Source organism: Raphanus sativus, chromosome 6 (genome assembly GCF_000801105.2).
Source record: "Raphanus sativus cultivar WK10039 chromosome 6, ASM80110v3, whole genome shotgun sequence".
Classification (NCBI taxonomy): Eukaryota; Viridiplantae; Streptophyta; class Magnoliopsida; order Brassicales; family Brassicaceae; genus Raphanus; species Raphanus sativus.
Genome location: NC_079516.1, coordinates 26226389 through 26370567, shown reverse-complemented (window position 1 = coordinate 26370567; position 144179 = coordinate 26226389). Strand labels below are relative to the sequence as shown.

The window sequence follows — 144179 nt, the reverse complement described above, 5'->3', positions numbered from 1 at the left end:
ACTGACGTGCCTTGTCCCCCAAAGAGAAAGGAAAAAGCTTGAGCTTGAAAGCATCCTCTAATACACCATTGGTTTTGGATAGGCCACAGTATCTATCAAAGCTGTCCAAGTGGTCGAATGAGTTCTCTGCAGCCAGGCCATGAAACTTGTTGTTCTCAATCTGGTTCAGCAATCCTGACTTGATCTCAAAGTTGTTTGCTGCCACAGCTGGTACTCTGATTCCTAACAGTTGACCGTTGTTGGTCGGACGGTCATAAGCACCAATAAGGCGAGCTGGTGGTTGTGGGTCAGCCATGTCAATGTTCAACCCCTGTGTGTGAGCTAGCTGTTTTTCTTGTCTTCTCTTTCTAGCACACTCTCTCTCTAAAGCTCTGATGTCTTCTGCTCTTGGAACTGGGTTTGTTGGACCCTTGCTCCTCAAGCGCATACACCTGTAAATCAAAAGTAGGTGAAGAAAAAGAATCAGTAACCAGCGAAAATAAAAATGACTTAGTCTCAAACAAGCTACTAAATCTCAATGTTTAAATCTACTCAGAATTTGGCAACGGCGCCAATTTGATGTTAGGAGTTTTGAGGCTCCTAAGACAAATGATGTAGTATAAAAGATTGTCAAACCAATTCTAAGGGATTTAAAGCAATGAGAATGCAAGTGCCTATTTAATCTAAGTGCAACCAGAGATTTGAATGATTTTAAATTACTACTAATGATTGAATGCACTAAAAGAATGATACTTTCTTAACTAATGGAAAAGAGAACTCATGGGTGTAGGGAATTTGACCTTGGGTGATCAAGTTTCGAACTAAGAAATGCAAATGATCAATCAAACTATCAACCTTAAGCCTAAACACAATTCTAAGCAAGCTCTATGTCTAGATGAATGCTCATTTGCAAACACATCTCAAACATCAAATGTCTTTGGTTGAATAATATGAAAGCAATCATTAAGAACAAGTTCAATAACTATCTTAGCATCTTTAACAACAAATGTCTTTGGCAAAGTACACTAAAAGCTTAGGAGAGTTGTTTCATACATTTCATCAAACACCTTTTGGGTGGGAAAAGCCTAATGATCAACTTTTAAGTAGCTAACTCAAAATATGCATTATGAATACTCTACTAGCAAGGAACAAGAATGATCTACACTAAAACATCCTAGAACTAGCCTAATCACTCTTAATCTTCCTAACCCATGAATTCAAAAGGTGATTACTCACTAATCTCCAAAATTCCTCTTAAACCCATGGTGGTTTTCAGATTAATCATGTAGAGAAATAGATAAGAAATCAACAGAAATACAAGAACATAACAAATCAAAATCTAAAAGAGATGAACTTTTCTTGAGAGTTTTATGTTCTTCCAATGAAAAAAGATAGATCTGCCTCCATAGGCTTACAAAGTACTTAAACTTAGGTTTAGAAGTCTAAAAACGTGCATAACAAATTGCAAAAAGGTCCTTGAAAAAATATAAAATCGTGCAGCAGATAACGCGGAGCGACCTCAGAGGGTCACTCCAGGAAGTCGCTCTGGGGTTGGGAGCGACCTTGGGGGGTCGCTCTGCTCCAGCCTCCATTTTTGTGTCTCCGGGCGATGAGAACGCGAGCGACTTAGGTAGGTCGCTTTGGTTGGGAGCTACTTTAGGGGGTCGCTCCAGGAGGTCACTCTGCGGTTCTCTACCAGGATGGATATGCCTCTAGTAAATTGATCATAACTCCTCCATTACATCTCCAAATGACTTGAAACCACTTCCATTAGAAAGCTAACTCAATTTCCAGTTTCTCCACCAAATCTTAGCAACAGAAGATTTCTCTAAGACCTCCATCCATGCTCATCTTTCAATTCCTTTTTGATCACATTGCTTCCAAATGTCTCCAAGAACTCTATGTAGTGTCCCAATACCTAATAAAGACTTATGTATGAAAAATGCAACCTAAACATATCTAAATATTATTTTATATGATGAAAATACATATAAATGAATAGCTAAAACAATGTAAATATGCAAGATATCAATAATACTGAAATTTATCAAAAATAATAATAATAATAATAATAATAATAATAATATAGACAACAACATATTCTATAACTACAAAATTTCGTAGTTGAATGATTCTGCCTATTTTTCATCCACATAATTATGTAATGATTTATTTTAACATCGTGAAATATTGTAAAAAAACAAAACATTATTCGGTGAATCATTTTGTTATTCACATGACGAAAAAGCTATGAACATATGACACTGACATTGTGTCATATTTATTGTAGTAGTTTTCATTACATGATCATACATGTATCATGGTATTTTTTTGGTTCTTCTGCAAAAAAAAGAAAACTTTCTAAATGATTTTTTTCTGTAATTTAACCCCCATGTCAAAAACTCACATGTCAATCTTTGAAATTGTAGTCAACCCGTAATATAAGACATTCATTGGTGTATCCGGTGTTAAATATTTACGAAAATCAAAAGTATGTAGTTTTGCCACCAATTTTGAACAAACAATCTTTATATTTAAATATGAGTTCCTTCTCTCAGAGCTCCACGTCATCAAATAATGCAAGGTGACTTCTAGCTCTTCAGTGGGCGGTGAAGGACATGATCAACACTCGCCAACAGAGGATCATCTTTGAATCCTCTTGTGCTCTGGCTAGAGACACGTTCTTAAATATCTAAACATGTATGGAGCACATCCCCATTATAAATGACATCAAACATATGTTGTGTTCTCTACTGGAGTGGAGCTTCCATCACTGTGATCAAAGGAAGAACACCATTGCGCATGATATTGCGGTGAGTGTCACGACAGAACATCGCTACCAGTCTTATATAGCTTCAGGGGCACCATGTTTGCTATCACGTCGAGTAGATGCGGAAGCTGCTATATAGACGGTCATGAAGTCCAACCTCCATAGGTTTTTCCTTGTAGATGTCTACTGACATCCTTTTATCTCTTGTTTTTTCTTTTTCCTTTTGGTTTTTGTTGCTTTTTGGGAGTTTTCCTCCTCTAAATCCTCATGGGAGTTCTTTTGTGAACCTTATATGGTTCTCTTGAAATAAATTCAATCAGTGTTAAAAAAAAAGACAATTTGACATGTTTTAACTCTTCTTTTTCTTTTCATTGTTGGTTTCTGTGCAGTTTTATTTCACTCCATCTTTCCTCACGAAATATGTTTAAAAATTTAATCTAATTCTTATGCAATGTATTCTTTACTTTTTTCAGTTCTCTGAATCTATAGTGTATAATTAATCATTCCATTTTCCACAATCATATTAATACAAAAACTTGGCAGATTAAGATGGCAAGCTCCTCTGTGTCATTGTGTGTCATGAGTCACGTCCCCTTAGACAAGTTGCTTGGGGTACAAAAGAGGGAAAAAATGTCTAAACATGAACTTTATCCGTCTTGGTTATTTCTTCTCGGACTTTATAGTAGTGTGTATTCCATACCGAATTACATAAAATTTTAAAAATACTATATGAATTTCAAGCGTTTTGTCATTCATTTCCGAAATTTATACTAGTGCATATTTCATACTGAACTAAATAAAAATCCAAAATAACTATACAAATTCTCAAAATTTTACTTATATCTATTAATTGTCAAATGTGTTATTAAACCATTAATTTATCAAGCGACGTTGCTTTTGATAAATTATGAAATTTAAAATTTACAAATACTACATAAAATTTTAAAATTATGTTTATACATATTGACCGTCAAAGATATTAGTTATCCGTTAATTTATCAAAGTTATGTCATTTCAGATCAATTCTGTAAAATTAAAAGATATTAGTCATCCGTTAATATATATTGACCGTCAAATATATATTGATCGTCAAATAAGTGTTAAACTATACGAGTTTCTCACAAAAACCAATTGGTGATAAATAAAGGAGAATTTTCAAAAATACCACTTTAAATGTACCATTATTCATCTTTACCACCACTAAAGATACATTTCAAAAATACTTTATTTATTAAAAGGTTAACGACCCTTATATCTTTGTTTTTATATGATTTTCAAAATTCTAACCCCAAACTCTAAATCCTAAACCCCCAATTCTAAACCCTAAACTCTAAATCCTCAACTCTAAACCCTAAACACTATACCCTAAATTCAATACGCTAAACCATAAACCCTAAAACATCAACGATAAACCCTAAATACTCAACTCTAAACCCTAAACTATATACCCTCAACCCTAAAACATCAAACCTAAACCCTAAATCCTAAACCTTCAAATCTAAATTCTTATTAAAAGTGATGGTAAAAGTGGTTAGTGTAAACATGAAAAGTGGTACTATGAAAATGGTATTTTTGCCAATTTATCATAAATGAATTGGTTTATCTATCGTATATATTATTTATGATCTCTTCCAACTACCGATGTGTGAAACTTTGTGTCTAATAGTAAGAATATATTAACTGGTAGATCAAATAAGGTATTTTTGTATAAATTTGTAAAATTCAACTGATATTTAAGCTTTAGTTTAATCAAATAAATGTTATCAAATTTTTATCATTTCAGTATTATCAAATAAATATATATTTATGTTTTCAAATTTAACTTTAAAATCATTATTTTATAAATTTAAGCAAATTATTATTAATTTTAATATTTACTTAATAGTATAACTAAAACTGAAATATACTGTAAAATATTGTGTTATTTTTCCTTTAGATCATAGGCAAACGACGATGTTTCGATAAATTCTGTAAAATTTAAAAAATTAAAATACTACATAAAATTTCAAAATCGTGTTTATATATATTGACCGTTAAATATTTTAATCATCTGTTAATTTATCAAAATGACGTTTTGGATAAATTCTGTAAAATTAAAAATTAATATATAAACACAATTTTGAAAATTTATGTAGTATTTTAAAATTATAAATTTTATAGAACTTATCAATATCAATGTTGTATGATAAATTAATAGTTGAATAACACGGCCAATATATACAAAGTACGATTATGAGAGTTGTGTAGTATTTTTGGATTTTTGTTTAGTTCAGTATAAAATATGTATTACTATAACGTTAGGGAAGGAAATGGCACAACGCTTGAAGTTCATATAGTATTTTTAAATTTTTATGTAGTTCGGTATAGGATACGCACTGTTATAAAATTCGGGAAAGAATAGACACGACGGGTAAAGTTCATGTTGAAATCAACACTTTTCCTTACAAAAGAGCGGCCAATGACGTGTTTGAGTTGTATGGCTCATTTTATGTTCGATTATTTTTAAAACTATATAAATTTTAAGCATTCTTAAAACAGAATAATTTTCAAGTAAACTGAGTTTTTGATAGAAGAGATTTGGAATGTTTCAAGAGAGACGTCAATATCTGGAAGGGAACAATATTATACAATTTGATATTAGTGGAAAACGAAAGGAATATTTATGTTTTTAAAGACTTTTAAAGAATCCAACACTCTAGAAAGCTGCCCACTTTCTTAGATTCTTAACCATCACAGAAGATTTTAAGATCATTGGGAGAGTAAAGCAATTGGCATAACGTCCATGCTTCTCATCCTCATGAACAACAACAAACTTCGTTAGACAAATCGTATGGCGTGAACCCATTAAACATACCATTCCAAACTGAAACACTTGGTTAAGAGATTATGTCACCCAATTGGCATGTGTAACCAATTATCGTGATCGAACAACAAGTGGCAACTATTCTTGGACCGACATTATCATTGTGTTCCAACCCATGAGTTAAAGTTTGTTCTGGGTCTTACATGATTCCGAGAAATAGATGAGCTATTCTTCCAAAAGCCTCTTTGGTGATTTAGAAGCTAAAATCACAGACACTTGGAGTTTGTGAAAGTTAAGAAGTACCGAAAGAGACGCTACAATGACAATTAGATAACGGAAGTATACAAAGAAGATACAACTTTAAAACAAAAGACAACACCTTCTCAAAGACTTAAAAGATTTGACAATATAGCTTCTTCTTTTAAAGAAGAAGCTATATTGTTGAATTGTAAAGAAGTTTTTTACAATTCGATTGTATTATATCACTTACACCAAAACATTCTAGACATCAAGTTTACATGGATGTTTGAGTTTTTAAGAGGAAATGATATATATGTTCTTCATATTAAATAATTGCAAACCGCTAACAATTAAAAAAACATAATATATAATCAAACACAAAGTTCCTTAAAAAATGTTAGAGAAAAATAAAATAAAATCAACATCTACAATTTAGTGAACAACATAATATAACCAAAAATACACAATAGAACAATAAAATACTTATTGTCAAAAATATATAAGAAAAATTCAAAAGAATATAAATTAGGAGAATCCATTAACAATCTTCTTTCACATTTCATTAAAGCAAGGTCAACAAAAATTTACAAAGAATGAATCTAATAATTGTTTGCATATTTTGATCATTAAACTAAAGTTATAGAAACTAAAAAATTATCAAAGATACACAACAAAAATTAACACATAATTTTTATAATATTTAAAAAATAATTGAGAAACAATTTATAACAAGATAATAACTAAGAATAAATTAAACATAAGCACATAAATGTAAAATATAATGTCTTGATATAACAAGAGATTAAAGATATTGTATGTAAATAAATGTAATTATGTCATGAATTCCTGAAAATAAGTATAAATTTACTACTGATATACAAATAAAATGTATATCTTTGAAATACTCAGATGAAAAAACGCAATAAAAATGAGAAGATATAAGAGTACAAATGAAAGTAAATGATATAAAAACAAATCAACATATACATTATCAAAATAAAGATGAATACATCCGGTTTGAAATTATCTCAACAATCAAATTATAAAATTTAGTTGATTGTAACGAGACTCAAGTTGAAAATTTTAACATAAAATATAATTTTATCCAAAACATAATAAAATAAAATATGAAGACAATCACAGAGACGGAAAGCTTGTGCTGGGCAATGAAAGAGGCACAACCAAGGGATTCAAAAAGCGATATTTGAGTCAGGCTGCCAACAGCTAGTGCATATCAATAAATCAGAGAAATCATGGCCGATGCTAGATCCTGAGCTGGATGATGCCGGTGTTGTTCGTTCATCTTTTAATAAGTTTTATCTTCTGTATATCTCTCGCTCTTTAAATGTTCGTGCGGATAGCCTACCTAAGGATGTCCGATCACACGGAGTAAACTACTCTTTCGTAGAGATTAAAGATCCAATAAGGTTAGTGTAAGTGGCTAGCATGTACAAAACCAACCCTAATTTGTTACTAACCCTAATTTGTTACTAAAAGGATTCAAATCTTGTACCTGACACCAATTAAGAAGGTAAGAAACACTTGAAACTTTTTTGTAGTAAATTGTATAATATTTAATAGTAAAACAATGTAGTTTTGATTTTCGTTAACGTCATCGATACATGATTCTTATAATATAGTTTGACTTCTGTTTTGATGATTGACATGTGAGTTTTTTATAATACAGTATTTTTTTTTTTCAGTTTAAAGTTGTAAGTTACAAAAAGATAATTTTGGAGGGGCTTTTGCACAAAAGAAATTGCATATCTAGTTTGCTCAAAAAAAAAAATGCACATCTACAAAGCTAAGCAGCGAAATAAAATAAGTCAAGGTAGTTCCATGCTCCGTCTCCGATCAGACAATAACACGTAACATTCTTAAGTAATTAATTTCATCATTTAATAAAGCAAAGTTAATGGCTAAAACTTGTGTATCTTGATTCTTTGTGTAATATATATATGTGCATGAATATGTCATTTGTACAATTACAATCAAAACTATTAATTTTGGAACATGACCAGTTGATAAAGGTCAGATCCAATTTAAAAAAATACATGATTGCTATATATAACTGCTTATATGAATATAATTATAACTGCTTACTTTATTTACATGCGGCAGGCAGTAATGGAAGAATAATATAACTGCTAATATCCATATCATTATAACTACTTCTTTAACCAAAAAATACGCCAACAAAGAATATACAAACAAAATCCCTATTTTGATTATAAATGCTTACTACATTTCTTTTTAATTTTCATGCTACGCAAATAGAAACTAAGATTTGCGAAAATATATATTATATCAAGTTTAACTCCTACTTGAAAGGCCTATGATATATATCACAATTCGAACTTAAGTATATTTATGTATTTATATCGATTTTTTAAGAACTATGAAGATAGCAACTCTTTTAAATATCACAGCATATAAATAACAAATCAATTCTATAACCACTAATGTCCTATTTTTAATCACTAAGAATATAACAACTCCTATTTTCCAGGAAACCCAATATATCCTACTAATTTCAATTTGGACTGTGGGTATCCGTCGACCCACAGCAAAAAATCCGAACCCGAAAAACCGAACCGAACCCCATCCAAAAAAGTAGCATCGAACCCGAACCAAAATTGATTAAATATCCGAACGGATTCAAAATTACTAAATTTCTTTTTAATTTTCATGCTACGCAAATAGAAACTAAGATTTGCAAAAATATATATTATATCAAGTTTAACTCCTACTTGAAAGGCCTATGATATATATCACAATTCGAACTTAAGTATATTTATGTATTTATATCGATTTTTTAAGAACTATGAAGATAGAAATCTTTTAAATATCACAGCATATAAATAACAAATCAATTCTATAACCACTAATGTCCTATTTTTAATCACTAAGAATATAACAACTCCTATTTTCCAGGAAACCCAATATATCCTACTAATTTCAATTTGGACTGTGGGTATCCGTCGACCCGAAAAATATTTAAAAAATAAAAATAAAAAGAAAGTAAACACTTTATTAAAAATATGGTAATTTAAAGAAAAACAATATTAAATTTTAAAAATATATAACTTTTAATATAAATATATTTTTATATATTTATAATAATTAAATTAAATAATTATTTTTAAAAAGATTATAACCCGCGGATAACCGCAAAATTGAATGAGACAGGTGCCGGCACAAATATTTGTTTGCGGGTTGTGTGGTCATTTTCTTTGACCAAATAAAAATTGAAACCCACAGGTTGGCGGGTTCGACCGGCAATATATCGGATCAATTTTTAAATTGCTATTATTTAATAAAATATATTTCGATTAACATTTATACACAAATATGAGTACAAAGAAAAATACAAATATAGTCACAAAAAAATACAAATATGAAAATTAAATTAAAACGAAAATTATATCCGCTCTTTAAAGGGCGGGTCAGAATCTAGTATTCCTTGAGGGCCAGGCTTAGCTAAATTAGCAAATGGCTCTCAATGATCTGAGGAGCCATCGTCCCTTCTTCATCGTACGAGTATTCTTAGTCGCGCTCAGGACATGAGCATGACCGAACCGAAGGTCACTGCATTCTTTAAAATAATCCTCACTTCCTTAAGGCAACATTTTAAATATTTTTATGAGTTGAATCCTCGTGTAAATCATAAATTCCCTATCGTTGATTAAGATATTTAAATATCATATACAAATACTTTTTGCACTATGTTTCGCTTTTTGTATTTTGTTTCGCTAGAAAAGGTACGCCAAAGCTTAATGATTATATAATCGAATGAAGGTTGCGACAAAATATTAGTGTGATATCCGATCTACTCTTCAGCACTAAATCTGTTTCTTCCAGAACTAACCGATAAGATATATAAAGAAAACATTAAACATTTTTGACGAAACTAGTGTTATATATTTGTATATCGACCTTGTAAAATAAAATAAAAACTGTTTTTATCATGATCATTATAGTCTGTTGTGTATCGTGTTTGTGTGTATATATCAAATTATGTGAGGTCAAGCCAAACTATGAGACAAATGCAGGTATGTCATTATTTACTGTGTTGGAGGCAGGTTTCACACTACTTGAGACCTGATCCGAAAGCCCAACTTAGTGTCACCAAGACCCAGAAAAGGATACTAGGTCTATGAAGATCAACTGTGTATCCCACGCTCAAGAAATCGTCCATGCGGATGCGGAGCTGACCAAGTTAAACCAGATCTGAATGAAAATCAAAACATTGAAATACCATCATTAAAGGTTCTGATATCCACCGAATATTACACTGCCGTTACGATTTTAATAAGAATTCAAGCTATAAAAATATTAATCGATAACTTTGGACTATAGCAAACAAACTAAAACAACATGAGATTTTAAAATATTTCCAAAGTACCACCACATCCAGCAGCAATTCAACTTTTTAGGTCCCCAACAACATCATATTAATACTAATATGTAAAAAAGACCCAAACAAACAAGAAGTCAACTAAAATAGCCAAAATGATCACCAACAACAAAACAATACACATAGTATTCAAGTCTTACGTTTGCAGAGTATGTGTTTGGTAGATGGATCTTGGGTCCAGATGCACGGTGCAGTGGATACAGCTGAGTTTGGTTAGACGAACAAGAAAATGAACAACTCCTAATGTTTAGAAACAAAGACGGTTATCCGCTTGATTCAGAATTGGACGCTTTAACTTGGTCAAATAGAGAATATGTTACAATACTCAACATGTCAACATTTTGGAACAGGTAGCCAAGGTATAATCTCGATGATTTAGAATCCAAGAGCATGGCTAAGTTTTCAACGGGATTAGGAAAGACAGAAAAGCTTCAAGAAAGGTTTCAAGACTTCAAGATCACATGCATTCCAAGGACGCAGAACCAGACAACAAACAGTTTGGCCAAGACAGGTCGAGCTTTCTATGGGAATTTAGTTTTTGTTGTTGTACTATTCCGGTCTGGATTCACAGACCACTTCAATTTGAGCAATAAATAGCTTTTTGATGTAAAAAAGCAAGAAGTCAACGCCAATACATCCAATACTCAAAAGATCAAATGATTGAGTTATTTCTTTTGGTTTTAGTCTTTGAAGAGAAAAAAAATTTTTTAGACCACTCCACACCTGATCCGAAAGCCCAACCTAGTATCACCAAGGCCCAAAAAAGGATACTAGGTCCGTGAATATCAACGGCGTATCCCAAGCTTAAGGGATCGTCTATGTGGATGCAGAGCTGACCAAGTCAAACCAGAACTGAATGGAAATCAAAACATTAAATACCATCATTAAAGTTCTGATACCCACCGAAGATCACGCTGCCATTACGATTTTAACGAGAATTCAAGCTATAATTATGTTAGTCGGTAACTTTGGACAATGGCAAACAAACTAAAACAACATGAGACATTAAAAAATCTTTCAAAAGTACCACCACACCCAGCAGAAATCCAACTTTCTAGATCCCCAACAACATCATATTAATACTAATACGTAAAAATAACCCAAACAAACAAGATGTCAACTCAAATAGCCAAAATGATCACCAAACCGAAAAATACACATCAAGTCTTACGCTTGCAGAGTATGTGTTTGGTAGATGGATCCTGGAGTCCAGATGCCCGGTTCAGTAGATAGAGATGGGTTTGGCTAGACGAACAAGAAAATCAAAAACGCCTAAGGTTGAGAAACAAAGAAAGACGGTTATCACCGCTTCATTAAGAATTGGATGCTTCAACTTGGTCAATAGAGAATATGCTACAACACTCGACATATAAACATTTTGGAACAGGTTGCCATGATATTATCTCGATGATTCAGAATCCAAGAGCATGGCCAATTTTTTTCAATGGAATTATCAGAGATAGCAAAGCTTCAAGAAAGGTTTCAAGACTTCAAGATCACATGTAGAACCGGGCAACAAACAGTTTGGCCAAGACAGCTCGAGCTTTCTATGGGAATTTTTTTTTTGTACTATTCCGGTCTGGATTCCTAGAACACCTCAAGTTTGAGCAATATAATAGTTTTTTGATGTAAAGAAAAACAAGAAGTAAATGCCAATACAGCCAATACTCAAAAGATTAAATGATTGAGTTATTTCTTTTGGTTTTAGTGTTTGAAGAGAAAAACAGATTTCAAAAACCATCTGTAAGTGGTTTGGTTCATCTTAATTCCAGATTATTAATGGTTACACTACATTTAAGTTAATTTTGTTAAGTAACGGTTTGGTTCACTCTAAATTATTCATAGTACATGATTTGATATGATGTGGTATGAAACTCAATAAAATTCTGCTAAAAATGTAATAGTTTAATTTATAGAAATATTAAACTATAAAATATTTTCAAATAGCATGAGTAAAATTTCCAACAAATAATTTCGTTATAAAACAAAGTTCAACAAATCTCAAATAAATTACACACAAATCGTTTGTAAAACACCAAAACCAAATTCATTATAAATTGAAAATCTAATATTAACTTAAATAAACATAAATTATAGAACATCATTTTTGTTAAATAAAATATATTAATTATTACCTTTGACAATATTGATACTATTTATATAGTAATTTAAAATATAATTTATAATTTTATCACATTACATTATATTTTCAATTAATTTAGCTTGGAGGTGGATTAAGTTATTATCATGAGAAAATTAATTAATAAAGAAATATTAAAAACTGAAACTGTTAGAAAAATGTATTAGTAATTCTTACTTTTCAACTATATCAAAGTGAAATACAAATAAAAAAATATAATCATTACATATTCCTTAATTTTTCTTATTTAATGATATCTAAAAAAGAAATTTCAATTCAAACCAAAAAAATTCAATAAAATTTATATTTTTCTTAGAATTAAATAATAATATTTAATAATTTAAGTTTAAAATAAATTTTCAAATGTATTATAAAATTAAAATATATTTTAATAATAAAATAGTTTTATTGTAGACTCACCCACCTGTAAAACAGATGAACCTCTAATATTATAGAAAACAAACTAATCACAAGATCATGCACAATACACCAATAACTTGTATAACTAGTACAAATAACTCGTACGACAAATATATTTTTGGATATTGTGTAACATGTACAACTAATATAGTTGATATTACTACATCGTGCAAAATGTTATTTTATTCTGTTTTAGGTGACAGTTAATATTATTCATTGTGTGGTTGTACATTTTATAGACACTATTCATGATGTAAGAGATGAAGTACCATATAATACAAACATTGCATGATGCGTTATCAAGTACTTCGTACTTCAGGATGAGATGTCCATAATAAACTACAAAATGAATATGAACATTTAAAGAATAATACAATAATTATTATAACTAATATAAATTTTACTAGTACAACTTGTACGTTTAGTATAACCAGTACAACTAATACAACTTTTACGTACGATATAATTAGTACAATTGTATAACTAGTACGACTAATATTACTAGCATACTTATAAAATTATTTTTGAATATTATAAAAAATTAAATGGACATGGACCGGGTTTCTCGTTATATGGGTTTAGATCCAGATTTTTCTGGTTGAATAGTAAATAAGTTAAAGATTTTAGGTTTAAAGGACATTTTGCTTGTTTTCTGAATTAAAATTTTCTAAACAATTTATTTTATTTGAGTAAAATTTTCATATGTTAAGTTCTTAGTTTTCCTTTTTTTTGTAACAGAAAGTATTTTATTTTTTTATTTTCTTAATATTATTTTTCCAGCACAAATTTGGTAAAACATTTTACCTAAGTTTTACTTTAACAATTATTTTTATTAAATTCTATGTTTATTTATTAAATAACAACTAAAATGAATAAATTGTAATCTACACTATAATTTTATAGTATTAAAAAAATATTGTGAAAATTATCTCTCAGTTTTCTTTGACCAACTATTTAAAATAAAAATGTAAAAGCCTATAAGAATAATATAATTTTAAAACTCTTAACTCAGATTTTTTTTGTGAGATCACCCATTTTGTGAGCTTATACCAGAAGGGGAAGCTTGGTCTGAAACCTCAATATTTACATAATTTAAAATTACTAGAAAAACCCAATTGATGAAAATTTTGTTCAAAATAAGCCCAAAAATCTTATTTACATAATAGATTTTGTTTCTCAAAATTGTTACTAGAAACTGGCTACTGAATGTCTGAAACATAAGCTTTCTCTGAAGAAATATAATCAGGCCTATAGAACCTTCTTAATTTAATCGTAAGCAAATATTTTTTGATACCTTTGAAACAACTACTCCTAGTAATTGACAAACAACCAAAGCATCTAAGGCAATGTTCGTCATCCTTTTCATGTATATCTATAGTCATAAATTGAGGTTTGTCATATGCAAAATTCTCCATAAAATAATCGACTTCATTGAAGTGGAATCCACTTTTTGAAACATTGAGTTTGACTTTTGACTTTTCCTTTTCTTCATCCCCGATCATACATGAATTGCAAATCATGAACCACGACCCACGTTGATACCTTGTGTCTAGCCCTAGTTTCTTTAGTCTTCAACTTAGCGACATGTGTCATGGTTCAAGATTCTCCAGTTCATAAATGATCAGGGAGGACGTAGAGGGTGTGTCAAAAGTCCAACTTAATGTTTCAAAGAGTAGGTTTCTCTTTATTAGGGTTGATTATTCTATGGCAGATTATGTACATGTCAAACCTTAATTTATCACTGTAGATGAATCCCAAAAGGATAGACAAAATTCAAGTTCGGAAGGAACAATGGCTTAAAAGCTTTTGTCGTATGTAAGGTACTAGAAGTAGTTGTCCCAAAAGGATCAATAAATCATTTGTTTGAGATTAAAGTGAGAAGTTTTTATAGATCTGAGGATATTTCTTCAGAGAAGGTTTATGCTTCAAACATTCGTAGCCAACTCTTGATAGCAACTTCGTGCAACTACGTCAATTTTGTAAAGTAAAATAGGATCATTTGAATCTATATTGAAAAACATTTTCATCAGTTGGGATTTCCTTTTAGTAATGATTAGTTATGTAAATACTGAGGTTTCCACGAAACTTTCTCTTCTGTTATAAAACCATTAATGGGTAACCACAGAAAAGAAAACCTGCGTTAAGAGTTTTAAATGAGATTTTTTTTTAAATGAGACACTATTTCTTAGTTTATCTGAAATACTAAAGGCTGACCAAGCCAAATCTGAGATGATAATTTTTATTTATATATACTTGTGTTCAAGAGATTAATTTGAGTTATCATATGGCACATGCCGAAGATAGATCCCTCAATGGTCAGCATTTACATAACCCATTAATGGTCAGTCTTTACGTAAAAAAATCAAAAATAGGACGAAGGCTTATCAAACAGCGTTTTTTAGTTTTGATGGAGAATAGGCTCAGTTCCAAGCCCATACAAGAAATCCAGCTAGAAGGTTTATGTCTTATTTCCTAATCTTTAAGGAAATACGAAAGATTAGTAAGACTAGTGACTATAAAAAGAGCTGGTAGCAACAAATTAAAAGGCATCCGATAAAAGCCCTAAACACAAGAACAAAGAGAGTTGTTAAAAAGAGATCAGGAGTAGAAGAAATTAAGAGATATTGTTCGAGTTATGTTTCTAAGGGATAGAGTTTCTTTAATCTTTATTATTCTTTGTTATTGTCATGTTTAAAAAGAAAGAGCTTACAGCGTTTGTGTAAATTCTTTTGATTAATAGTGGATGTTGTGGGAGACGGTTCCCATCCGAGAAGTACCGGTTCGAGACCGAAAATTCGGTGATCAAATTCTTGTGTTAAGTAACTAAGCAATCAATCGGTGATCAAATTCTAAGCAATTAAACGATCGATAATTCCTAACAATTTTATTTTAAAATCTAAATTTTGTATTTCAGAATAGATTTTGTATTCCACGATCGATAATTCCATCGTAAGCTTCCAACATGTTTTTAAAGAGAATATTTTGGAAATGTTTTGGAAGCGAGATTTCGTAAGCTTCCACAAGATTCCGATTCCGATTCCGAAGCGGGAAGCGGACATCCGATGAAGCTTCTGTGCAAACTAGAGATAAACTAAGAAATCAAAATTTGACAATTATGTATTCCAAAACAGATTTTAATAGTTTAGATAAACTAAGACTCCGAAACTGATACATTTGTACACAAATATTAATGGTACATATATTTATTTGTAACTACTAATTCAACTTCTGTCTACCTCCCTTTTTTGCTTGGGTCTAGTCTTCTTAAAGATTCTGACGAAGTTTAATTTATTCGTGTTTTTATTATATGATGTATACTGAACCTTGTGACATATTATGTTGGGTGATCGATATATTACTCCACAAAAATAAACAATGTAATTTGGAAAAGTATAGGTTTAATAAGCAATTGTTGGTTACCTGAAAAACAAACAATGGTTGATCATATTTAGGCAAAGATTGAAGCTGAGTTGTAACTAATTTAGCAAAAGCTAGATTTGGATAAACCAGATCTCTAAATTCCTCCAAAGTGTACTCACTCCCCACCATTACAAACCCACCTCGCGGCACCATTACAGTCAAAATCCAGGCGTCCAGAGCTATTAGGAGAAGTCTCCCGGCCTAAAACTCATAAACGTTCACTGCTCTCACCAACGCCTTTCTCAGAATCTCCGCCACAATCTCGAGAGAAGAAATGAACCGTTTGGACATCGAAGTTGTGAACTTGGTTGACATTGAACAAGAACATAGATCTTGTCTCATGGGTTAAGGTTTCTTCAGATGGGAAAATGAGTGACGATTATTTGATCTTCACTTTGAGATCGTGAAGAAGCTAGCAATGATGAAGATTATTGATATGAATCCCCCATTTTGCCTGATCTATCTCTCTATCTCTCTCTAATTTAATTGTGTTTTGAGAGGAGTTTGTGTTGGGTTTGAAGCTTTATCTCTATTATATAGACTAACACATGGTGAGAGATAGTTATTAGCATATAAATTATGGTATGAAATTATCCATGGTTAGTAATATAGATCTCATAATAAATGTGTGTTTTCAAAAGCATAAGATTTGATACCAGAGTTATAGAAATCGGTAAATTCTTACATCAACATAGTTCAACGGTCTCGATAAGTACATGCACATATGAGCTGTGCAAATACATTCATTAACACTCAGTTAAATTAAATTAATTTAATACACAAACTAACAAAATCTAGATTGATGACAAAAAATTCCAAATTTTATATACATTAACCAATTGTCCGTGAATCAAAATTAACAGAATCTGAGTTGTATATTATGTACAGGTTACATGATTTTTAAATTTTTAAATAATTTATTTCTCGATAAGTACATGCACATATGAGCAGTGCACATACATTCATGAACATTCAATTAAATCAAATTTAATACCCAAACTAATAAAATTTAGATTGATGACAAAAAATCCAGATTTTACATACGTTAAACCAATTGTCTGTAAGTCAAAACTAACGGAATCTGAGATGTCTGTTATGTACAGGTCACATGATTTTTAAGTTTTACAAAATTAATAAATTAATAAAAACAATTTAAACAAAGGTAGGGGTGGAAACTGTTTTAGTTGAATGGTTTGACTAAAGATTCATTAATGTTTTACAATGGGAGGTATGGGTTCAAATCCTAGAAAACACAAATTATGTAGATTATAGAGAAAAATGGTTACCAAAAATTTTTAGCATGGTGCATGGCGTATCATCGAACATGGATCTCATAGGATGATTTGAAGTAATGATGTCAGACATTCTCATAAGATGTTAAAATTTCCGGCTGTAAAATCATCTATTTAATATTTTTTCTAGCGTTGTAATTAATCAGACGTTGAAAAAAAACATAAGTAAAAGATGTAGGTTTTGAGCAGTACCAATTCAGATGCTAAACAATTCTGCCAGAGCAGACTTATTAATTGTAATCTCAATTGTTTTCTATTTATAAATAGGGGTTGGTCCATGGCATATGGTGTTGATTTGTTTTTAACTTGTGGTAATGAAGGTGAGCAAAAACACTTAAATGACACACCAAACCAAATCCTAGACCACCAATGTAGATTTAACGCCATATATTACAAAGCTTGAGATCCGGCAGACATAATAAACTAAGGTAAAATAAGAAAGTTGCATGGCCTTTTATATCTCGTGCATGAAGTATTTAATTTCCATCAACCATCAATACCTTTGTATTTAAAGAAGCAAAGATAGAGACGTTTAGAAAAAAACAGAAGCATGGTTTAAGATTAACCAACGGTAAGACGAACCATGCTTCTTACCGTTGGGAGGAGTATCTGAAAGGTAGAGACTCCATTTTTTAAATGATTTTTATTCGACTCTTAGCCCATACAAATATGGGTGTTTGTGGTTTTGGTCTTTAATGGATATCTAATCTATTAAAACTGAAATACAAAAAAGAAAGAACCCTTAGTTTTCCTCAAAAATTACCAACTTATGCCATCTAATCTATTAAAACTGAAGTACAAAAAAAAAGAACCCTTAGTTTTCCTCAAAAATTACCAACTTATGCCACCAGAATTAAACTTAATGTTTTGTTTTTTTCTAATTACTATTCCGTTAACGTTTAATTACTATATCGCGTCAGTACAAAATCATTACTAACCCACTGCCATTAATTTTAAAAATAGATATTATGGTAGTTATCTAAATTGAGCAAACATATGTTTCCTATTAATATAACAAGTTTGATACACCATTTGATTCTATTTTCCTATTAACAGGACAAGTAGAAAGAAATTGAACAACATATTAAATTCATAGTTAGTAATTAAATAGGTAACATATCGATTAAAACTCTATTATAATGTAACTATAATGCAATCAATCAATTATGCAATATACAATATATATAATATAATTTTTATCATACATTGTTTTCGTTAAAAATGATGTCACCTTTGTATTTGTATACAAATTTATGTTATTTAATATTATTTATGTATAAAATTTGTTATGTATATAATAATATAACAAAATATTTATATTTAAACTATTTACATCAATGCCACTATCGATGCCATTATTTGTATCTGAAATATTTAAATTTAAAAGAACTATTTTATTCAGAAAATTCAAAATGTGATTTTGACCCATAATTATTCAAAATTATCAAAAAAATGGAACCAAACCAAAAAATAAATTAAACTCAAAGTTTTATAGGATTATAAATATTACTATCGCAGAAACAAAAACCAAATTCATATATTTTATTTTTATTGTGACCGAACCGTAAAACCAGAAAATGAAACAAATTGGAACCGAACCAAAAAACCGGAAAATGAAACAAATTGGAACTGAACGGAAAATCAAACACTTATGCCTAAAACATATCAGTGAACAAGTAGACGGGTTAATATATTTGTCAACCAAAAATAATCTCATGTTTTTAAAGCGTGGATCACGTCTTTAACTATTTTTTGGTTAAATATGATACAAATTTTAAAATTATAACCAAATGGCCCAAATGAATTCATCAAATTGGGCTTTGTAAATATAGCTATATTTTTATATGTTTTTGGGGTTACTTCTCCAATTTTTTTTATTTTTACTCTCAAAACTTTTTTTGTAAAAGCTATAAAACAAATATATTAAAATAAGATATAAATAAAAAATCTAAAGTTTCTTATTTAATTAAAAATTTAATCTCAACTAAATGCTCTAATACAGTATAATACATTTTTTCTTTAGTTAACCAACTAAAAAATGAATACAAAAAGAATACAACCTCATAGGTTTTACACTAAACAATTTAAACAAGATACACCAATATCAGAACTCAACGACATGCATGTTTTTACAACTAACAAAAACACAAAATTAACACCCGCGCGGGTGCGCGGATCAAAAGCTAGTCTAAACTATTAAAACAGGAGTACAAATAGAAAATAAACCTGACTTTTTCTAGAAAATTACCATTGCATGCCACTGCCATAAACCCATTATCAATGCCATTACCAAAACGAGAATTCATTTAAACCATTAACCACTCATCATATCTTCCCTTAACCAATCCCAATTATATTATAATTTGGGAAATAATCACAAAACACAAAGGCAAGAAAAAGACGTATCATATATTCTTTTTTTTTTCACACTAAACATGATTATATTGATTTAGAGAAACATGGAACATACAACAAAACCGGGCGAAAATAGATTTCTCCAGAAAGTAAGCCGGCAGAAGCAGAGTTCTCCGGAGACAGAGCCTTTAACAAGGGAAACATGCATGATGATTGAGATATCTAACTAAAGCAAGACTTGAAAACCAACAAAATGAAGAGGAAGAAAGCTCCAAAGTGAAGTACACCAACTCCAACAGAAATCTTTGATGAAGAACTTGAAACCTCCCATAGTAGATAAGCGTAGTAAATTGATACAAGAAAACCTAAGCTTCAATCCGGAGAACAGAACACTTCGTTCTTACTTGAAACCGGATATGGCAAGATTTAATGGCGGAGTCAAACTCAACTGAGGAGCGACATGCAAACGCCAAGGAAGCTGAAGAGCGAGATGCAAACATGCAAACGCCAAGAAAGAAGCTTTGTGAGATACGAGGGCTCGATCGGACCTCTGAGATGAAGACAGGGAGCGAATCACCACAAACCATTCAAGCATCAGTTTTGAGAAGCAAAACGGATGAAGGATCGAAACGGAGAGCAGCCAAAGACATCAGCAAAGGAGATAAGGTGCATGCAACTTGAAGACAAACCCCAACCTTGATCTTGCTTATCCGTGACCATGAAGCACCATCAAAATCAACATGCAAACCGCCGATGAAAAGGAAAAACAAGACAAACCAAAGAAACGAGAAAACGAAACCCGACTCCGGCTCTGTGGAAGCAGCCGGAGCCGGTGAACGGAAGAACCTTTAGGAAGTTCTAGAGAGAATTGAGGAGAGAGAGGAAAATGTTCAAAACCTATTTATTTATCAGACGTATCATATATTCAGTCAACGAGAATTCAACAAAATCATATCATTAAATCTTTACTCATTATATTTTTTTTTTTGAATAATATGTAAAATTAATCAGAAAAAATAGTTGTTACAGTCTATGCTACTGATTTTTGAATAGAAAGACAAAGAATTTTTAAGCTATCTAGTAGAGAGCCATAGTTGTAGGACTACTTCATGCCGTCGGATTCTCTTTTTTATCAATGTAAGACACTGATTTCGAATCTGTCTGTCGATCATCTTTATCAACTGACCTGCTAGTATCGGCGCCGACCCATGACGGCGAGCATTCCTTTCACGCCATAGAGAGTGCACAATTACTTGAAAGCTGTAGCGCAAGAGATACAACTTTAGGAGTGGAAAGTTGTTATCTGTCAAAATGTTGCAGATATTTTGCCACTGGTTAGAGAAGCGGGAGAGCAGTAGTCGCTGGACGAGATCCGACCAAATTTCATGTGAATAGCTGCATTCAAAAAGAGATGATCTCTAGTTTCCAGGTGTTGTTGGCATAGTACACAAGTCGCATCAATGCCTGCATTCCAGACAATCATTCTATCACCAGTTGTCAATCTGTTAAGCATTGCTAGCCACACCATGAACGAGTACTTCGGCGTCGAGTGGGAAAACCAGACGATCGAGTGCCAGTTCACATCAGGAGCAGTGCTTCGAAGGAGGGACCAAGTGCTACTTGTACTGAACTTCGATTTGAAACTCTCTGAGGAAAATCTCCACGTTGAAATATCTTCCCCGGAACCCATTTTTCATCGTTGCTTGTGCAACACTTCTTCTACCATAGCATATAAATCACAACGATGCCGTCGAGGTCTTCTAACGATAGCTGTCGCAACACTTGCATTTAATGGAATGCCCATATCAATACATCCTCTAACTCCCGTGAGATCTATTAAACGACCCATATCTGACCATGAATCATACCAGAAGGAGGTGCCTTGTCCATCTCTTACTTCCATTCGATGGAAGTATGTTGCCTTGTCTCTACGTTTCAGAAGCTTCTTCCACACCCATGAACCCATTGTTGTTGTACTGTTAACTGCCCAGATGGTTCCTCCTTTTAGTAAATAGGTTTTCACCCATTGAGCCCAAAGAGAATTCGAGGAAAGGACCCTCCATATTAACTTCAGACAGCAAGTCTCATTAACCTCTTTTAACGGCCGAAGTCAAAGACCTCCTTCCGACTTCAGAGTAGTAACTTTTTCCCATGCCACCTTTGCTCGCTTCGCATTTAGTGTTGGGCCAGACCAGAGGAATGCACAGCACAGACTATCAATCTCCTTTAGGCAATCTCCTGGGAGACAGAAAGCAGACATCCAAAAGTTGGAAATACTCATTAACACTGATTTAATAAGTTGCAGTCGACTAGCCAGAGATAAGAACCGGTTCGTCTATAGACTAATTCGTTTCTTGATTCTCTCAATGAGTGGTTGATAGTCACTCCTCCCCATACGCTTTGTTAATAAGGGTAAACCAAGGTAACGGACCGGTAGCTTCCCCACCTCCATACTGAAGCGTTCTTGTAGTTCATTCCTTGCGCTATCTCCAATCCCCGCACAGAAGATAGTGGATTTTTCAACACTCATCAATAAACCCGATATGGTTTCAAACTTCTTGAAGACCTCAAGTATGTTCTCGATGGAATGAGAGTTACCATATGAGAATACTAATATATCATCCGCAAATCTCAAGTGTGTAAGGCTCAGATTCTTACACTTTGGGTGATAGCCCATCCTCTTCTCCACTGCTGATTTATCCAACATTTTTGATAGCACATTCATACTGATCACAAACAGGTATGGCGAGAGTGCACAACCCTGACGAATTCCCCTCTCACTCTTAAAAAACCCAGCCAACTCTCCATTAACCTGAACCGAGAAAGAGGCCGTGGTGACACAGAGAGATATCCAGTGTATGAATTTCTCCGGGAGTCCTAGAGCTGTCAACGTGTTAAATAAAAAAGGCCACTGAACTGAGTCAAAAGCCTTTGATATATCCACCTTAATCGCGCATCGACGAGAGACTGAGTCCTTGTGATAATCCTTAACCAGCTCCGTTGCTAGAAGAAGATTCTCTAGTAGTAGCCGGTCTTTGACAAAAGCTGATTAATTGATTCAGGCTAATGAAGTCCGTGAGGAGCTTCTTTAACCGGTTGGCGATGATTTTCGAGATCACCTTGTATATTACGTTGCAGCAAGAGATGGGACGATAGTCTTTCATCTTCTTCGTTCCTGTTACTTTTGGAATGAGAGCCAAAATGGTGGTGTTCACTCCTTTTGGTAAAAAACTCTTCTCGAAAAAACTTTTAACCGCAATGACAAATTCAGAACCAATGATTGGCCATGCTGATTTATAGAACTCTGCAGTGTAACCATCTGGACCAGGGGATTTCTCACTCGGCATTGCAAACAAGACTTTCATTATCTCTTCCGCTGTGACTTCTTTGACTAGGCTTTCTTTATCCAGCTCCGAGCAACGATAGGATAGAAGAGCCTGAAGTTCAGTTACCTCAGCACCAGTATAGTTCGATGGCTTAAACTGGAGAAACTCTCGAAAATGCCTCTCAGCTTCAGTTTTTATTTGTTCTCGATTCCTCACCACCACTCCGTCCAGGCACTCTATCTCCTTGATCGAGTTCATTATTTCTCTTGCAGTTGCTCCTCTATGAAAAGCAGTATTATTCTTATCTCCCACATCCAACCAATGCATCTTGGACTTCTGCTTTAAAACTTTCTCTTCCAACCCAGAGACAAAGTCCCAGCGCTTAAACGCTTCACCCTCCGCCTCCATGTTTTGCTGTGTTGGATTTCTCATTGTCTCATTCTGCTTTTCACATAATTCATCGAAAGAAGCCTTTGCTTTGACAGAGAGCTTCCCCATCTTTGTCTTCCCCAACTCTCGTATGATAGGCTTCAAATTCTTTAGCTTCTTTGAGAATCTAAATAAAGATGAAGTCGATGAAAATATAGGTTCAGTAGCTTCCCAGTATCTACGAACACTTGGCATGAATTCCTCCAACTCTGTGATAGCGTTTACAAATTTAAATGGTCGTCTTGGGCGCGACAACTCCGAGCGGAGCTGGATGCGACACCGAAGATGATCAGAGCAGCCACCACTCTCAAACACAGCATATGATTGCGGGTAGGCAGCAAGCCAATGATCATTGAACATAACTCGGTCAATCTTCTTCGAGATAAGACCCTCTGTTCTTTTATTAGACCATGTATAATGCGGTCCATGTGCTCCTAGATCCATCAGAGAACAGTATTGTACAATTTCCCCAAACTCTCTCATTCCCTGAGTCACCGTAGGGGAGACTCCATGCCATGAATGATCCTCCATATCAAGAGTTTCATTAAAATCTCCTGCGATCAACCAAGGCTTATTTTGAATAATTGGTGAGTCCTGATGAAGCTTTAGGTCCTTCCACAGCTCTCTTCTCTCTTCCATGGTGTTTAAAGCATAAACAATAGAATAAAAAAATTCTTCTCCATCCTCCATCCAAATTGAGACAGTGAGTATTTGTCCACTCTTAAAGAAAGGTGTTACTCTTATGTCTGGTCTCCACACAAACCATATTCTTCCCAAAGCGTTGAACTCATAATTTGAGATCATACTCCACCCCCAAAGACTGTTGAGAGTATTTTCTCACTTCTTCCCTCCTTAACTCTTGTTTCCAGTAATCCTCCAAACATGAAATCCTTGTATCTTAACCATTTTTGTACAACTGAATGCTTCTTCCATTGATTAAAACCGCGGATATTCCAGAAGAAACCCGACATAATTAACACTTCTTGGTATTTTGTTTTTTACCCATAGCACTCGCAAGACTGCTTGTGCTTTGAGTCTTTGTATCTCCACCATTCTTAGCCTGATTTTTTGCATTGCGAGTAGATGTTCTCCGAGTATTAACCTCATCAATCACCTCCTGCTTCTGCTGATCATCACCCTTGTGAGGATCTAAATCATCAGGTAATTGTTTCTCCAAAATCTCACCTTCCTCGCTATCTCCTTCTTCTTCGTTTAAAATATTCTGTCGCTCATCATGATCCTCTCCCAAGATAGCAAATTGAGAGGGAGAACTAATGATGTTTGAAACTTCATTTATTTGTGGGTTTGATCTTGCTTGCTTCCCTGGAGATACATTTGACCAGTCATCCCCCATATCTTTGCATTCCTCCCTCTGTTCATGATCATTAGCACCATCAGAGACTGTATTCTGCTCTGCCACGATGTTCTCGTCCTCCAGTTTCTCTTCTCCCTCATTAAAACTTTTTCCACTTCCTCTCCCTCAGTTATGACTGGCACAACCGGTAGTGGTGCAGAGCTAGATGCATCACTATTCTCAGCTTGCTTCGAAGCAGATTCACTCCTTTCTGTTTCCTTTAGGAGATTCTCTTCTCCCTCTGTTCTCTGTAAGATGCGAATGTTTTTACCTTTACCACTGCATTTTGCTCCAACATGTCCCCATTTAGAGCATAAGTTACACTTAGACGGTAGCCAGGGATATACGAACTGGACATCAGCCGCCAATCCTAGGTTTGACTTGAAGTGATGAGACTTAGGCAATTCTTTAGTCATATTTGCTTCCACAAACACCTTTGCTTCCTCAAAACTCTTACACAGTAGAGTGTCGGGATGTAGTCTTTTAGGCTTTCCTACTGCACTTGCGATGAACCCCAATCCCTTCCATGAGAACATTTTCCTCGGCACGTTCTTTAGCGTAACCCACATCGGTATTGTAGTGATCTCGACTTCCTCTTCTTCCTCCTCCGGAGTCCATTTCGATACAACCATTGGAATATTAGCAATATTCCACATTCCACGATGCAAGATCCGTGCTCGTGTATTGGCATCCTTGATTCTAAACTTGACTGTAGTTTTATCCACTTCAAAAACTTCAATCCATATAGCTCGGTTTCCCAATGGCCAAATTTTGTTCACTATTGCGTGAATTTTTCCAACATGTGGAGCAGTGTCCATGAACTTTCCTTCGATTAGGTCATCCCACAAAGGCACCGTATTCTGGATTATACCGTCCGGAACCTCAACAAAGTCTTTCCCTTCTTCCGATCCAAAAGTCAACACATGTGTTGCCAAAACAGGCCCTAATTGAGCCACCCCTACCCATGAAAGAGTCTTCCCTTCCTTAACTGTCTGTGAGCCATTTGCCGTGTCCACCAGCAGCGGAAAGTTGGCGAGATCCGGCGCCGTCATCGGCCCGAACAGAGATTACGTGTTGTAGAAACCAAAAACCCTAGTCGCACTTCAAATCGCCTTTGCCACGTCGAACTTCCTAAATCAAGAATACATTTTCACTCGTTATATTAGATACTAATTAACATAAAAAACTAACAAATAACTATTTATCATGTGAATACTTTTTGTTCATGTACATCCCTAAAGAAAATGACAGATTCTCATGTCAAATCACACAAAGAAACATAGTTTGTATAACCACGACTATTATTATACAATCCACGTAATGACATGTTTCATAGCGGAATACATTCGAAAAAAAAATATATATATATAAATAAATACATTCGAAAAACAATTTCTCTTTTTAGGTACAGAATTAATCAAAAAAATATCAATCTTACTAACACTATCACAAAACTCATTTCGATCTTTTAAATGCAATCTATTCAAAACTTCATATTAACTTAACTCCTCTCAGGTTTCAAAAAAAAAAACTTAACTCCTCTCCTAAGTAAATAAAAAGTAATATCTATATTATTAAAACTGAAATACAAATTGAGTTTGTCTGAAAAAGGATAACAATTTTAAAAAGATATTTATTTGGAAACTTTGATAGCAGTTTAAAAAAAAATAGGTTTGTTTGGAAACATGAATAGCAGTTTTTTAAAAAAAGTTTGTTTGGAAACATGAATAAGAGTATAAAAAATATAATGTTGTTTGGAAACACATAGAATAGTCTATTAAGAAAAAAAAATTTATGTTATTAAGGAAAATTAGAAATCTATTATCTTATGAAAAATTATCTATTTGAGTCAACTTTAAAATATACAAAAATTAGCTAATCTAATTATCTAAAATATCATTGGTCTAAAATAATCATAAAAAACTAAAAAGTATATATATTTCAAATCAAAATAATAATTTAAAGTTTATTTATATCAAAAATTGATTCAACATATACATATATCCAAAAAGAATTTTTACTAAAATATTTTCCAATAACCATTATTGAAAAATATTTTCAATATATACAAGAAAGTATAATAAAACTCAAATTTCATATACCAACTTAAATTATGATTTTTTTATTTCACATTAAATTTTAAAAATATAATATATGTGAATTATTATTATATTGAAGGTATATAATATATATATTTTATATATATATATATATATTCGGGTATCCGAAATACTTTGATTCAGATCGGATTCGGTTTCTGTTCTCTAAATACCAAATTTTAAATAATTTGGATATTTAATCAACTTCTGTTCGGGTTTGGTACTTCTTTTTGGATCGGGATCAGTTCGAATTTTTGGGTTCGAATTTTTTGTTCAACTCTAATATTGACATGGAAAATAAATAGCAATATATTTTATAAAAATACATCCGCACAGGCGTGCGGGTCAAAATCTAGTGATACTTAATGGACATGCTCACTTTCTATCCACAAACTATAAATTGGCAAACAGATATAGGCTAATGGACATGGGCTCGCCCATCTGACAGCTATAAACATGCTTCTGTTTTTTGGTTAATCTTAAACCATGCTTCTGTTTTTTTCCACCCATTCTTCTTGTAAACATCAAACAACTTCTTCAACTTCTTTCTAATATGATCCACTTTCATCTTTTTTGTGGCTGCATCTAAAGTTGTGAAGCAATAATCCAGACATGCAAACTTCAGTCTTGGATCAAGCACAACAGCAATGGCTAAGATATCGGAATACTCCTTCCAATACTTATCAAACTTGGGCCTCATTGAAGCCACCCTCTCACAAATTACTTCATCCCCACTGAACTCATTTCCTCTCAGCCAGTTCTCGATCATCCCCACTGAACTCATTTCCTCTCAGCCAGTTCTCGATCATCCACACTTGCATAAAATAGAGGTTAGCTGTCGGATAAGAAGATCCACAAACCAGATTGTTCATCTCAGCGAAAGGAGCCAATAAATCCCGAATCAACTCTGCCCTCTCCCACTCTAATTCATTTGGACAGAACTGATAACATGCCTCAACTTCAGCAAGTTGGCGGAAGGCCTCTCTATAGATGATGGCTCTATCTAGCATGAGATGGGTGGAATTCCATCTTGTTGTAACATCCATGACTAACCCTGGCAACACACTACTATTTCTAGGTTTAATAGCCACTGCTTTCACGCCACTCTGAAACAGCCTCTCTCTAGATTCAGTCACACTCACAAACTTAACACTCTCCCTTATTTTCTCCAAAGCGCCAATAATAACACTCAATCCTTCTTGTACTATCAAGTTCAGAATGTGGGCAACACACCTAATGTGGAAGAACTCTCCATTGCACATTAAATATTTTCGAAGCTGCCTCTTGAGAATGGACTGCATGTTATCATTCGATGAAGCATTATCCACAGTGACACTGAAGACTCTCTTCTTTATACCCCACTCTTTCAACAACTCCACTATCTTCATCGCTATGGCACCACCAGTATCATGAGGAGGAAACACACAGAACTCGATAATCTTTGACTTCAGATCCCAATTTCCATCTATGTAGTGAGCTGTGAGACACATGTACCCTTCCACAGTTAGAGCTCTCCAAAGATCAGTAGTTAAGCAAAACCTTCCAGGAATCTCTTTCAACTGCTGCCTCAGTTTCAGCTTATCCTTCTCATATATCTTCAGACAGTCGCTAACAGCTGTATTCCTACACCAAAACTCTATTCTAGGATTCACATAATAAAGTGCTTTCATGACTCTTCTATACTCTACGAAGGAGAATGACAGGTTATGCTCAATCAAGGCCATCGCAATGAACTCACCAAACACAAGCTGATCTATCTTCCTACCAGTTCCAGGTGTACTAGGGACAGGATTCAAAGTACAAACCTTCATATGCCGCAAAAGACTTGAAGTTCCACTCCTACGCAGGTTTAAGCAGTAGTTGCGTTTTCAGAATCTGCACTCGATGTCATTTGTACCATCTGAATACTTCTATCCTATTGTAGCAAAGTGCTTCCAGCATCCGGAGTGTCTTCGTTTACCTCCTCTTTTTTTGTGGCTTTCAGCAGTGCTCATGAGAGTATCCTCCACTGCTATTGCTTCATCACCATCTTCATCTGAGTTTTCATCCATTAGCTCATCCCCATTCATGTAGTCTGCATCTTCATTTAAGTTCAGAACATCCTCTTCATTGTCCATCCTGATACAAGTAAAAAACATCAAGTTAAACAAGTAAAATGAATCAAACTCCATGAAACGAAAACAGAAAATAGATCGGAGACGGACGGAAATAGATCAGAGACGGACGGAGAGAGATCAGAGACGTACGAGAGAGATCAGACGGAAGAGAAAGGCTGAATCGCGGGAGAGAGCGGCTCGAGAATGGATGGAGAAGTGGAGAACGGAGTCACGGACGAAGATATGAAGGTGGATCGTTGGAATCAGTGAATCGCCATTCCAGTCGCCAAAGGAGAGAGCTCGAGAGCTTTCGATGAAACGATTTTTCTCCCCAAATGGAAACCCTAGAAATTTTAAGTTAGTGGGCGGCCCATAACCAAAATGACCAAACCCATATGGACCACTGAACAATTGGTTTTCTATTTCTGTCCATTTAAAACCCATATGAAAAACGGGTTTTACAAATTAGAGCCCATTTAAATATGGACATTGGCAACCAATGGAAAACCCACCTATTTGACATATATAGACGAAACCTGAGAATAGAAAGGATGATTATCATTCCTCTTTATTTTAGAATCTGCAAAAGAACATGAGCATGTAACACGAAAAGTCCAATTCGCTACAAGAAAACGTCTCATATATAGCATGACGAAAACGCTATCAGAAGATAGCACAGCGTTATGGCGAACGCTGTATCTTCCACCGCAATCTTTTCTCGTGAACTTTAGATAGCGCTTTTTCGTACGCTATTTAAATATATTATTTCAATAGCGTTTATTTGTTTTGCAATTATAATACTTATAATAGCTTTTAATATTTGCTATTATTTATGTAAAAATAGCACTATTTTGCTGTCATTGCTAGATGTAATATAGCGGTGCTCTTTTGTTATTGTTTCTGTAATTTAATCTGGGTTTTGTTGTATAATTGGAATCAACAATATATCCTTTTTCTTTTTTGCTCTGCCATATTTTTATCGTATATATAGACAATGTCATTTGCCAAACCATAAAAACAAGAAAACCCAAGTTCTGATTATCAAACTATCGAGTCTTACACAACCAAACCAGAAACAAAGTATTCAACTAGCCAAACAAGTTCAACAATCCAAGTGAATCCAATATAAGATACTGGTTCACATATAAACAATCTTGTCATTAGGCCAAGCGACAGTAGAACCTAATGCATCAGAAACAAGCTGGAATTCTGAGTTTGGTCTCCATACACGGGCATCATCGATCTTACATACCTCAACCCATACCTTGCTGGCGTTTGGACCCAAAGGAACAAAGTGGACTTTGTCTTCTGGATGGTTTGATAAAACTTTGTCCTCTGCAACAGTTTTCCCTGATCCAAAGCAGTCTAAGAGCAAGCAGTGCCTCTTCGGAGAGCCACTTGTGTTTGAGCTGTTAGCCACACTCTACAAGTGAAAATTCATGCAAACATCACTATAAGAAGAAGAAATGAATGTCAAAGCTATATAATTATGGGTAGAGTTTTACCTTAGGTGATGAATCTTTAGATGATGACTTAGAAAAAACTGGTCCTTTACTAACTGATGGAACCTTCGATGATGAATCTTTAGATGGTCTTGCTCCTTCACACAGTAGAACCTTCGAAACTGGCCATGCTATGTAATCAAACAGTGCATCGCCAATCACTTTCATGTCTTCACTTGGTCTCCACAGATAAGCCTCTTCATCAATCACCTTGTCAATCTTCACTTTTGCAGCATTCAGACCCAAATTAATATTATTGACCATCTCTGCTGGATCAGTTGAAATCAAATAGCCCTCAGCAATCACTTCAGCATCATTAGTCCAAGCAATAATCTGGATTCTATCTTCCATTGCCTTAGAAGCCTAAGTAGTCATGCAAATACATAATACACCGATCACCTAACAAATAACATATCTAACCATATAATTTGTTAAACACACAAAAACATGATAAGAAAGTTACCGAGGAACCAGCAGTCTTCTCTACAGTTGGCGATTCCATTGAATCGAGAATGACCTTATCGAATGGCCATGCAATTTTGGTTCCCACTGCTTCCCCAAGTAAGGTGATAGTTGTTGTAGGCCTCCATACATATGCTTCTTTATCCACAACGAAGTTGACAATTACAGCTGCGGCATTAGGTCCAAGTGGAATACGGCCAATCTTGTAAGTTGGTTCGACAGAGCATAGATCTCCTTCACCGACAACAACCTCATCTTCCGAATACCAATCGAGTAATTGACACCTAACTTGACCTTTGCTTGTACCAGTGTTGGTTGATGGTGAACGATCCTCCTGAACTTTCTGAGAAGATATAAAAAATGAAATAATTGGTAGCAGTCAAGAATGCGGCTTGCTAGCTAAGTCATGAACCAAATAATTGACTTTTCACTTACACTTTTCTCTTTAGCTATCAAACAAAGATGGAGGAAAGAACCTCTCCATTTGACACAATGTCTCGACAACCTCATTCTCCAATGCTACAAGCTTCTCCGGGTCAAGCACACGCTGACATAATTGATTGAAGAAGTTGCATATTCTATTCACTGCAATACGAGGCCCATTTGGAAGCAATCCTCTCAGAGCCACATGTAACAAGTTTTGCAGTAACACATGGTGATCATGAGACTTCAAGCCACCAACTGTTGGTGGATCAACTGAAACACAGTTGGCTATATTAGCACAGTAGCCATCTGGTCCTCTAAACTCAGACAATCTCTTGCAGAACTTCTTTTTCTCCGTCTTGGACAACCAATAAGCAGCAGGTGGCAGGAATTGTTTCTCTTCCCACGTACTTGTACGTGCAAGTTTTTTCTAATCCCCATATCTTCTAAATCATGTCGGGCCTTCAAGCCATCTTTTGATTTAGCACTTTGCATCAGGAGGGACAGTATGGCATCAGACACGTTCTTCTCAACGTGCATTACGTCAAGGTTATGACGTACAGGCAGATCCTACGCAATAGATTCAAGAACTAAGTTAGACAGTGATAAAAATTCAAAATATTTGAAGCTTAGAGAATCATCCCTAACCTTCCAGTAAGGTAGATCGAAGAAAATAGACCGCTTCTTCCACCTCCATCGATCACTTTCTTCATCAACTTCATCTTTTGAAAGCTCTTCATCCTCAACCAAACCAGATCTCTTTCTTTTTCCTTTGTTATCTAAAGGCCTACCAAAATCATTCCTAAACTCTTTCAACTGCTCAAATATCTCAACCCCTGACTGAATTCTAGGTACTGTACCTTCTTCTACAGTGTTATCAAACCAACTCTGTCTGCGTCTGTACGGATGACCTGGTCTGAGTCGTCTCCTATTGCGCAAGTAGACATGTTTTCTACTAAATTTCAGCCACCTAAAAGGTGTATCCTTCCCACAAACATGACAAGCTTGTTTACCTTTGACTTTACAGCCTGCCAACGTCCCCAAACCAGGATAATCACTGATAGTCCACATCAACATAGCTCTGAGATTGAAAGTTTCCTTGGAGAAGGAGTCATAAACCTCAATACCTTCACTCCATAAATCATGTAGATCTTCTATCAAAGGTTGAAGATAGACGTCGATGTTGTTACTTGGTGCAGACGGTCCAGGAATCAACAGGGTGAGCATTACATTCTCTGCCTTCATACACAACGTAGGTGCCATGTTGTAGTTGACAAGTAACATTGGCCATGTACTATGCTTCGTGCTCTGATTCGAGAACGGGTTCATCCCATCTGTAGACAGACCAAGTCGGAGATTTCTCTGTTCAGACGCAAACTCCGGCCATTTTGCATTCGCCTGAGACCAAGTTATTGAGTCCACTGGGTGTCGGATCGTTCCATCTGCTGAAGCATTACTGAAATGCCAACGCAGATCCTCGGCAACCTTTCTTGAACTATACATCCTTCTAAATCTGGATCACCACGTCTGTATTGTAAATAAGCAGTTACGAATAATCCAGCCAAAGTAATAGGAATTAGACCTAAGACGATTCCAAATAAAGAAACTTCAATCATTTCAATTTTTTTTTGTTTTTCAATCGGGAAGTATCTTAGAACCTTAACCGGAATCCCATTATTTTCCTCCTTTGTGTGCTTATCCACTTCCCATCTAGAAGCTTTACATCTAGGGCAACTTGTCAAATCCTTATACTGCCTCTGGTATAGGATGCAGTCATTCTTGCATGCATGAATCTTTTCATAGCCAAACCCAAATATCTTCAAGTAGTTCTTCATCGCATCGGTTGATGTTGGAAGGACGTTATCTTCAGGTAGCATGTCGTGAACTAGCTTCAGGAGCTGATCAAAATAATTCTCTGACATTCTGCCCTTCACTTTTATTCTGTAAAGCCCCATGATCGCAGACACTTTGGTGTAGTTAGGACATGTGTTGTAGAGAGGAGTTTCAGCATCTGCCAACTTCTTCGTGAACTCTAACTCTGCTTCATTTTTAATACCATCATGCTGATCTGCTTTGTCACTCCGGGGCTGTAAATTGTCATCGCCATCGAATAAAGTAGCTCTAAACAACTCATACGCTTCAAACTCAGAACTCTGCTCATCAACTGCCTTCAATTCACTTATCTCCCCGTGCTTACTCCAACTTTTGTTTCGCTTGTACTTCTGATCCATCCCTTTGATAACCAGATGATCCAAGACTGTAGCTATTGGTTGGTGGCACAAATTACGGCACTGGAGACATGGACAAAACATCTTTGCAGGATAACCCAACCTCTTTGCTGACCCATAAACAAAATTTGTTGCTCCTTTCTCATACTCAAGGCTAGTCCTATAAATGAGAAAACATTTGACAATTCAGTAATAAGAAACTCAGTTGCAAATGAAGAAATTAACAATAATAACTTATAAATCCATACCTTGGAAGCCAAACCCAAGACTTGTCCATTTCACTCCCCAACCACAGCTCCATGGTCAAAGGGTTTCAAATAAGAAGGATATATGTAAAGTATATCAGCCCAAAGATACTAACACTCAACAGAGATATACGAGAGAATATGAAGAATATATATAAAGTACCTCTTGTTTGCAAAGATCTTGTAAATGATAATCTGCAAAAGAAAGGAAAATATATATAGGTCAGTGAGAACAAAATCACTTAACGCCACAGTCGGACTAGAATCAAATGAAGATATTACAAATACCTTAGCTTGAAGGGAACACCAAAACGGACTATGAAACCTGTATAAAAAGCGATAATCAGTTAGCAGAAACATCGAAACCCATGTCTGAAATAAAAACCCTAAAATTTCACATACCCGAGCTTTGGAGATAGATCTAGATTCCCCGAAAGTTCCCTGTAAAAAATCCCAAATTAGGTCAACAATCAGAAGTTATTAACATTTTAAAACCCTAAATCTATATGATTATCGATAACCCAAACAAATCAAACCTTCAATCGAATTACGAAGAGAGTAGCTAGAGCCCCAAGAGTTTTAAATCGAGATCGAGGAGAAAGAGGAAGGGATAAAGATAGAAGCTGTTGAGATCGATAGGAGATGAGATAATATTTCTTGATTGTGAGAGTTTTCCCCGATACAGAGATAGAAGTGAAACCAAGAGTGAGAGGGAAACTATCGAGAATGGAGGGAAGTGGTGAAAGTGGTGAAAGTACTGAAATTTCTCTAAGTGTTTAGCCGGGAGAATGAAATAATTTTCCGCCATCAATATACACAGCGTTTCAGGATTACAAAAGCTATCTAAAATATGCTTGTTTAAAAAAGCGTAACACAAATTAGGATCCGGAAAATATATCATAGCGTGTCCATTAAAAACGCTATCGTAAAGTAAGCGTTGTGTCAAAGATTGCATTTTGGCCTAGAACGCTATCTTCTTATGCTATCTTTGCCCCCTTTCCTTGTAGTGATTTTTAGATTCTGAGATACTTAATTTAGCAAATAAAAACAGCAGAGCATTGGATCAGACACAAAAAAGGAAAGGAGGAACTCAGGAAAATAAAGAGACCCATGGACATATGGAACATGGAAGCAGAGGGGAGAGTAGTCATGGTGAACTACATGTAGAGAAGTAGCTCGAGAACGAAGAGACAAACACATGCCACGAAAGAGTCTTCCTTGTGAAAGCTCTTGTTCACACCTCTAATGTACTTAATCATCTTCCATGCTGAGATAGACAATTGATAACTTCCATGGGAAGTCATCGTACGCGAGCAATTTCTTCGTCAACTGATCCTGCACTCTGACATAAAGCAAACAAATCACTAATCCATCTGATAGTATGGAACCCAAAAAACTTAGTGCGAAACATACTCTGTCCAATCAATTGATATCCGGACGAAGATTCACCTGAAGCTTCTTCTCCATCCAAAAGTGAAAGGAAAGCGGAAGGGTAATAGTTACGCAGCTCCAGCTCCGATGGAAGAGAGCAGAGCTAATTATTCTTAGCTGTAGAAGTTTAAAAATCTAACGCTTGGCATGATTAAACTGGTGAATTTCATGGCATGAGACTTGTCTATTTATAGTCGAAGATCAACACAATGGAATTAATCGAGGATTCAGTCAATGATAAATCTTGTGAGGAGTGAGGAGCTGTTGTTTATGAGGACATTAAAGCTGATGCCTTAGTTCAGCCGACTTCTGTAACGCCTCTTTGGCTGGGAGATTAACAGGTTGAAAAATTCTTTGACGATCATCGCTATTGAAGTTGGAGACTAAAAGACAAACAAAATACCACGTAAATAGATAGGACCTATCAGACCATTCATTTCAAGCCCACACAAAATAAATCACCTTGTTAAATACAAATCCCGTTAATAGTTAAGAAACCCACAACTAAACAAACAAAAGTAACAAAACTTAAAAATAGATGGCCATGTGTCCTATTTTCCTCTTTCTTTCTAATGATGTGGCAGCATAGCAGAAGAAAAATTGCTCCTTTATATATATAGATGATCAATATTTCATTGAGATATTCTAAAAGCAAATATATAATTCGGTAAAACAATTTTGGTTTACCAAATGATTAGGCACGAGTTCTCCAAGATCAAGTCGCTGCTTCTCAAAATGATCAGAATTACCTGGATCACAAACGAATTTCAGTATTGATTGGGTTTCTTTGGAATCGATTAGTTGTTCAATTTCATATATATATATAAAAAAATTATCCAGCAGTTGTAAGAGAATTTAGAAACAGAAGTGCTTGCAAATAAATTCAAATTCAGACAAGAGAAAATTAAAATTTTCAACAAGAGAAAGAACTCTCGATCTCTGTTTTTATTCTTTCTTTTCTATGGATTTTTTTGTCGGTTTTTTCTTTGGATATCTTATAATGAGGATTACACAAACGTGTAATCTATAGAAAAAAATATGTGTTTTCCATAAGTCCTCTAGACATTATTTGAGAAATGATTTGTCATATGTCATTATCATATTGATTTTGAAAAAATGATAACATGACATACTAACAATAATTTCATTGATATATCTTAAAGCTAATTGTGACATGATCATTTGTATTTAATGTGATTTATATTTTTGTATGTTTTTAAAAAATATTACCAACTCATAAATTATCATTAATATAACAATGAATAATATAATAGCAGAAATAGAAATATATAATATTTAACCATTTACGAAATATTATTTAATTTAATTTTTATAATTATATAATTTTTTGCTAAAATGAATATTCATAATGTTTTGCAGTTTAAAAAAAAATATAATTTCTAATTCGGTAGTTTCTTTTTAATATTTAAAATTTTTAAAATTTTATATAATTTTATGTTTTGATAATTTTATACCTAAATATTATCTTAATTTATAGAATTTGATTTAATATATTTTAATCAAAAAATAGTTAAAAAATCTTTCGAAGATTATAACTATACATATATATTATTAAATATAATAAAATAAATATTTATTTATCTAAATTTTTAAATATACTTAAATTAAAATTTTAAATTAAATCTTGTAACTAAATAATAAAATCTAAATTTAACAAAAAATATATTTTCAAATATAGTTTCCAAATTTAAAAATTTTATTTCTGCACATGGTGCAAGAAAACACCTATTAGATATGTGGATATAAAGAAATGTGTACATCGGAAGATAAATACCTATTTAGCAAAAACAAAACTGTGACAACCCGTCCCGTGGAACCACCTGCCCATAGACCCAAGTTCACAGCGCTGCAGCGCACCGATCCCAACCCATCCATTATGAGTTCTCACTAACTCCATAATTAGGTTGTTGGTGAGGTTCGAACCCCCGACCTCACCCTTTAACAACATTCCACAAGACAAGCTGTCACCAATTGATCTAATTGTAACATCCCGAGTTGTGATATACGGAAAGGCTTAAGAGAATTGATTTGGCTACCTATGTCACCAAAGTTGACTTACCTTTTCCGGAACACATCCTGAAAGAACTCCAGAGTTAAACGTGCTTGAGCTGGAGTAGTGGAAGGATGGGTGACCTATCGGGAAGTGATTCGCGATACCGTGTAAGTGAAGCCAAAGCACGGGAAAAGGTCGGATGGTGATTGCAGGGTCAGTAAATAATGATTTCGAGCCTTGGAAAATTAACGACCGACCGTCGGATAGGATGGGGCCCACGGGCCGAGAGAGCGGGCGTGGGTGGCCCATTAGCCGTAGACGGGTCGGGGCGTTACAAGTGGTATCAGAGCTGGTTAGCCGTCTCAGTTCTGACCTGAGAGGCGTCTTGAGACCTGTCGTGGGGCGCAACGAGGACGTTGCGTTCTTTGAGAGGGGGTGAATTGTAACATCCCGAGTTGTGATATACGGAAAGGCTTAAGAGAATTGATTTGGCTACCTATGTCACCAAAGTTGACTTACCTTTTCCGGAACACATCCTGAAAGAACTCCAGAGTTAAGCGTGCTTGAGCTGGAGTAGTGGAAGGATGGGTGACCTATCGGGAAGTGATTCGCGATACCGTGTAAGTGAGGCCAAAGCACGGGAAAAGGTCGGGTGGTGATTGCAGGGTCAGTAAACAATGATTTCGAGCTTTGGAAAATTAACGACCGACCGTCGGATGGGATAGGGCCCACGGGCCGAATGAGCGGGCGTGGGTGGCCCATTAGCCGTAGACGGGTCGGGGCGTTACAAAAACCATAATTCTAGAGCAGTGATACAATTTCTGAAGATGTTCATTTCGTTGCGCCTTGACAATTCTACACCATTGTGTTCATCTCGGCACTTTGGTGGTTTCTCACTCACCACCTTTGAAGAGTTTCCCTTCAATTTGACAATCACATGCGAAATTTCCTGTCTAGAAGAGAGCTAATGGGCCATAGGAAACTCTATTTCTCACAGCCTGCATCAAACTCAACGATACTCCAGCAGCAATCAAACTAGACAAATATAGCAGCGAATAAATATTTTATTTTTATATATGTCGTTTTCTATATTGTCGTTGAATAACCTAATTGAAGCTTAGTTATGATGAGATCCGTATTTTGGGAAAAATTAGAAAGCTAACATAACAAAGTTTCGTTAGATCCTAACGATTAAGGTTACAAATATACAAGTTATTTAAGTTCAAAAAAATAAATATACAAGTTAGTACGTAGAATTGGATATTGTGGAATAATAATTCAAGTATTTTACTAAAATCACTGAAAGTTAACTAATTTCTTAGAACAAAATTAACAAATGTTGGAGAGAAACATTCCTCTCATGTTTTTGGGGAGAGTTGAATTGAATGAACCATTTCTATTTCACTTAATAATATCCCCCTCATTATTTCACTAACATCTTCTATTGTAGATGGAGAACTGTAACGAGCATCTCTGTAAAAATTAGATTGAAAATAAAGTTTGCTTTTTAGTGAATCTACATTTCCATATCTGGTGTGATACAATTATAAGGATAAAACATTCGATAAGGTAAAGTTTCAATAAAAAAAATACACAACAAGAATATAACGTAAAGATCTAACCATTGTGAAAATTGATGGACTTAACTAAAAAGCTTTTTAGCAAAAAAAAAAAAAACTAAAAAGCTAACTTTCACATTTATAATGAATAACACATCTATACTATAAGGCAATTTTACCGTCAACAAATAAGTTTTAAATAAGATTATTGCAATACCCCCAATGGTATAAATTCATCGTACAAATCGTCACACTGTGTGACTCACACACATAAAATAGAGAGTTTCATAAAGAGAAAAAAACCAATACCCATAAGATATTATAATGTCAGAGTCGTAACTTAAGATCCAAAGAAGACTCTGGCACTGCGTCTGAAGAAGAACCGGGCTGCAAGTTGGTCGACGACGCAGGAACATTGAGATCGATACCAGTCGAAGCTTGTTTCTTCTCCTTATCCTTAACCCAATGACACCTCATGTGACCACCCAAAGCCTGACCACTATAAAACACTTTAGAACAGATGTCACATCGATGATTCATCCTTGACGCCAACATCACACTCCTGCTCTCATCAACGACCTCTTGAGGAGGAGGAGGAGGAGGAGGAGAAGGAGGAGGTTCTTCGTTTAAGTTCAAAATGGCGGAACATATATGTCCATCTAACGCTTGACGTGACTCAAACATTTTCTTACAACCTTCACATTCAACTCCTACTGCACTTGAACCGGTCGTGGAGGCAATAGCCAACACTTGACCGCCTTCCGCTGTAACAGACACCGGGGGTGCTGCCGTCACGGTTGGTTGGTGGTTAGGAGGAGGGTTGATGCCACGCCATTGACGCTCAGGGTGAGATCTCATGTGTCCATGGAGTGCCTTGGAAGACCAGAACTTTCTGCCACATACTTTGCATGGCTCTGTGATTAAGGGAGCATCAGGGTCTGGTTTAGGCCTCGGAGAGGAAGAAGAACCGGTTTCGTTGTTGGAGGTTCTCCTAGTGCGTTTTCTTCTTGGGGTTTGGTTGTGACTCGGGGGAGTTTCATTGGGGGGAGCCGATGAGGGATTCAAAGTGAGATTTAACTCTATATTGTTATTCATCGTCTAAAGAAAAGAGAAGAAATGGGGAGAAGTGGGGGTTATGTAGAGGAAGAAGTTAGTTTGATTCGTGGAGTCGCGAGTTGCTTTGCGGTTTCTTTAGCAGTTACTTGTCGAATTGTTTTTATTCCTTTACATGCCCCCTTGTTTTGTCGGATTTTCATTTTCTTCAATTCTTTGGTTAATATTTTGGTTATTCGAATTTAAGTCAAAACAATTATTATTGTTGAGCCCTATACTATTGGATGTTGAATTGATTTGTGTTTAAAAATTATAGATCTTCAGTTATTCAAACATAAATTTTGAAAACTCTTGTGAATTTTAGTGTTATTAAATTTGTGATTTTGAAATAAACTTTATATATTTACTATAGTTGAAAACATTTTAAGTAATGAACTTAAAAGAAATTTGTAGTGATTTTAGAGTGTTTTGATGTAATATATTTGTTAAAAAAACATAATAATCTAAATCTCATACTTTCAGAAAGAATTTTAGAATGGTTTAACTAAGTCGCTAGCTGCACACTTTTCAATTTTACAGTTCACCCAAAATCATCTAAAAATTTCATTCAAATACATAATTGAATCTGTACTAAAATAAGATAGACGTCAAAGCAAAAAAAAAAAAGGAAACCAAATCAAATTAAAAGGCATTTATGTATTTGGTATCTCGTTCAGGTATTTTTTCATAAATTGTGCATCTTTTTGGCTAATCTGGTTTAAACTTCCAACCGGGCACGGTTTAGCTCCAACCGGAAGGAATCACTCAAAACTAATTTTTGTTATTGTTCGATTCGGTATCAACTTGCATCAAAACCTTTTAGGAATCTCTTGACGATGAACAACACATCACAAAGTAAGCTAAAGATAACGTAAATGTAGTAGCAATTCCAAGTTCCCAAACCAGCTCTTACACATGTATGTTGTAACAACTCAAATAAAATCTGAAAGATGAAACAAAATATATAAAAAAAGGTTTTGGGGATGATGGGTAAAGAGTAAGAAGACGACCACAAATATCGTGCGGCTTTTTTTTATCCACAAGTTTCACGATCCTATCATAAATAAGAATTCCATAACTTAAGAGATTGCCACAGATATTGATGAGAGACAATCAATTCACGAACCTGCTGCTGCTACTGGCCAATACTTCCCAAGAGTCGTTCTACAGCAGCGTTAACGTTTCCATTGGTTGCAAGCAAAGCCCTTATGTTCTCTGCTCTGTCATAGAATCCCATTTCTTGTAGCTGTTGCAACTGAGTCGCGAAGCGTTCCTCTGGAGGAACTGGAATCAAACACGATAAATGTTTCAGTGGAACCCATCGCAATATATACATAAGAATAGTAAGAAAGAAAAGAGAGTATAATTCCAGTGAAACCTAACCATTGGACTGGTTCATGCCACTCAGGCCGCCAGCACCAAGACCGCCAAACATATTCATCAATAAATCCAGCCCTGCGTTGTTGCCTGTCCCTATAAACATTGCGTTCGTACTAATTTACTCAATAAGTTGCATGTGAATATGAATGTGCTAGAATAAAACAAGCATCGAAGCAAATGGTACAGAAAGGTGACTGTAAGAGAAACAATTCAAGCCATTATAATTCAGATATAGATCATATACAGATGCAAGTACCTGCGGCAGCAGCACCAGTTTGCCCCGGTTCCCTACAGAGAAGATGTATTGGGAACATAAATACGGATTGATGGAAATCGAAAAATTAATAAGAGATATCCACACTCTGTTAGCTTATGTGTACAGCTCTAAGTAAGGGTTTACCAACGATAAGCCCAGTAAAAAATACAAGAGTTGCTGTATAACTCATGATTCAATCCTTGCTTAAGATAAAGATCATTAACCACCAATGGGATTATCTGTTTAGCTAGTCACACTATTGTCTAAACACAGTATAACACAAGACAATCAAGATATATACAGGAGATGAGAAGGGTATTCACACTTACTGGCTGGTCGTATTCCTATTCTGAGAGAAAAGTGATTGTTGTAGAGTCATCATTTGCTAAAGGCCAAAAACCACAATACATGACGTTAGGTCAAAGAAACTTCATAATTTGGTAATAACTTACAGATACAGAAATGTTTCTTTGGAGAGAACACATGTTCGAAATTCACATGTGTAAAGACAACATAGAGGCCCAACTGACCTGCATCATCTCCGGGGAGATGAACTGACGAAGGAAATCTTGATTCTGCATCATTTCCCTCAACTGAGGATTCGAATCAAGCATGGTTCGGAGTTGCGGGTTGAGATTCATAAGCTGGAACCGAGGGCAAACATTAAAACACATGTTCACAATAGCAACAACATCTTGAGCATATGTTAGTCTAGGTGTTACCTGGTTCATGTATTGTGGATTCGAGAGTAAGCTTTGCATCATCTGGGACATGGCCGGATTTTGCAACATCTGGCTCAACTGAGCAGTATCTGGAGTGGCACCAAGAGGTGAATCCGCTCCAAGCATACCCAGTCCACCAAGGCCTCCAAGGCCACCAAGGCCTCCAAGTCCACCAAGACCACCAAGTCCAGGGCTTCTCGTATCCCCACCAGAATTTGTCCTTCCTGGGGCATTTGTCTGGCCTGTAAAGTGTCCCCACAATATGTTCAATAGTGTTTATGGCATTACGAGTAAAATTTAACACAGAAACAGGCCAATAAACTCGCTCATACACAAACTACTAATAACAACAAATAGTGAGAACTACATAAACTAACCAAGCAATTTATAACTAAGCCACTCTTACTGTTATAACATATTACTGAATCCTTTAAAAGACGAGTAATCACTTAGGCAATTAAGAGAATTAGAATGCAGTTTATTACCAGCAGTAGCACCCCAAGGATTAGGAAGTGGGTTTGCGTTCGGAATACCATTTCCAGTGCCCGTTTCAGCACTCGGCGTCGTAGAATTATTAGGAGCACCACTCCCTTGTGCAGTAACCCCCTGGTTTCCAAGAAGAGCAGCAAAAGGATTAGAAGCCGCATTGTTTCCCGCGTTCCCGGACATAGTAGTCGCATTCATGAGCGGCTCCTGAACATTCTCATACATACGCCTAAGATGATTAAACCCTTCAGGCATAGACTCAATATTACTCATAGCCCTATCAGTATTCCGCATCATCTCACGCATCAGCTCCGGGTTCCTCGCAGCTTCCATGGTCTGCCTAAGGATGCTAGGGTCATTAAGCACGTGACCAAGCTCAGGGTTGCGGTCCACAAGGTCACGCATCTGAGGGTTACTCATAATCATACTCCTCATAAACTCAGGGTTGTTCATGAGATTCTGAATGGCTGGTGTGTTCATCATGTCTCTAATCATGTTAGGGTTTTGAGCTAGCTGTTGCTGCGCCTGCTCAAGATCAGGGAGACCAGCTCCGAACAAGCCGCCAGACATAGCATTCCCACCACCTAAGGGGTTAAAACCAAGCCCAGGGAACAAAGCTTCTCCTGCGTTGGAACCAACACCTCTGGTAACACTAGGTGCAGTGGTCGGAGCAGAAGGAGGAGGAGGTGATGAAGATGGAGCAGAGCCGCGAACCATATGAACGGTGTGATCAGCCTCCAAACCTATTATATACATAAAAAAAATCATCAGATCACAGCATCACAAAAACGAAAACAATCAGAAGAAACACTTCATTACCGTAGCTGAGAAGAGATTGATCGTCCTTGAGGATGCGACCTTTGTAAATCAAGCGCTGCTGATTCGCTGGGACTTCGCTGTTCTGCGCGACCACCTCTTTGAAGGCTTCCACCGTGGAATCGAGGCTCGTCCTCACGGTGAATTTGGATCCGTTCGAGCACCTGACGTTGACGGAGACCGTGGCGTCTCCTCCTCCTCCTTCACCACCATCAACGGCAGTCAGAGGCTGACTCGAATCTCCTTCTCCACCCATTCTTAATTGTTTAGATCCTTTAGTTTGAGAGAGACGTAAGAGTTTTGCGAAATCGATCAAGAGCCCTAACCCTAGATAATAAATTTCAACGAAGGTGAGAAGACGAGATAGCTCGGTTTTGGTAGATTTCTTGAGGAAAGGGATATAATTTTTTTTTCTTTTGGTCGGAATAACAAATGAGAGAGACTTTGAGAATTGTAGGGAATGACTTGGGCTTCAGAGAACGTATCGACACCAACGGGTCGGTCGAGTTGGGTTGGGTCGGGTCAGATTCCTTTCTTGGATCCGAATCTGAGGATACAGAACAAAAGGATGCGATCGTTCGTTTAGTATACAGTAGTTTAACTTTTTTCGTAAAGGCCAAGTGATCCCACTTACGATGTCGTTTAGTATAATTTAACTTTATTAGATGAGGCCCATTAAGCCTAGGATTTATTCAATCGTGTTTATTAACGTCAAGCAGACTCTGAACAACACTTATGTAATGTACAGTCACTACTTTCGTTTAACTTCTCTCCAGGCTAGCCATGGTTACCCTGTGACACTTAGGGAGGGGGTTATTAGCATAAATTTTTTAAAGGAATTATAAAATTTTAAGAATCTATCGTTATTGGTTTAAATGATTTCATTTGAATTATTTGTCATTCAATTTTTTTAATTATTATTAATTTTGTTATTCTATTAAATTCTATCGTTATTAGAAAGTAAATTCTTTATATTTTTATTCATAATACCAAACTTTGAAAATATTATGTATATTCAAATTTGTAGTAATAAAAACAGACACATACCACACGATATATCTTTTCTTGTTTGACCTAAGATTTCGAGAAGATCTCTTTCGATTAGTTTTGTAATTGGTATATTTAAACATAATATTTCGTTTGATTAAAAAATTGTTTGATTCAATAAATTCTACTAAGAAACCGAACTAAAAATTGGAATGGTGTCTCGAAGAAAGGTCAATAAAAAAACTGATAGTAATATGTTAAGTAATATGAAGATAAAAATAATTATTATTATAATATAACAAAGAACAAATCACAAAACAAAGAACCAATACCATAAAATGTAGTTGGACAAGAAGAATTGTTTCTCAATGTATTAACTAGGTAATGTTATATATGGACGAAATTGTGTCTCATCCAGATCTCTTTTTGGAAAATCTCTAGAATTAATTTTGTATATTACCCTGGAAGAAGATTTTTTTTGAAAAAAAAATATAGTCAAAATCCATAATAACCAATAATAATCTATAGAAATTAATACAAAATATTTGATAGAAATTAATACAAAATATTTTATTGAAATTTAGAAAAGATTTGTTAAATCTACTGAATTTTTTGAAAATCTTTCAACTTGTGAAATCACTTTTTCTGGTTCAAATAATTGGATTGTTTGTTCTCTTTGATTGGCATTTGGCACCATTTCCACTCTAGGTTATCATATTTAAATGCAGTCACGAACATTGCTCTTTCTCTTTTCTTCTCACAATAAACTCTTCATCATAAAAGGAAAACAAAAAAGTCATTCTAAAGTAATTTGATCTGTTATATATATTCTCTTTTTTTCTTTTGAATATATGTTAAATTTATTCAAAAAATTACTTTTTTTTACATCTTAGTTGACTTTTTTGATGAAAAAAATAAATCATCTAGCAACAAAACAGACAGCATTACTATCTTGTGGAACCAGGGCGATAAGAGAATTCTCCAAAGTTGTCCAACAAATCCTAGATCAAGATGGATAAACCGGCCAGACCAGCTACTGATTGAAGAGATGATCCAATTGAAGATCCAAGACCAAGCCGGTTTAATAGAGGTTCAAGATTCAGCCGGTCCAATTCAATTCAGATCACTCGCCCAGAACCGAACCGGTCTAATCATCTCCACATGTGAACTCGGTTCAGAATCATCCCCAATCCAATCTGGTCATGAGTAATCCGTGTCGTTCTAAATAAGGTAAATAGGTAAGATTTCAATTATGATTTCTAACCGGTTTATTGTTTTTGGTTTGTGTTAGTTTTTCTTTTAATTTTATTTCAAGAAATTATGGGCAAATTGTTTAAGTCCTTTTTATTTCTTGTTATCGATTTTGAGTCCAATAATTCAGGCACTTGTTAGCTTTGCTTTAGTTGTCCAAGTAGAGTCAGCCTATTCATGTTTAGGCCTTATTACTTTAGAGTCCAAGAAGAGTTCATGTTGCATTGCTTCAAGTCCCAAGAAGGGCATAGCTGCAGGCCCTGCAGTGCAGGGTATTTAATCCCCACTATAAGCAGCTTTGTATTTTTTTCAGCTAGCCAATATATGAGTCAGTTTGCACCCTAGAACAAAGAAAAACTCTAAGTCTCTTGCTGTGTGATTCGGCCAGGAGCAGTTCTTGAATCTTATCAAGTTTAAACCACCAAACTTGTGGAGATTCTTGAATCTTATCAAGTTTAAACCACCAAACTCTGGTAGTTTCATGCATCGTGCGAAACTATCTTCTTAGTTGTGCTAGCGGTTAGGGCATGTCTTATACATATCGATGGAACTTTGTTCTTCTTTTTTTGAAATTTCATGTGGTTATGTCAAACTTTTTAATCTCATCTAAAACTTTATCATAACGAGTCTTATGCCCATGTCATAATTGTTGGATAAGCTTCAAGGTTACTTGTAATAAGTTATTCGATAACTTATAGAATTAGGATTTTGATAAAAGGAAATTCATATAGTCATATGTAATAGGATAAAGAAAGATCTATAATACCTATATAAATCTATCATCACTTGTGATGAATCAATACAACTTGTGTTTCGACTACTTTATTTGGTATCAGAGTCTCCAGGGTTTTAATCTGAGAAACAAGAGACACATATTCAATGGGTGATACAAAGTTCCAATGAAAACAAGAGACTCAGCACCATCCGCCGTTGTTTGTCCAATGCTTTCTCCATCGAATTACACTGTCTGGTAGATGAGGATGAAAATATTATTGAGAGTTCATAAGGTTTGGGAAACCATCGATCTTGGATGAACGGATGAAGAGAAGAATGATATCGCAACAGCTCTATTGTTTCAGTCAACACCTGAGAATATGATTCCACAGGTAGGAGAACAAGATTCACCTAAAGAGATTTGGGAGGCCATCAAATCCAGAAGGCCATCAAATCCAGAAATCTAGGAGCTGGGCGGGTAAAGGAAGCACGGTTACAAACCCTAATTAACGAGTTTGAGCGTCTGTAGATGTTAGACACAGAATCTGTTGATAGCTTCTCCAGAAAGTTATCAGAAATCGCAACTAAGTCAGCCTTGTTAGGTCAAGTACTTGAAGAACCTAAGCTCGTAAAGAAAATTTTGAATTGCTTACCAAGAACGAAGTACATTTATATTATAGCTTCTCTCGAGAAAGTGCTTGACTTAAACAAAACAAGCTATGAAGACATTGTTGGGAGACTTAAAACATATGAGGAGAGGATTCTCAATGAAACCACCCACGGACCACAAGGCAATCTGCTCTACCGCCAACTCTGATAGAAGATCAGAGAACACAAGAGGAAGGGGCAGAGGCTGGAACCGTGGTAGAGGAAACAGAGGAAGAGGACGAAGATGAAGCAATTCATCTGAAAGAAATAAAGAGAAGAAGGATTACTCTCAAATTGTTTACTTTAATTGTCAAAAGAAAGGTCACTTCGCATCTGTTTGTCCAGAGAAGAAGCCAGATGATCATCAGCTGAAAAAGAATGAAACAGAGGAAGCGGATGTAGCTCTATACATGCACGAAGTCATGTTCCTTAATGAAGAGAAAATTCTTCCCAAAACTCTTGAAGGAGACAAGAAAGAAGATGGTATCTGGTATCTAGACAATGGCTAGTAACCACATGACAGGGGAGATATCATACTTCTTTGAGATAAACGAAAACATCAAGGGAAAGGTAAAGTTTGGAGATGGATCATATGTTGATATAAATGGGAAAGGTTTGATTATTTTCGAAGCAAAGACTGGTGAGCAAAAGATGATAACAGGTATTTATTACATCCCTGAGCTGAAAGTAACATCATCAGTTTGGGTCAAGCAACTGAACAGGGCTGTGATGTCAGAGTGAGAGATAACTTTCTGACACTAAGGGATCCAAACGGAAGATTGTTAGCAAAAGTAGTGAGATCGCAAAACCGACTCTATAAGCTGAAACTTCAAGTTGGCAGAGCAGCTTGTCTACTTACTAGAATAGAGAAGGAACCTTGGCGTTGGCACGCCAGACCTGGGCATATAAGCCTAAAGACCATCAAGTCAATGGCGACTTAAGGAATGGTTAATCTTACCGGAGAAAAAGAAGAAAATCAACTGTGCGACTCTTGCTTGGTGGGCAAGCAGACTCTTCAAACCTTTCCGAAATCAACAACCTTCAGGGCATCTCACGCGTTAGAGCTACTGCATGCAGATTTCTGTGGTCCAATCTCTCCTGCTACTCTCTCCCACAATCGGTATATTTTCGTCATTATTGACGATTGTGCTCATTAAATGTGGTCCATACTACTGAAAGATAAAAGTGAGGCTTTCTGTAACGACCCGCTCCCAGAGTATTTTTAAATTTGAAGGAAATAAATTGTGAGAGGTTTAATTCAACAAGGACTCTATTTTTCTAAGTGTGGTGACACTTATATTTGTGAATATTGCAAAAATAAAGGTATTTTTAACTAAGTACCGGATCTTCAGTGAGCTCATGGAAAATATTCAGACTGGGTTGAGCGATGGTAAACCGATCATGGAACAATCAGACCATACATACGGAGAAGTCAAGACCGCAAGACCAATTAAAGAATATTCAGCTGTTGGATAATGCGGGGTCCAAGTAAGGAAAGTTTGACTAGCCACAATTGCGGGATAATACAAAAGGAATGTCGAATCTGCAGGATTCATCTAAAGAAAGAATCAGATCAAGCCATTGATGGCAATTTTGACCAAGCCAAATAAAGAAATTGGCATTAAGAGTCCGGCTTGGTGAGAAAGCTTAAGAAATCCTATATAAGGACCCCTTGAGCTCTCATTTCTCAGACACGATTCAGAAAACAAGAATAGAGAGAACTTAGAAAGCAGAAACGAGTTGGTAAGGAGAGAAGTCCGAGAAGAGGGATTCAGCAAGGAGGAGCTAAGGAGTTCTTCGCTTGAAAACGCTAGGTAGTTCAGAGTCTTCGAATCCTTGAGATTCAACTAAGGTGAGGACGTGATTCGTGATAGTCCAATAAGAACTATTTGTCCTGTTTTGATTCGATATGATTGTGTTAATGCTTGGATAGAATTGTTTATGGAAAGTTCGTTCATCATGTTCATAGAGAAATGTAAAATAGAAATTGTTTATGGAAAGTTCGTTCATCATGTTCATAGGGAAATGTATGATAGAAATTGTTTATGGAAAGTTCGTTAATCGTGTTCATAGGAAAATGTATGAAAGAAATTGTTTATGGAAAGTTTATTCATCGTGTTCTTAAGAAATGTATGATAGGAATTGTTTAAGGAAAGTTTGCTCATCGTGTTCTTCAGAAATGCATGCTATTGATTTGCGGGATGGATTATCGATTTTGTTAGGATGTTTATGTGAGAAATGAATGTTTGATCTTGAGAACCTAGGTCATGAAATTATAATGAGTTTAAGGAAAAAATAATTGAATTGAGTTAATATAAGGAAAAAGGTTAAGGAAAAAGGTCAAGGAAAAGGATTAAGGAAATGTAATGGACCGATGGGTCACAGGTTGGCTACTGCCGCATGTTTGGCTTCGGCCACAGGTTTGGCTTCGGCCGCAGGTTTGGCTTCGACCGTAGGATTATGGACCTTCGGGTCGAAAGGTTAAGAAATGTTAAAGTAACGAAACTAGTTAAGTAAAAGAATGATAGAACCTGATGCTATGGTGTTAGTTTGATTTAGTGTTTGCTTGCTGGGCTATAGTGGGCGGTATTGAGCGTCCTCACTGAGTATTTTTGTATACTCATGCCTCCTTTTGCGGATGCAGGTAAGGTTGATTATGTGGACCGGAGCGCGAGGCTGTAAAGACCATCGAGAAAGAGTGTTTTAACTTGGGGTAATGTTTTAAGAGTTTTGATCAAAACATCTTATTGTAACAATATTTTAAGTAATTGGTTTCGGATTTTGTTGACAAAGTTATAGTATTTATTTGTATTCATCCTTTGAAAATTGTCAGATCTTTACTTAGAATTTTTAACGTGTTACTCAAATATTTCTGGGTCGGAGTGTTTCACTTTCGACAAGTTTAAGACATTTAAGAACCTTGTTGAGAAGGACTTCGACAAGGAAATAATAACGTTGCGTACAGACAGAGGTGGTGAATTTACTTCACAAGTATTTCAGGATTACTGCAACAACAATGGGATAAGACGACATCTGACAGCATCGTATACTCCGCAACAAAACGACGGGGTTGAACGGAGAAACCGCACACTGATGGAGATGACTTGGAGCATCTTAAAAGCAATGAGAGTGCCTAACTACTTATGGCAAAAGGCAGTTTGTCACTTCACATATTTGATTAATAGAGTTCCCACAAGGGCTTTAAAGAATCAAACTCCCTACGGGTGTATGAGAGGCAAGAAACCGAGTCTATCTCATATAAGAGTCTTCAGATGTTTGAAGTATGAAAAGATAGATTCAGGACAACTCAGGAAGCTAGATGATCTTCACCTAGGTATTGAACCTGGTTCCAAGGCTTATCGACTCTACAATCCTATCTCGAAAAGAATTGTTGTGAATCGAGATGTGATCTTTGACGGAAAGAGTTGCTGGAATTGGAAGGGAGACAATGATGAAGCTCGGGACAAACCAGGAATGGTCCACATGTCATGGGGAACTACATAGGACAATGGAAGCGGTCCGTTTGTAGTCATAGTTCATTATGAAGACAAAGCTACAGAACCTGAAACAGAGACTAACGAAACAGAGGAGATCAATTCTGAACGAGTTGATGAACAGGAATCTACTCAGGAAGTAAGACCATCAACTCGTCAAACCAGTCGACCATGCTACCTTGAAGATTATGTATTGCTATCAGATATCAAGTGCGAATTCTTGTTGCTTACGTTGAATGACGAACCGTTAAGTTTACAAGAAAAACTCAAGGACAAACGATGGAAGGTAGCTTGTGTAGATGAGATCGATTCTATATAAAAGAATGAGACATGGATCCTAGTCGAGAAACCACAAGGAGTAAAAGTGATTGGAATCAAGTGTATTTTTAAGATTAAACGGAACACAGACGGAAGCATCAACAAATTTAAGTCAAGACTTGTTGCAAAAGGTTACATTCAAGAACATGGAGTCGATTTCGATGAAGTTTTTCCCCAGTAGCTCGGATAGAAAAAAATAAGGCTTCTTAAAGGTATTTCTGCTGCGAATGGATGGGAGATCCATCACCTTGATGTAAAGACAGCCTTCTTGCATGGGGAGTTGATTGAAGAAGTATATATATCACAACCGAAGGCTTTGAAAAGAAGGGAGAATAGCACAAAGTTTTCAAACTCAAGATGGATTGCGACAGGCTCCTAGGGCGTGAATACAAAGTGATGTGATCCTTAAGAACTTGAAGTTTAAGAAGTGCTCTAAGGAGAGCTCTATTAATCGCAAAGAAGAAAAAGATAAGCTTCTTCTAGTAGCTATCTTTGTCGATGATCTCTTCGTGACCGGAAGTTCAGTGCAAGCTATCATGGAGTTTAAGAACTCTATGTTGCGAGAGTTTGAGATGTCCGACCTCGGTAGACTGACATACGATCTCGGTATTGAGGTAACACAAAGCTCAAAAGGAATTGATATCAAGCAAGAATCCTATGTTTGCCAAATCCTGAAAGATGCCGGTATGGATAAAAGCAACAGAACTCATATACCCATGGAGTTCGGTCTGAAACTATCTAAGGTAACGGATGAACAAGAGATCGACGCAACTCTATATAGGCGAAGGATAGGATGTCTCAGGTACCTTCTGCACACAAGACCCGATCTAACCTTCTCAGCAGAAATGCTTAGTTGATACTTGCACTCACCACGCAAGTCTCATGGTGACGCATTGAAGAAACTACTACGGTATCTCCAAGGCACTCTTGCTTATGGGTTGACGTTTAAAGACAAAGGATCACAGAAGCTCATCGGATACAGCGACACAGCCATAACTCTGACTTGGACTATGGTACGAGCACAACAGGTTATCTATTTTGTCTTGGAGATACACCGATAACTTGGTGTTCTCAAAAACAAGAAACAATTGCTCTATCGTCTTGTGAAGCAGAACTTATGGCAGCAACGGAAGCGGCTAAGCAAGCAATTTGGCTTCAAGATTTGATGAGTGAGATAACTGGAAGAAAGAACGAGAAGACATTGATCAGAGTGAATAATAAGTCGGCCATTGCATTAGCTAAGAATCCTGTTTTTTATCGTCCAAGCAAACACATCCACAAAAGATATCACTTTATACGCGAGTGTGTTGAAAGGGATCAAATCGACGTTGAGCATGTTCCTGGTAAGAATCAATTTGCAGACATACTAAATAAGGCATTGGCAAAGATCAAGTTTAAAGAAATGAGGGGTCAAATTCGAGTTCTCAACTTAAGCAAAGATAATTTGAAGCTTAAGAGGGAGAATGTTGGATAAGCTTTAAGGTTACTTGTCTAATAAGTTATTCATTAAGGAAGTAGGATAACTTATATAATTAGGATTAAGATAAAAGGAAATTCCTATAGTCATATGTAATAGGATAAAGAAAGATCTCTAATACTTATATAAGTCGATCATCACTTGTGATGAATCAATATACAGAAAATATAAGAAAGTAAGAAAGATAATAAACCAAAGAACAGTTTTATAAATTACAACTTGTGTTTTGACTACTTTAATAATAGCTTCAGGATACATATGTAATAGGATAAAGAAAGATCTCTAATACTTATATAAGTCGATCATCACTTGTGATGAATCAATATACAGAAAACATAAGAAAGTAAGAAAGATAATAAACCGAAGAACAGTTTTATAAATTACAACTTGTGTGTTTGACTACTTTAATAATAGCTTCAGGATACAGATTATCATAAAAGAGAGCTACAAAAGACAGAAGAATATAAAAATAACGTACTAGTACCCACGACCATGTTGGAAACCGAAAACGAACTAGAGAGAGAGATAAAGATAGAGATTAGTTCTGCTTAACCTGAATGATCGATGCCACAGTCTGGATAAGTGTCATCACCAATAGAAATGTAGCGGCGATGGTGGCTGTTCCTGTCCACAGGTTACCAAAATACACACGCTTGAGGACGGCCTTTGACCTATTCACCGGGTTTCTATAGTACTCGTTGACTTCAGCCACTGTTTTAGAATAGTAAGGTTTATAGTGTAAGATGCCCACGCTGAGCTTGTTCACCATCTGGGAGACTAATGCGGGTTGCCCCATCCAGTTTTGTATGATTCCTTTAAAAATCCGAAACCACCACAAATCATTCAATACATACATATATGTATACTGATATTAAATAAGAAGAAAAAGGGCTACCTTTCTCGACAAGCAAGTCAACGTCTTTATCAGTGTCAATGAGGTAATCTAGGAATAAGACGTAGTTACATACGTGAGCATTGAAAACATAATGGCATTGCTCAAGAGCCATTATGTTTCTCAGTTCATTCTCAAGTGTGTCCATAACCATAAGATGAGACATCTCTAAACAACCATTCTCGAATCTCACATTCAACGAGAACTTCTCTCCTACGGCCTTGAAATTTATTCCTCCAATTTCTAGCTTACTTGCATTATACATATGTTCTATGGGTTTGGAATCTCCAACATACTCAGGAAGTGTCTCCACACGAACACACCTGAAAAGATCAGTGAAATGTCTAAATTTGGAATCCGTTCCGATTTTACCTTTGAAGTCGAATAACCAGATGACTACTTCCCGGAATGTTTGGAGCCGGCAGATTCTTGGAACGATTGGATCGAAGAGTTCCTCAAGGATGAAGTAAGGAAGTTGGTTTTCGAGCAAGATGAGATCATGATAGACTGTGTCTCCAAGACATAGACCGAGAGGATCTTCTTTCTTCTCTGCTCCTCCCAAATACCTCAGTAGGAACTCTATTATGAAAACAGAGTCGTGCAGGACCATCTCCACGAACTCTGGAGATCGAATCCATGCCGTTGATTCTGAATAGCATGCCCTGATTGCCTCTTCCTCTTCTTTAATGATTCTTCTGAATCTATCGATGGTCTTTTCCCCTTCAACCCTTGCTGCGAATTCTGCTAAGTAAGTCTTCTTATGCTGTTCCATGTTTAAGTAACCCATTGACTTTGTGTATGTAATATCCTCTCCACGATCAAGAGCATTGAGAGCTTGAGATTTTAATGAATGGTGGAGAGGTCCAATAAGGACTAACTGAGGCGTGTAGGCTTCTGGATTTACTTCACGTATACGGTTTGGGACTCTGTAGATACAGCAGAGGTCGGGATTTCTAGGATACCGCCACATCCCTGGATGCATCTTTCTCAGCTGAATTCTGGGATTTTACAATATATTCAGTGAAAGAATTGATGAGAAAGCTACGAGAGTAGCATGTGGAACAGTACTCAGAAAAAAATAAAGAGAGGACAAACTATTACCTTCGAGTTTCACTCACTCGAAATTGATTTCTGTTTCTGTTATTTGCAAAACTAATCCAATGTTTTCAAAATACAAAAATAAACTAGTCTAATGTATCAAGCTTATTTCGCAGCTTACTGACAAAAGACTTCATCTCATTTGAAATTTTTGGTCTTTGTTTAAGATTATTCATCGAGTAAAGTAACGATAGTATTTACTACCGAGTTTGATGGGGTTTTGTTGTCTGCTCAATTGCCCAGCAATAATTTGATTTATTTCTAAGCTTTTAAAAAAAAACGCACCCAACCCTTTTATTTTTGACGAAACACTCCAACTTTTTGGAAGATTGTATTTTAATAAGAAAATAATATATACTTTTACACTACATTTCTACATAATTTTATTTTTAAATAATAAATACGTTTCTTTATTTTTAAAAATACAAAATAGAAAATTTAATTAATTATACAAATATATTTAATTAAATTATACCAATAAATCTATCAAAATACATCAATATTTTTTTTTTGTAACCGAAAAAATTAAATATTTTTTAATCAAATAATTTTCACATATTTTTTACATGTCTTTTTAATCAAATAATTATTTTTATTGCAAAATTTTCACCAATAATATTTTGTAATGCTTATCTGTGAAAACCATACATTCTCACATAATCTAATGATATATATATATATATATATATATATATATATATATAATTTTTAACCATTATTTTAAAAGCCAGTCAAAACGTAAATCATTGATATATTCGGTTACTGGTTGTATTAAAAACCATCTTTTCAGTCAAACCGAAAAATGATGAAAAAGAGTTAGTGAACCAAGTATCCCAAAAACGAAACACTTCGTGCATATTTATATCTAAAATATTTCAAAAGAACGAAAAATTTAATAGATATCCTTTGTCTTTAATTAGATAGCACAGAGATTAAAAAAAAATATTCAAAATATTTGAATAGAGAGAAAAAGTAGTGTTAGTTATAGAGTGAACACAAACAATCACACGAAATCATTAATCTTTTTAACTTGGAGCCAAATTTTACATGTATGAAATTAAATTTCAAAGAAAAATAATGGAGCCAAACTGATTTGTTTTGAGACAGTTTTTTCATTTATACCAGTTTCAGAACAAAAAAATGATTTTTAAACTTTTTCATGGATACTAATTTTGATTTGAATTTGTTAACTCAAAATGATGAAAGAAGAGTGTTGTTTGATTTAAATGCATCTCCACCTAGAGAAAAAAGCTTCAGCGATGCTGCTGAAGAGTTTTCATGGGTTCCAGGTATTTGTTCTATTCTTGATTAAAATTCTTATTAACAGAATTGTTTCCACTTTTTTTTTTCTCAACTAAACAAGTCAATAAGATTTGTTTGTGTACATGAACACGTTCTGGTGTTCTTATTCTTAGATAATAATTAAATAACTTAACTTTAATCAGTTCAGATTTTTTTATCCACTACTTCTGTTTCAATTTTAGATAATTTTGGCTAAAACACTAATATTAAGAAAATGATTATTTGTTAAAAATATCATTTAATATATAGGTTCAACCAATTATAAAATAGTCACCACAATTTAATTGGTTACTTACTTTTCAATAAACACAAAGTTGCATTGAAATGTTAAAAAAAACTACTTATATTGTGAAACAATTTTTTTTGTTAAAATTACTTACAATTAAAAACAGAGGAAGTATTATCTTTTATGATTTTATTTTGTGAATAATTTATTTAACACTGTTTGAGTAATAAATTGTATATTGTTGTTCCACTTTTTACTTTTGTTATATCAACAATTGTGTTTTTTTTAATATTGTTGGGTTTGACTTCATCGCGAAGTGTGCACAAATAAAAACTATAGTAGATCCAAACCTCCAATCTATAGTATTAAAACAGAAGTATTTCTAAAAAATCTATTTATACAAGGTTGTTGGACCTATTAACTAGATATGTATTATTTTATATTACTTTAGTTAATCAAAGATTCAAAATATATAATCGGTTGAAATAGAATCTTGGAATATCTAATCAAAGATTCAAAATATATGCAGGCGGATCGACTAGCACGTAGTGCCAGGACACAACCGTCTTTTGTTGTTCACATGGATGCAGAGTTGCCGGCATGGTTTTCAGCGACCGGATGAGAGTGTGTTTGTTTTTCTGCTGATGACAAAAAAAAAAAAAATATATAATCGGTTGAACTAGAATCTTATAATATCTTTTTCCAATTGATAGATTTTGGAAACATATATGGTGGGACCCTTAATTACTAACTTATATCGACAACCACTATTTAATGTTATAGTTATATCATAACTAAATTTGAAGTTATTAAAATAAATTCTAATTTATCACCTTCGAATAAACCAAAAAAAAATGATAACCTTATGATTCACGATCGTTGAACCATAGAACAATGACATGAACAAAAAAGCATAGAATAACCGTTGAACGTATTCTAATGCAGACATAGTTCACTTATAATGGTACCCCTATCACACGAATAAATATGTATTTCAATATATGCATGATACATTAAGTAATTTCTTAAACGTTTCAACATATTTTTATATATTTTCTTGAACTATACTAGACCACCCACAATTTTTTATTATTATTTATATTATTATAAAGAATCATCTTAAAAATTCACTTAGAAAAAATTGTTGCACCTCACTAAATATATTATTATTTCTGGTTCTACTTTTATTTTCTCTAACTATAGAGTATTTTAAATAAAATCATTTATTACTCAATATTCTTATATACTTATTATATTGATTTTATAAATTTTGATATATTACTCGGTATTCTTATATAAATATTAAACTGACTTTATAATTTTTATATATAGATAGAGATAGCTTAAATGTCTTCTGGGTCCGGATGAATCAATCATAATTTCTGTATATTTTATAAAATAAACTTTATTTAAAGGCATCTTAAATTTAAAACAAATCAAAAGTTGAATAGTCTTATATTTTTAACTTATTTTTTAAAACCAAGATATATCATATATTGTTAAAAAATATCATCAAAAAGAATATACTATAGATATGTTATATGCTATTTAAATCCACTAACTTTATTAACATAAATACATTTTCGACACTTATTTTAAAATTAGCATATATCATACATCATATTATACTGCGTTATCTTACATTACATAGTTCCAAATATTTGCAAAATTAAATTTAATAGAAACACTTTAGCAAATCATCTGTTAATAAAAAGTGATTTTGCATTACTTTTACAACCTGAAACCCGAAATTATAATCGAAGCACAAACCAAAACTTACAAAGGTATATGTAATACCAAAAACCTATCCGAAATACCCAAATATACATAATATACACACGAAAATTCAAGTATTTTTGAGCACCCGATCGAGGACTCGAATACAGACCGCATGTTCAATGGCACCTATATTTTAGGGTCCTAGACCCAAATTGCACCTATGTTTTATGGCGATTTCGGTTTGTTTTTCGGGTCCGATAAAATGTTCAAGTGTAAGAAAAAAATACATGAGAGTTTACATACAAAATCTTGAATAAATTAATTTAAAAATTGTATAATTTTAAATAAATTTATTTTGATAAATATGACTTTATAACATAATAATATACAACAATTATTGAATAAATAATTCACAAATTTTATTTAAAATCGAAATAAAAACCCGCGCTTTCGAAGCGCGGGTCAAAATCTAGTTGATAACTTGAAAGTGACCCATATTGCCAATTAATTCTAAATTTTGGGGGAAACAATTAATTAATTTAAACATTAACCAATACAGTATTTTATTAGTTTTTATTTTAAAAGTCTCAAAACTTCATCTAATTTAAAAATAATCTTCTTAAAATATCATCTAATTAAAAATGCAGGGAATATCTAAAATATAAATACATACTTAGTCTGTGACCGTACTCTCCAGACGGAGTGTTTAACGCGTTAGCTGAACCCATATCAGAATAGAACTTTAACGCGTTAGCTGAACCCCATATCAGAATAGACCAAGGGCGTATTTTTTTATTTGATTTCGGTTAAGTAAAAATATGAAAATATTTACAGTATTTAGAATATTTTCTAGTTTGTATTTTTATTTCAAAGGAATTTAAGTAGTTTAATTTATATCAACAAGAAAATATGTATAAACTAGAATTTTATTTTAACTTAATTTAGATATTTTAAAATTATAAAAAAATATTATGATTACGAAGTTAACATGCACTATTTTTTTATCAAAACCGCATTACCTTTTTTTTTTATCAAATCTACACTTATCCCATAAATCACATGATCCAGAATTGAACCATACTACACTTTAGTTTCACACCATTTATATTATCAAAATCATAGTTACCATTCAGACCCTACGTTTCAACTAATCTTTCAAAACCTCGTGTTTTCCACGTTAGGCTTTTGCCGGCAAATTTGGTACTAGTAGTTGCGATACTAGGAAAACGCTTTTACCAAAGTGTATAATCCAAAATTCCAGATTGAATATTATCATGTTGATTGATTATATTTTCTGCATATGTTAATTAAGTATAAATATTACCGATTTAATGTTAGTTTATGATTAGTTCAATTAATCAATAGGTAAGTGTAGATATGGGCAAAAAACCGGAATCAAACTGAAATACCGGAAATTGAAACCATATTGAAATTCTTAAATACCCCAAAAATTTCTATATTTCTATATCTGAAATAACCGAACCGAAAACCGAACGGGTACCTGTATATATAAAAACAATAATTTTATATACATATAATATAACTATATATATATATATATATATATTAATTTAAAAATCTATTAAAAGTATCAAAATATTTGAAGATAACTGAACTATTATAAAATACCCGAACTACCAAAAGCATTCGAACAATTTTATACGAAATATCCAAAGTAATCTGAAATATCTAACTTTTTTCTAAATCATTCTAATTATTTGATGTTTTACCTTAAATAACTGATATTTTATCCGAATTACCAAAACTATCCGAACTACCCAAACCCGAACCGGAATCAAATGAGAACCGATTTTTCAGAGTATTTTCCGGTTCCTAATTTTACTATCAAACTGAACCAAATCCCAAAATATCTGAACCGAACCGAACCAAAGTAGGTCATGTAATAAATGGATCATTTAATCTCCTATTCAAACTACCCAAAATCCGAACTGAACTGATTCTGAAATGCCCAGGCCTTGGTGAGTGGTTAGGGTTACTTGAGGTTTTTCTACTTTTCGTGGGTTTGGATTTCAATTTTTGACACATTCTGCTTATATATATGATTTGATCATGGATTCGACGTGCAGTTATTCATATCTATTATATATTAATTAAGGTGCATTACAACATTTGAGTGTAGTCACGTGTTATTACCATGATGATTTTTAGAGTCCTTAAAAAATAGGTTGGTCCATCTAAATATATTGTATTTTTTTTTATTAAGTTAACTATCAAATTGATTAGTAATGCATTAAAAATATTCTCTATTCTTTTTTAAATAAAGACTTCGGAATTACCTAATATAATTAATGTATATATGAAATTAATGATTTTGAACAATAAAGATTTGATAATAATTTTTGTATTCTCAATCCTTTTTTAATTTATATTATTATTTTTTCAAACATTCACATTAATTATATAATAAAAATTTAGATTTTTTTCTTATATGTTATATTTTAAATTTTTTAAAACGACTATAAATTATTAAAACTGCTAAAAGTCTAACAATGAAAATTTTGTGAACATTGTTTTTTTTTGTTATTAAAAGATACAAATGATCATAATACCATATGAATATGAAGTATTATTTAATGAATATTCAGATTATATATATATATATATATATATATATATATATATATATGTGTGTATATTATTTTTGATATCGTTTAATTAAACTATATGGCATATAAAATATATAAATATGTTAATTTAAAAATTTATATTGAAAATATATTGAGACCTGAATATTTTAATTTGAACATTTTTCATATAAGATATTATAACTATATCGATATCACTGTACAACAAAGCAATATAATATTTGTTTTTTACTGGTGTTGATTATTGGTGATTACTTATTGGCAAAAGAGACTTGAAATATATGTTTAATTTTAACTAACATTATTATACAAAGAATATATAATTCCTTATATGAAGTAGGGGTGGGCACTTCGGTTATTTTATCGGTTCGGTTCCGGTTCGGTTCGGTTTGGTTAATTCGGTTCAATGATTTATCCAACCAAAGTAAACCATAGTTAGTTCGGTTTGGATCGGTTTCGGTTCGGTTTGAACTCAGTTCGGTTTGAATTCGGTTCGGTTTTAAAACACAAACGCATGGTCATAAAATCATCGTGTTGACGATTATAAAAAACTAAATTATGTTGACTAGATTCAATATAAAACCGAAAAAAACTTTTAGAAACACAAAACATATATAAGAGCACAATCAAATCAAAGTTAACTATAATAAATAGAAAATTAAAAAACATCGTTAATAATACCTCTACAAAATAAACTATATAAACTAAATATAATGTAAAACTGAAAGAAAAACTTTAACAAATTATAAACATCAAACAAAAATTAACTAAAGTAAATAGAAAACTAAAAAAAAATCCTTAATAAAATTAACAATAACTTTAGTCTTAGCATTTTAGTATATTGTATATTGCTAATATGCACATTGGTTATGGGTTCGGTTTAGTTTGGTTCGGTTCAACGTGGTTCGGTTCGGATCGGGTTCGGTTCGGTTGGTTCGGGTTGGGAAAATCTTAAACCTAACTGTTTGATAATAGACTTTGATTCGGTTCGAATCGGTTTCGGTTCGGTTGGTTCGGTTCGATCGGTTCGGTTCGGTTTTTTTGCCCACCCCTAATATGAAGAATCTGTACTATTTGGGAAAGAAGCCGGTTAAACTTAATATGGCTTTATTTATAGTTAAAATAGAAATATAATATATGAAAGCAATTTATATACACCGATACTTCCAATGACTTAAAGTAGTCGTATTAAGTTTTTAACAAGACAATAATATATCATATTTTTTCTTCTGTAAACATATTTTAATAATTTGTAATTTAATTCCAGTAATAAATACAATCAGCTTTAAAATCATCATTTCAACATCAGTGATCTTTTAGTTAGCAACTTTATGTCCAACATCTAATACTATATACAAAATTATTATAATATCCATTGTGTGGATAGACCATAACCAAGTACTTAACCAAGTACTAGACAAGTACAACAAGTACAAGAGGAAGTCCAAGGAGGTTTACATCCGGTTTACATCGGTCCGTCTACATTCCGGTTCGAGATTAGAAGACTCAGTCAACCTCGTTATCATCACCTTGACCAAGTCTTCATGTATGACATCAATGTAGTCAATAGTAATTAATGTGTAGATTTACTTCCTTGTAAAACACTTGTAAACCCTTGTATCAAACCACTATATAAAGTGGTGTTGGCTAATGAGAAAATGATACAACATTCCTCACAATTCACTCTCCACATTTCACACAGATTATAACACGTTATCAGCACGAATCTTTCTCTACCTGAGCTCTCTTTCCGGCCATCTCTTCCGGCCACAAAATTCTAAATCCTGGCAAACCTTTAAACCGCCGTATCTCTCAAACCCTATGGAGCCAGACGACGATCCACCTATCAATCTGAAGCCCAAGACGAGAGGAATCCGTTGCCGAATACGGCTTCTCAAACCGATCTCTGACGCGTCGTCAATCGCTGATACAATACACGCCGCCAGACCACACTCCGCCGAAAAAAAACAAGTTATCTCTCAATTCCGGCCAGCTTCTCAGCCTCTCTCTCTTGGTGGTCCTTTCAGATTCATTTGGTGAAAAAAGTAAACAAGATCAAAACTTTAAAATCTAAGAACACCATATATTTGAAAAGAAATCTAAGGATCTATATGAATCCATAATATTAATCTTGTTTCTATGATCCATTGATCCATAAGAAACTTGATTCTGAATTATTTTGAATCCATAAAAGTTATAATTCTCTAAAAGATCTAAGTATCTCAAAAACAGATTAAAATACCTAAAGATCTATATGAATACTGTTTATAAAAACTTATGAACCATAAACTATTAGAGATAGCTTAAACATTTGGATGCTTTGGCCATTTTACCAGATGTGATAAACATGAATGTATAACCTGGCCAAAACAAAAATCCATGAATCCTTTTTTGTGCCACTTTCAGCCAGATCTCCCAAATTCAGTCAACCCATCCATAAAATCGAAATTAAAATCATTCATTGCATATCCTTGACCATTAATATTTATTTTGTAACTATCAAGAGTTTTAAAAACTTTTCAAAGATTTTTATATATGCAAAATCAGATTTTATAAACTGAAAATCGATTTTATAAATGCTTGCTTGATTTTATTAAATGCATATCTTTGACTGAAAATGTTTATAAAAGTTTTATAACATATAGTCTTGATTTTAAATTGATATGTCATAAGATAGAATAAATATGTATGAAATCATTTGATCATATAGGTTGATAGCTAAAATAATTGAACAAACCTTGAATAGATTCCATATCATATTGAATATTGATCATATAAGTTGCTAGTTAAATATTGATCTAGTACAATGCTTGAAACTGATGATTAAATAATATAGTAATCTTGTTGCATACTTGATAGCATCAGTTTAGTAAATTCGAAATTTGAATCATCTTGAATCATCTTGAACCAACTTTGAATGCAATTGTCATAATGTTTAAAATATGACCATACATAATTGTCATATTGCTAAGACTGAATTTATGTTTGCATATCATTGACAATCCTGATAATAGTTCATATAAATTAAAATGGTTCATATTGCTTGCATCTAAATAATTCACACTTCTTGCATATAATTAGACCAAATCGGTTTTCATTCAAACTTAGCATGTTTGCTTTGATTGAAATTATAAACTTGTTTCATACCTTAGGCATGGCCATAGACTTATCCATGTTTGATCGGTTTAAACAGGTTTATAATTTCAATCAAAGCAAACATGCTAAGTTTAAATAAAAACTGATTTGATCTAATTATATGCAAGCAGTGTGAATCATTTAGATGCAAGCAATATGAACCATTTTAATTTATATGTACTATTATCAGGATTGTCAATGATATGCAAACATGTATGATCAGTTTTAACAATATGACAATTATGTATGGTCATATTTTAAACAATATGACAATTGCATTCAAAGTTGATTCAAGATGATTCAAGATGATTCAAATTTCGAATTTACTAAACTGATGCTATCAAGTATGCAACAAGATTACTATATAATTTAATCATCAGTTTCAAGCATTGTACTAGATCAATATTTAACTAGCAACCTATATGATCAATATTCAATATGATATGAAATCTATTCAAGGTTGGTTCAATTATTTTAGCTATCAACCTATATGCATCCTTAATGGTATAAGTGGAAGGATATAGCTTAGGTGTAAAAGATTAATAAAATAATGTAAGAAATAAAGTTTAATAATAATTAGTAGTAGGATAAGTGGGGGAATCTAACCAAAATGCTTCTTGTGTAGAACCCAAAATATATATCTTTCATCACTTATTCAATTTTTTTCTTTTATTATAATGCTCTAAGATGCATTGAAATATGCTGATAAAGATGCTCTGGTCAAATGATTTCATGCATATTTATTCTATCTTATGACATATCAATTTAAAATCAAGACTATACGTTATAAAACTTTTATAAACATTTTCAGTCAAAGATATGCATTTAATAAAATCAAGCAAGCATTTATAAAATCGATTTTCAGTTTATAAAATCTGATTTTGCATATATAAAAATCTTTGAAAAGTTTTAAAACTCTTGATAGTTACAAAATAAATATTAATGGTCAAGGATATGCAATGAATGATTTTAATTTCGATTTTATGGATGAGTTGACTGAATTTGGGAGATCTGACCGAAAAAGGCACAGAAAATGATTCATGGAATTTTGTTTTGGCCAGGTTATACATTCATGTTTATCACATCTGGTAAAATGGCCAGAGCATCCAAAGGTTTAAGCTATCTCTAATAGTTTATGGTTCATAAGTTTTTATAAACAAGATTCATATAGATTTTTAGGTATTTTAATATGTTTTTGAGATACTTAGAACCTTTAGAGAATTATAACTTTTATGGATTCAAAATAATTCAGAATCAAGTTTCTTATGAATCAATAGATCATAGAAACAAGATTAATATTATGGATTCATATAGATCCTTAGATTTCTTTTCAAATATATGGTGTTCTTAGATTTTAAAGTTTTGATCTTGTTTACCTTTTCACCAAATGAATCTGAAAGGACCACCAAAAGAGAGAGGCTGAGAAGCTGGCAGGAATTGAGAGAGAACTTGGTTTTCCGGCGGAGAGAGGTGGTCTGGCGGCGTGTATTGTATCAGCGATTGTGGACGCGTCTGAGATCGGAATGACAAGCCGTCTTCCGCAATGGATTCTTCTCGTCTTGGGCTTCAGATTGATAGGTGGATCTTCGTCTAGTTCCACAGGGTTTGAGAAATACAGCAGTTTAGAATTACGCCTGGAATTAGGATTTTGTGGCCGGAAAAGAGAGCTTAGGTGGAAAGAGATAGCTCAGGTAGAGAAAGACTCGTGCTGATAACGTGTTATAATTTGTGTGAAATGTGGAGAGTGAATTGTGAGAAATGTTGTGTTATTTCTCATTAGCCAACACCACTTTATATAGTGGTTCAATACAAGGGTTTACAAGTGCTTTACAATGAAGTAAATCTACATATTAATTACTATTGACTACATTGATGTCATTTTTGAAGACTTGGTCAAGGTGATGATAACGAGGTTGACTGAGTCTTCTAATCTTGAACCGGAATGTAGACGGACCGATGTAAACCGGATGTAAACCTCCTTGGACTTCCTCTTGTACTTGTTGGACTTGTCTAGTACTTGGTTATGGTCCATCTACACAATGGATATTATAACACTCTCCCTTGGATGCCATAACCATATGAGTTCGTAATATGCTTAATGTTGCTTCATTAAAATCTTACTAGGAAAACCCATTGCCATAGTTAAGAAAAAGAGTACAACACATATTACCCCCCTGATTTGAACATAACTTGCTGAATAGATGTTCATGGATTCTTACTTGAATAATCTTGTATTGTTCGGACATATCATGTCTCTTAGAATCCTGATGGTACTTTAGAAAATGTACCACTTTGGTATCGACCACTTAAGTACTTTAGATAAAATGTACTATTTTATACTCTGGTCGTTTGATTATGGTCCTTGACCAAATCACTCTTATATGCCTTTCCATAATATTGGTCGGCTAGTACTTTAGATCCTTTATATAATATGGATCATCATTATATCAAGTATGAGCTACTTAGCTCCTTAGGACTTATGGACATGCTTAGCTTTATGAGTATAATATTATTTGCCATAGACAACTTTATACATAGGTCATGTCGGTTAGATCATGATCCTTATATCCATAGTTTATCTATGATAGATCTAAGACATTTTGCAATCTTAGTGTGCCGGCAATTCGTACATATATATATATATATATATATATATATATATATATATAGGCCGGACATGGTCATGACCGGACATGGTGTAGGACCGCATTGGACCAAATCATGACATAGAATTGGACTGATCTAGGCCGGACATGGTCATGACATAGAATTGATCTAATTGATCCTCAAATTTATGTCTAATTACATCCATGATCTACAGCTTTATCATGGACCAAATCTTACAATATGGTCGGACCCGTTGGGTCGCATATGGACGCATAATACGGTCCTACACCTTTTTGTTCAAAGATGAACTTTGATCTTATAGCTTATCTTTATGATAGCTTATTCATTCATACTATAGCTTGGTTGGTTCATGATGAGAATTTTGACCAACCATAAGTATTACCAAAATTTGGCTAATTTGTGGTGATGGTCTATAATCTTTTCTAAGGTTTAATGAATAACCATTTAACCTATCTTAGGCTGGTTAGTATAACACAAGGAATTTAAAATTCCTCTATGGACTGATTTAAATTGTTCTTATAGAACTCTTCATTTGCTTATATGTAGCAATTTAATTCAGTCCCGAGACAGCTTTAGGAAAATGCTGTTCATGAGAACTTCTTTTCTCATCTTATGATTCTGAGCTCTATACAATTTTTGGTAAACCTTTTAGGTACCAATAATATTATCATCATCCAGTGGGTCATATATAGCATACTACATCTTTTGAATTTCTTCCAGACATTATATGTAGTGACATATGTAGTAGTATCCACCACTTTGGATTATATAGACCTTTCTTGGTCTGTCTCACGATTTTATCCTTCTTTCAGGATTTATCTATTCACTGGGCATCATATGGCGTTTACATATTTATGGCCAATACTATACGCCTTTTCTATATCACTTTAGAAAACCCACGTTTTTTTTCATTATTCATTATGGTGAGTACTCTTGCGTGGGTTCATGATCCTCTATTCATTATTCATGTGCTACATGCTTGCGCTTTTTCTATGAATGTATGTGTCGACACATTTATATATATATGGTTCCTTCTATTTCCAGACATCAAATAATTAATTGAGATCTCATTATCAATGCCTTCAGTACCAAGAGGCTCAGCGTCCCGAGCCCCATTAGTAGGTACCTTAGACATGGCCATTTCGGCCTTGTCTGGACAATTTATGACCTCGGTTTCTTTTTGCACCTTTTTTTAATTTCCGAGGTTCCTTAGAATTTATGGAAATTTTATTTGGAACATATATTCGGTCTTATATTAGACTCTGTAGCAACTTGGTTGTGTCTTTAAGACATCAAAACCGTGTGGTGCTAAGCTGGGATGACATAGTCATTCTTTCTCGGGTCAATGTGTCCGGCATTTTATTTTGCTATCATTTTATTTTGCTTGCCATCGGTGTGGCTGAACAACCATTGGGACAACCAATGTAAAACTCCCAAACACCTTATTGAACTCTACCAGGAGAGCATAAAGGGATAGAACCCTACGGCCCATTGGGTCCATCTAGATGGTGCGAATGATTTCGACCATGAGAAAGATGATCAGCTTGAATACGAGACTTCATATTGCCTTAAAGAGACCAATTAGATTTCGACATCATTTTACTTTGTCTTTGTTCTCTATAGTGGACCAAGCCACATTAAATTAAGAGACAAAAGATATTTTATTCAAGGTCATGGCTAGTCCAACCTCATGATGCCTAAAGGCACGCATCTAAAAATCTCTGATGCATTACATTCCACATAAATCAAAGTGGAATTTATCAAAGTTTCAAAGACATTCATATGAATGGTCTACATATTGAAACTATGGGCAAAGGAAAGAAAAGATTCCTTATGATTTATGAAAATGTCCAAGGCCAAAGGAAAGTCCTAGAGACTATACCTACTATATCTATAGGCCTTCTGAGCCAAGATAAATATGATTGTGGGTTATTACCCCAAATCACTTTCCAAAGAGTTCAGAGAAGCCTTTAACATATGGCATGACATGCTCGGCCATCCAGGCTCTATTATGATGCATAAAAAAATACTCTTGAACTCAACTGGACATTCCTTGAAAGAAAGGAAAAGAGGTCCGACCAAGGCATTGCCTAAAAGGCATTATATTCACCCTATAAGACCCATTGAATTAAGAAGAGAATATGGTTTCCAACAATGGGCAAAAGGGTATAAGAGTACCCAAATTAAAATCGCCTAAGTGGTCGAGACTACATTTTCTATTGATCTAGAGATCAATATGATAATAGGCAAATAGCCAGGGAAATCATAATCATGTTTGATTGACCCACGAAACTTATAACTTAGATGGCATTACCATACTTAGCCATCTGGATTATGATGCAAAGATTTAAAAAAATGGCACAAAAGCTATCTCATAAGATCTCACGTTTGTGCAATATATCTATGAACAAGGGAGTTTATTGTCTCAAGCACCACGAATTAGAGTATGTTCATGAGGAGGAGTGAGGACAAATCCCATGATATATGACCATACTAAAATCCGTGAAACATAGTCCCCAACCATATTACATATTGGTTGAATTTATGATATTATGACCATTACCTATAAGGTTCAAAAGTCCATATGCTTGGGGACACCATGAGTTATAAAAGATTAACTTGCATCACGCCTAAGATATTATATCAGGCCATATAAGTGATAATAAATATTCCCACCTCATACTAATACGGGTCATGAGTCCAGATATATATCATATTAAGATATTATGAATGAATCCACCACAAATATATGTGCCATCTAAGATCATATGATCTTAGAATCTCATAAGGAGGATTGGGAATATATGTTGGATATATATTATGAATATACTTTCTCCATAACATTAAAAGAAACCTTGAGCCAAAATGGGTGATCTAATTATAGGCCAAGGAACAAGGATTACATAAAGTTTATGAATCCCAATATCCAACATTTGAAAGGAGAAAAGTAATAAGCTGGTAAGGAATGGTATCAACCATCATTGTCTTGGCAAAGATCCTCGGACTAGAGAAAGATTTATAGACGTCCATATGCTACAATGATAGCAAAATAAAATGCCAGACACATTGACCCGAGAAAGAATGACTATGTCATCCCAGCTTAGCACCACACGGTTTTGATGTCTTAAAGACGCAACCAAGTTGCTACAGAGTCTAATATAAGACCGAATATATGTTCCAAATAAAAGTTCCATAAATTCTAAGGAACCTCGGGAATTAAAGAAAGGTGCAAAAAGAAACCGAGGTCATAGATTGTCCAGACAAGGCCGAAATGGCCATGTCTAAGGTACCCACTAATGGGTCTCGGGACGCTGAGCCTCTTGGTACTGAAGGCGTTGATAATGAGATCTCAATTAATTATTTGATGTCTGGAAATAGAAGAAACCATATATATATAAATGTGACGACACATACATTCATAGAAAAAGCGCAAGCATGTAGCACATGAATAATGAATCGAGGATCATGAACCCACGCAAGAGTACTCACCATAATGAATAATGAAAGAAACATGGGGTTTCTAAAGTGATATAGAAAAGGCGTATAGTATTGGCCATAAATATGTAAACGCCATATGATGCCCAGTGAATAGATAAATCATGAAAGAAGGATAAAATTGTGAGACAGACCAAGGGAGGTCTATATAATCCAAAGTGGTGGATACTACTACATATATCACTACATATAATGTCTGGAAGAAATTCAAAAGATGTAGTATTCTATATATGATTCACTGGATGATAATAATATTATTGGTACCTAAAAGGTTTACCAAAAATTGTATTGAGCTCAGAATCATAAGATGAGAAAAGAAGTTCTCATGAACATCATTTTCCTAAAGTTGTCCCGGGACTGAATTAAATTGCTACATGTAAGCAAATGAAGAGTTCTATAAGAACAATTAAAATCAGTCCATAGAGGAATTTTAAATTCCTTGTGTTATACTAACCAGCCTAAGATAGGTTAAATGGTTATTCATTAAACCTTAGAAAGGTTATAGACCATCACCACAAATTAGCCAAATTTGGTAATACTTATGGTTGGTCAAAATTCTCAGCATAAACCAACCAAGATGTGGTATGAATGAATAAGCTATCATAAAATAAGCTATAAGATCAAAGTTCATCTTTGAACAAAAGGTGTGGGACTGCATTATGCGTCCATATGCGACCCAACGGGTCCGACCATATTATAAGATTTGGTCCATGATAAAGCTGTAGATCATGGATGTCATTAGACATAAATTTGAAGATCAATTAGATCAATTATATGTCATGACCATTTCCGGCCTAGATCAGTCCAATCGTCCATATATATATATATGTGTGTACGAATTGCCGGCACACTAAAACTGCAAAATATCTTAGATCGATCATAGATAAACTATGGATATAAGGATCATGATCTAACCGACATGACCTATGTATAAAGTTGTCTATGGCAAATAATATTATACTCATGAAGCTAAGGCATGTCCATAAGTCCTAAAGAGCTAAGTAGCTCATACTTGATATAATGATTATCCATATTATATAAAGGATCTAAAGTACTAGCCGACCAATATTATGGATAGGCATATAAGAGTGATTTGGTCAAGGACCATAATCAAACGACCAGAGTATAAAATAGTACATTTCATCTAAAGTACTAAAATGGTCGATATCAAAGTGGTACATTTTCTAAAGTACCATCAGGATTCTAAGAGACATGATATGTCCGAACAATACAAGATTGTTCAAGTAAGAATCCCTGAACATCTATTTAGCAAGTGATGTTCAAATCAGGGGGAGTAGTATGTGTTGTACTCTTTCTCCTTAACTATGGTTTTATCCCAATGGGTTTTCCTAGTAAGGTTTTAATGAGGCAACATTAAGCATATTACGAGCTCATATGGTTATGGCATCTAAGGGGGAGTGTTATAATATCCATTGTGTGGATGGACCATAACCAAGTACTTAACCAAGTACTAGACAAGTCCAACAAGTACAAGAGGAAGTCCAAGGAGGTTTACATCCGGTTTACATCGGTCCGTCTACATTCCGGTTCGAGATTAGAAGACTCAGTCAACCTCTTTATCATCACCTTGACCAAGTCTTCATGTATGACATCAATGTAGTCAATAGTAATTAATGTGTAGATTTACTTCCTTGTAAAGCACTTGTAAACCCTTGTATCAAACCACTATATAAAGTGGTGTTGGCTAATGAGAAATAACACAACATTCCTCACAATTCACTCTCCACATTTCACACAGATTATAACACGTTATCAGCACGAGTCTCTCTCCACCTGAGCTCTCTTTTTCGGCCATCTCCTCCAGCCACAAAATCCTGAATTCGGACACAACTTTAAACCGCCGTATCTCTCAAACCCTGTGGAGCCAGACGACGATCCACCTATCAATCTGAAGTCTAAGACGAGAGGAATCCGTTGCCGAAGATGGCTTGTCGATCCGATCTCTGACGCGTCGTCAATCGCATATACAATCTGCGCCGTCGACTCTCACAAACCATTTCTCTTGATATATCTGCCGGCCATCTCTCTCTCTCCGCCGGCCAAGCCTATCCCTCTCATGGTTTTTCCAGCCAGCTCCTCCACCTCTCTCTCAACCAGCTCATCCGCGGATCAACTCTCTCTCATGGTGGTCCATTCAGATCATTGTGGTGAAAAGGTAAACATATCAAAACCTGAAAATCTAAAAACACCATTATATCTGAAAATAAATCTAGGATCTATATGAATCCAAAACTTATAAACAATCTATGGATCTAAAATATTAATCTTATTTCTATGATCCATATGATCCATATGAAACTTGATTCTAAAATTATTTGAATCCATAAACTTATAATTCTCTAAAAAATCTATGTTTCTCTAAAAACTTATTAAAATATCTAAAGATCTATATGAATCTTGTTTCTAAGAATTTTGAATCATAAAATTATTTGAGAAAGCTTAAAACCTATGAATCAATCCTTTTGTTTGGCAATTTTATCAGATGTGAAAACATGAATGTATAATCTGGCCAAAACAAAACTCCATCAAAACCTTGCTGTGCCATTTTCGGCAAGAACCCCTAAAATTCAGTCAACCCAAATTAAATCGAAAATTAAATCCAATCAATGTTTTTTTTTTGTCTATTGATATTTGCTTTGTAACTGCTAAAAGTTTTAATATCTTTTATGATTTTTATAAATGCAAATCGGATTTTATAAATGCATATTTGATTTTATAAATGCTTACTTGATTTTAATGAATGCATATCTTTGACTAAGAAATATTTCTAAAGTATTATAAAATATAGTCTTTTTCTAAATTGATATGTCATAAATTAAAGTCTAGTTTTGAAATCATTTGATCATATAATTGCATATCAAACCGGCCTTGAAACTGACTTTATGATAATCAAATCGCATACTGAATATTGATCACATAAGTTGATAGTAAAAATTAATCTTGATCTTATACCATCCTAGAACCTGATGATTGAATTATATACTGATATCTTTGCATTCCTGATAAGCATCTATTAGTTTAGTAAATCATTAGATTAAACTTGAAATATTTTGAACCAACCTTTTTCTTGCATCCGATTGTCATATTGTTAAAACTGATCATACATGTTTGCATATCATTGACAATCCTGATCATAGTTCATTTAAATTAAATTGGTTCATATTTCTTGCATCTAAATGATTCACACTGCTTGCATATAGTTAGACAAAATCGGTTGTCATTTAAATTTAGCATGTTTGCTTTATTCAAAATTATAAAACAAGTTTTAAACCGATTTTGAAAATCTAATTTGGTTTACAAATATCCTGAAAATTATAAACCTTCTTTGTCTTGCTCATGATGCATTATATTAATCCATCTATGCTGATTGACAATAATTATCTTGATGCATATAAAATCAATTGATTGAAAATCTAATTGAATTTGGTTTAGACATATTCTGAAAATTATAAATTTTCCTTGTCTTGTTTTACCCTGTAAAAGGAGGAAGGAATCAGTTTTGCTTTATTGATTTAACCAAATATCCTCGTGCATTAAGAATCACATATAAATTGCTTAGGTCCAATGCTTAGGACAGAACATATATCCGACTAGTTCTTGATCCATGCATTTACCATTCGACCATTATGACTGATTTTCATCCATATTGTCTGATCTCATTTAAATGATGATTGATCCTTATTCAAATCCTAAAGGGCCTTAATACCCTATATATATAATCAATCCAAATTTGAATTATGATTTAAAGGATCACTAGATGCAATAATCAATTGATCATTGTCATACTAGAATTTCGTAAAGCAATTATATTATATGATTTGCGGGGAAGTCTTATTAAATCATTAATAAATCATATAAATTAAATCATATAAATTAAATCATATAAATTAAATCATATAAATTAAGGCTTCTATTGCTTGCATAAATTCTGAAAGCTTGAATTGATTGTTGAAAATCATCTTGAAATCTAAATCTTGGTGATTGTATCTAAATATCTCACTTTTGAGATAGATACAAGGCGATTTTCTTAATCATACTCCATCACCTTACTGAAAGTCTCATAGATCAATATCTCACTTTTGAGAATCCTCTGGATCTTTGGATAGACCTGAAATCCAGATATGATCACCATAGAATGTTGCTCTTACCAAAGGCCCTATATGATCGAAGGAACCTAAAGACCCAAGACTATAAATCTGTGGATGAGTATAACTTGGCTCTATTCATGATAGTCTCAATGTTGAAACTGTGTAGAGAGACTATCACATATGCTGACATGTTAGAGAAGAAATTCCCTACATTCCACAAGCAATGTTTTGCTTCAGCAATAATACCGAGAAAATGGTTTCTCCAAATATGCAAATTTAATCTCTTGTTTGTTGCTTACTAAGCAAAACAATGAGTTACTCATGAGGAATAGTGAGATGAGGCCTCCTGGATTTTAAGGCATTACCTAAGGCACATACGGCCACAGAGCCATATGAAAGAGTCAAACCATGACCATGTGAAAGGCCATGGAAGATGGCAAGGATGTGCGTGGATATCACCCACAGTCACTCCAGAGTCGAGGCCGAGGCCAAAGTTATCAACCTAGTCGTGGGTATAAGTCCGATTTTAAAACCCATGCCTCGACGAAATTTGCTTGCCATCGGTGTGGACTGAACAACCATTGGGCCAACCAATGTAGAAATCCCAAACACCTTATTTCACTCTACCAGGAGAGCATAAAGGAAAAGAACCATGTGGCCCATTGGGTCCATCACGATGGTGCGAATGATTTCGACCATGAGTATGATGATCATCTTGAATATGAGACTTCAGATTGCCTTAAGGAGGGAAATTAGATTTCGACATCATTTTACTTTGTATTTGTTCTCTATAGTGGACCAAGCCACATTACATTAAGAGACAAAAGATATTTTATTCAAGGTCATGGCTAGGCCAACCTCATGATGCCTAAAGGCACGCATCTAAAAATCTATGATGCATTACATTCCCCATAAATCAAAGTGGAATTTATCAAAGTTTCAAAGACATTCATATGAATGGTCTACATATTGAAACTATGGGCAAAGGAAAGAAAAGATCTCTTCTGATTTTGTGGCTGATGCCCAAGGCCAAAGAAAAGTCCTAGAGACTATACCTACTATATCTATAGGCCTTCATTGAGCCAAGATAAATATGATTGAGGGTTAATACCCCAAATCACTTTCCAAAGAGTTCAGAGAAGCCTTTAACATATGGCATGACATGCTCGGCCATCCAGGCTCTATTATGATGCATAAAATATTCTTGAACTCAACTGGACATTCCTTGAAAGAAAGGAAAAGAGGTCCGACCAAGGCATTGCCTAAAAGGCATTATATTCACCATATAAGGCCCATTGAATTAAGAAGAGAATATGGTTTCCAACAATGGGCAAAAGGGAATAAGAGTACCTAAATTAAAATCGCCTAAGTGGTCGAGACTACATTCTCTATTGATCTAGTGATCAATATGATAATAGGCAAATAGCCAGGGCAATCATAATAATGTTTGATTGACCCACGAAAGTTATCACTTAGATGGCATTACCATACTTAGCCATCCGGATTATGATGCAAATATTTAAAAGTGCACAAAAGCTATTCCATAAGATCTCACGTTTGTGCAATATATATATATATATGCACAAGGGAATTTATTGTCCCAAGCACCATGAATTAGAGTATGTTCATGAGGGGGAGTGAGGACAAATCCCATGATACATGACCATACTAAAATCCGTGAAACATGGTCCACAACCATATTACATATTGGTTGAATTTGATATAAAGACCATTACCTATAAGGTTCAAAATCTAAAAGTCCATATGCTTGGGGACACCATGAGTTATAAAAGATTAACTTGCATCAGGCCATAGATATTATATCAGGCCATATAAGTGATCATAGATATTCCCACCTCAGACTAATACGGGTCATGAGTCCAGACATATATGATATACCATGGATTTTACCCGTTTTTAACCATGGTATACTAGTGTTTTACTATATATTTAATCTGTTTTCTAGCCTGTTAGGTATGTTTTCAGGTTCAGGAGCATTTTGTGAGAAAGTGATGCTTTTGGAGCATTTTGGAGTACAAGAGATGATACACCCGAGTTGACCATTCAAGACTAAGTCGGAAGTCAACATTGCGATTACAATCGATCGATACTCATCCTGAGTTGTCGATCGATACTCATCCTGAGTTGTCGATCGATGTAGCTAAGAAGATCCGCGTACTAAAAGATTATAATCGATCGATACACATTCAGTGTTATCGATCGATATCGAGGACGAAATGGTTTAGCCGACTACTTCACCAAGACTTCACCAAATTACGAGATTGCCCCTGACGAGTTTTTAACTTAATGGAAATGCTTAAATACTCCTGCTAAGTATTTTTGACGGCAAGTTTTGAAACCCTTTGAAGCTTGAAGCTTTTCACAACCAAAGCAGAGAGTGTGAGAGAGAGACTAAAGTTTTATTTGTTTGAGAGAGATTGGAGAGATTTCTCATCTTCTTTTGTATTTCTACTTTATTCTATCTATGCAATTCTTTCATCTATCTATTGTTATGAATTGTCTAGCTATGTCTGAGTAGTCTACTTGTTAGATCTAGGGTTTAAATAGGTTTGTGGGATTAGCCCCAAACTATAATTGCTAAGTTGTGATACTCATCAAATGGATTGTACCCTATGCTTGTTTTAGAGTAGCTAACTAGAACATAGATCACTAGGATCTTAGATTATCTTGAATTATCCATTTGAGCGATGCCTGTTTCCCGTTGAGAAGAACGACAGTTCCTCCTTGAGACCTCGCGGTCATATTCGGTTCGCGCCTAGGCAGATCTAGAAGCCGTCGATCGATACCCTACTGGTAAATCGATCGGCGCCGCGAAAGGTGTATCGCTTGATATCTCAAAAAGATATCGACCGACTCTTTTTCTGTGTCATCATGCGAAAGGTGTGGTCAGAGATCTAGATATTTTAACCAGTGATTCATTCACATATGTTAAGCGGCTGAGATCTATAGTATCATGCAAGCAACTTGTTAAAGCATTTATAGAGATTATAATCTCCATTCCTGAATAGAAACCCTATGTCTAGCACTCTTTATCCCATTTAAACAACCCTTCATATTATTAGTTAGAGCAACTGCCTTATTCATTTTAGGAATTGTTATTTTCATTTCTATCATATAAACCAACCTTGCCTAGGATTGATTAGTAGATTTTATTTAATTGGTTCCCTAGCTCCTCGTGATTCGATCCCTAAGTACTACAGCTGTACCTCTTATTTGAGAGAGTAAGCTCTACTGGGTAATTTGAGCACTATCAAATTTGGCGCCGTTGCCGAGGAGCTTTGATCGCCATTAGATTTTATCTTATTAATCTTAGGTTTTTCTTTTATCCCCTTTCTTATTTAAATTTTTTCTGTCTTTTCAGGTACATGCCCAGCAGTACCAGAGAGGACATAGCAGACATCCTCCAAGTTGCCAATGGACCAGAATACCTGTTCACACAGCAACGTAGCCATCCAGACATCCTACATCACGTCCAGGACAACCACAACACTAACTCAAGGGAGGATACAGTTCCTCAACACTTCGGTCAACCTCGACATTCATAATATATCGACATCGTTTCAACACCGTCGATCGACGGCGGATATCCAGGATCGATCGACAGACCAAGAGTCCGATCGCCCGACAGACGATTGGAGTTTGGACGACGTGCCTTCAATACTGATGGATGCAGGAGATTCAAGTGGGAAGCAAAGGATGAATATGGTGTCTACAGAGATGAGTTTGGCTATGCTAGAGGAGTTGATGGTGAGATCATCCATGTTACCAAGAAGCAAGTAAAGAGACTTTTGGATAGAGCATCCCTTTTTCACAGAGGTTGCCTACAACTTCCAATACACACACGCTCTTACCTTGCATACACACCACCACCAGTGCCCTACAGTAGAGAGGAGGTAGATGATATGGTGACTGATGTATGGAGAGCTCAGGCGCACCTTGAGGCAAACATGCACACAGTGGTGGACGACACTTTCCAGCCTTTGGATGTCAGTTACAAGGACCTCCAGAATGATATGGCTGAGATAAGAGTAGAGCTTGGAAACATATTGACCATGCTTGAGAAAGAGGCTACGCCACCAGTATCGACCGACAGAGTACATGTACCATCGATCGACATCGGCAAGACTACATCCATGGACCGACCAGAATGTTCATCACCTAAGAAAGATGAATGGGAGGTTGCTTATATCAATACTCGGATTGGAGATGTCTACAGCCCTCTCAACAACAATGTCGAATGGTTAAGCAAGAGGATCGATCTTCTACAGAAAGAGTTGGACACACTTCGCCAGAACAACCGAGCTGCGCATGCTACTTTTTCATCGATCGACACATATACTTCATCATCGATCGATAAAAGGTTCGCAGAACTGGAAGATAGGATGAAAGCGTATGTAAGGAAGCATGAAATTTTCAGTTCTCCTATCCTGCGACGCCAACACACAATGTCACAACAGCTGGACAAGCTACAAAGAGACATGAGCATTGTTCAAGCTTATATTGATCTTCGTGACAGCTACGAAGCGTCGATCGATAGGTCTAGACCAATATCGATCGACAGCGAGCCACCACCAGCGAAGAGAGTATGCACTGCAGCAGAGGTTGATGATATCAAAGATCAGCTTTACGAAACTATGAATTCTATGGAGGAAAGACTCATCGAAAGAAGTGATAACATTGAAGAGACTCTCAATGAACGAGTGACCAACCTTTGCAGAGCTACTGGCCTCTTGAAGAATGAGATACGCACTATGCAGAGCAATCTTGAGTACCAAGGCAAACGTTCAGAATCGATCGACACAGCCAACACGGAGTCGATCGACAGCGATCCCAGCGAAGCGACTGACATACCAATTATAGCATCGATCGATACCGCAGCGTTGGCAGATCAAAAGATTCAGGACCAGCATGCGAAAGACCAATATGCAGAACTACCTGAGCATTCTAGATTTGACTTCTATCAGCATCGGTTAGACACAGAAGCTTTGGTCAGAAGGTTGCAAGTCATCAAAGCCGATTTAGCAAAGATATCTCCTAGATGGACAAGATCAGGTGATGCCACAAGAAGCTTCACTGCTGCTGAGTCCAAAGATGAGGGAAGTGTTTGCCCACCAGCAAACAAAAACCCCCCACTGCACCCCGTGAGTCACTCACCTACCACAGTCAAGCTAAATGAGTATAACCAAGCGCTGAGTGGGAGGCAACCCACTATTAGGTTTTCTTTTTCTTTATTTTATTTTATTTTTCCTTTTGCTTTTATTTTTTTCTTTTTCGAATTTATTTTGCAGTTTTTATTAGATCCAAGTAGAATGATAATTCCATCGACCGAAATTCACCATTCATATCGCTCGACACCACACGACCATTACTAAAGATCGACGTATACCTCTACGAATCGATCGACATCTTGTCGATCAGGTTTATTCATTCCCACTTGTTATATTTATTAGTTATGTTTTATTTTATTTACCTCACCACCGGATGTTACACTGGGACAGTGTAATTTAAGTCTGGGGGGGAGTTTACTAATATGTGTTTTTATTTTGGTTTTTATTTAAAATGTTTTTCAAAATTATTTTTCGCATAAGTATTAAAAAGAAACATTGCTATGGATTTATATTTGATTGTCTGACCACTCTTTAGCACCATTCTAGATTACTGATTGCAGATAGTACTAAAGATGCTAAAGTGGATCAACTTGCTATCGATATTTACTAGCCAAGATTGTTTGAAGGAACCAAAGCTGACCTCCAACACTAATACTGACTTATTTGCTTGTCTTGGGGCTTGGATATCACTGGATCGGAATCCTCTTACAAGTCTGGAAGGTAAAAAGTCTGTGTGTTTCTGGTTCCCTTCCTTCTCTCTCTTCGGCATCTCGAGATCTAAGTTTATGTTATAAAAGATTGAAATGATTTCTTGAGAAGCAGAGGGATAGGAGTGTCTCCTGCGACCCCAATATTCTAAATCTCAAGGATGATCACACATTGTGGAAACGAGGGATATGTAAATTACCTGCGACCCCATTATTCGCTACACTTTGTCAACAATGTATGAGTTACAATGCAAATGTCAATGAGATGGACTAGATGACCTATGTGCCATCGAAACCTGTTGAAATTGAAACTAATAAGAGATTCAGTGAAGAGAGAGGAGGGGAGAAAGGGATCAGAGAAGACTACCTATGTGTTCAGATACTTGTTTGAGTTGAATCCATGAGTTCTTTGATCGATACTCCCAAGGTAGAGCCTGCACTTTATTTTATGTTAAGAAATGAGGTTAGTAGAGGGGAATGTCAGATGAGAATTGCTATGTTGTTGACTAGATGAGTTTGGTTGCTAAGCTAGGACCAGGCATGATGAACTTCTGTGATTAGGATGTTTAGACATGGATTGCGAACCCATAGAGTGACGACTTCAATATATTGAATCCTTGAGTTCCTGCTATTTCTAAACCTTTTCCAAAGACTACTGTTTTTGCTTGAGGACAAGTAAAGGAGTAAGTCTGGGGGAGTTGATATACCATGGATTTTACCCAATTTTAACCATGGTATACTAGTGTTTTACTATATATTTAATCTGTTTTCTAGCATGTTAGGTATGTTTTCAGGTTCAGGAGCATTTTGTGAGAAAGTGATGTTTTTGGAGCATTTTGGAGTACAAGAGATGATACACCCGAGTTGACCATTCAAGACTAAGTCGGAAGTCAACATTGCGATTACAATCGATCGATACTCATCCTGAGTTGTCGATCGATGTAGCTGAGAAGATCCGCGTACTAAAAGATTATAATCGATCGATACACATTCAGTGTTGTCGATCGATATCGAGGACGAAATGGTTTAGCCGACTACTTCACCAAGACTTCACCAAATTACGAGATTGCCCCTGACGAGTTTTTAACCTAATGGAAATGCTTAAATACTCCTGCTAAGTATTTCTGACGGCAAGTTTTGAAACCCTTTGAAGCTTGAAGCTTTTCACAACCAAAGCAGAGAGTGTGAGAGAGAGACTAGAGTTTTATTTGTTTGAGAGAGATTGGAGAGATTTCTCATCTTCTTTTGTATTTCTACTTTATTCTAAATATGATGCCCAGTGAATAAATAAATCCTGAAAGAAGGATAAAATCGTGAGACAGACCAAGTGAGGTCTATATAATACAAAGTGGTGGATACTACTACATATGTCACTACATATAATGTCTGGAAGAAATTCAAAAGATGTAGTATGCTATATATAACTCACTGGATGATAATAATATTATTGGTACCTAAAAGGTTTACCAAAATCTATTGAGCTCAGAATCATAAGATGAGAAAAGAAGTTCTCATGAACAGTATTTTCCTAAAGCTGTCCATGGACTGAATTTCAAATCAGTCCATAGAGGAATTTTAAATTTCTTGTGTTATACTAACCATCCTAAGATAGGTTAAATGATTATTCATTAAACCTTAGAAAGGTTATAGACCATCACCACAAATTAGCCAATTTTGGTAATACTTATGGTTGGTCAAAATTCTCAGCATGAACCAACCAATAAGTACTTGGTTGGTTCATGCTGAGAATTCTATCCTCCTTATGAGATTCTAAGATCATATAATCTTAGATGGCATATATATTTGTGGTGGCATATGTAGTAGTATCCACCACTTTGGATTATATAGACCTCCCTTGGTCTGTCTCACGATTTTATCCTTCTTTCAGGATTTGTTTATTCACTGGGCATCATATACGAAAAGCTCTCCACCAGAGTTTTTCTTCTCCGGCCAGCTCCTCCGGCGCTCAGCCTTGTTCCGCCGGCGACTCCAGTTTTCCGGCCAGCTCTCAGCTCTCACTCAAGGTGGTCCATTCAGATTTCTGGTTAAGAAAAGGTAAACTAATCAAAACTTTAATCAAAATCTAAAATCTAAGAACAAGTTTATAAGAACACTATATGTTCATATCTTGGATCTATATGAATCCTAAAAACTTATAAAAATCTGTTGTTCTAAATTATTATTTAAATATTAATCTTGAATCAAAAGTTCTATAAGTATATTGATTCTAAAATTATCTTAAATCCCTAAAATCTGTAAAACTTATTAAATCACATAAAGATCTATATGAATCTTAAAACTTTTGAATCTTATAAAATAAAAATGTTATAATCCTAAACCCCCTTCTTGGTTTGTAAGCCATAAATCGGCTCTCCCTTTATCCTATATGATCCGGCCTTAAATCCGGATTTGTCTAAAGGATTGAAACCAATAATCAAACCTTTGTTCATCCGCATCACCAGCTGTTCCAGCAGGTTGTATAAGCAGGTTATCAATACCATCAAAACCCTTAAACCTCTTGCTTGGTTTTTCAACCAGCAAAATCGAAAATCCAAAGATCAAAAACCATGAATCCCTTGCTGTTTCTTTTCGGCCAGCCCCCATAAAATTCAGTCAACCAAAATAAAATCGATAATAAAAACCTATTGATTGCATATCTTTGACTTTCATTGCTTTCTTTGTAACTGATATGATTTTTATAAATGCAATTTCGATTTTATAAATGTATATTCGATTTCCTTTGACTAGGTATTTAAATGTTATAACCTATAGTCCTGTTTTAAATTAATATGACATAAGATGAAATAAATTATAGTTTGAAATCATTTGATCTTATTATTGTTTGTCAACATTTATTTAAATCCTGATCAGCCTTGAGATAAGTTTATTATAGTATGTTCATGACTATATAATATGTTCATTAATTTTCCATGAACCACAAATTAGATTATGTTCATGAGGGGGAGTGAGGATAAAACCCATGATACATGACCATACTAAAATCCGTGAAACATGGTCCACAACCTTGAAAATGATTTTGTGATGATTGAATTATATACTGGATCATTTTGCATAACATCTATTATTCTGAATCAACCATATTGAATCGAACATGGATTAGAAAAATTAGTAGATCATGCTCATATTCTGAACTGACCATTTTCATTCACTTATCATATTGTCTTATTGAAATCGATTATACATTCATCTGATAAGATTATTCTGATCATGATACCTTGAATTAAATCCTGAAAATTATAATCATCTCTTGTCTTGTTTATGATGCATTTTTATATGCTGTTTGATAATGATTGTTTTATATAAAATCCTCCTGAATATATAATACATATAAATCTTTCTGAAATATAAAATATATATTAAAGCCATGATCAAAATCTCCATTCATAAAAAATCAGAACATGGATTGATCATATTGTTATGAATCCTCATTCCTTATAGATTATTTGATTCAGATGTCGAAAATCAACAATCTTGAGTTTGCTGCCCTCAATCTCTCCGGAGATAATTACCTCCAATGGGCACTTGATACCAAAATTCTCTTGAGGTCCAAAAACCTTGGTGATACTATCACTGAAGACACTGAGCCGTCGGTCAAGGATAAATACCAGGCCATTGTTATCATTCGCCATCATCTGGCTGAAGGTCTTAAAGATCAGTATCTCACTATTGAGGATCCTCTGGAACTTTGGACAGAGTTGAAAAACAGATATGATCATCAGAAAACTGTGATCTTGCCAAAGGCCCTTTATGATTGGAGGAACCTAAGGATCCAAGACTATAAGTCTGTGGAAGAGTATAACTCGGTTTTATTCAAGATAGTCTCTAAGTTGAAATTGTGTGGAGAGACTGTCACTGATGCTGACATGTTAGAGAAGACATTCTCTACATTCCACACCAGCAATGTTGTGCTTCAGCAACAATACCGAGAAAAGGATTTCTCCACATATGCTGCTCTAATCTCTTGTTTGTTGCTAGCTGAGCAAAACAATGAGTTACTCATGATGAATAGTGAGCTGAGACCACCTGGTGCTAAAGCATTGCCTGAGGCACATGCGGCCATAGAGCCAAAAGATGAGACTCCAAGAGAGTCATACCGCGGTCGTATGAGAGGCCGTGGAAGATGGCAAGGAAGTAACCGTGGGTTTCAACCACGAGGTCGTGGATCTCAGCCACGAGGCCGTGGATTCCAACCACGAGACCATCTTGGTCCTAGCCGAGGCCGAGGCTATAGCCGAGGTCATCAAGCTAGCCGTAGGTATAAGTCCGACTTCAAAACCCATGGCTCGACCAAATCTCCTTGCTATCGTTGTGGGATGACCAATCATTGGGCTAACCGATGCAAAACTCCCCAACATCTTGTTAAACTCTACCAGGAGAGCATGAAGGGAAAGAACCTTGTGGCAAATTGGGTCCAACATGATGATGAGAATGATCTGGACCATGAGAATGATGACCTTCTTGGATTTGAGACTTCTGATTGCCTTAAAGAGGCCAATTAAGATTTCGACATCATGTTTCTTTTGTCTTTGCATTTTTTGCATTTTTGCTTTGGCTTTATGTCTTTGTTTCCTATGTTCTATGACTTTGGCAATTTTATCTATGAAATAAAATTTTATTTTATATATATGCCTTATATAAATTAAACTTATTAAGAACAATAAAGCAAAAACCATTAAGACATCCTTTCACCTAAGTAATATCTAAGGTGTTGACTCTTGTCTATTTTCAGAAATGAAAGAAGGCAAGAATCTGCTAGTAGTGGATAGTGGATCAAGTCACACTATATTAAAAGACAAATGATATTTTGTTAACCTCACCATAAAGAGTGCCAATATCAAAACTATTGGAGGCACGGCCAGCCTTATTAAAGGCCATGGCATGGCTCGCTTAATAATGCCTAAAGACACGCATCTAGAAATTTCTGATGCATTATATTCTCCTAAATCAAAGAGAAATTTGTTAAGTTTCAAAGACATTCGAATGAATGGTCTACATGTTGAAACTAGGGGCGAGGGAAAGAAAGAATATCTTTTGATTTATAATAATGTCCAAGGCCATAAGAATGTGCTAGAGACTATCCCTGCTATATCTATGGGCCTCTATTGTGCCAATATAAAAATGGTTGAGACTAATGTCACAATGCCTAATGAGTTCAAAGAAGCCTTTAAACTATGGCATGAAAGGCTCGGCCATCCTGGTTCAACCATGATGCGCAAAATAATTTTGAACTCAACTGGCCATTCCTTGAAAGAAAGGAATATTATCCCTAAGAGCCTTACATGTATTCCATGCTCACAAGGGAAATTAATAATAAGGCCATCACCTGTAAAGGAGGTTAAAGAAACATTGAACTTTCTGGAAAGGATACAAGGTGATATATGTGGACCAATACACCCATCTTGTGGAACATTTCGATATTTCATGGTCCTTATTGATGAATCGACCAGATGGTCGCATGTTTGTCTATTATCAACTAGAAACTTGGCACTTGCAAAATTATTGGCCCAGATCATAAGACTGCGAGCCCACTTTCTAGATTTTCCACTAAAGACTATACGTCTTGACAATGCAAGTGAATTCAGTTCCCAAGCTTTTAATGATTACTGTATGTCCATGGGGGTAAGTGTAGAACACTCCGTGGCACATGTACATACACAGAACGGATTGGCCGAATCCTTCATTAAAAGAATCCAGTTGATCGCTCGACCATTACTCATGAGGTCGAAGCTACCAGTATCAGCTTGGGGACATGCAGTTTTACATGCTGCTGAATTGATACGCATAAGGCCATCCAGTGAACATAAATATTCTCCATCCCAATTACTCTCGGGTCATGAGCCAGACATGTCCCATATCAAAACATTTGGATGTTCTGTGTGTGTTCCTATTGCACCACCACAGAGAACAAAAATGGGACCTCAAAGGAGGATGGGAATATATGTTGGATTTGATTCTCCAACCATTATTAAATATCTTGAGCCTACTACTGGAGATTTATTTAAGGCCAGATATGCTGACTGTCATTTTGATGAATCAGAGTACCCAACATTAGGTGGAGAAAATAACAAGCTGGGCAAAGAAATAGTATGGAATCAAACATCCTTATCATGGCAAGATCCTCGGACTCAATCATGTGATTTAGAGGTCCAGAAAATAATTCATATGCAAAAGCTAGCTAATCAATTGCCTGATTCCTTTGCTGACCCGAAAAAAGTGACTAAGTCCTATATACCAGCTTGTAATGCACCAATAAGTATTGATGTCCAAGATGGACACAATCAAGTGGCTACAGAGTCTAAAGCACGTCTTAAGCGTGGTAGACCAATTGGTTTCAAAGATAAAAGACCTCGGAAATTAAATAAAAGCGCAAAAGAAACCGATGTCATAGATTGTCCAGACAAGGCCGAAATGGCTATGCCTAAGGTACCCACTAATGGGGCTCGGGACGCTGAGCCTCTTGGTACTGAAGGCATTGACAATGATGAGATCTCAGTTAATTATTTAATGTCTTGGACAAAATGGAACCGGAAAGATGTCAACATCGATGATATATTTGCATACAATGTAGCCCTTGAAATGATGGACTTAAATGAGGATCATGAACCCACGTCTATATTAGAGTGCACTCAAAGATCAGATTGGCTTAAATGGAAAGAAGCCATAAACGTGGAGTTAGAATCATTAAAGAAAAGGAATGTCTTTGGATCGATTATCCGGACACCTTATAATGTTAAACCAATGGGATATAAGTGGGTATTTGTGAGGAAGAGAAATGAACATGGTGAAATTGTAAGATACAAAGCACGGCTTGTAGCATAAGGATTCTCACAAATAACAGGTATCAATTATGAGGAGACATACTCCCATGTGGTGGATGCAACTACATTTCGCTTTTTAATAAGTCTGGCCATCAAAGAAAATTTGGATATACGGTTAATGGATGTTGTAACTGCATACCTTTATGGTCCACTGGATAACGAAATATATATGAGATTACCAGAGGGTATTGAGCTTAAAGCTAATAAAGGTTCTCGAGAAGAACACTGCATAAGGCTGAACAAATTCTTATATGGACTTAAGAAAAGTGGTGGAATGTGGTACAATCGCTTGAGCGAATACCTTGCCAAAGAAGGCTATAAGAACGACCCTATCAGTCCATGTATCTTTATAAAGAAGTTTGCAAACAATGGATTTGTTATCATAGCAGTGTATGTTGATGATTTGAACATCACTGGAACCTCTGGGGAAATCGCCCAAACAGTTGAATGTCTCAAGAAAGAGTTTGAAATGAAAGATCTAGGTAAAACTAAAGTCTGTTTGGGATTACAACTTGAGTACATAAAAGGAGGAATCCTTGTGCATCAAAAGGCATATACAGAAAGGGTACTCAAGAGATTTAACATGTACCAGGCTCACCCATTGACCAGCCCAATGGTCGTGAGCTCCCTTGGAGTGGACACTGACCCATTCGGTCCTAAGAAGGACGATTAGGATGTCCTGGGTCCTAAAGTGCCTTACCTCAGTGCCATATGAGCATTAATGTATTTGGCTAGCCACACTAGACCAGATATATGTTTTGCCGTGAACCTCCTAGCTCGTTTTAGTTCATATCCGACCCAAAGGCACTGGAACGGAATTAAACATATCCTACGTTACCTACAAGGAACTAAGGATTTGGGTCTATTTTATACCAATGAAACCAAAGATGGTTTAGTAGGCTTTGCCGATGCAGGCTACTTATCTGATCCACACCGTGCTCGGTCCCAAACCAGCTATGTGTTCACTCATGTTGGTACTGCAATATCATGGCGTTCCATGAAACAAGCTATAGCAGCCACTTCATCTAATCACTCAGAAATCTTAGCCATGCATGAGGCAAGTCGTGAGTGTGTATGGTTGAGGTCTATGACCCAACACATCCGATCAGATAGTGGTATGGTCGAGGACAATGGTCTGACCATCATATATGAGGACAATGCGGCCTGCATTGCTCAACTCAAAGATGAGAACTCAGCCGACCTCTTCACCAAGTCACTTCCCACCAGCACATTCAGAAGCTCACGAAGCAGATTGGCCTGCGTAGACTCAAGGACCTTCAGTGATGTCCAAATCAGGGGGAGTAATGTGTGTTGTACTCTTTTTCCTTAACTATGGTTTTGTCCCAATGGGTTTTCCTAGTAAGGTTTTAATGAGGCAACGTTAGCACATTACAAACCGATATGGTTATGGCATCCAAGGAGGAGTGTTATAATCCATTGTATGGATTGTGTGGATTGACCATAACCAAGACAAAGGAGGTTTACATCCGACCCGTCTATCCGACCCGTCTACATTCCGCCCGAGACTTGTCAAGATGAAGACTCATTCAACCGGAGCATTTATGAGCTTTGACCAAGTCTTGATATTGTAATGAATGTAGTCAATGTGTATTCAATGTGTAGATTCTCCTTTGATGTAAACCCTTGTATGACAACCACTATATATAAGTGGCAAGAGCTAATGAGAAAGACACAACTTTCACAGCAACACTTCTCTCATCAAAGGAGTGTTAATATATATCCAACATATATTCCCAATCCTCCTTATCAGCACGAGTCTTTGTGAGGAATGTTCTTCTTCCTCCTTATCAGCACGATAACAAATCCATTGTTTGCAAACTTCTTTATAAAGATACATGGACTGATAGGGTCGTTCTTATAGCCTTCTTTGGCAAGGTATTCGCTCAAGCGATTGTACCACATTCGACCACTTTGCTTAAGTCCATATAAGGATTTGTTCAGCCTTATGCAGTGTTCTTCTCGAGAACCTTTGTTAGTTTAAGCTCAATACCCTCTGGTAATCTCATATATATTTCGTTATCCAGTGGACCATAAAGGTATGCAGTTACAACATCCATTAACCGCATATCCAAATTTGCTTTGATGGCCAGACTTATTAAAAAGCGAAATGTAGTTGCATCCACCACAGGCGAGTATGTCTCCTCATAATCGATGCCTGGTATTTGTGAGAATCCTTGTGCTACAAGCCGTGCTTTGTATCTTACAACCATGTTCATTTCTCTTCCCCACAAATACCCACTTATATCCCACTGGTTTAACATTATAAGGTGTCCGGATAATCGATCCAAAGACATTCCTTTTCTTTAATGATTCTAACTCCACGTTTATGGCTTCTTTCCATTTAAGCCAATCTGATCTTTGAGTGCACTCTAGTATAGACGTGGGTTCATGATCCTCATTTAAGTCCATCATTTCAAGGGCTACATTATATGCAAATATATCATCGATGTCGACATCTTTCCGGTTCCATTTTGTCCCAGACATTAAATAATTAACTGAGATCTCATCATTGTCAATGCCTTCAGTACCAAGAGGCTCAGCGTCCCGAGCAGCATTAGTGGGTACCTTAGGCATAGCCATATCGGCCTTGTCTGGACAATCTATGACATCGGTTTCTTTTGCGCTTTTCTTTAATTTCCGAGGTCTTTTATCTTTGAAACCAATTGGTGTACCACGCTTAAGACGTGCTTTAGACTTTGTAACCACTTGATTGTGTCCATCTTGGACATCAATACTTATTGGTGCATTACAAGCTGGCATATAGGACTTAGTCACTTTTTTCGGGTCAGTAAAGGAATCAGGCAATTGATTAGCTAGCTTTTGCATATGAATTATCTTCTGGACCTCTAAATCACATGATTGAGTCCGAGGATCTTGCCATGATAAGGATGTTTGATTCCATATTATTTCTTTGCCCAGCTTGTTATTTTCTCCCCCTAATGTTGGTACTCTGATTCATCAAAATGACAGTCAGCATATCTGGCCTTAAATAAATCTCCAGTAATAGGCTCAAGATATTTAATAATGGTTGGAGAATCAAATCCAACATATATTCCCATCCTCCTTTGAGGTCCCATTTTTGTTCTCTGTGGTGGTGCAATAGGAACATACACAGAACATCCAAATGTTTTGATATGGGACACGTCTGGCTCATGACCCGAGAGTAATTGGGATGGAGAATATTTATGTTCACTGGATGGCCTTATGCGTATCAATTCAGCAGCATGTAAAACTGCATGTCCCCAAGCTGATACTGGTAGCTTCGACCTCATGAGTAATGGTCGAGCGATCAACTGGATTCTTTTAATGAAGGATTCGGCCAATCCATTCTGTGTATGTACATGTGCCACGGAGTGTTCCACACTTACCCCCATGGACATACAGTAATCATTAAAAGCTTGGGAACTGAATTCACTTGCATTGTCAAGACGTATAGTCTTTAGTGGAAAATCTGGAAAGTAGGCTCGCAGTCTTATGATCTGGGGCAATAATCTTGCAATTGCCAAGTTTCTAGTTGATAATAGACAAACATACGACCATCTAGTCGATTCGTCAATAAGGACCATGAAATATCGAAATGTCCCACAAGATGGGTGTATTGGTCCACATATATCAACCTTGTATCCTTTCCAGAAAGTTCAATGTTTCTTTAACCTCCTTTACAGGTGATGGCCTTATTATTAATTTCCCTTGTGAGCATGGAATACATGTAAGGCTCTTAGGGATAATATTCCTTTCTTTCAAGGAATGGCCAGTTGAGTTCAAAATTATTTTGCGCATCATGGTTGAACCAGGATGGCCGAGCCTTTCATGCCATAGTTTAAAGGCTTCTTTGAACTCATTAGGCATTGTGACATTAGTCTCAACCATTTTTATATTGGCACAATAGAGGCCCATAGATATAGCAGGAATAGTCTCTAGCACATTCTTATGGCCTTGGCCATTATTATAAATCAAAAGATATTCTTTCTTTCCCTCGCCCCTAGTTTCAACATGTAGACCATTCATTCGAATGTCTTTGAAACTTAACAAATTTCTCTTTGATTTAGGAGAATATAATGCATCAGAAATTTCTAGATGCGTGTCTTTAGGCATTATTAAGCGAGCCATGTCATGGCCTTTAATAAGGCTGGCCGTGCCTGCTATAGTTTTGATATTGGCACTCTTTATGGTGAGGTTAACAAAATATCCTTTGTCTTTTAATATAGTGTGACTTGATCCACTATCCACTACTAGCAGGTTCTTGCCTTCTTTCATTTCTGAAAATAGATAAGAGTCAACACCTTAGATATTACTTAGGTGAAAGGATGTCTTAATGGTTTTTGCTTTATTGTTTTAATAAGCTTAACTTATACAAGGCATATATATAAAATAAAATTTTATTTCATAGATAAAATTGTCAAAGTCATAGAACATAGGAAACAAAGATATAAAGCCAAAGCAAAAATGCAAAAAGTGCAAAGACAAAAGCAACATGATGTCGAAATCTTAATTGGCCTCTTTAAGGCAATCGGAAGTCTCAAATCCAAGAAGGTCATCATTCTCATGGTCCAGATCATTCTCATCATCATGTTGGACCCAATTTGCCACAAGGTTCTTTCCCTTCATGCTCTCCTGGTAGAGTTTAACAAGATGTTGGGGAGTTTTGCATCGGTTAGCCCAATGATTGGTCATCCCACAACGATAGCAAGGAGATTTGGTCGAGCAATGGGTTTTGAAGTCGGACTTATACCCACGGCTAGCTTGATGACCTCGGCTATAGCCTCGGCCTCGGCTAGGACCAAGATGGTCTCGTGGTTGGAATCCACGGCCTCGTGGCTGAGATCCACGACCTCGTGGTTTGAAACCCACGGTTACTTCCTTGCAATCTTCCACGGCCTCTCATACGACCGCGGTATGACTCTCTTGGAGTCTCATCTTTTGGCTCTATGGCCGCATGTGCCTCAGGCAATGCTTTAGCACCAGGTGGCCTCAGCTCACTATTCATCATGAATAACTCATTGTTTTGCTCAGCTAGCAACAAACAAGAGATTAGAGCAGCATATGTGGAGAAACCCTTTTCTCGGTATTGTTGCTGAAGCACAACATTGCTGGTGTGGAATGTAGAGAATGTCTTCTCTAACATGTCAGCATCAGTGACAGTCTCTCCACACAATTTCAACTTAGAGACTATCTTGAATAAAACCGAGTTATACTCTTCCACAGACTTATAATTTTAGATTCTTAGGTTCCTCCAATCATAAAGGGCCTTTGGCAAGATCACAGTTTTCTGATGATCATATATGTTTTTCAACTCTGTCCAAAGTTCCAGAGGATCCTCAATAGTGAGATACTGATCTTTAAGACCTTCAGCCAGATGATGGCGAATGATAACAATGGCCTGGTATTTATTCTTGTCTGATGGCTCAGTGTCTTCAGTGATAGTATCACCAAGGTTTTTGGACCTCAAGAGAATTTTGGTATCAAGTGCCCATTGGAGGTAATTATCTCAGGAGAGATTGAGGGCAGCAAACTCAAGATTGTTGATTTTCGACATCTGAATCAAATAATCCATAAGGAATGAGGATTCATAATAATATGATCAATCCATGTTCTGATTTTTATGAATGGAGATTTTGATCATGGCTTTAATATATATTTTATATTTCAGAAAGATTTATATGTATTATATATTCATGAGGATTTTATATAAAACAATCATTGTCAAACAGCATATAAAAATGCATCATAAACAAGACAAGAGATGATTATAATTTTCACGATTTAATTCAAGGTATCATGATCAGAATAATCTTATCATATGAATGTATAATCAATTTTAATAAGACAATATGATAAGTGAATGAAAATGGTCAGTTCAGAATATGAGCATGATCTAATAATTTTTCTAATCCATGTTCGATTCAATATGGTTGATTCAGAATAATAGATGTTATGCAAAATGATCCAGTATATAATTCAATTATCACAAAATCATTTTCAAGGTTGTGGACCATGTTTCACGGATTTTAGTATGGTCATGTATCATGGGTTTTATCCTCACTCCCCCTCATGTACATACTCTAATTCGTGGTTCATGGAAAATTAATGAACATATTATATAGTCATGAACATAATATAATAAACTTATCTCAAGGCTGATCAGGATTTAAATAAATGTTGACAAACAATAATAAGATCAAAAGATTTCAAACTATAATTTATTTCATCTTATGTCATATTAATTTAAAACAGGACTATAGGTTATAACATTTAAATACCTAGTCAAAGGAAATCGAATATGCATTTATAAAATCGAAATTGCATTTATAAAAATCATATCAGTTACAAAGAAAGCAATGACAGTCAAAGATATGCAATCAATTGGTTTTATTATCGGTTTTATTTTGGTTGACTGAATTTTAGGGAGGCTGGCCGAAAATGACACAGCAAGGGATTGATGGTTTTGATCTTTGGATTTTCGATTTTGCTGGTTGAAAAACCAAGCAAGAGGTTTAAGGGTTATGATGGTATTGATAACCGGCTTATACAACCTCCTGGAACAGCTGGTGATGCGGATGAACAAATGTTTGATTATTGGTTTCAATCCTTTAGACAAATCCGGATTTAAGGCCGGATCATATAGGATAAAGGGAGAGCCGATTTATGGCTTACAAATCAAGAAGGGGATTTAGGATTTTCACATTTTTTTATTTTATAAGATTCAAAAGTTTTATAATCAAGATTCATATAGATCTTTATGTGATTTAATAAGTTTTACAGATTTTAAAGATTCAAGATAATTTTAGAATCAATATACTTATAGAACTTTTGATTCAAGATTAATATTTAGATAATAATTTAGAACAACAGATTTTTATAAGTTCTTTTTTTAGGATTAGATCCAAGATATGAACATATAGTGTTCTTATAAACTTGTTCTTAGATTTTAGATTTTGATTAAAATTTTGATTAGTTTACCTTTTCTTAACCAGGAATCTGAATAGACCATCTTAAGTGAGAGCTGAGAGCTGGCCGGAAAACTGGAGTCGCCGGCGGAACAAGGCTGAAGCGCTGGAGGAGCTGACCGGAGAAGAAGAACTCCGGTGGAGAGCTTTTTGTGCTGATACTTATGGTTGGTAATACTTATTATTTTATGATCTTTGAAAATCAAATATCCTCATGCATTAAGAATCACATATAAATTGCTTAGGTCCAATGCTTAGGATAGAACATACATCCGACTAGTTCTTGATCCATGCATTTACCATTCGACCATTGTGATTGATTTTCATCCATATTGCTTGATCTCATTTAAATGATGATTGATCCTTATTCAAATCCTAAAGGACCTTAATACCCTATATATATATAATCAATCCAAATTTGAATTATGATTAAAAGGATCACTAGATGTCATACTAGAATTTCTTAAAGCAATTATATTATTTGATTTGGGGGGAAGCCTTATTAAATCATTATTAAATCATATAAATTAAGGCTTCTATTGCTTACATAAATTCTTGATGCTTGAAAGCAATGTTAAATATTGATGTTGAAAATCATCTTGAAATCTAAATCTTGGTGACTGTATCTAAATTTCTCACTTTTGAGATAGATACAAGGCGGTTTTCTTAATCATACGTCATCACCTTACTGAAAGTCTCATAGATCAATATCTCACTTTTGAGAATCCTCTGGACCTTTTGGATAGACTTGAAATCCAGATATGATCACCATATAATGGTGCTCTTACCAAAGGCCTATATGATTGAAGGAACCTAAAGACCCAAGACTATAAGTCTGTGGATGAGTATAACTCGGTTCTATTCATAATAGTCTCAAAATTGAAACTGTGTGGAGAAACTATCATATATGCTAACATGTTAGAGAAGAAATTATCTACATTCCACAAGCAATGTTTTGCTTCAGCAATAATACCGAAAAAAGGGTTCCTCCACATATTCAAATTTAATCTTTTGTTTGTTGCTTGCTAAGCAAAACAATGAATTACTCATGAGAATAGTGAGATGAGGCCTCCTGAATTTTAAGGCATTACCTAAAGAACATATGGCCACAGAACCATATGAAAGATGGTCCACAATCATATTGATTGGTTGAATTTATGATATTATGACCAACATATATTATTAAAAAAATATATGTTGGTCATAATAAAATATGTAACACAAATTTTCTAAACAAATATTATTGATAGTAGTTGATCCCATTAAGCTAGTAAAAACTTTGTTAGTAGTTGATCCCATTAAGATTAATGTTTCTTCACAATTTTATGTAAGTAAATGATTTGTAGGAGATTTGAAATATGTAATTTCTGTTTGTATTTTTAAAAACTAATCCAATATTTGTATTTTCGGTTTATTGAAATCGATCTGTGTTTCTGTTATTTGCCAAAACTAATCCAAAGATTCAAAATACAAACAGAAACTAATCTAACGTATAGTACCATGCTTGTTTCGCAGCTTAGTGACAAAAGACTTCATTTCATATGAAAGTTTTGGTCTTTTTTTAAGAATATTCACCGAGTAAAGTAACTATAGTATTTATTATGGAGTTTGGTGGGGTTTTGTCTGTCCAACTGTCCAGCAATAAATTTGATTTATTTCTAAGCTTTTTTAAATAACGCACTCCAACCCTTTTATTTTTGACGAAACACTCCATTTTTTGGAAGATTGTATTTTAATAAAAAATAATATATACTTCTACGGTTCTACCCGACATTTCTACATAACTTCATTTAAAAAAAATCATTTTCTTTATTTTAAAAATACAAATAGAAAATTTAATTAATTATACAAATATTTTTAATTTTATACCAATAATCTATCCAAATAGCATCAGTAGTTAAATTATCACATATTTTATACATGTCATTTTTAATCAAGATATATATTTTGTATTGCAAAATATTTTCACCAATAAAATTTTGTAATGCTTACTAGTGAAAACCATACATTCTCACATAATCTATGAAGTATATATATATATATATATATATATATTTAATTTTTAACCATTGTTTTAAAAGCCAGTCAAACCGTAAATCATTGATATATTCGGTTACTAGTTGTATGAAAAACCATCTTTTCAGTCAAACCGAAAAATGATGAAAAAGAGTCAGTGAACCAAGTACCACAAAAATGAAACGCTTCAGGCATATTTATACCTAAAATATTTCAACTGAACGAAAAATTTCATAGATATCTAATATCTAAAATATATATTATATACTAACTCTTTTTGTTAGATTGCAGTTAAGTAAAAATATGAAAATATTTACAATATTTCTAATTTTTATTTTATTTCAAGGGAATTAAGTAGTTTAATTTATATTAACAAGAAAAGAAAATATAAATTATAATTTTATTCCATCTTTGGAATTTGATTGATTAATTTGCATTTAATCTGATTAAAATTGCATAAATCATTTAGGATTAATTAGTTACATTTATTTTTGATTAGGATCTCATTTATTCTGATTGTTGCATTCATATCCTGATTTCAATCATCATTAAAAAAAAGCTTTCAATCAATCATCTTTAATTGCATTTAGTTTTCAATCTTCTTTCTTAATTTAAATTTGATTCGATTTTTTTTTTCAAAACTTAAAAAAAAAATTCTCTTTTAGAATTTTCAAATTTAATTTTCATAAATAAATAAAAATATATATATTTCAATCATCAATTGCATTCAAATTTGATTTCTTTTATTTCTAAGTTTCATCTTTTTCCTTTCAATTCTTTTCATTTCCCTTTGCACTTGATCTTTCTTTCTTTCTTGTCTAACAGGAGACATGGGAAACCTGAACCAGAATGGTATACCAAACCAAGCTGACATCAATGCTCAGCTACTAGCCGGCCAAGCTCAACTCACGGCCGCCATGGCTGCTATGACCGAGCAACTAGCTCGGATGGAGGAAGGGAACCGTGCTGATGATCCGTGAGCCAGGGGAAGAAACCAACCTATCCAAGATGATCTTGAGCCCCAGTCTGATGAGGACAGTTCTGATTCTGAACCACCCGACCGTGAGTCGAGCAGCCTGAGATGGAAGAGGTGGACGAAGGGAACATCGGATCCAAGGTGATGGGAGTCTGATATCTTGTGTTTTAAATAGATTTTATCATTCATTTATCATGCATTTTGATCATCTAGGATAGCATTTAGACTTGTTTAGTTTGCATTGCATTGCATTTGTTCTTATCAGGTGATGGAGATGCCAAATGGTGACTTTGGAGCAATTGGAGGTGGATTGGAGGCAAGATTGGTGTTTTTCGAGTTCATGGTGTGATGACCAAGTGTCCCAGCGGCTTCATGTGACAGGCAGCGGCATTTTGACCTTGCAGGAAGCCGATGCACATCACCCAGCGGCCTAGCGTCACCCAGCGGCCTGGCGTCCTGACGAGAAGCCGGTGCAGAAGTTCTGCTGAAAATTCTAAGTGTTGGAGCGGCTTTTGGTGCAGCGGCTTCACCAGACCGCTGGAGAAAATCGACCCTCCCTGCCCGACTTCGAGATGTTGCAGCGGCTTGGTGAACGTGACGAGAAGCCGGTGTGCATATCCCAGCGGGTTTCTGCACTCCTCAACGGCTTTTTGTCAGCGCCAAAAGGCAGTTGCGACCATTTTCATAGTTAGCATTTGAGAGTTTATCAGACTTGTTTTTACTCTTTTATCCTTATGTTTCTAGCTACTATAAATACTTTGTAGACCTAATCTTTGTAATCATCTCATTTTCTCTCTAGACTTTGCCTCATTTTGTAAAAGCTTGAACCTTTTGATTATCTAAGGAATTTCTTCATCTTATATCTTGTTTCTCTTAATCATTAACATGATTAGCCTTGAATCCCATATGGATTTGAGGTTTATCATAGAGATTAGAGAGTAGACACATTTTGGATTCATGGGTTAGGGTGATTAAGGGTGATTAGTGAAGATCTAGGGTGTTTAGTGTTAGATCTACTTCTTTCTTTGCTTGTTGAGGGTTTTTAATGCTATTTTAGTCTTGATCATACTAAAATAGATCCTTAGACATTTCCTGCCCGAAAGGTGTATGATGAAATGTCTGAACCAACTCTTCAATGCTTTTAGTCTACTTTGCCAAAGAGATTTGTTGTTAAAGAGGCTAAGATTGCTATTAGACTTGTCCATAATGATTGCTTTATTAATATTCAACCGAAGAGATTTGATGCTTGAATTACTAAAGCAAATGAGCATTCATCTTGAGAAAGAGCTTGTTTAGTGTTGTGTCTAGGCATAAGGAAAGTGTTGATTTGATAGTTTGCCACTCTAGCTTGGATCTTAGTCACCCAAAATCAAGTCCCTAGTCCCATGAGTCCACCTTAGCATTTGATTGAGTTCTTGCACTAGTTTCTAGATTGGATTTGAGATCGCCTTGTTCATATTAGTAGGTTCTAGCTTGTTACCATCATCCATCTTCTCGTTTGCTTAGATTAAGAGAGTTTGTGTATTCTTGGTGCTATAGATCACTAGTTCTCTGTGGTTCGACAACCTTTTATACTATCATTTGACTTGGGAGCCTTGAAAACTTCCAATATCAAATTGGCGCCGTTGCCGGGGAACTAGTAGATTTATCATTAGGATTTCAATCTTTCTTGAGACTAAGCTTTATTTTCTTGCTTTGTTTTGCTTTTGTACAGTTACTAACCTTTTCTTCTAGCTTTTGTTATTTGTAGAGATGGCTTCAAGTTACCATGGGGAGCCACAAGAAGAGGAAGACACATTTGAATATCACATTCAAGATGACTTTGATGCAAGTATACTCACACCAGCACAACTTGTGATGTTATATGAGCTTCAGAAGGAGTACCCAGGTTCGGCAAAGACATCCCTAGCACGAAGGATCCGGTTGGAGCTTATTAAGGATCGAGCAGAGCTTGAAGGAAGGGAGGTTACAAAGTATGAGTTTAATGTTGCCTATGACCTTAAAGAGGTAATGGATTGGGCTCCACCACTCCAGCTGGAAGGTATAGAAATTTCCATTTTAGAACTTCAATTTGAGAAAATATGCTCGCCTTGTGGTGAAAACATTGCCCATGATCATGATTCTCTTGTGCTCATCAATGAATGTCTTGATCTGATATGTGAAACTAGGAAGCTAGATGAGTTGAGAATAGAAAAGCTTGCTAGAGATCATATTGAAGTTTGTTTTGACAAGAGCTATCTATGTGCTTCATTTGATCTCGAATCTGAGTTTTTGATTCTTAATGAACCTAGACCTCTTCTTTCTCTTGCTGATACAGGGGATGAGCTTGATGTGGATAAGCTCTTGCTTGAGATAGAAAACCCCCTTGTCAAAAATAATCATGAGAATGTGAACATTGTGTTTTATTCAGTTGATGGAGATAGAGTTGACTACTTTGTTAAAACCTCGTTTGAACCAGTAGTTGACTTTATCTTTCCACCAAATGCATTTGATTCTCATGCCTATTTAAACATCAAAGAGCATCTCATATTTCATGATTCATCTATAGTGAAGCTCTTTGATGAAAAATCTGTCTATTTTCTATGGACAGTAGTGTGCTCCTTTGCGCACTTGGTTTCTTGTTCTTGTAGGAGAAGGACCAAAGGTGCATTGGCTCAGCCTTTTGATACCTATGATTAGCATGCACACAAAGTCAAGCTAGAGACTTAAAACAAGCTCACTTGGGAGGAAGTCCCATGTTTATCCATTGTATATATTTTTTTTTTTTTATCTTTCTTTCTTTTAAGTTGTTTAATAAGTATGGTTGAGATTTTCAGGTTGGGTGTATCTCTAGATAAGAGAAGTCTTCATTTCCACTTCAGCCTATGTTTACCGGTGCAACAAACAAGAGGCCAAGGGTCCTCTACCACCCAATTCAGACAATAAACTCCAAGTATGTGCCACTCTACCCTTGTAAATAATTAGTTATCATGTTTATTTCCTTCCCTTAGATCTCTTCTTTGAGCTTACTCTCACACAAGGGACTGTGTGAAGTAAGTTTGGGGGAGAGTCTACTATCTCACATTGTTTTTTGTTTTGTTTTCTTGTCATGAGTCTCATGCATTGCATTGCATACTTATTTGCATAAAAAAAAAAAAAAAAATTCTAGAAGCATTTATATTGCATTCATGCATTGGGAGAAACCTTGTAAAGAGCACATGTCTAGAACTCAATTTGACACCTTAGTTAAACATATCAAATAGCTTGAGCATCTCTTAAAAGAGCTTGTAAGTTTCGAGCCTTGAACTCTCTTCTTGAAACATGTTGCTTGCTTGATATTGGCATTGCTTTTGAAAGCCAACTCCAATTTGAACTTGAACTTAATGAACTTAATCTCTCTTGCATATGGTCACTTGCATACTTGATCATGGATCTCATACGCATTTGGGTTATCTTATTCCATTCATTATCCTTTGTTAACCCAAATGGAACTCTCCTACCCCTAAACCCTTAGCCATTCTTTGAGACCAACATTGATTTGCTTGAGTGAGGCCTTCTTTTTGATAGCTTGTCATGTGCAAAATCTTGAGAGTATTGGGAGCGACATAGATTTGTTCTCATCTCTTGCTAGCATAGGATCCTCATTTGAGTTAGCATCTAGGATGGTTAGTGGGTTTGTTTATTCTAAAGTTTGTTATCTTGGGTTTGGGAGAAAAGAAAGATGAGAAAGATGATCAAAAAGTTGAGAAAAGAAGCCACTAAGGATCAAAAATAAGAAATCTCTAGATTTAGTCTATTTGAACCTTCCCCCAATATAAAAAAAAAAAAAAAATACAAAATGATGAATCAATAAGATGGTGGGAAGGTAGATAGAGCTAAGAGTTGTGGAAAGTTAATAAAAGATCCTTAGATGGTTTTGTTAAAGAGTTCATGAGGTGAGTGTGATAAAGTGGGTTACTTTGGGTATTGGGATGAATGTGAATAGGGGTGAAGCTTGTTATATCACTTAGGAAAGGGTAGAATGATGAGAATGGATCTATGTATGCATAAATTGCTCCTGGTCTTAGATAAATTTTGCATAATGATCAAGCTCCTTGTTCTTGAGTGATTGCCACTTTGAAATGATTTATTTGAGCCATTGTTTTCATTCACATTTGACCACTTTGTTCACCAAGCCAAATGATTAGGATCATGTGCCCATTTGCAAGTATTCACCTTATGTGTTTGTATAAATGAATGTGAGAGTTGGTCTAAAGAGCTTGTTGATGGATAAGCATTGCAACTTGTGTAGAAGTATAGGAGTATGGATAGGTCTTGAGAAGCTAGAGTGTAATAAAAATTCTTGCTCATGCTATTTGCTATATTTTCCTTAGGATGTCAAGTTGAAGGCTAGAAAGTGTTTCTTTTGGTTATAAGCTCTCATTTTCAAACCTCTTCTCCAAATAAGTTCTTGAAAGTTTACTTGTGGACAAGTAAAGGACAAGTTTGGGGGAGTTGATATCTTGTGTTTTTAATAGATTTTATCATTCATTTATCATGCATTTTGATCATCTAGGATAGCATTTAGACTTGTTTAGTTTGCATTGCATTGCATTTGTTCTTATCAGGTGATGGAGATGCCAAATGGTGACTTTGGAGCAATTGGAGGTGGATTGGAGGCAAGATTGGTGTTTTTCGAGTTCATGGTGTGATGACCAAGTGTCCCAGCGGCTTCATGTGACAGGCAGCGGCATTTTGACCTTGCAGGAAGCCGATGCACACCTAGCGTCACCCAGCGGCCTGGCGTCCTGACGAGAAGCCGGTGCAGAAGTTCTGCTGAAAATTCTAAGTGTTGGAGCGGCTTTTGGTGCAGCGGCTTCACCAGACCGCTGGAGAAAATCGACCCTCCCTGCCCGACTTCGAGATGTTGCAGCGGCTTGGTGAACGTGACGAGAAGCCGGTGTGCATATCCCAGCGGGTTTCTGCACTCCTCAACGGCTTTTTGTCAGCGCCAAAAGGCAGTTGCGACCATTTTCATAGTTAGCATTTGAGAGTTTATCAGACTTGTTTTTACTCTTTTATCCTTATGTTTCTAGCTACTATAAATACTTTGTAGACCTAATCTTTGTAATCATCTCATTTTCTCTCTAGACTTTGCCTCATTTTGTAAAAGCTTGAACCTTTTGATTATCTAAGGAATTTCTTCATCTTATATCTTGTTTCTCTTAATCATTAACATGATTAGCCTTGAATCCCATATGGATTTGAGGTTTATCATAGAGATTAGAGAGTAGACACATTTTGGATTCATGGGTTAGGGTGATTAAGGGTGATTAGTGAAGATCTAGGGTGTTTAGTGTTAGATCTACTTCTTTCTTTGCTTGTTGAGGGTTTTTAATGCTATTTTAGTCTTGATCATACTAAAATAGATCCTTAGACATTTCCTGCCCGAAAGGTGTATGATGAAATGTCTGAACCAACTCTTCAATGCTTTTAGTCTACTTTGCCAAAGAGATTTGTTGTTAAAGAGGCTAAGATTGCTATTAGACTTGTCCATAATGATTGCTTTATTAATATTCAACCGAAGAGATTTGATGCTTGAATTACTAAAGCAAATGAGCATTCATCTTGAGAAAGAGCTTGTTTAGTGTTGTGTCTAGGCATAAGGAAAGTGTTGATTTGATAGTTTGCCACTCTAGCTTGGATCTTAGTCACCCAAAATCAAGTCCCTAGTCCCATGAGTCCACCTTAGCATTTGATTGAGTTCTTGCACTAGTTTCTAGATTGGATTTGAGATCGCCTTGTTCATATTAGTAGGTTCTAGCTTGTTACCATCATCCATCTTCTCGTTTGCTTAGATTAAGAGAGTTTGTGTATTCTTGGTGCTATAGATCACTAGTTCTCTGTGGTTCGACAACCTTTTATACTATCATTTGACTTGGGAGCCTTGAAAACTTCCAATATCAAATTCAATTTGATAACAGAACTTTTCAGGTCCCTATCAAATGTTGTAGTGTAAAAGATTGTCGAACCAATCCTAAGTGATTCTAAAGCAAAGGGAATGCAAGACCATGCTTAATCTAAGTGCAATCAATAAGTGGAGTGAAATGAACTAAGAACTAGAGTAGAAATGCAATAAAGAAATGATCTTTGTTTCTCAATATGAAGCAAGAGGACTCATGGGATTAGGGAATTGACATTGGGTGATCAAGTTTCAATCTAAAGGTGGCAGCTTTTCAATCAATCTATCAACCTTAAGCCTAGACACAATCCTAAACAAACTCTATCTCTAGATGAATGCTCATTTGCTAAGGTAACTCAAGCATCAAATCTCTTTGGTTGAATGTTACAAAAGCAATCATGGAGAACAAGTCTACTAGCCATCTTAACACCTTTAACAACAAATCTCTTTGGCAAAGTATGTTAAAAGCTTAGGAGAGTTGATTCAGGCATTTCATCAAACACCTTGTGGGTGGGAAATGCCTAAAGCTCAACTTTTGAGAGGCTAACTCAAAAGATGCATTGAGAATACTCTACTAGCAAGGAACAAGAGAGATCTATACTAAAACACCTTAGATCTAGCTTAATCACCCTTGGTCTCCCTAATCCATGAATCTAAAAGGAGTCTACTCACTAATCTTCATGATTAACCTTAAACCCATGGTTGATTTAAGAGAAATCATGTTGAGAAGCAAGTTTAATCCAACAATTACAAAGAAATGAGAAGAAAAGAGACTAAAGATTCAATATTTCTTCAAGGTTTCAATGTGTTCTTAAGAGAAAACAAGATGATCCCATCATTAGGGTCTAAAGAGTATTTATAGTAGCCTAAAAACGAGCTGGGTCGACCCAACAAACCTGGGTTGACCCAAGATAATTTGGGTAAAAGTTGGTAAAAACAGATGTGAGTATTTTTTCTAAGTGTCACAGCTGGTTTTTGACGCGTCCAATAAGCCGCTGGAGGTGCAAAAAGCCACTGTGACATCACAGCTGGTTTTTGACGCGTCGTCACTTGGCCACTGCGAGAAGTCGAAATTGGACAGGGAGGGAGTTATTTTCCCAGCTGGTTTTTGACTTGGTACATTACACCGCTGCAGAAGGCCGCTGTGACACTTAGGCTCCATTTCGTTTCTCGACCAAAATCACTCTTTTTGCATCAAATCAAGCTCTAAATGCTTCCAACTCACCAAATGACATCTCCATCACCTAATATAGACAAATGAAGTGCAATGCAACCTAAACAAGTCTAAATGCTATCCTAAATGATCAAAATGCAAGATAAAAGAATGACAAAATCTATTAAAAACACAAGATATCAACTCCCCCAAACTTGTCCTTTACTTGTCCACAAGTAAACTTTCAAAAACATATTTGGAGAAGAGGTTTGAAGGTGGGAGCTCATAGCCAAAAGACACCAAAATACTCAACTTGACATCCTAAAGAAATATAGCAAATAGCATGAGCAACTCTCTTATTACACTCTAGCTTCTCTAGGCCTATCAAGATACTCTTATGCCTTTACACAAGATGCAATACTCATCAACCAACAAGTCTTCCTACCAGCTCTCACATTGATTCACACACACATACACAAGGTGGATTCTAACAAATGGGCACATGATCTCAATCATTTGGCTAGGTAAACAAATGGTCTAAAGTGAATGAAGAGAAGGGTTCAAATGCATCATTCTAAAGTGGTTATCACTCAAGAACAAGGAGCTTGATCATTATGCAAAATTTATCTAAGATTAGAAGCAACTCATGCATACATGGATCCATTCTCATCATTCTACCCTTTTCCTAAGTGATTACAAGTTCTACCCCCATTCACTTCATTCCACAACCCAAATAGCAACTCATTTTCATGTCTAACCCAATGAACAAATTTCTCTTTTTCTTTTATTTTTACTTAGCCAACAAGGGACAATCTTTGCTCAATGCTTAGCTCTTACTTCTCTTTTCCCTTCCCCACTATCTTATTGATTCTTCTTATCATTTTTTTTTCTTTTCTTTTCTTTTCTTTCTTTTTTTTTTTTTTTAGGGGGAAGGAGTCAAAGACCACAATCTAGAGCTTTCTTTTCTTTTTATTCTAAGGTCCCTAAGGCTTTTCTTATCAATCTACACTCTTTTGTTCATCTTTCTCAACTTTCTCACTATCCAAACCCAAGATACAAGCTTATAAAGGACATAAACCCAACCATCATCCTAGAAGCTAGCTCAAATCATGATCCTATGCTAGCAAGAGATGAGAACAAATCCATGTCGTTGTAGTATAGTGGTAAGTATTCCCGCCTGTCACGCGGGTGACCCGGGTTCGATCCCCGGCAACGGCGCCAATTTGATATTGGAAGTTTTCAAGGCTCCCAAGTCAAATGATAGTATAAAAGGTTGTCGAACCACAGAGAACTAGTGATCTATAGCACCAAGAATACACAAACTCTCTTAATCTAAGCAAACGAGAAGATGGATGATGGTAACAAGCTAGAACCTACTAATATGAACAAGGCGATCTCAAATCCAATCTAGAAACTAGTGCAAGAACTCAATCAAATGCTAAGGTGGACTCATGGGACTAGGGACTTGATTTTGGGTGACTAAGATCCAAGCTAGAGTGGCAAACTATCAAATCAACACTTTCCTTATGCCTAGACACAACACTAAACAAGCTCTTTCTCAAGATGAATGCTCATTTGCTTTAGTAATTCAAGCATCAAATCTCTTCGGTTGAATATTAATAAAGCAATCATTATGGACAAGTCTAATAGCAATCTTAGCCTCTTTAACAACAAATCTCTTTGGCAAAGTAGACTAAAAGCATTGAAGAGTTGGTTCAGACATTTCATCATACACCTTTCGGGCAGGAAATGTCTAAGGATCTATTTTAGTATGATCAAGACTAAAATAGCATTAAAAACCCTCAACAAGCAAAGAAAGAAGTAGATCTAACACTAAACACCCTAGATCTTCACTAATCACCCTTAATCACCCTAACCCATGAATCCAAAATGTGTCTACTCTCTAATCTCTATGATAAACCTCAAATCCATATGGGATTCAAGGCTAATCATGTTAATGATTAAGAGAAACAAGATATAAGATGAAGAAATTCCTTAGATAATCAAAAGGTTCAAGCTTTTACAAAATGAGGCAAAGTCTAGAGAGAAAATGAGATGATTACAAAGATTAGGTCTACAAAGTATTTATAGTAGCTAGAAACATAAGGATAAAAGAGTAAAAACAAGTCTGATAAACTCTCAAATGCTAACTATGAAAATGGTCGCAACTGCCTTTTGGCGCTGACAAAAAGCCGTTGAGGAGTGCAGAAACCCGCTGGGATATGCACACCGGCTTCTCGTCACGTTCACCAAGCCGCTGCAACATCTCGAAGTCGGGCAGGGAGGGTCGATTTTCTCCAGCGGTCTGGTGAAGCCGCTGCACCAAAAGCCGCTCCAACACTTAGAATTTTCAGCAGAACTTCTGCACCGGCTTCTCGTCAGGACGCCAGGCCGCTGGGTGACGCTAGGCCGCTGGGTGATGTGCATCGGCTTCCTGCAAGGTCAAAATGCCGCTGCCTGTCACATGAAGCCGCTGGGACACTTGGTCATCACACCATGAACTCGAAAAACACCAATCTTGCCTCCAATCCACCTCCAATTGCTCCAAAGTCACCATTTGGCATCTCCATCACCTGATAAGAACAAATGCAATGCAATGCAAACTAAACAAGTCTAAATGCTATCCTAGATGATCAAAATGCATGATAAATGAATGATAAAATCTATTAAAAACACAAGATATCAGAGTCCGGTCAGAAGGAGGTTCCGTGATGAAGGAGTACCTTGGCAAGGAGGCAAGGAACTCAAGCTAAACCCACCTACTTTTTCCGGGAAGGTTAGTCCGGATGCTTACATTGAGTGGGAGAGACGTATGGAGTACATATTTGAGTACTACCACTACACTGATGCCAAGAAGATTGCCCTAGCCGCAGCTCAGTTGACTGATAATGCTCTAGCCTGGTGGGATAGAGAAGTAGCTGATGCCGGCCGAGTCTATAGGGTTGAGACTTGAGATGAGATGTGATCCAGCTTCGCACCAGGTATGTTCCAACTTATTATCAAAGGGACTTACAAAATCATTCTGGTAAATTGTCTCAGGGAACTAGGTCTGTGGAAGAGCACTTTGAGGAGTTTGAGTCTCTCAGAAACAAGCTCAAGACGTGTGAACCTGATGAGACACTCATGGCACAGTTCCTAGACGGCCTACAAGATCGTATTGCTCGTAAGGTGGAGACACAGCCGTATGAGAACTTCAACGATCTCCTCACTTTGCTATCCATGGCGGAACAACACATCAAAAGGAAGAATATGTCCACGGCCAGGAGCAAGACCACTTGGCCACAAGCCAGTTCCAAAGGTAAATCCATAGAAGTGGAAAACCGGTTCAAGAAGAACCAAGCTGAGCCGTCCAAGACTGGTCAATCCGACCAAGGTAAGTCTCAAGCTCAAATTCAACGGACCCGTGACATCACTTGTTTTAAATTGCAGGGAAAAGGACATTATGATAGAGATTGCCCGAACAAGAGAGTGATGGTTCTTAAGGCCGATGATGAATATGAATCTTAAGATGAGGCTGAGGTAGAGGCAGTTGCTTCTGATGAGGAGGTGGTTGATTATGCTGACTCTGACGAGTTATATCTAAATATATAATTGCCATGTGATGTGATCTTGAAAACTTTGAAGAATCAAGCTTTATATAATAAGTTATAAGAAAAAAGTATTTTAAAAATATTTTAATCTATAACAAAACTATCTTACAATATTTTATGTATCTTATAATTATTTTAAACCCACGTTTAAAAAAATTAATATTATTAAATAATTATTTATATGGAAATATTTGTTTTTTTACAGTTTTTTAGTTAAGACTTTTGAAAGAAAGAAAACTAACTTTTAAAATTCTTTTGGTTTATTTTTTCAAAATGAAAATTGTTATTTAACACATGTCACAACCCTAAAATATATAATTGACATGTGTCGTGATCTTGTTAATTTGTAATTTTGAAAAACCAAACTTTATATAATAAGATATCAATGATAATAGAAATATTTTCACTTGAGTTTTATATCATATGATTATTTATCCATACTATGAGTGAGAAAGAAAACAATTCTGAATATATGTATTTGTATTTTTCATATCATGAAAAACATATCATTTATATCTATAATTTCTGTTAGTTTTTAAAAGATTTTACTTATAAAAAAATCTTATTTTTACATGTATCTTGTATTAATACACTTACAAAGTTGGCAGAAAACGTATTTATAAAATATTTATTTATAGATATTATTTACCCCTAGTGAACCTTTTCGGCTAGATACGCCACTGGTTGTGTCATATCTGAAATCAATCTTTAGACTTTTAAAAAAAAACAGATTAAAATAGCTATCTTTGGAATTCCCGTCTACTGCATATCCATTGATCATAGCTGTGAACGAAACTATATATCTGTATGTTTCTTTAAATATCTCTGAAGCTTCTACCATACTTGCGCATTTAGAGTACATATTAATCAGAGAGCTACGAGCAGTGGACTTTTACTCTAAACTAAAATGAAGAGAAAGTCCATGAACTTGCTTGCCCTGATCAAGAACTATCGTGCATCCTGAAACACTCAGTAAACTAGCAAGAGCCAAATACTTTAAACCTTCTGCTTAGATCCATTCCATTGTATTTTCTAGCGTCAAGCATCTACGAAGACTCTGAACGACGTTGTTTAACTCACAATCACTTTGGTTTAGCTTCTCTCCCGCCAAGAACCTCCTAGACACGGTTCCTTCAAGAACCGTGCTATAACCAGCAACGACCCGAATCTTTCTCTCCTTCACCAACTTCCTCATCGACGCTACATCTTCCCACGATTTGTCTGCAGCAAAAACGCTGGACGCTAGCAAATACCCTGAAGAACACAAGGGTTCAAGCTCAAGAACCTCAGCTATTGCCTCTGTTGTAATGATCCCACTTTTCAAACGGTTCCTGCATCCACTAAGAATCGATCCCCATGCACTAACCCCCGGTTTCATGTCTTCTGGAAGGTTCTTGATTAGTTCCACTGCTGTATCAATCTCTCCAGCTCGGCTAAGCATGTCAACAAGACAAGAGTAATGCTGCAGCGAAGGTTTGTTGTGATCTTCAACCATTGATTTGAAGAACATGAGACCTTGCTTGATCAATCCCCCATGATTACAAGCTGATAAAACCGCCAGATAAGTCACCGCGTTTGGTGTGTACCCTTCTCGTTTCATTTCCTCGAATGATGCTAATGCTCTCTCCGGTAAACCGTTTATAGCGTATGCTGATATCATCACCGTCCAAGAGACTACGTTTCTACTAGGAGCTAGATCGAATGCTCTCCTCGCCATTTCTATGGCGCCGCATTTTGCGTATGCGTCAACAATGGATGTATCAACTGAGATGTCACTCGTGGCTAAGCCTCTCCTGATAGCTATTCCATGTGCCCATTTGGATTTTCTCAAGTCTGCTGAAACAGAGCATGCGTCAAGAAGATTAACCATGGTGATGGCGTTGGGCTTATCCTTCATCTTACAGAAGATTGAAATAGCTTCGTAAGGTCTTCCAGAACGGGCTAATCCAGAGATCATTGTGCTACATGACACCACATCCTTGTAGGCCATCGACTCAAACACGGTTTTTGCATCATCAACAAGACTGCAGCTTGTATATGCATCAATCAAAGAGCTTAAGGCAACTTCGTTAGACTCATATCCATGCCTGATCATCACGCAGTGTATCGACTTACAGGGAAATGGCTGCTCAAAGAACTTGCAAACCTGAAGAAGACTCACGAGAGTAACTTCATCCGCTTCAACTGCTTCCTTTCTCATCAAACTAAACATCTTAACAGCCTCTTCATATCTTTGGTTGTGTACAAACCCAGCCAAAATCGAATTCCATGAAACAATGTTTCTACAAGTCGTCTCATCAAACACTCTAAACGCTGAATCAACATCAAATCCTTTGGAATACATATCGATGAGCGAATTGCGCACAAAAACGTCCCCCAAATCAAACCCTTTACGTATAGAAAACCCATGAACTGATCTTCCCACATCAACATCCTCAAGAACAGCACAGCCCTTGAGAACATTCGTTACAGTTACACAATCAGGCTCTGTTTTGGACTCACGAACCATCTCTCGGAACAACTTCAGTCCACAAACAGGTTCTTGGCTCTGCACATAACTTCTAATTACAACACTCCATGAAATAACATCTCTTTCAGACATTTCGTCGAACAGTTTACGTGCGCTTACCGAATCAAACTCTGCATATAAAGACAATATCGAATTTTGAACAGATGAAACCCCATAGAACCCAGAACGGATCACGTAGCTGTGAGTCTTCTCTCCATCAATATAACATCGCAAACTACGACACGCGTGAATCACAAGAACCAATGTGGAGACGTTAGGCTCAAAGCCCCAAACTCTGGACTTGGAAAACCACCATAGCCCATCTTCTTCAAAGCCATGATCGAGAAACCCGAAAACGACGACGTTCCAAGAAACAGAGTCTCTCGAGGTCATAGAGTCGAACGCTCTTGTCGCGGAACACAAGTCTCCGCATTTCATGTAGAAGTCAGCGATGGAGTTCCCGACAGAGACAAAAGACTCGAACCCTCTCTTGCACAGACTCGCGTGGACGCATCTGCCTTGCGACAGCCACGAGAGCTTAGCACAAGATTTGAAAACGATGGGGAAGAGGAAAGGGTCGTTGAGTTGAGTTTCAGATGTCTGTATTATCTCTGAGTAACAAGACAGCACTTCCCGCCATTTACCGTTGGAGGAAGCTTGCTTAATCCTCGAGGACAAAGCTTGTAGCTTTGCACACATGTGTGATCCCATCTCTTCAATCTTGTGTTGTGAGAGTAAGGTCACTTATATATGAGTTTAAGCAATTACAGAACACTACACATGTAAATTGTCTTGTATTTTGGTTACATGTAGTGAACATATGAATGGTGTTCTAATCATCTTTAACGAATGCAAAACCCGAGAGATGTGAAAAAATCTCAGGAGTTTAAAACATCACCAATGAGCTCAATATTTTTAGTTTAGCTATCTAATTGAAGAAAAAGAGTTAGAACTATTTGTTTGGTGGGTTGAGCCAAACCAGTGCAGTAGTGCAACGCATGGACGACTCGTGAAAGCCCCGATAGCAAGCTATCTTAACGGGTTTTCCCCCTCAAAAAATAGAGTTAATATCTTGTAGACCCGATGATCCACATATCAGATATTAAACTGATAAGAACAGATACTACACTTGATCTTAGCCAAAAGGCCGAGAAAGGTATGAGTTGAAAGCAAGACCATGCTTCCTTTTTTATTGTGCAAGGCTTATGTCTAACTTTCTGTACCTTACCGATGTGGGACATTAGAGATAACCTCTCCTTAGTTTCCTTCAACCAAACAAACTACAATGATGAAAACATTTAGGTGGTGGTGTTAATTAAAAAACAGCGATCTATGTGAGGAACATATCTTATGGAGAAGGATTTTGACAGCTTGAGCGAAGATGGAAAACTTCAAAAGATCATCTTCCTTGGAAAACAAAAATGGAAGAATATGGTTTCTTTAATCTCTTTTGCAGTATACGTCAAAAGATGCTATTTTCATATCCCTAATAGACTTGTATTCATATTCTGTGAATTGATTGTTGTCTGTGTCCATTTTTATTGTTCCTATATTAAATATTATAGACACTTATTTTCCTCCTATAAGCCTGAGTCGTTGTTAAACAGAGTTGATCTATATAACAGCTTCTCTACGTTTCTGGCTTCTAATTAAGATGCTTATATCTTGGCACTTGTAACCACTGTATCCATGTAGTTGGTGTGTGATATGTACAGCTTTGGAGCTACCATCAGGTTTGTCTTTTGGTTTCATGTAGTATGTACAGATATGAGTGGTAGTCTAATCATCTGCAAAGATTACTAAACAGAAAAAAATATCGGGAGTTCAAAACAACACAAGTGAGCTCAATATTTTGGGTTTAGCAGTCTAGTTGAAGAAAAGAGTTGAAGAAAAGAGTTGAACTATTGGTTTGATGGGTTAAGCCAGATCCGTGCAGTAGTGCAACGCATGGACGACTCGCAGAAATCCAGATAGCAAGCTATCTTTATGAATTCCCTCCCTCAAAAAATAAAGTTAATATCGTGTGATCCGATGGACCACATATCAGATATTAAACTGATAAGAACAGATACTACACTTGATCTTAGCCAAAAGGCCGAGAAAGGTATGAGTTGAAAGCAAGACCATGCTTCCTTTTTTATTGTGCAAGGCTTATGTCTAACTTTCTGTACCTTACCGATGTGGGACATTAGAGATAACCTCTCCTTAGTTTCCTTCAACCAAACAAACTACAATGATGAAAACATTTAGGTGGTGGTGTTAATTAAAAAACAGCGATCTATGTGAGGAACATATCTTATGGAGAAGGATTTTGACAGCTTGAGCGAAGATGGAAAACTTCAAAAGATCATCTTCCTTGGAAAACAAAATGGAAAGAATATGGTTTCTTTAATCTCTTTTGCAGTATACGTCAAAAGATGCTATTTTCATATCCCTAATAGACTTGTATTCATATTCTGTGAATTGATTGTTGTCTGTGTCCATTTTTATTGTTCCTATATTAAATATTATAGACACTTATTTTCCTCCTATAAGCCTGAGTCGTTGTTAAACAGAGTTGATCTATATAACAGCTTCTCTACGTTTCTGGCTTCTAATTAAGATGCTTATATCTTGGCACTTGTAACCACTGTATCCATGTAGTTGGTGTGTGATATGTACAGCTTTGGAGCTACCATCAGGTTTGTCTTTTGGTTTCATGTAGTATGTACAGATATGAGTGGTAGTCTAATCATCTGCAAAGATTACTAAACAGAAAAAAAATATCGGGAGTTCAAAACAACACAAGTGAGCTCAATATTTTGGGTTTAGCAGTCTAGTTGAAGAAAAGAGTTGAAGAAAAGAGTTGAACTATTGGTTTGATGGGTTAAGCCAGATCCGTGCAGTAGTGCAACGCATGGACGACTCGCAGAAATCCAGATAGCAAGCTATCTTTATGAATTCCCTCCCTCAAAAAATAAAGTTAATATCGTGTGATCCGATGGACCACATATCAGATATTAAACTGATAAGAACAGATACTACACTTGATCTTAGCCAAAAGGCCGAGAAAGGTATGAGTTGAAAGTTAGGCCGTGCTTCCTATTTTATAGTGCAAAGCTTATGACAGACTTTATGTAACTTACCGATGTGGGACGTTTAGAAATAGCTCACTTAGTTTTTTTATTTTTCGACAAAACAAAGTACAGGGAACCCAGAACTCATGAAGAAAGATTGAGTGGTGGTGTTAATTGGATCTCTCAATCTCAGCGATCTATGTGGGGAATATATCTTATATGGAGAAAGGTTTCGTTTATTTGAGAGCTTGAGCAAAATGGTGTGTCTCTACAGAACTTCCTAATTATTAGTCACTATGGGAAGGTGTTGTTAAACAGAATGGTAACAAGAGTTTCTCTAAGTTCCTGGCTTCTAACTAAGAAGCTCATATATTGACTTCTGCTGAGGGCCGTGCCTCAGTGGAAGCTGGTCAAGCATTAGCTTGAGGGCCAGTCTGCTTAAAATTAATTTAGGGGCCAAATAGTTTAAAAATCAGCTAGTTCATATGGTAATATGTGTTTGCCAACATGTGCAATGTGCTGATTTCTAAGCCCAACTTTGGTTTCACTATACAGTTTTGTGTATTTGTTTTTTAAAATTGTGTTTGGGGCCAAATTTTTTTTGTTGTTTCTAATCTTATATAAGTCAGGCACGGCCCTGGAGCTGACTATATTCGTAAAAAGATCGATTGGACTATTCATCTAGATAACTAATAGTTCAAAACTTTCTTAATCTCTTATAAAGCATCTACAAACACACACAACAACACATTTACTAGTTACAACACATTTACTAGTCTTGTCTTTTGGTTCCATATAGTATACATACGAACGGTTATGTAATCATCTTCTTAACGAATACAAAACCAGAGAGAGAGAGAAGAAAAAAGAATCTTGTGTTTCAAAAACAACACTAGTGACCTCTAGCCACAGTTTGCCTCGGTTGAAATGTAGACAGATGCTCCCTTCGATAATGGCTTTGTTGGTGACCTACGGTTGGGGAAGCTCTAGTGGTCCTTCGTTCCAACGGTTTCTCATTGGCAGCTACAATGAGTTCTAGCGATTCCACCACTTCTGTCATCGATGGACGGTTCTTTGGTTCCGGTTCAAGGCATTTCAGAGCCAGTTGGGCCACTCGGAAAGCCGATTTGAAAGGGTACTTTCCTTCTAGACGAGGGTCCATTATCCTCCTCAGTTTTCTTCTTTCTGAGAGATGAGGCTTGATCCAGTCTGTTAGATTGTGTTGACCGGTGGGACGGGTAGGATCAAGTGCGTGTAAACCAGTCAAGATCTCAGCTAAAACAACTCCAAACCCGTAGTTATCACTCTTTACATACAAGTGACCTGTCAGGAACCAAACACAGTTTGTATTCAAAAACCATAAAGAAGCAAAAGAAGATAAAAGACATTGTACTTTTGTAGTACCTGTAGCAACATACTCTGGAGCTGCATAACCGTGTGTACCCATAACCCGTGTTGTGATGTGAGACTGACTAGCAGAAGGACCTAACTTAGCCAATCCAAAATCTGATAGCTTTGCGTTAAATGACTGCAACAAAGATCAAACAAGTTGATCTCACTCCACACTTGTATATATCAAAATCCATAAAGCCATATGTAGTTTACTTACACTATCAAGTAGAATGTTAGAAGCTTTGAAGTCTCTATAAATGACTTGCTTCTCTGAAGCGTGCAGAAACGCTAAGCCTTTAGCTGCTCCTATTGCAATCCTAAGCCTTATTTCCATGAGAGCGGCTGAACTACAGAACCCTCTGGAGAAACAGAAGCAGCTTCAAATCAGTGGGTAGCATTAAACCATAATAACATCTAAAATGACTTAAAAGTAAGAAGATGGTTCTTTACTTCGGAAGAGATGATTCTCTAAGCTTCCTTTCTGCATGAACTCATACACCAGAAGCAACTCGTCACCTTCCAAGCAGTATCCCAACAGCTTCACCAGGTTCGGATGAGAAACCCTCCCAAGAAAGTTCACCTCACACTACACAGAAACAAAGAAACAAACCATCCAATAAACAAACAGAACTCCTCACTGCATACCATTGATATAAGAGTTTTACTCTACTCACTTGCATTCCTCAAATCCTTGGAAGCTTTCGGAGTTAAGTTTCTTGACAGCAATCACAGTTCCAGTGCTGTGACTACCAGGCCCTTTCTCCTCAAGCCAGCCTTTGAAGACTTTCCCAAACCCTCCTTCTCCAAGAACGTTCTCAGACTTGAAATTTCTGGTTGTAGCTCTAAGTTCTGCAAGGCTGAATATCCTCAAGTTCGGAATGGGAAGTATCTGACCCTCAGGGCAAGCATCTCCACCACTTCCAGCAGAGAATCCACTTGTACTAGATATGTTACTTCTTGATGTTTCTGTAGTCGTTGACTTAAACGGACCTGTTTCAATTAGAAACACCATTTCAAAACAAAAACCATTCCCAGAACACTCAGTCACATAACAGATCACAACAAATACTAATGGAACAGATCACCACTTGATCTCACAGAACTATAAGCACAACAAATCCAAGATTCTCGGAACAAACAGAGTACATAAATGATAGGCAACGTATTACACAAGTTGAAGTGAAACCTATTATAGACAGATTACTCCAAAGAAAGAAAGAAAAAGAAGAGATTTTGAGAAGACAAACCTGAACTGATATTACCAGTAGTGGTAGGTGTTGTTGTTGTTGTTGAAGGAGATTTAGATGAAGAAGACCAGCAAAGCCCCATACCGACAAACAGCCAAACTCTTTTTTTTTTCTCAATTATATAGATAGACAACTATCTCTGTTTATACACTTTTTTTCTTTTTGAAAAGATTTTTGTTTATACACTTCTTGTTCTCAGGGTTTTACACAAGTCAAGAGAAAGAACCAAAAAAAAGAGGGTGTGAATCTAAAAACAGAGACTGCTTTACAAGAAGACACAGTACTAGAGGATGGATAGAGATCGGACAACAGCTACCGTTTAAAACTGGGTGTGAAATGATCAGAGAGACAAACAAAAAAGAAGATATGTTTTTCTTCAATTCGACGAAATTGCTTTTATTTGTCATGGAGAGAGAAGAGAAGCATAAGAACGTGGTTACTTTGTTACCATGTCACTAAGAGACGAAAGAGAAGACTAAGTCTTTGAAAGAATGATGGTCCAAGGACGCAAGAGGGAGGAGCAAATGAGAGGTTTATGGTCAAGTCAACTTAAAAGAAAAAATTGTTTCGTCCGCCACCTTTTTAATGGGAAATCAATCAATTACACCCAAACAATTCTCAGCATTTTCTTCATCATTTTACTTTTCAACAAGTCACTATCTTTATCTGTTTGAAATAGTGGTATTTGAATCTAGATAGTACTACTAGAATGTATACAAACCGCTTACTTGGTATTTTCGGTATATTTACTACTTGATTTAGTTTATACGATAGTATATAAGTTTTTGTTGTACTAAATTTGTTAAAAGTGAGCATTTACAGTTTTAAGTAACTGCTAAAAATGACAGAATTGCAAGTTATTGTCATGCCTTATTATTTTTTGTTACTTGTAAACACTTTACAACTTACTTGATAATCATTGTAAGTTATTAATATTTTTTTTTGAAATTCCAAGTTAAATAACTTTATTACTTATAAATGAATATTTCACTGCTTTCCTATGTTTTAGTTAATGTAGGGGCAAACTATAAGAAAAAAAACTCTAAGATGTTTCTATAAATATAAAAAAATTATTTTAATATAACTTAGGAAAAAATGTGTTCACATAATAATTTTATTTTAATAAGAATTAATTAATTGTATACACATACAAAGATAACTAATTTAGTGGTATTTGTTTTCCAAACTTGTAGAATCAGTAGAGAAATGAAGGTGTAATTACAATTATATTTTCTTCTTAATTTTGTAAGCTAATAAGTTCTAGTAAGGAATGTCAGACTTGTGGTGGTAACCAAAATGTGGTAGTGTGAAATTTGTGGTCAGTAAAATTAAATTAAATGAAATCAATGTTGTAAGAAATACTCATATATTAGAGTGGTTAACACATTAAATTAAAAGAGCTAAGTTTGTGATAGACACAATAAACAAGAATACAACCAGATAACACATATAATATGGACCGTAAACATCAATAATCAACATATACATTTTGGTATGGTCTTGTGTTATTACAATAGCTGCAGTGGTATTTATAAATGTGTATTATAACCGGATAATACATAGAAAATATGGATTACAATGATAATATCATGAAAATTTGAACATGTAATTTGTATGTACTTTAGGATGCATAGACTTTGTAATTTATTTGTACTTCAATAAACTACATATACATAATACATATGGATTTGGTCTTGTGTTATTACAATAGCTACAATGATATTTTATGAATGTGTATTATAACCAGACAATACATAGATAGTCAGAATTGTGACAGTGGTATCCATATAGTGATTTTTGTATCTGCAATATGAATGTGTACTATAACCGGATAATACATAATGAGTTCAAGTTAAATTATTATAAGAGATGGAGTAATATGTATGCATGAGTATAGACTGGATTTTACAAAATTAATCCGATAAAACTATTGATAGCCAACAAAATCATTTTGTTAGCCGAGATTTAAAATGTTGGGTACCTCCAAATAAAAGCAGTACTTTTAAAGTAGTCAGATAAAAATAAATTAATAAGGATATATAGATTTTTGGTTTCAAAAAAATCTTCTCAAACCATTATCAAGAAGTAGAGTAATATGTATGTGTAAACCTTAACAGGTTATTACAAAAATTAATCCGGATAAAACTTCTTTACTAACTCCTATCGAAATCATCTTCTTTTTCTTCGGCAACATCACCATCATTAGTGCTATCTTCTCCACTCTTTCTTTTGATTTTAATATCTCTGGTGAATCTGCTTATCTTGCACATACCATCTGCAAACATATCATAAAAGATAAGATAAAACTAGATCTGAAAATATTGTTGCTGAAATTCTTGTACATTCATTCATATGGCAAAAGAAACTTTTTCAAAATGAATAGATTGAAAAAAAAGTGGCACCATTGTTCGTTGATCAAGTTCTTTGCATTTCTTCATAAACAATAAAAATACATAAAGGAAAAACAAGAAAGAGAATAAAAATGTAACCTTTGCAAGAATAGTTCTCATTTGGAGTTAATAGATCTCGAAACCTTCGCTTAGTAAGTCAAAATCTGTTCATATTTTACTTAACTAGAAATCAGAAGAAAATTATTAGGGCACGGGACTTGTTAGAAAGAAATACAAAAGAGAAAATAAATGTTAATTGTGTATTTGAAGTGTTTTAATGTAGTTATAAAAATGAGAATAGGAAAGAAGAAAAAATGCAGATGATTATGTATTATTACAAAAAAATGAAAAAATTTAAGAAGAACTAAATCAATTACCTAAAACTGAGATAAAAAAAGAAGATGAAAGTAAAAAGAAGAAGATGAAAGTGAACAGATGAGAGAGAGTTCAAAACTTTTCTCGCTCTAAAATCCTCTCAACTTAGTAAATCTTTGTCAATTCCGGTGACTGGCTCCGGTGGCTTTCTCAGCACCGGAGCTGGTTTCTCCTCTTATTTAAAGCTTTAGTTTGTGTTTCTGGTAGTGCGAAGGGTCAAGCTTCAAGGATGAATTGGTGCATGCAAGTTTTCTCTTTAGATCTAGCTGTGTTCTGTTCTTGTGCATGTCAAGGTTTCTCTTTTTGCCTTGATTTTGCTTCCTTCGTTCTAGATCTATCTGCATGTTCTCTGATTCTAGTCAGCTTTGATTGATCGGTTGTGACTGTGACTCCTCTCCAATCTGCATGTCACCGGATTCCATGGTGTTCGCCTTTGAATTCTCTTCGGTTTCGTTCCGTTACTAATCTGGTTTGTTGGATTAGTTTTGGCCGGGTGAATCGATTCGCTCCTTGTCATTTCCCAAGCGACTTGTTCGAGGTCTTCCCTTGTGATCTAAGCTTATTTAAAGGCGTTCTTAGAGTCGCTTCTAAGCTTCTCCGCCGTTGCCGGTATGACGTATCGGTTATAAAGCTTTGGTCTCCGTGCTTATTTTCTGTGCTATTCACTATAGGAGGTTTCAGTTACCATCTGTTTGTGGTAAGTTTATATCAAAGGCCGCTTGGAGTTTAGGTGTTACTACTTGTTTCTGGGTTGGTGTTCTTTATTGGCTCTTATTGCTTTCTCCAGTCCTTGTTCTTGGTCATGTTTGTGTATCTTCGCTTTGTTTTATGGTTTCCCGATCGTCGGGCTCTGTCTCTCCTTTGAATCTGCCAGCCTTATGTATCTCAAATGTATTTCTCAGTGAATGAATGAAATTCCAGTGTTTAAAAAAGAACAGATGAGAGAGAGAAAACATTACAGAAAAGATAGGGACAATGTAGGAACTATAAAATGATAATATTATTGTTATCATATATCTAAATGTACACTTTTATGTGTAAATGCAATGCAATGCAATTACTCTTTTAATAATTGATTCTTGTTTTGTATTTACAAGTAATTTAATCTAATGTAAATCACCTAAACTATTCATAGAACACCTCTTCTACCTATTTAAAAAATATAGTAAAAATAATAATAGTAAATTAATTATGTATTTCAATTCAATAAACTCCACTCAATAATTTCTCAAAAACTTTTACGCGGATAATTATTAAATTTGATATACCCACCAAATATTTTATTAATATATTTTTTTTGAGAAATCCATTAAAACTCTCCAATAAATAGGCTTAACTTATTATAAAATTGTATTTCATAACCATTTACACAAAATCCTTGTATATTAAAAGAAAAACATTTCAACAATTTATGTAGACACGTGCCATCACCACAATCATTTTTAAAACCCTTAAAAATATGTTGGTTCATCTTAATATATAATAATCTTTTTATTAAATTAATCAAATTAATTATTAATGTTCTTCATTGTCTCCTTAAATAAAAATCACGGAATTGCCTAATATGGTTTAAGTATATATGACAAATTAATGATTTTGAATAATAAAATTTGATAAAATTAGTTTATTCTCTATAATTCTTAAAACATAACTTATTATAATAAATTAAACAATCACATAAACTATATAATAAAAATTATATGTTTATGTATATATTATATTTTGAATTTTTAAAATGACTATAAATAACTAAATTTGTTAAAATCTCACGCTGAAATTTGTGTGATCCATGATTTAAATTTATATTATAAAAAGATACAAATGATTCAAGATTATATAAGTAAGAGGTATTATTTAATAAATATGATATATACATATATATATATATATATATATATATATTTCTAAAATAAGTTATATACCATATAAAATACATATTTATTTTAGTTTCGAAATTTGCTTTAATTTTTTGACAAAAAAAATTGAACAAATATTGACAACTTAATATTTATATTTTAAACTTTTCATTGAATGTTTTTTACAATTATAAATTACTAAAACTATTAAACATCCCACAAAAAAAATTTGTTATCAGTGATTTAAATTTTTTGTTATAAGAATACAAATGATCAAAAATAGAAAATTGTTTGTTTGGATTAGTAATATTTATTTATGTGCTTTCACCAATTTAATTATATATGTAGCAGTTATTAAAATTTTAACTATTTAATATATATTTATTATTTCATAATGTAAAAATATATAATACATAAAGTAATTTATATATAATATTGATTATGCGCAAGGCGCGGATCTTAACCTCGTACTTAGACCATCTCCAATGTATTCCCCTATTTTTACCTCTAAAATAGAGGAACTCTATAATAGATATGTGTTTTGCTCCAATGTATTTCTCTAAAATAGAAATCTCCAAATATAGAGTAAACTATAGAAGAATGATATTTCTTTCTCTATAAATAGAGGATAAAATAACAATCTCTACTTTAGAGGTATAAATAGAAGTGGAGTTGGAGTGATTTTACCTCTAAATATTATTATATAGAGGTAAAAAAAGGAGAGGATTAGAGATGCTCTTAGTTATATGGAAAAGGTAATGTATGACCACTATTCCCAAAAACTAATGTCATCATTACCCCTACTCTGACGTCTAATTCGTACTCATGTGGCTCATAGATTCAACTGGATATATTGTTTTTTACATGTTATCAATTAATTATGTCATCTAAAACCTGTCTCTCTATCCCTCTCTCTCTCTTTATCGATTTCTCATAATCGTCCTGAAAATAAGCCTGAAATTGCAACCCTCCATGTTTAACTGATTGCTATAAAATTATTTATATCACAACAGTTAAATTCATCCATGCATGTTGTTCATAAACTCTAGTTCATATTAAATTCCTTTCAAATAATTTTTAAACCTCTTCTCTCGATAACATCAGACGATGGTTTTTTCTCGGATGGTCGGAGCGTTACAGATTTTAATTGGGGGATTCACATGTCATACTGAAATCGGAAGTGATTTCGTATGACATATTTAGTTATGTTGAGAGTTGATAAAAATGTTAAAAGATTAATAAACCAAAAAGTTAAAATGAAGCAAACAGTTTATGGAATTTAAAATTTATTTTTTGTCTCTCAACTAAACCTAACGAATTGGAAAATGAAAATAGAAAAAAAAATTCAGTTTAGCAAAAATGAGGATAACAGTGTAAACAACTACGAAGAAACTACTTAAAAGCATTTTCAATTTCACTTTATTTTTTATTCTAAAATGGAGTGAAACAGAGTATGAAATAAGAAATGATTCAACAAACTTGATATTTCACACCATAACAGATTTTACTCTATAAATGAAATTATATATTTTTTGTTTTTATTACTCCATTAGAGAGTAAAAAATAAAATATGGTTGAAGCAATTTTACTTCATATTCTCTTTTATTCTATGGAAAAAAATTATATTGGAAATACTCTTAATAATTTTAACTATCCTAAGATGTAACTAAAAACTTAAAAGTGACTGTATGTAAATGGGTAATTCTCTAAAATAGCACTTTTAAGTTTTTGTCACAAAAATAACACTCAAAAAATAAAATGATCAAAATAGCACATATTTGTTTTGAAAAATTTTAATATTTATTTTTTATTTTTAAAAATTTGAACACATTCCTAAAGCCTCATCTCTTAACTCTAAACCCTAAGTCTTAGATTAATTAACTCAAGTGTTATAAATGCATATTTATCCTTCAATAAAACTTCTTTTGGTCATTTTCTTCCTTATGATGCTATTTTTACGACAAAATTTTGATTTAGTGTTATCCTAGTCTTTTTCTCTATTTAAATCACTCTTAAGAATTTTAACTGGAAAGCTCTGCGCACCTCTTAATGGACCCGACAAGATGGAAACCTAATCCAAAGAAGCTACAAAGTCCACTTAAAGTGATGCCACCACTTTTACCATCTAGAGATCGACCATCTACTGTCTTCCATTTTCTAATAACTTGTATATCGCATTTTACCTCTTAATCTAATTTCTTCAGTTTTACATTCTCTTCTAGATGCGTAACTTTGTTATCCTTTTCTATAATGTACTGAGTACATTAATATAGTCCATATTTACCGTGGGTAAATAAAATTTGGTTAAGCATTAAGGTATATAACCGAATCCAAACCCACCCTGATTCAAATTATGGCCGTCATGATGGGTGAGGACAAACTCTACGGGCTTTGGCCCACTTTGACAACATGCCTATAAACAGTCATAGACTAGTTAAGAACGAATGATAAACAATTCAACATGGATTGCGGAAACATGAATGATGGATTATGAGATAGTTAGGCAAAGAAGGCTGTTTACAAAAATAATTTAGCTGTCATGGAAGAAGGGCTGAAGTGATAAATGCAGTTTCCATTGACGTTGGTAATGATTGTAATTTCAAATTGGGGTCTCTTTCTTAGCTGTCTGTCGTTCACAAAACACCTTCTCTCAATTGTCTCTACCACTCACTCACGTAGTCTTTCAAAGTCCTTTTTCCTTGCCTTTATTAGTACATTGCAACATTAGTGGATACACTTACACTAAATGCTTGATTGGTAGGAGAGGCATGGCCGATGGTTTCCGAATCTAATTTATACAAAAAATTAAGTAAACCACCACATTTTCAAGAAGGATACCGAATATTACTATTATTAGTATATAATAAAATTAAATCGAAACATGCAAGGATGAAAGCATGAATGATTGCTGTATAAGACAAGGAAAATATAATTGCAACTAAACTAATTAGTTAACAATCTTACCTTGTAAGAGTTTTAAGATTCCTTTGTCAGTTCTCAATCCAACATGTAAGTTATTGTTATCGTACACTTCCATTTATTGAAACAGATTAGCATTAAATAATTGCAGAGAAAATATCTAAGAATTTGAATTCAAACTTTTAGCTTTCCCCAAACATAAAAGTTCTGTACATTGGACCATACTGAAAAGCATTTGAAATTAAGATTTCATTCAAACATCGCAAAAAGCAGTATAAGCATTCTTTGGAAATTTATATATCAAACAAACAAAAACAAAACTCAACAGAAAATAATTAATGTTCCACTACTAACCTAACTCTAATACAAGGGTTATTTCATCATTATGATGGTGATTAACACAAATCACCATCATCAAACAAACAAACAAACACTCATCTGCTTCTGTCTTAGTCCACAGAGTTAGGACCAGAACAAGCTTTCAGATTAGGATTCCAGATCCACTGAACCAGAAACTTCCTTCCTCCTTTACCGTTCATATTAAACGTCTTCCCTCCTCTATCCTGCATCACTTGACCAATATACCCTCCTCCTCCGCCGGTTCCGTACAACCCCTCGCACAAGTCCCCGATCTCCGTCGGCGCCGTCGGATCCTCTCCGGCGTACCAAGCGTTTATCAGCGGATTCGACACAACTTCCGCCAGCTCATGCCCTATCACACTCACCATCCCGTCCACTCCAGTCTCTCCGTTCGGCGGCTGGAGCGCTCCCGGACCACCGTGACCCATGTACCCCGGCAAGGCGAAGGGGTAAGCACAGACCTCCGGGCACTGTTTCCCCGACTGACCAACCCAAGCGTACGGCATCGTGTACCCCACCATCGACGGGAACGTGAAGTAATGGAACCCGCACACGGCGCGGCAAAAGTCCTGCATCGTGACGTCGTGTGACGTCAGCACGAGGTACATCCCGTTCTTGTGGTCCACCGGGAAGGAAGCGGATCTCGCGGCGCTGGCGATGACTTCTTGGATCGAGAGGCGCGTGAGGCTCTGTCCGTGGAGTACTTCGCATCTGAGTATTCTCCGGCGATGAGGACAGAACGAGAGACGTTAGCTCCGGTTTGGTCGGTGTACAAAGTCGCCGTCCGCCACCATTCCGCGACGGAGGGAGACGGAGCTTTAGCGTCGGAGATTGAGTTGAGAAAGTCTCTGATGAGAGCCTTATGCGGCCGAGACCACCGTCCGTACCATATAACGTAGATGTTGATCGGTGAAGAGGAGAGAACCGGACCCATATGGTACCGGAGATGGACAAGATCGGAAGATCCCTCGTATCGTTTCGACGACGTGAGGGAGAGGCTCCGAGGCGGGAGTTTCGGGTTCACCATTTTTATCTCCGCCGCTGCTGCGACATTTAAGGTTTGAACAGTTGTGGGTTTCTTGGTCTGAGAGAGAGGAAGTGAAGAGGAGATGGAGAAGATGAGAAAAGAGAAGAGGGTGAAGAAGAGGTTAATCGCGGGCGACGACATTGTTGAGAGTGTGAGGGAAGAGAGAGTGGTGAAGTGAAGATATAAAGGAGGAGAACGAATGTGAGGGAAATTGGCTGTTGCCAGCTGCAGCGCGTCTGCGTCGTCACGCGCCCACCTTTTGTCTGTTGTCTCCTCCGATTGACATAAATGGGGACTGGGAATGGGATTCTAGATTTGTAAGAAAAATATTTACATTTATTTATATACATAGAGTGGGAATATTGATTTTAATAGTATAATTTAACAGTCATAAAAAATTTAGTTATTAATAAGAGCATTATTGATAATCTATGAAGTGAATAATTTTAAGGTAAAATCAGAATTTATATATCTTTTTAGTATAATATTAAAATATATTGATATTTTGTTAGTGGGAATCTAAAACATTTTAGAAATGCACACTAAATTTTTAAATGAAAGATTTTGATATGAGTGTTTCGTGTTCTTGAGATATATACCAATAAAACATTAATAAAATTTTGTATATATATTATTAAGTTGAAATACAAATTGGAAATTTGGAAACACTGATAATAGAATAAATGAGATATGTTTGGAAACATGAATAGTAGAATAAATGATATATGTTTGGAAACACGGATAGTAGGAATGTGTACTTTCTTTTATTTACACATTTAACCATTGTATTTTCAATAAATTAATAACAAATGAGAATTGTTTAGAAACATGAATAACATATTAATACTTCTTTTTATTTAAAAATGCCATTGTTTTTACAATAAATTAAACAACTTTCTTTCTATATTTCTTTTTATTTACAATTTTGTCATTATATTTACAATTCTTTATGGTAAAAATAAAAACACAAACTGAAATATAAATAGAATATTATATAAAATAATTTTTAAAAACAGTATTATTACCTTATTTAATTTAGTCAAATATAAAAATTTCAAGAGTTCAATTTTCAAAAAACAAATAACACAAAATTAATAATAATTCTTAAAAAACGAATGCAAAAAATTAAAATTTGAAACATGGATAAAAGTATATCAGTTTTAAAATATACAAAATAGACTAATCTAATTACCTAAAACATTGTTTTGTCTAAAATAATCATAAAATAAAATTTAAATTTATTTACATATTTCAAATAAAAATAATAATTTAAAGTTGATTTATATCAAAAATTGATTTAAAATATGCATATATTCAAAAATTTATTTTTACTAAAAATATTTTTCAATAACCATTATTAAAAAATGTTTTCAATAAATATAAGAAAAATACAACAAAAAGATTAATTTCACATACCAACTTAAATTGTGGTTTTTATATTTCACATTAAACTTTAAGAATATAATATATGTAATTATTTATAAGATGATACATATAAAATACTATTAATATATGATTATTTATATGAAGAACCAATACAATTAATTATATGATGACATATATATGATACATAATACTATAATAATGACTAAGGCTGGACGTTCAGGTATCAATTCCGGTTCGTTTCGGATTTGTTTGGGTTTTGGGTTTCCGGGGTCAAAGATTTCAGCTCCATTCATATATTTCTAAACTTCAATTCGAATTATGACTAGGGTTGGGCGTTTAGATATTTATTCGGGTTCGTTTCAAATCTGTTTGGGTTCTGTTAAATCCGTTCAGGTATTTCTATATTAATTAATATATAAATATGTTACATTGTTTAAACAAAATATCAATGTAAAAGTATTGTACAGTTGTGTTCTAAAATCATTTGTTTTAACAACAAACCAGATAAATATGTTAATTGGAGAGATAATAAAACAAAACCAGAGAAACGCATAGTTTACCAGAGACACTTTATGTGTCGAATTTATTATAAAAAAATTTAGTTAGATAAATACATTCAATAATTACAAACAAATAATATATTTCATAAAAATGAAAAATAATATATGTGCTTTCGAAGCGCGGATAAAAACCTAGTTTATACTTTAAAATTAGATATTGTATAATTTCATGGTAGTAGATTAATTTCAGAAACTACCAATAGAAATGATTTAGCTGTGTTTAGGTCATCTTTAATGGGATTGCAAAACACTATTTTTAGGCTTCAACTGGTGACTACCTTTTATGAAAAAATTATGATGAATTTGTTGTTCCTCAAAATTAATACCAGTTATGTTGATTTTTTTGTCAAATTATTATGTATGGACCCCACCACATTCCTCTATGTTCCTCGTAAAAAGATGAATTAATGAAAAAGTATTTTCCCCTTATAAAATTGATAAGGAACGTCTGTCCCTCAAGGTTCAATTATTTTTTTTCAATTCAATTCTTTAATGAAAATTTGTTCAACTTTTTTCTGTTCATTTTTTTCATTTTCATGGTTACCAATTAAAGCTTAGTGTAGTTTTTACACCAGAATCATTTCCAATGAGACTGCAAAAATTACACTATTTTAGTGAAACACTATAATTTCACACCAAATTTGGTGTGACACTATTAACCACACTAAAACACTATTCACTCCACTAAAACACTATTCGCTTATTTTATTAATAAATTTACAAATAAACAAATGAGAAATAAAAAAATAAGTACATATAATATTATAAAATAACTTTTAGTATGAAGTTTGGTGTTGTGGTTGGAGAAGAACTCATTTTTAGTGTTAAAATTACACTAAAACAATGTGGTTTTGATATAAAAATAGTGTTATGGGTTCGAGATGCTCTTCAAACTTAAAAAGGTTAGGAAAGATTTAACACTGAAAAAAATATTTGTTACTAGTCAAGTGGACTCTTTATTAGCAATAGTGACAAGAAAACTAAGGTGTCTTTGATGTTACATGCATGATGAATTCGTTTTAAGTGTTTCCAGATACCTGTAACATTCCCCACTAACATATTTTTAGTATCATTTTCCTTTTGCCATTTTCTCAAATATAAATTGTTCAAAACTGATAACCCCTAAATTACTAAAGAGAGATCCATGACCGTAATATATAACCCTGAGATAAATAACGTATTCGAATAGCTAAAGAAGAAAGATTTTCTCTCTCTTTTTTGTATGTTCTTTTGTCGAATTAAATATATAAGTAAAATGCAAATGTTGGCCCTCTTTATCTATGTATGTAGTACTTCTTTTTGTCACTGGCTATAATTAAAGGCAAACTTTATAGAGATCCGTGGATGAAGAAAATATCTTAAGAGGTTGTTGAGACTTTTGAGTCTCTTGATGCTATCTTTTCACTTTATTTTAGTTACTTGTAATTCTCATTTGAGTTTTTGTTTTCTTCCAACGCTAGATCACATGTATAGGTATAGCAGTATCTTGCTAAATGCTATGTGAAGAAACAGTAGTGGAATGGTTAATAATAATTGGCCAGTACAAGAGTTTTGAGGGGTGACAACCATGACTATCGGTGCATGACTTTTTTTTTTTTTCACAAATTGAAATTATATTAAAAGTTCACAGCCCGAAAGTGCCGGACCGAAGCCCATAAAACTTGCAATCCGCACACAAGCCCAAAAACAAACCGGGCTACAACAACAAAAAAGAGAGTAACGGGCCAAAGCCCAAATTCGCAAACTCCACCGACACCTCGAAAAACGCCTTAGTCGGAAAGTTCGGCGAGGAGCATGCTCGACACGTGAAAAGATCTGCTCCATTCACACTACACGTGTCGTCACTGCTACAACTCGACCGCCACCGCTACTACTCGACCGCTTCCGAAGCTACGCCGCCGGTTCCACACCATCACAGATTCGTTTGTTGGAGCTTAGAAACCACCAAGCCTCCAACCGATCCCATCACCGTTCTCCACCGCACTGTCCTCACGCCAGAAAATTCATCGAGACTCGAAATCTCCTCCGACTTTGAACCACTTCAAACCCTAGACACACGAAACGAGAACCGTATGATACGTCCTGGGTCAGGACAGGATCACTCAAACGGACTTAGGGGATATGAACTCGCCAAAAGGGAGAACTAATGGTTTGAAAGGTGACACAAAAGGTTGCGGAAGGCCCAATGATACTACCAGAGGTGAACTCCGAAGAGAACTGATGGATTGAACGGTGACACAAAGGGTTGCGGAAGGCCCGATGATACTACCAGAGGTGCTTGATTGTCGCCTGATATGACTCACAGGTCCGACAAGGAAGCAAACTCGATCTGTTGCCGGATGTGACGCACCGGTCCAACGAGAAAGAGAGTGTTACTTGGAGCTAACCACACCAAGAACAAGAAAAGTGAGATACCCTCTCAAGGTTCCAAAAATAAACACTCAAAACTTATTTTATTTCATTGATCAAATGACCTTTATATAATAGGTCAAAGAATACAAAAGATCTGATTACAAAATACTAGTCAAACATAGAAATTAACAATTTGTAAAAACAAGGAAGACTTGACCAAAGACTTTGAATTGACCAAAAATCATAAATGTCTTGACTTGACCCAAAATGAAGAATTGTAGTCGTCGCACTCTTCGTCTGGTCTCGTGCTTCCGCATGGTCGACCGTCTCTACATTGCCGTCAGATTGATATATTATTCGACCATGACTTGTATTTTCTTGTTGGGCCTTTCTTTCTTTGGGCTGAAACATGTCCACAAACATAGTTTCATAAATCGTCAAGCCCATCTCGTTTAAAACTTAAGCCCAAAAGCCAAATTTTCTTGATTTGTTTCTGCTGCTGATTCAGGGCACATCATTCCCTCCTTCTTTAAAAAGATTTTCCCTCAAATCTGTCTTTCTTTAGCTTCATATAGGATGATCTCTTGGCTTTTCGTAGAACTCTTTTTATTTTTTATTTTTTTTAGAAAAGAAGATGAAAGGTAGAAGATGGATGAAGAAGATGGAAAGATGAGAAAAAAAAGTGAACGGACAAGTACCGGTTGAGTGGCTCTGATACCAAATGATACGCCCAAAATCGGGAAGGATGGCTTTTCATAGAACTTTTTTTTTTTTTTTTTTTTAGAAAAGAAGATGAAAGGTAGAAGATGGATGAAGAAGATGGAAAGATGAGAAAAAAATGAACAGACAAGTACCGGTTGAGTGGCTCTGATACCTCTTGATACGTCCTGGGTCAGGACATGATCACTCAAACGGACTTATGGGATATGAACTCGCCAAAAGGGAGAACTAATGGTTTGAAAGGTGACACAAAGGGTTGCGGAAGGCCCAATGATACTACCAGAGGTGAACTCCGAAGAGAACTGATGGATTGAACGGTGACACAAAGGGTTGCGGAAGGCCCAATGATACTACCAGAGGTGCTTGATTGTCGCCTGATATGACTCACAGGTCCGACAAGGAAGCAAACTCGATCTGTTGCCGGATGTGACGCACCGGTCCAACGAGAAAGAGAGTGTTACTTGGAGCTAACCACACCAAGAACAAGAAAAGTGAGATACCCTCTCAAGGTTCCAAAAATAAACACTCAAAACTTATTTTATTTCATTGATCAAATGACCTTTATATAATAGGCAAAGAATACAAAAGATCTGATTACAAAATACTAGTCAAACATAGAAATTAACAATTTGTAAAAACAAGGAAGACTTGACCAAAGACTTTGAATTGACCAAAAATCATAAATGTCTTGACTTGACCCAAAATGAAGAATTGTAGTCGTCGCACTCTTCGTCTGGCCTCGTGCTTCCGCATGGTCGACCGTCTCTGCATTGCCGTCAGATTGATATATTATTCGACCATGACTTGTATTTTTTTGTTGGGCCTTTCTTTCTTTGGGCTGAAACATGTCCACAAACATAGTTTCATAAATCGTCAAGCCCATCTCGTTTAAAACTTAAGCCCAAAAGCCAAATTTTCTTGATTTGTTTCTGCTGCTGATTCAGGGCACATCACCGTCTAATTCTTCTCTTGACCTTCGTCAACTCGCCGGAAAACTGACCGGCTACCGAACTTCACCTCGAGAGCGTCATCGAGCTATACCCGAGATCTCATCCCACACCATCACCGTCCATAACTTCATCCACACCGCTTCAAACACCGGAGAGCATCAATCGTCAAAACGAGATCTCCTCTAGATCCGCAGTCCAATCACCAACTCGTCACCACTCTGAAAGTTATCGGAGCATAACCAAGCCTCCTCCACTACCACAAACTAAAACCGACTGTTCCCCTCTGAAGGAAAGGAGCCACAGCGGCACACCATAGCCGACCGTCCACCAATAGAGAAGTGCGACGAGGTACGCGAATTATTCACCCACAATAAAACGAAAAGAAAAAGGGGAGAGGGCCTAAACAATCAACCGCAGATTACCGATACAAAGGACGGGATTGAACACTGGACATAGTCCGCCGTGCACACCATCGAAACAGGAAGAAAACCAAAAAAATCTGAAGGAGAAAATCAGATCTGCCGGTGACACCAACCAAAAGCCGACTTCCTTGCCCTATCAAGCTCACATCAACTCGTCGGAACACCATAGAGTTCATAACACCGGCAAAACGAGTCCTCCACGGAGCAGGACCATTCACTGGTGGTGAAAAATTCAGAGTCCCAAAACATATCGAAAATGGATCTTGTTAGGACCAGGAAGCAAAGAGAAAACTAGATCGGGGAAAGAGAGAAGCTTCCGACGTCGGAAAAGCCAACGCCGGAGCAAACCGTGAAGAACAGTTTCTGCAACTTTTGAGAGAAAAGGGAGAGAGGAGAGAGGTGGTGCATGACTAAATACACAAATAAAAAATAATGATTTTTCATTTTTTTTTGAAACAAAAAGTAAATCATTAGTTATTAATATCACATTTTAACTAATAAAACAGCTACATAATTCAAATAATGTGGCACAACTTACACAAGTATTGAATGCAGCTTTCGAAATTCGTTGATGTATGAGACGAGAATTTTTGGACTTTTGATCCGAGTAACTCAGGGAGCTGGATCTGGCAGACCTTGTGTAAGATACGGAATACTGCGAGACAGTTTGTGATTTGTGAGGTTGCATCAGGTATAACAGCAAGCTTCTGGGAGGATAGCTGGACAGGTCTTGGTCCCTTAATAGACGTCATCGGGGATTCGGGTCCAAGGACGACTGGCTTGCAGCGGGACGCAACAGTTTCAGAGGCGTTGGTAAATGGTTCTTGGTGGTTATCTAACTCAAGGAGCAGAAACAGCATTATATTATTGTTCAAGGAGTGTCTGCCGGACCCTCTTCCAATCTCTATATCGGAGATGGATGATGAATATAGATGGAAGATCGGTGATCAACCCCCAAAACTGACTTTCTCCTTTTCTGCTACCTGGGAATATTTGTATTGTAATATTCCCGATGTTGATTGGCACCAGTCGGTTTGGTTCAAAGGAGCAGTACAGAAACATGCGTTCATTGCCTGGTTGGTTAGACTTCACAGGTTGTCTACAAATGATAGGATGTACTCCTGGATCCCACAGATATCCCTGCAATGTGTCCTATGCACAGGTCATAATGAGACTCACCAACATTTCTTCTTTGATTGTGCGTATGCGAAACAGGTATGGTCTTTCTTCTCAACTAAACTTCATCTAGTCTCTCTCATTATTCTGGATGAAGCATATAGTTGGCTGAAAGCACCATCTCGTGACAAAAATATTATTCTCATTGCCAAACTAGCTTTCCAAGCCTCCATTTATAGCATATGGAAAGAGAGGAATGCGAGACTTCACTCGAATGCTACTTGTCCAGTAACTTCCTTAGTGGCGGAGATCAAACTCATTATCCGAGCTAAGCTCTCTATCCTCTCTCGGTTACAGCAAAAGACACCATGAGAAGTCTCTCTTCTCTCCACTTGGTTCAGCCTCTTTCCTTGAATCATGGTTTCTCCTTTTACTCCTTTATTTGATCTCTTGTCTTAGTTTTGCTCTTTAGTATTCTGGGTTTTTCTTTTAGTTCTAATCTTTTATTTTTATTCAATAAAACGGAAATTTAAAGTAAAAAAAAACGTTTTTGGCTGGCTAGTCATCTCGGATCAATTGGTTTATTTTTTTAAAGTGCCAAGTCCTAACATTAATTATGGGCCGTATGTTTATGTTGGTAAATAATAAAAAGGAAATAAGACACGATTATTAAAGTTGGAGTAGTTTCTCTCTCTAAATATCCTCTGACCTCTCTCTACTCTAACCATCGCCGTGAATCTCGATTCCGGCCGGCGGGTGAGCTTCCACAGCCACCGCCGGTCCGGTTTTAAGTCTTCCTGTTTTTCTTTTTCTCTTCCTTCGGCTTTTCTGTAGATACTTGCATGTTTTTTTAGGATTTTACTTCTCCGGTATTGCACCGTCGTCGGTGGATGACCGGCTTTTGTCTCCGGGACCGTGCCGTCTCCTCTAGCGGTGGTCGCCGACTTCTGTTTCCGGGAGTGAAGGCTTTCCTAGCTTTGCGTCTCCGGCAGGCTTTGTTTCTCTCAAGAAGGGTAGTCACGAGACCTACGGATTAGTTCAATCTCTGATGGTTGGAATGAGATCTCGACGACGTCGATTGGAAGCTCTCCGACGGTTTTTGGAGAGCGTTTGGCAAAAGTGTGGTGCGTGACTTTTTGATTCCCAGTGAGATCTCGTCGTTTGATGAAGCAAGCTCTCCGGTGAAAGTGATAGAGTTGAGGTGGGTGCGGTGATTTGTCGACGGCGTGTCCCGGCGAAACATCAGGCGTTTCGTTTTTCTTCGGTGAAAATCTCGACCCTTGGATGGTGGCGTAGTGGATGGATGACGCATGGCTCGTGTGATCGGTGGTCTTCGCACGTGGACGGTTTGGGGAAGAGTTATGGACGTGTGGCTTGGTCGGCGCCGCGTGATCTTGGGTTTGGGCTTTAGGCCCGTTTCGTTTGCCCTTCATGTCGGGCCTGTGATGTTTGTAATCGGATCGGTTTGGTCTTTTTGTAATGGTTTTGGGTTGGGTCCTTTCGTGGGCTTTGTCCCTTTAATAATATTATTTTAGACGGGAAAAGGAAATGTTGGTAAATAATATAGCCTTTTTTGATTGTGGTGGTCCATCATTACTAATTAGGTATGGTTCTTTTGCTACATTCGAATCTTAATACATACTACTATACGTTATATTTGGCACACTATTTTAGACATTTTTTTGGTTTGCCAGCTATTTATGTAGATGACCAGCCACTTGTTATGTAAATAGCTCCAACGATTCGTGTTACACTTACGAAGCGGTGCTTCAAGTTTATAAGTTTCCACTAGATTAGGACCCGCCCTAAAGGGCGGAAATTGATTTGTCAAATTTCAATTAATAATATATGGTATATATAATATGTGTATATAATATTATATATATTTTGTGTAACATTTATATATATATATACATATTAGACATATATATAATATTTTATTAAATATATATAAAATTTAATAGTGTTATAATTTGTGTTGTACTTGTTATTAGTTTGTATTTAATCTTCTTTTATTTTTAGTATAATAATTTGTCTTGTCACACCTTTTACCTTTTAAATTATACACATAGTTATGTCTTTTTTCAAAAAAAAAACTTATACACATAATCTCGTAAAATGTAATACGATCTGGGGCTGAAATCTTTGACCCCGAAAACCCGAAACCCGAATGGGTACCCGAACGCCCAGTCCTAGATCTAATTATATTAAGAAATTAACCAAAAATATTATAAAAGTGTTACTGGTTAGGTTTAACTAATCTATGTTGGTTAAGATTTGGTTTAATTTAAGTTGGTATGTTGCATTGTATAGGAGACATCATATATTCTAGCAACAATTATGAAAGAGTCCAAAATTTAAATGAGAACTTCAAATAGTAGATAATCCCTAAATTAATAGATTAGATAAGAGGTGCACATGTATCACGAACTCAAAACAGGTTGCTACATAATTATCTAATTGTCTTGCAAAAATAACAAGAATAGAACCCGAGCCATACGGTTAATCTTCTTTTTTTTTTTTCCGTCAAGGTTGATTATATAAATATAGAATGGGCCAAGCCCAGTTACATGACCAAGAGCAATACCCACAAACCCCACCACATATAACCCAAATAAACAAATGGGTCACAACAAAACCCAATAATGGGCCTCCCTACAATCTCATTTGACCCCGACGACTTCCGCGAGACACATCCCCGATGAGAGAGGACACGTGTAATGATCCGGGCCGTTAGCTGGACACGCGTCACTTCCATCTCTCCCCGACCGACACCGCTTGGAACCGTCACCGGAGCATCCCTAAAGCCGACCCCGTTCCGTCGGATCTCAGAGATCCATCGAGACTCCGACGAAACCCACATCACTCCTCTGCGCTTAAACTTTCCACTAGATAGCTTCATCGATCTAGTCGAGAGCACATCTGAAAGATCCACACCGATAACCTCACGAGCGCACGAACCGAGGGCTGAGAACCGCGAACCTAGAAACACCAACGAACCACCACGGGCTCCAAAAGGGTCCAAAGAAGCGGACCGACTAAAACCGACAGAGCAAGACTGACGGAGTCTTCACTCTCCGGCGACTAAACCGACGATATCAGAGCTAACGAAGCCTCTGCATCTCGGGAGCAAAACCGACGACAACGGAGCATTAGATGCCTCCGCTTCTCGGACAGAAAACTATAACTAAAAGGAAACAGGAAGCTTCTCCCCGCCAACCTCGCCGCAACCGTACCTTTACTCCAAATACAAAATCGTCATAAACGCTTGGTTCAGAGCTCAGGCAAGACGGAGGACGGAGGAGACGAGAAAAAAGCAAAGACCAAATGGTTCAGGCGGTCACCGACGGGCTCCGACGACGGAACGTGCGCTCACGCGCCGTCCGCTCGCGGAACCCAAGACAGATCTACTTTATCTCTCTACTTTATCTCTCGGCCTTCTCTAAAAAGTTTGTTATACGGTTAATCTTCACTTTATATATATAATTTTTTATATGATAAATATAGGAAAAATGGCTAATTATTCAATAGATTTGTTGTTCCTGTTTTTTTCACACATGAATATTTGTATAATGCTTAAAATATCATAAATTAATAAAATTTTAGATTTTAAACATAAACCATTAAAAAGTTGTCAATTCTCACAAGCCCAGAATTGATTTTAGTTTATTTAAGTTTAGGTGTTGATGTGTCTGACACGTGGATAAACTTGTTAAATTGGTTTAAAACCAAATTAATTTTCGTCAAAACAAGATTATCTTTGTCAATAATTTTTTTGAAAAAAAATGGAATTGAATAAATTCGAAGTTGGAAAAAGTCAGAACAACCATACTACTAAACCACTAAGTTACTAGTTGTTTGGTCCGCACATGCGGGCGTAAATAGTTTATAGTTACTTATTACTAAATGCATTACTAATTAAAAAAATTATAATAATAAATATTATTAAAATATAAATATATTTGACACAATAGTCTTGTCATGTTGTTTTCTAATAGTTACCTCATCTGACCATCATTAATAAATAGATCTTAGAATCACTCAATATTCTTTTTTCAATTATATAAAATTAAGATTTTTTTGATTAATATTAAGTTATATGTTTTTTAAAAATTTTAACTTGTTATTAAAATATATTTTCAGATAATAACAATATCTATATAAGAATTATCTTTTTATTTTAAAATATATAATTTATATTTTGAATAATTTTTAATATTATTAATTTTAGTCACTTATATAATCAAATAATTTTAAATTCTTCTTTTTATTTTGGGATAATTTGCAAAATACCCTATTTAGGATTTGAAATTTGATAACTGCATTTTCTATTTTACTTTTTGAAAAATACACTTTCTTAATTATGAATTGACTTTTTTACCCAAGATATTTCAATAATTAAGATATTAATTCGAAATTAATATATAAATTCGTAGTTAAAATTATTTTGTTTAAGATAAATATGTGTGTTGAGATAAATATGTTATTTTATCATTTAAATTTTATAATAACAAAGACAAATATGTGAATTATGATTTGTTTTGACTTTATCGTGAAGTTTATACATCCCTTTATTTATTTTCTTCAACTTATATAAACAAGTCACATTATTAAAAAAAATTCCTTGAATTTCCATGATTCTTTATTCATATTCCAAACTCATAAACTCTAGCCAAATGCATCATGATATTCCTAAAGAAAGGTAAAACAAAACTATTGTCAGAATAAAATAGATTCAGAATTAGAAACTAAAATATGATTCATGAATCAACAAACCTCTAAGAGGAAGAATCTGTGACACTAAGAGAAAAAGGAAAAAAAATCAGAAATGGAGAGGATACGAGAGAAGGAGACGAAAAGATGATACACGTCTTGATTTCATTATTTTTCAGAATAATAAAAAAATTAAGATATTATTAAAAAGATATGGGAATGATATTGTGTAGATATATTAAAAGGATATTAGATAGATTCTCTAATGATTTTTTAAAAAGCAAATTTTAAACAATATATTAGAAATTGCGATTTAAAAAACAATTTTTAAACAATATATTAGAAATATTAAGATAGGACAATTAGGTACATTTATATATATAAGTGTATTTTTCTGAAAAAATTAAATAAGGATGTATTTTTCAAATTATAGTCTTATTTGAGTGCGTTTCTCCAAATTTTCCCTTTTATTTTAGCTAATTTAAAGAATTTATTCATAATGATATAAATGATATTAACCACTAAATAATTTTAAATTCACTTTTTATTTTAGCTAATTTATAAATTCTATTCATTAAGAGTATAAAAGATATTAATCAGTCTTACCATCATTAATTATTAAATCTTAGAATCACTCAATATTCCTTTTACAATTATATAAAATTAAGAATTTCATTTGATTAATATTTATATGTTTCTGTTTTTTTTTAATTTTAACTTTTTATTAAAATATATTTCAGATAACAACACAATCTATATAAGAGTTATCTTTTATTTTAAAATATATAATTTAGATTTTGGAAGATTTTTATTATTATTAATTTTAGTCACTTATATAATCAAACAATTTAAAATTCGTTTTAATTTATTTTAGCTAATTTATAGATTTTATTCATAAGGATATAAATGATATTAACCATTAAATAATTTTAAATTCATTTGTTTGTTTTAGTTAATTTGTAAATTTTATTCATTAAGGGTAGTATCGATATTAACCAGTCTAACTTTTAACGTGAGAGCTTCGTTGCGAAAAATTACTTCGCAAATAATATTATAGAAGATTTAAACTTTCTATGATTTTGTTACATACATTAACAATTACTGGACACAGTATTCTGTTCTTACTTCACCATCTCATTAGCTTCTTTGAACTTTGACTGGATTTGAATGATTTTTTCCACAATTCTGCATCTCAACATTTGAGAACAGATATATAATTGGGTTCAGTCAGAAGATCCAAAATCACACTTTTATTCAGAAATCAGAGATTAGTTGAATGAAAGAACTTGTTAGAGCCTTCAAGTCTATCCAATCACACCTGCAAAAGAAACATGACATCTAATTTAAGTATAAGTATTGTACATGTTGTATCTTCATGTAGCTTAGTGGTTGATTATTGATTATGTATATATTGTGTCACGATTTCAAATCTTATCCAATTTTCTTTTAACAAAGAGAGTCAAAATGATGACATTTTGATGAAAATTGATTTGGTTTTTGTTAAGCTAGATGATCTTCACAATTAAAATCAATTGGTGATAAGAGAAGTGGCCATCCACTTTATATATTACTAAAAATTCTTGTGGGATACTTTGTGTCTAATACGCCTCCTCGAGATGATGGCTCTCTGAGCGTCAGTCTCGGAATGCTCGGACAAATATCGATGAGTCAACTTTGGGCCAAATCGATGTGGATCGGGTTGGATTGCGTGGATCGAACTATGATACCATGTTAAGCTAGATGAGCTTCACACTTAAAACCAATTAGTGATAAGAAGAGTGATCCATTCACCTTATATATTACTAAGGATCTCTTCCAACTATCGATGTGGGACACTTTGTATCTTTTTTTTTGTCATCAAAATACAGACTCATATTGACTCTGTACACCAAACCGGTAGCTCGGCATCCATGTGAATGACAAAAGACGATTGTTGTCTGGCACTGCGTGCTAAACGATCCGCCCTTGAATTTGCCGTCCTTGGTACATGAATGATCTGTGAGCTGTGGAAGCCACTTTGTAAACTCTTGATATCCTCCAGATAACTTGCAAACGCCGGCCACTCTTCTGGTTCCGAAACCATCTTCACCAACTGAGAACAATCCGTTGCAAACGTAACCTGAAACTGACGTAGATTCCTCATACATTCCATCGCCCAAATCAATGCTTCCACCTCCGAGTAGAGGGGAGACAAACTTGCCCGCACATTTCGGGCCCCCATTAGTCCTTCATAACCTTCCAGAGTACTGAACCAGCCTTGTCCCGAAAAAGAGTCTTTATCCTTCCACGAACCATCTGTAAAGCACCATCTCCCTGGAATTGAGGGAGGCTGATGTACCTGCGGTGATATGGAATGTCGGATAGTCAAATCTTGGGCCGCAGCCCACATAGTAGATTCCGTCTCAGCCAGTTTTAGCGTATCCCTGGCATCAACATCCAGGTTGCTAAAAACTTTGCTATTCCTTGCTTTCCAAATGTACCATAGGATCCACACAAACTGATGATCATTCATCTTGGGTAAGACTCTCCAGAATAAATGATCCATATTAGTAAACAATGATTCTAAGGGGAAAACATTTGGATTTGTTGGTATAGCTGATAATGCCCATATTTGCCGCGCTGAAGGACATTCAAAAAATACATGATTTAAAGATTCTTCAGCACTTCCACATCTGTCACAATTAATTTCCCCTTGCATTCTTCGTGATTTTAAAATAGGAATCTAATAGTTTTAAACCAATTTAACCAATTTATCCACATGTCAGACACATTATCACCCAAACCTAAATAAACCAAAATATATGTTGATTTTGTGGGAATTGACCACATTTTAATAGTTTATGTTTAAAATTAAAAAATTCATTAATCCCTGATGTTTTAGACATTATGCAAATGTTCATGCATAAAAGTAACGGAAACTAGAAATCCATGGAGGAATTGCCAATTTTCCCGATAAACATATGATTAACATTGTAGTTTTTATATATTGTTGTCGTTCCTCAGTTTGATGTATTTTATTTTGTAGTAAAGTGATGATTTTTGTGTTTCATATACATTGTATTTTGATATTGGAATTTAAGCTCTTTTTGTTAGTTTTTTCTTCTATCATAACAATCTATACTATTAAAGCATGATTCTATTTTAAAAATTTAGGATTTTACCCCTGTATTTCAATATATTTACAAGTCTCTTTTATTGGCATTTAATTTAAGTGTTAAATATAATTTATTTAAACTAAAAATAGAACATTTTCTATAGCTATAGTAATTAATACTTTTTACATTTTGTGAATGATAATAATTTTAATTTTTATGCAGATTATACTTTCCATTAAATTTGAATATCATTTTTCCATATATAATATTATTTAAAGATCGAATATGAATATATACATGCAAATTAAAAAAATATTATTATGTCATTTTTACATAATAATGATATGCCAATTTTGAGTGTTCAAATTTTTTTTCTAAACTTATCTTAAAATTAAGTTTTAGATCTAAACATAAATAAAAATACAAACTTATCATTGCTTATTAGTAACGAAAAAAAGAAAAGAATATTTTCATATCAATAATAAAGTTTCCTATTACCATTGTTTCATTTTTTTTTAAAATGACATAATACAGATCTCAATAAAGTCTAAGTATTTTTTTAATTTTATATAATATTAAGAAGTATGAATTATTTAATAAATATTTCAAAAATATATATATTTTTTTTTTGATTTTCAGCGGATCATCTCATATCGGATCTTAAGTTAATAGCGGATTTTTAGTTTTTTACCAGATTTTTAAAGATTATAATTACAATTCCTTTTATTAAATTAAACTGAACTATACACATATTAGTGGATTTATCGGTTCAATCATAGGTCTGGGTTGGATATGAAAACACCGCTTGAAAATCAAATATTATGATAGAACAATTTTTTTAAACACAAATAGAGAACTTTAAAATTATTTATTTTCTAATTAAAATTATAAATTCAAATAAATTTTATTAAGATAAAAATATATCCATATTTTTAAAACGCGGATCAAAATCTAGTTATTATATTAAAGAGTCTTCATATGTAGTCATATTTTAAAGAAACTCCACCGAAAGTTATGTTTTAAATCCATGATTGGCACTTTAACATCAGGTCGTCATGCAGTTTTTGTATGGTTTGAGATCCTTTGAAAAAGTAATTTATTTAGAATAACAATTGTTATGTTATTACTTTTTGGTTTAGAAACCGTGTTTAAGCTTTCTTTGGGAAGCTATATACTTATAACGATGAATGATTCTTATTTTATTTTGAAATATCTACGACATATAAGTTACAGCTATAACAAATTTAACTACAGCAAAAGTTCTGCAAATACAGCTAAAATCAATTTATTTACGGCTAAATTTTTACAGTCAAAATCAAACCAATCATCACCGGTATCTATAAATTTATTATCTAGATATTTTTAATAAATAAAAAATGATTTTATAACTAACCTAATCATTGATCTACTACCTAAAATATATTTTAAAATAAAATGAATAAATTATTTATGTTATTTTTATTTTTTGTTATATATAAATTATATATTAAATTATATTTTTAATATTTTCAAAAATCTAGATCTTCATCTGAACATTCAGACCTAAAATTTTACTAACTAGAGTAGTCAAATTCCTAAAATAACTATACAGATCCATATCTTGATATAGATCTAAAACTTTACAAGCGAGATTCATCAAATTAGTAAAATAACTATCCAGATCGTGATATTCCCTATATTCATTTTGCTAGCGGATTCTTTTTACGACTTCCTAGGCTTCTAGCGGATCTTGAATAACGGATCTCGAATTAATGGTTCTCACTTTTCACTAGACATGTCGATTAGGGCCAAAATCCACAGCCCGAATCCATCTGGTCCTAAAAGTTACTAGGTTAGGACTTACTTTTATAAGCCCAAAAAATCGGGCTTTTCGGACTAAGCCCATTTAAGCTTTGGATATATTGGGCTTAACCCGTCTGGAATAAGACCGGTCCAAAAACCCGAAAATTTGTATTTTATCTTAAATATTATCATTTTTTAATCAAAATCTTTATTAGTATTAACATATTATTTTAATATTTTTAATCCAAACTCTAATAAAAGTATAAAAATTGTTAATGCACCTTATTGTTTGATCATTACAAATGTCATATTTATATTTTGCAAATGTAACTTCTTCTTTTATAACATAGTTTTTTCAACATACAAAGTATAAAACGTTTGATCATGTTTATCATAAATTTTGTTCTTTTATATGTTTAGTTTAAATTTATTTTTGATTATTTAAATTTTATTAAATTTGGCTAGTTTATAATATGTTTTTAAAGTATACGAAAAAGTAAAATATTTTTGATAAAGAAGATAAGTTGAAAATCACCACATTTTTTAAGTTAAAATTGAGCTTTTTTATAAAATTCATATGTATTAAAACGGTAAAAATGATAATGGCAAATTACTTTTCGAAAAACCCAAAAAATCTAAAAACCCTATAAAGGCGGGGCCGCACTTTGAATTCTAGATCCAAAATATTTCCGGACCGGAGTGGAACGAACTCAAAAATTACGGGCTTAGCAGGTTTGTGCCGGGTCGGGCGGGGCCAGCCCGAATTGACACTCCTACCTCTCACCAACGATTAGTTTTTAGACGAGTTAACATTTTATCAAAGCGTAGAATAGTGTTCTTTCGATAAGCGCAAGTGTTAATGGGCCACCCAAAATGAAGCCACTGAAGCCCATACGCTGGCAAGTAAAACGCAAACGCCGCCTTTAGGGAGCTGTGGCGATAACTCTTGGTTGGTGGATAATCGATTTCACCCATGGCGTCGCTTCCCTCTGCGAGTTTGCTTCCTTCTCCATCGCTCGTCGTTCTATCCCCCACGAAGATCTCCTTCTCCTCGCGCTCGATTGTTTGCTCTTCGTCCCGTGCCCATGGTTTCTCGTCCGTCCCCCGTTCTTCGCCTAGCCTTGGGATGACTAGAAGAGCAAATCATAATAAGCTGCAAGTTGTGGCTATGGCTCCTGAGGAAGAAAAGCTCACCCGTCGCAATCCCCTCGATTTCCCTATTGTAAGTTCCTTCAAGTTTCACATTTCAATTCCGTTTGATGCTTAATTGGTGAATTGACAGTAAAGAAGGTTCGATTCAAAGTAGCTATTGCCATTTCCTCCATGTTTCGACTTCATTCATGGCTTCTCCTTGATTATGCATTGCTTTTTGTTACTTTAATATGTGATTGATTCTATGAAAATCTAGATACGGAGCTTCTAATCAATATTAGGTCTTCAGGCTGTGCAGTTGAAATCATTTGGTCTATGTCCCTAGAAAAGAAGCTATGCGATTGTAGATTCTTAGTGCTCCATCTTCATTCTTTCCTTATTAGTTTTGGTTATAAACACTAGAGAATCTACTTGTTCTTATGGTTGTGCTTGCCATTCTCATTATACAAGTCAGCACCTTACTAGAAATGAAATTAATTTTGTTGTGTTGTACTGTTAGGAGTGGGAGAGACCTAAACCTGGGAGGAGGCCTGATATTTTCCCCAAGTTTAGCCCAATGAAGACACCATTGCCACCGCCCATGCCTTATGATCCTCCAGCAGAAGACGAAGAAGAAGAGGAAGAGAAGAAAGAAGAGGAAGAAGAGAACCCTGACCAAGAAGAAGAGGAACAACCTGAGAAGCAACCATAGTTTTTTATAGTTTCGAAATCTAAGTCTGTTTCCGAGTTTTGTATTGTTTTTTTTTTGAAGGAGAAACAAAAAAGAATCAATCAATCGTTCTCACTTTTTGTAGCTAGGATCAAATCTCATGCTCGTGTTACTCGTGTGCTATGTTTCGTGTAATAGCGATACACTATCGTTTATTCTAATCCTCTCGAACAAACTGGAACTTTGTGTTGAAGTAGCGTCTATAGAATACGCTGAATAGTTGTATTATTGAGTATGTAAAAAGTATATATACATCAGTAGTCGTAGGGTTAATAATAGTACTAAGTATTTACAAAGAGATCTTTTGAATCTATCTATCCCCTAGTCTATATCTGAGAAGTGATTTGCCACATGTCTTCTCTACAATCGTTTTCACAAAAAAATTTGTGACGTGGCTATTAAGATTGATGACATGTCATATGATTAAATATGACATGGACAATTACATTTAATGCTAATATATATTTTTGGAAATCTTTTTAGAATATGGCAATAACTCATATATTACATTTAATATTGATTTATATTTTTGGTAAACTTTAGAATATGGTAATAACTCATAAATCATCACTAAAATAAATATATTCAAATATGATATTTTGAATTTCGAAATATTATATAATTTTACTTTTATAATAATAAAATTTTTATTATCTAAAATTTTCTAAATTTTCTGAATTAAAAAAAATAAATCGTAATATCATTAGTTTCTTTTAAATATCTACAAATTATATAAATATTATTTAGTTTTAAATTTTGATAACTATACAATTTTATATGATTTTTAGTAATTTTGTACAAGTTGATTTAATAATTTAACCAAATGAAATAAATAATTTTTTATCTAAGATTTTAACTTTATATATATACATATATATTCTTAAATATAATTTAAAATAAAAAATATATTTTCTCTTAATTTTATGCTTAATTAATGA

The 144179-nt window shown here is 35.0% G+C and overlaps 10 protein-coding genes and 4 non-coding genes across 16 annotated transcripts; 3 read left to right on the top strand and 11 right to left on the bottom strand.

Annotated features, from left to right (window-relative positions):
• Positions 1 to 21529: 21529 nt before the first annotated feature.
• Positions 21530 to 25997, bottom strand: LOC130495680 (uncharacterized). Its single transcript, XM_056987134.1, has 6 exons — positions 25053 to 25997; positions 24594 to 24963; positions 22829 to 24145; positions 22234 to 22719; positions 21955 to 22074; positions 21530 to 21837 (listed from the first exon to the last, which is right to left on the bottom strand). Exons 1-6 carry the CDS (start codon positions 25995 to 25997, stop codon positions 21530 to 21532), a joined length of 3546 nt encoding a protein of 1181 aa, XP_056843114.1.
• Positions 25998 to 30201: 4204 nt separating this feature from the next.
• LOC108808223 (uncharacterized) lies at positions 30202 to 34323 on the bottom strand. 2 transcript variants are annotated; one of them, XM_056987864.1, is made up of 7 exons: positions 34289 to 34323; positions 34004 to 34195; positions 32176 to 33915; positions 31540 to 32097; positions 31106 to 31447; positions 30646 to 31005; positions 30202 to 30563 (listed from the first exon to the last, which is right to left on the bottom strand). In XM_056987864.1, exons 4-7 carry the CDS (start codon positions 31612 to 31614, stop codon positions 30279 to 30281), a joined length of 1062 nt encoding a protein of 353 aa, XP_056843844.1. In that variant the 5' UTR covers positions 31615 to 32097; positions 32176 to 33915; positions 34004 to 34195; positions 34289 to 34323; the 3' UTR covers positions 30202 to 30278. The 2 variants fall into 2 exon arrangements, with proteins under 2 accessions (XP_056843844.1, XP_056843843.1); XM_056987863.1 differs by lacking the exons at positions 30202 to 30563; positions 30646 to 31005; positions 31106 to 31447 and having other exon boundaries at positions 31635 to 32097.
• A 4860-nt stretch (positions 34324 to 39183) lies between these two features.
• LOC108810552 (zinc finger protein ZAT2) lies at positions 39184 to 40099 on the bottom strand. The gene has a single exon (XM_018582658.2). It carries the CDS (start codon positions 40097 to 40099, stop codon positions 39332 to 39334), a length of 768 nt encoding a protein of 255 aa, XP_018438160.1. The 3' UTR covers positions 39184 to 39331.
• Positions 40100 to 40952: 853 nt separating this feature from the next.
• LOC108812854 (ubiquitin domain-containing protein DSK2b) lies at positions 40953 to 44201 on the bottom strand. 2 transcript variants are annotated; one of them, XM_018585231.2, is made up of 9 exons: positions 43760 to 44201; positions 42940 to 43683; positions 42455 to 42696; positions 42263 to 42376; positions 42062 to 42117; positions 41733 to 41764; positions 41480 to 41569; positions 41223 to 41380; positions 40953 to 41150 (listed from the first exon to the last, which is right to left on the bottom strand). In XM_018585231.2, the coding sequence occupies exons 1-8, from the start codon at positions 44010 to 44012 to the stop codon at positions 41232 to 41234; spliced, it is 1680 nt and encodes a 559-aa protein (XP_018440733.1). In that variant the 5' UTR covers positions 44013 to 44201; the 3' UTR covers positions 40953 to 41150; positions 41223 to 41231. The 2 variants fall into 2 exon arrangements, with proteins under 2 accessions (XP_018440733.1, XP_018440732.1); XM_018585230.2 differs by having other exon boundaries at positions 40953 to 41380.
• An 8788-nt stretch (positions 44202 to 52989) lies between these two features.
• On the bottom strand, positions 52990 to 54756 carry LOC108809771 (UPF0481 protein At3g47200-like). Its single transcript, XM_018581915.2, has 3 exons — positions 54639 to 54756; positions 53541 to 54535; positions 52990 to 53458 (listed from the first exon to the last, which is right to left on the bottom strand). The coding sequence occupies exons 2-3, from the start codon at positions 54517 to 54519 to the stop codon at positions 53184 to 53186; spliced, it is 1254 nt and encodes a 417-aa protein (XP_018437417.1). The 5' UTR covers positions 54520 to 54535; positions 54639 to 54756; the 3' UTR covers positions 52990 to 53183.
• A 23565-nt stretch (positions 54757 to 78321) lies between these two features.
• Positions 78322 to 84211, top strand: LOC108808221 (uncharacterized). The gene is made up of 3 exons (XM_056987133.1): positions 78322 to 78576; positions 83165 to 83577; positions 83722 to 84211. Exons 1-3 carry the CDS (start codon positions 78322 to 78324, stop codon positions 84209 to 84211), a joined length of 1158 nt encoding a protein of 385 aa, XP_056843113.1.
• A 20498-nt stretch (positions 84212 to 104709) lies between these two features.
• On the top strand, positions 104710 to 104781 carry TRNAD-GUC (transfer RNA aspartic acid (anticodon GUC)). Its single transcript has one exon. It is a non-coding gene; the product is annotated as a tRNA-Asp (tRNA).
• Positions 104782 to 107867: 3086 nt separating this feature from the next.
• Positions 107868 to 110518, bottom strand: LOC108809704 (pentatricopeptide repeat-containing protein At2g17210). Its single transcript, XM_018581861.2, has one exon. The coding sequence runs from the start codon at positions 110371 to 110373 to the stop codon at positions 108163 to 108165; it is 2211 nt and encodes a 736-aa protein (XP_018437363.1). The 5' UTR covers positions 110374 to 110518; the 3' UTR covers positions 107868 to 108162.
• Positions 110519 to 110625: 107 nt separating this feature from the next.
• Positions 110626 to 110822, bottom strand: LOC130497363 (U2 spliceosomal RNA). Its single transcript, XR_008936355.1, has one exon. It is a non-coding gene; the product is annotated as a U2 spliceosomal RNA (small nuclear RNA).
• A 752-nt stretch (positions 110823 to 111574) lies between these two features.
• Positions 111575 to 111770, bottom strand: LOC130497359 (U2 spliceosomal RNA). Its single transcript, XR_008936352.1, has one exon. It is a non-coding gene; the product is annotated as a U2 spliceosomal RNA (small nuclear RNA).
• A 753-nt stretch (positions 111771 to 112523) lies between these two features.
• Positions 112524 to 112719, bottom strand: LOC130497358 (U2 spliceosomal RNA). Its single transcript, XR_008936351.1, has one exon. It is a non-coding gene; the product is annotated as a U2 spliceosomal RNA (small nuclear RNA).
• Positions 112720 to 113411: 692 nt separating this feature from the next.
• LOC108805937 (probable serine/threonine-protein kinase PIX13) lies at positions 113412 to 115866 on the bottom strand. Its single transcript, XM_056987616.1, is given in 7 exon segments — positions 113412 to 114041; positions 114123 to 114246; positions 114328 to 114440; positions 114443 to 114469; positions 114561 to 114696; positions 114781 to 115100; positions 115358 to 115866. Coding segments are annotated over 7 exon segments (1233 nt in total). The 5' UTR covers positions 115440 to 115866; the 3' UTR covers positions 113412 to 113610.
• A 7299-nt stretch (positions 115867 to 123165) lies between these two features.
• LOC108813362 (protein EXORDIUM-like 5) lies at positions 123166 to 124558 on the bottom strand. The gene is given in 2 exon segments (XM_018585899.2): positions 123166 to 123957; positions 123960 to 124558. Coding segments are annotated over 2 exon segments (1077 nt in total). The 5' UTR covers positions 124426 to 124558; the 3' UTR covers positions 123166 to 123346.
• A 17711-nt stretch (positions 124559 to 142269) lies between these two features.
• Positions 142270 to 143434, top strand: LOC108807442 (histone chaperone ASF1). The gene is made up of 2 exons (XM_018579731.2): positions 142270 to 142602; positions 143032 to 143434. Exons 1-2 carry the CDS (start codon positions 142354 to 142356, stop codon positions 143221 to 143223), a joined length of 441 nt encoding a protein of 146 aa, XP_018435233.1. The 5' UTR covers positions 142270 to 142353; the 3' UTR covers positions 143224 to 143434.
• The last annotated feature ends 745 nt before the right edge of the window (positions 143435 to 144179 follow it).

Bases quoted from the DNA above. Each gene is read 5' to 3' on its own strand.
- LOC108809771 (XM_018581915.2), bottom strand. From the start codon at position 54,519: ATGCATCCAGGGATGTGGCGGTATCCTAGAAATCCCGACCTCTGCTGT. The intron at 53,459-53,540 runs GTAGCCCTTTTT...GGATTTTTAAAG, and splicing joins TGACTTGCTTGTCGAGAAAG to GAATCATACAAAACTGGATG.
- LOC108808221 (XM_056987133.1), top strand. From the start codon at position 78,322: ATGTCACAACAGCTGGACAAGCTACAAAGAGACATGAGCATTGTTCAA. The intron at 78,577-83,164 runs GTGACCAACCTT...TATTTGATTCAG, and splicing joins AAGAGACTCTCAATGAACGA to ATGTCGAAAATCAACAATCT. The intron at 83,578-83,721 runs GTTAGAGAAGAC...CATGATGAATAG, and splicing joins ACTGTCACTGATGCTGACAT to TGAGCTGAGACCACCTGGTG.
- LOC108812854 (XM_018585230.2), bottom strand. From the start codon at position 44,012: ATGGGTGGAGAAGGAGATTCGAGTCAGCCTCTGACTGCCGTTGATGGT. The intron at 43,684-43,759 runs GTAATGAAGTGT...TGTATATAATAG, and splicing joins TCAATCTCTTCTCAGCTACG to GTTTGGAGGCTGATCACACC. The intron at 42,697-42,939 runs GTAATAAACTGC...GACACTTTACAG, and splicing joins TCCTTGGGGTGCTACTGCTG to GCCAGACAAATGCCCCAGGA.
- LOC108808223 (XM_056987863.1), bottom strand. From the start codon at position 33,030: ATGTATAGTTCAAGAAAGGTTGCCGAGGATCTGCGTTGGCATTTCAGT. The intron at 32,098-32,175 runs GTTAGGGATGAT...TCTATTGCGTAG, and splicing joins TCGATCTACCTTACTGGAAG to GATCTGCCTGTACGTCATAA.
- LOC108809704 (XM_018581861.2), bottom strand. From the start codon at position 110,373: ATGGGATCACACATGTGTGCAAAGCTACAAGCTTTGTCCTCGAGGATT.
- LOC130495680 (XM_056987134.1), bottom strand. From the start codon at position 25,997: ATGACGGCGCCGGATCTCGCCAACTTTCCGCTGCTGGTGGACACGGCA. The intron at 24,146-24,593 runs GTAAAAAACAAA...GGTTGATCGCAG, and splicing joins CAGTCTTGCGAGTGCTATGG to GAGATTTTAATGAAACTCTT. The intron at 21,838-21,954 runs GTCTTTGACTTC...ATTTACTAAAAG, and splicing joins TACTCTGAAGTCGGAAGGAG to GAGGAACCATCTGGGCAGTT.
- LOC108810552 (XM_018582658.2), bottom strand. From the start codon at position 40,099: ATGAATAACAATATAGAGTTAAATCTCACTTTGAATCCCTCATCGGCT.
- LOC108807442 (XM_018579731.2), top strand. From the start codon at position 142,354: ATGGCGTCGCTTCCCTCTGCGAGTTTGCTTCCTTCTCCATCGCTCGTC. The intron at 142,603-143,031 runs GTAAGTTCCTTC...TTGTACTGTTAG, and splicing joins ATCCCCTCGATTTCCCTATT to GAGTGGGAGAGACCTAAACC.